Source organism: Prunus avium, chromosome 1 (genome assembly GCF_965620075.1).
Source record: "Prunus avium chromosome 1, drPruAviu1.hap1.1, whole genome shotgun sequence".
NCBI lineage: Eukaryota > Viridiplantae > Streptophyta > Magnoliopsida > Rosales > Rosaceae > Prunus > Prunus avium.
The window spans coordinates 16,462,360-16,592,276 of record NC_142284.1 but is presented as its reverse complement, the minus strand read 5'-3'; the positions used below and the strand labels follow the sequence as shown (position 1 = coordinate 16,592,276).

The 129,917-nt window shown below is 37.1% G+C and overlaps 9 protein-coding genes and 2 pseudogenes across 9 annotated transcripts; 6 read left to right on the top strand and 5 right to left on the bottom strand.

The window, feature by feature from the left end:
- The first annotated feature begins 12,767 nt into the window (after positions 1–12,767).
- On the top strand, positions 12,768–17,548 carry RABA5E (Rab GTPase-like A5A protein). The gene is made up of 2 exons (XM_021962746.2): positions 12,768–13,343; positions 16,829–17,548. The coding sequence occupies exons 1-2, from the start codon at positions 13,004–13,006 to the stop codon at positions 17,149–17,151; spliced, it is 663 nt and encodes a 220-aa protein (XP_021818438.1). The 5' UTR covers positions 12,768–13,003; the 3' UTR covers positions 17,152–17,548.
- An 894-nt stretch (positions 17,549–18,442) lies between these two features.
- LOC110760482 (RmlC-like cupins superfamily protein) lies at positions 18,443–22,066 on the bottom strand. The gene is made up of 6 exons (XM_021962745.2): positions 21,691–22,066; positions 21,476–21,525; positions 21,290–21,357; positions 21,124–21,186; positions 20,777–20,880; positions 18,443–19,302 (listed from the first exon to the last, which is right to left on the bottom strand). Exons 1-6 carry the CDS (start codon positions 21,915–21,917, stop codon positions 18,828–18,830), a joined length of 987 nt encoding a protein of 328 aa, XP_021818437.1. The 5' UTR covers positions 21,918–22,066; the 3' UTR covers positions 18,443–18,827.
- A 4,232-nt stretch (positions 22,067–26,298) lies between these two features.
- LOC110760486 (UDP-glycosyltransferase 92A1) lies at positions 26,299–28,166 on the top strand. The gene has a single exon (XM_021962749.2). It carries the CDS (start codon positions 26,562–26,564, stop codon positions 28,086–28,088), a length of 1,527 nt encoding a protein of 508 aa, XP_021818441.2. The 5' UTR covers positions 26,299–26,561; the 3' UTR covers positions 28,089–28,166.
- A 22,547-nt stretch (positions 28,167–50,713) lies between these two features.
- Positions 50,714–51,820, top strand: LOC148297425 (uncharacterized). Its single transcript, XM_088246988.1, has one exon. The coding sequence runs from the start codon at positions 50,714–50,716 to the stop codon at positions 51,818–51,820; it is 1,107 nt and encodes a 368-aa protein (XP_088103114.1).
- Positions 51,821–53,518: 1,698 nt separating this feature from the next.
- On the bottom strand, positions 53,519–54,781 carry LOC148297424 (uncharacterized). Its single transcript, XM_088246984.1, has one exon. The coding sequence runs from the start codon at positions 54,779–54,781 to the stop codon at positions 53,519–53,521; it is 1,263 nt and encodes a 420-aa protein (XP_088103110.1).
- A 955-nt stretch (positions 54,782–55,736) lies between these two features.
- On the bottom strand, positions 55,737–56,435 carry LOC148297423 (uncharacterized). The gene has a single exon (XM_088246980.1). The coding sequence runs from the start codon at positions 56,433–56,435 to the stop codon at positions 55,737–55,739; it is 699 nt and encodes a 232-aa protein (XP_088103106.1).
- A 577-nt stretch (positions 56,436–57,012) lies between these two features.
- On the top strand, positions 57,013–58,706 carry LOC148297422 (glucan endo-1,3-beta-D-glucosidase-like; annotated as a pseudogene).
- A 4,107-nt stretch (positions 58,707–62,813) lies between these two features.
- LOC110760473 (putative glutathione S-transferase parA) lies at positions 62,814–64,238 on the bottom strand. The gene is made up of 2 exons (XM_021962737.2): positions 63,804–64,238; positions 62,814–63,485 (listed from the first exon to the last, which is right to left on the bottom strand). The coding sequence occupies exons 1-2, from the start codon at positions 64,218–64,220 to the stop codon at positions 63,141–63,143; spliced, it is 762 nt and encodes a 253-aa protein (XP_021818429.2). The 5' UTR covers positions 64,221–64,238; the 3' UTR covers positions 62,814–63,140.
- Positions 64,239–75,522: 11,284 nt separating this feature from the next.
- LOC110760485 (transcription factor IIIB 60 kDa subunit) lies at positions 75,523–88,483 on the bottom strand. The gene is made up of 19 exons (XM_021962748.2): positions 88,106–88,483; positions 87,932–88,013; positions 87,734–87,809; positions 86,767–86,852; positions 86,599–86,675; positions 84,309–84,365; positions 84,030–84,142; positions 83,073–83,152; positions 82,888–82,974; positions 82,490–82,570; positions 81,519–81,674; positions 81,257–81,421; positions 80,578–80,653; positions 80,367–80,452; positions 79,449–79,529; positions 78,526–78,621; positions 77,851–77,940; positions 76,605–76,658; positions 75,523–75,851 (listed from the first exon to the last, which is right to left on the bottom strand). Exons 1-19 carry the CDS (start codon positions 88,162–88,164, stop codon positions 75,636–75,638), a joined length of 1,818 nt encoding a protein of 605 aa, XP_021818440.1. The 5' UTR covers positions 88,165–88,483; the 3' UTR covers positions 75,523–75,635.
- A 767-nt stretch (positions 88,484–89,250) lies between these two features.
- LOC110760470 (U3 containing 90S pre-ribosomal complex subunit) lies at positions 89,251–93,225 on the top strand. Its single transcript, XM_021962734.2, has 6 exons — positions 89,251–89,741; positions 90,406–90,601; positions 90,762–90,834; positions 91,132–91,181; positions 92,308–92,421; positions 92,851–93,225. Exons 1-6 carry the CDS (start codon positions 89,429–89,431, stop codon positions 92,981–92,983), a joined length of 879 nt encoding a protein of 292 aa, XP_021818426.1. The 5' UTR covers positions 89,251–89,428; the 3' UTR covers positions 92,984–93,225.
- An 11,211-nt stretch (positions 93,226–104,436) lies between these two features.
- Positions 104,437–105,598, top strand: LOC148297421 (uncharacterized; annotated as a pseudogene).
- Positions 105,599–129,917: the final 24,319 nt, after the last annotated feature.

Genomic DNA, 129,917 nt, shown 5'->3' with positions numbered 1-129,917 from the left:
TAACTCTAAAATTTATTTATGTATATAACATGGTATTTTCTAAAATTTATTTATGCATATTTATGTCCAGATTTCTAAATTTTTGTGCCGAACTTCATGTTGTAGTGTTGTTTTCTAAAATTATTTATGTCTATTTAGTACATACTTAATGGTATTTTTTTTATAGGATTGAATTCTATACGATTATCTTTGCGATGATCATATTTTCATGCAAACCGATCATTTAATCCAATTCAATGTACATTGGATTGGATTGGATCTTAACATCCGAATTGGATCAAATTGTAAAATCTCAAATCCAATAAATATTGGATTGGATTACATTGATGAAAATTCATTGGTTTCGAACCCATGTACACGCTTACAACGGGTTCACTATTCTTAACTAGTGATTTGGTAATTAATAAAATTTTAACAGGTTATAAATCGTTGGTTTTTATCAGTTGTGTTGGTGACTTTTGTCCTTAAGGTACTTTACTGTTATAATTATATTATTAAGGAGCTAACTAAAGTTCAGATACCAAAATTTTCAGCGGAGTCCTAGTCAAGGTTTCTAAAGGCCAAAATAATAACCAGACACCATGCCTAAAACATGGAAATGCAAAGAAGCCAACCTAAAGGGCTATGGAGCATAACTCAGAGGTTCCTTGATAGATATCCAGTTATTGTTATGGCAAATATCAAACATGGCCAGGTCCACGAACAAAGTATAGATCATCAGTTTAGCAAGATGATAACAGAATTATAAAAGTGTTTCCCAATTTTGGACAAGAAGTCTACAAAGAAAACCAAAAATAAAAAGGAAAAAAGGCTTACTTAATTGCTTTTGTTTCTGGAATTATTAGCTTTAAGTATTAACAGTACATTTGCAAGTACGTATTAACAGTTGTCGAGATATTAACGGTGTATTAATAGTGGTCTGAGTAAGAGAGTGTATGGAAAATATTTGTAATAAGAGAAAGTATATGAACAAAGGGAGTTTTATTGAAAGCTGAAGGAGAGTATATGAATAAAGGGAGTTTCATGATTTCCTACTTATATACAAAAGCCACCTTCTTCTTCCATCCTATACAATCACACTACTTATAAAGCACACACTTACAAAACATCACATACATACTTACACCTTTTCACATGCAGACATACACAATTACACATAAGCAAACAAAGAATTCACATGCAAATAAAATTACAACACACTTTGATGCACACATGGACAAAGTTTTGAAATAAAGCCAAAGTACACCTCCTGGAGTCACATGTTGTTATAGCATGTGGTTGTTCTAAACAAGAATTGCTGAATTTTGTTGTTGGTCTTGGTTTGTCTTCAGGAGATGACTTGCATGTCTATTCTTTTGCTTTGTGTACCCATTCTTATCTTTTTTAAAATATTTTGGGTTTGTTTAAGAGCTGGCAGTTTCTTGTGGGGTTTTCACTAGAATCTCTTTTTCTTTTTCTTTTTTAAATATCTCATTATTTAAACACCTCAGAAGCCGAGTCCATCAACCCTCCTCCTAAACACCTCAGAAGCCCAATTTGTTTTTTAGCCCAACTCTGATTTTTTTTCTTTTCAAAGCCTTCTCTCTCTCTCTCTCTCTCTCTCTCTTTTCTTCTTGAAGCTCACTCTATTTTCTCTTTTTTTCTTTTTTTTTCTCTCTCTCTACCTTTTTTTTTCTTCTTCTCACAATGTTTTTCTCCTTTTTTTTTATGCGTTTCTCCTTTTCTCCTTGATAGAGCTGGTGGGCTCTCTCTCTCTCTCTCTCTCTTCTCTTTTTTTTTCTCTCTCTCTACCTTTGTTCTTTCTTCTATCACTGTTTTTCTCCTTTTTTCCGTTTTTTCTTTTATGTGTTTCTCATTTTCTGCTTGACATAACTGATGGGCTTTGTTTCCATGGATGTTCATCGATTTCGTCTTCGTGGCCGTCCATCTCCTTCGTACTTATTGGTTGCAAATCTAGTTTGTTTGATTGCAAAATTAGGGTTTGTTTATGAAATTGAAATTCGGGTTTGTAGAAATTAATTTGGGAATTTTGTTTTAGTTGGGTTGTTTTGTTTTTTGTGGAAATTAAGGATATAAACTATAGGGAATGCTCATTATTTGATGTACTTTTGAAGACAGATTGTCCAGCTATGGTATTACAGGTTTTTTTTTTTTTTTTCATTTTTGAAATTTGGAGCTAGTACCAAGACAAATAAAAGAAGAAGCTGGCACATAACTGGAAACCAGAAAACCGCACCGAAAATTAGCAGTCCGGTTGGTGCGGTTTTCCACCCATTTATTCTAAAAGTCGCACCGAACCGCACTAGTTGAATAGTGCCGATTTCGGTTTCTATGTAAGGTGGAAACCAGATCTCACCTTGGCTTATTAGCAAGATCAAGAATGGGTTCTCCAAACACATTCTATATTAGCTTGGGTAGTCGTGTCATGTTGCTAGAAGTTACTCAAGGTTTGTGGAAGTCCTAAGAACATTCTGTAAGTGGGTCCTCATAAAAGGGAGAATTAAAAGGGAGTTTTAATTCACATTCGTTAAAAAAGAGTTCAAGGATCGCCCACGACCTCGCTAATTTTTTATTTTTTATTTTTTTTGAAGAACCTCGACGGAACGAGGGAAACTTTATTGTTGAAACGAAAAATTACAACGGGGGGGACAAGACGCCTAACCCTGACTCAACAAATCACATAATAGGGCGTCCTGAATAAGATCAGGGGGCACCTCAGACCAAAGATAGTTGTCCACATTATGCAGACCAAAACGAGCAAGTCGGTGTGCAACACCATTTGCTTCCCTGTGAGTAAATTGAAAAAGAGAGCCAGGAAATTATTTCTGAAGATGCTTTACATCTTCAACAATGGTACCAATGTTTGAATAATCCTGTCTTGCTCGCTTTACGGCTGCAACCACCACAGCAGAGTCTCCTTCGAAGATGGGAGATGCAATCCTAAGTGAGAGAGCAAGGACCACCCCTTCAGCTCGTAATTTTTGGGTAAATAATTGATGATGACAAAGTCCATTAATTCAATTAATTAGATTAATTGAAGAGATAATTAATTAAATAGTTAATTGATTATGTTGGAACATAAGTGTAAGATCCCACATCGACCAACGGAGAGGGGTTGATGTGCCTTATATGTACATGCTCGCATCCATCTAGCACGAGGCCTTTTGGGAGCTCACTAGCTTCGGAGTCATGAGAACTCCGAAGTTAAGCGAGTTGGGGGCTAGAGCAATCCCAGGATGAGTGACCCACTGGGAAGTTGCTCGTGAGCTCCCAGAAACAAAACCGTGAGGGCAGAGGGGGGGCCCAAAGCGAATAATATCATGCCACAGCAGAGCCAATTCGGGATGTGACAATAAGAAATGAAATGCACCTTAAGAAACCGGTTTGACAATAATATCGTGCCACGGAATTGAAACAGTTTTGTGAGTGTGGTTGACTAGACAATTCTTTCAAAATTAAAGAATAGTGATTGTGATGATGTTGTTGATTATGTATACCTTGATTATACAAGTATTGTGTAATGCTAACGAAAATGCTTGTGTGATGTATGTTATGTGAAGACTTATGTTGTGTGTAATAAGCTCTAAGGAGTACTTTATGTAATAGGTTGATTATTCAATTTATTATTTAATTCGTGTGATGTAATATTTGAATAAGAAGAGTTGAGTGTGTATTTACATTGTGGGTACAGAACGGATTGTAGGAAAATAAAATTTTCTTCGTACTCTTGTTGTAAGGTTTCGAGCTTCGTGTCCCGGATTGGTTTGTTTTGTAATAACTTAAGGGTTATTTGTGGTTGAAAATTTAGGGTGTGATAGACTTGATACATAAACATTGCTGCTTATATTTTTCTTTGGGTGTTTTCTTATATCAGGTCAAAGGGTTGGGAGATTTATTGAAGACAAATCTAGATAAGGAAATTCATGAAGATGATACTGATTTACTAAAACGAAAAAGTGAATTTGGAACAAACACATATCATCGGAAAAAAAAAACGGAGTTTATGGGTAAGTTTGGTTACAATTGCGAACTTTTGAGCTTTATGTATTAGAAATAATTAGGAAAGAAGAAGAAGAAGAAGATAGATTTGTGTTGTTGTAATATTTCTTTGTGTTGTTTGATAGACATTTCCCTGGGAAGCTGGGCAAGATCTTACCCTGATCATTTTGATGGTAGCTACAGTGGCTTCTTTAGCTCTAGGGATAAAGACAAATGTGAGCGTGACATTACTTTTTTAATAGTTTCACTCTTAATCATAGTAGGATGTGAAACTCTTTGGACAACCACTTACATACAAAGTACGACTTCATTTGTGAAGTATTTAATTTGAGTTCTATCCTCTTCCTTGATGGAGACATCAAATTGGCAGTTCAAGGTAACTTTTCAATTCACTATCAAAACGATGATTATAAAATTGTAGTTTGATAGTGAAGCGATAGTTATCAAGAGTTTTGATTATCAAGAATGATATGTATCAATATTGATGTTTCAACCAAAAAACAAAATTGATTATCAATATCGATTTGTCCAAAACTAAAAAGTGGTTAGTAACTCATGATTTGTCCAAAACAAAATTGGTTTAATTTTGACTTAAATACTTTTGTGGGAAAGTGGATAGTAGTTCATGTAAAACTTCAACACCTTTTTTTTTCCTCATGGGTGTTTGATGGATTTGTTTGCATTTGTTGACACTTCCTTGCATTTCTTTAGGTCATCATGGTCTAATTTCTAGAAAAGTTTACTTCAATAGTCAAACTTGGTTAGAATTATAGGCTGATTTCCATTTTTATTGCTTTATCAGGTGAGTTCGTACTGATACTGTTAAAGTTGGATTGATATTACAACTGACAACAATATTATTTGTTCCTTTCGCCTTGCTGCCTTTGTCTTTCGGCTTTAGGACTAGCTCAGTCTTCTTTAATAAATAGGTATTCAGTGAGTGACTCTTTCCATCTTTAGTTTAGGTTCATTACGGCAGTTGTTAGTTCCGTCTCTTTATCAGTTAATTCGGTATCGTTTATTAATAGCGTATTTTAAGGGTAGTCCTTACCCCAGGTGCGCCTAAAGTCTTATGATGATCCCTTTGCCCTAGGTTGGGTTAAACCATTGGACTCGACTAAGAAATCCATGCCAGAGACTCCTCCTAGTAACCATCCCCGAAATCCGGGAAGGTGTTCTTGAAGACATGGCGGGCCCCAAGCTACCCATGGTAGTTGGCCCATTATTGTTGTTGCCTTCTTTTGTTGGTTGACATAACTAAGTCTCCATGGTAGTTGGCCCATTATTGTTGTTGCCTTCTTTTGTTGGTTGACATTACTCTGTTTTCTTAACAATTGGCCCTTATCAAGAACGATGATTATAAATAGTAGTTTATTGATAAATGAGGCGCCAAAAAACGAGATTAGCAATTTTTATGGTGCGAGGATTTTCCAAAGAACAACATGAAATCCTCTAAAAATTGGATGCCTTTTATAAAAGAAGAAAAAGTCGCACTTATCTACAAGACAATTAAGCACCTTGTTTTCAAGAACCCAACTGAAAGAATGGACTAAAAACATATTGTTAGTGATAATTTCAACGATGAACGTTGTTGGAGGGTGTTGATTTGATGTTGTTTGAGAAATATCCCAATTTCAAATGGATAAGGAATTTTAACAAATTTCATATAGAAGATCCATATTACCATAAGATTTTACACCATAATTCTAAAATTTCATAAGGAAAATATCTGGAAATTCCTCAAGTCTACAATGAAACACCTCCATTACTTCTCATGTTCCACTTGAATGTGTAGACCCACAACCGTAAAAACATCATTAATGACATAATGGATGATGTGCTTACCCATATTTTCCCAACTTTTCCGGCAAATGTGCATGAGGTGCTGTATCTATGGACATAGATATAAAAGATTGAATGATTTTCAAGTGATGGGAGCATTACGACTACACTTTGTGTGTGACACTGTGTGATGATGATTACTCCATAGTTTGAGTCATTCTTGTGTGATTGCTTATAGTTGGAGTCTATTTGTATCTTCTTTATTGATTTTTCATTTAATGTGATATATAGGGATTTATTGGAGGCCCTCATTCATTTACGTACCAAGTACAACTTCATGTATGCTTCCTTAATTATGTGCAATGAATTCTCTGTATTTAACAATCATGTCAACTTGATGTCCATGTTAACAATCAAAGAAAAGTAGAGAAAAACTATGGAGAAAAATAAACTTTTCAATTTATTTCTCAATTCTATGTAATATAATAGAGCTAACTTTGTATTTATATAAAGAGTAAAAGCTTAACTAACTCACCATCTTTCTAATAGTTTTCTAACAACTATATTAGCTGGCATGACTTAAGCTTGGCACAGTTTACAGACTAAGTAGCAACTACTAATCCTACTTAAGCTAACATAACTTCTATCAGTCCCAACATATTGGAAGGCATGATAAAATTAAAGGCCAATAATTAAGAGGAGCTATGTCATTAATTGTGTGAGTCCAGCCCAAGTTTTCGTGTCGTATCGGGTAAGACCCACTAAAACTACTAACCCACATCACCACAATTAACCCTAAGCCCAAACAAAGCTCACATACCCAACATAACCGAAACCTTAAAGCAACCCATGCGCCTAAGTGAACCCTACCACCACAATCTGAATAAGCAACATCATCGCCACACCCACCATTGCATTTGTAATAGATTTGGGAAAAACATGGTTTCCATCAATCTACCTGCGTATAAGAGCAAACAAATAAACGAAAACAATTACCTTGACAAAAAAAAAAAACAATTGGGTGATTTGAAGTAAACTTTGTCAAAGACAATGTAGACCCAAATTTAGAGAACATGAGCAGTATTAGGAAGCGTGTTTTAGGAGAAGGATTTGTTTGAGAACGCCTAAAAGTGGTGATGGGGAATTTTAATCTGAGTATTGCTTAGAAGAAACACCGCAAGGGGCTTTTTATTCTAAACACCCCAGTGGACTTATTCACTAACTCAAAAGAAAAAAGTGAGGACAGAGGAGGGGATGAGGGGCAATAACGCTTCTTCCTCCTCCACCCTCTGTGGAGTTTTAGCGGTTAGAGTTTTTTCCTCTCCTTCCGAGTGAGAGAGGTTCATGGATGAATTGGGAGATTATATTGTTGTTTGAGCAAAACTTTTCCTTCATTTTTGGGTTAATTACATTTTTTGTTACTGGGGTTTGACTCGAAATCAAATTTGGTCACCGTGATTTTAATTTTCCTAATTTTGTCACCGTACTTGCAATCGTTAACAAATCAAGTCCAATTTCTTAAATATGTCAATTTGAAGGCATATCCTAGGTTCATCAAGGGGCTTTATTATCAACACATTAATACTTTAAAACAAAAACACAAAACACAAAACACAAAACAACAAAAACAACAGAGAAAAGAACCCAACAATCATCCCCACATAGCTGCCCGCTCCACCCCAGACTAACAGAAACCACTTGTACCCTCCACCTCCTCCTTTTGTCCTCTCTCTCTCAATTATATTAAACAAAACCTGTAAAGTTGCTTTAAAACCTTCAAACACTGTTTCAAACAAAATTAAAGTTTTCATCCAGATCTATCCCTAATCTATTCATTTTAATCAGACTCACACCAATAAACAAACCCATAAGAAAGATGGCGTCTATTGGCCCATATATCACCTCCTTGAGAGTGTACCTAGAACAATTGCCCATGGACAACGACCACTTCGACTCTCTGCCAAAGTCTCTCCTTCTAGTCTTCATAAAGATTAGCGACGGCAGGCCCCTTTCCTTCTCCAATGTTACCATTTGAGAGCGAGATAAGGCTGGAGGTCGGGAGGGGGGGAGGGTTGTCGTCGTGGTTTTTGGGGGGTGGGTATTAGGTGGCTCCCTATAATTTATTGATACTTTGTTTTATCTATATTTTAAACTTTTAATTAATGCTATTTATCTTATATATATAAATATAGTATTTATGACTCCCTAATCTGGGGAGTATGATTGAAGTTCAAATTTTATAGAGAGTTCCTCAAATGAGAGCATTTTTGCTCCCCACTTTAACCAAGGTGTATGCTCACCACATTTCTCAATACTTAACATGTGTCCATAACCATAACCATGGTTACATAAATCAAACTAAAAAGTTAACCATAGTTAGGTGGCTCCCTATAATTCATGTATTAAAAAAGGTGGTGAATGATGGACATATTTTATATTATATATTTAACCCTATTCTTAGTATATTTTGGTTAATATTTTGGAAGAATTTTGATACTTTGAATTATATTTCCAATATAGGACTTTCGACTTCCTCCGGAGCAAAACATAATCAAATGGATGAATTTTGGAGTAATTCCAGTTGGAGGACGTTCGTGAGTCACTTAGCTTGATCGTATCAAAATTTCAGATTTTTCTACCAAGCGGTTATTCTCTGGCAATAAAATAAAGGAGCAGTGTGCGGTGCTGGAATAGTGACGTGTTGGGCTTTTATTGCGTTTTGGAGCCCAAGATGACCTCAAATGGGTTCGTGGCCTTCTGGAGAAGTGTTCAGAACGTTTTTATCTTTAAAACAAGCTATCTTGGGCCTGATTTGGAGGAGATTTGAGCCCAAAACGTGGCTGGACAGATTGTTGACAGATTCTCCTAGTCCAATTTGGACTTTATTTCCTAGTATTATTTTATTTTAACCTAGTTTCCTTGTGGAGATTGGGGAGCTGAGTTTTAGGAGGTATATAAGTTATGTTTCAGATATTTTTAGGATCTCTCTTTTGGCTTTTGGAACGCGACTTTTGCTAGGGTTTTTGAAGAACTTCTACTTCAAGGTGTTTTTATTCTTATTCATGGGAATGATATTTTCTTGGGTTTTAGTTATGAGTATGCGTAACTAATTCCTTTTGCTAGGGCGAGGCCATAAGCCTTAGCATGAATATGTAATTTTATTAATTTGCTTATGAATGGATGCATGTTTGCTTTGAATTATTAATTACTGTGTTTAAAACTATCTATCTATTTTAATGACTGATCACCATTAGGATATTTAGACAAGTAATTTTGATGCAATTTTTGTTGGCACATCACCCTGAAATTGAGGAGGGCTTCTTGTGATTAATAATTGTAAGTTCACTTAAGGCGAACATCACGCTCTTAAGGGTTGCATGGTTTTTCAAAGGGTTTTCACAAAGCTTAATGAGTCTTGCATGTTTATATTTGATCTGAACATCACAGACGGATTGCATGTTAGATATACGTTTTCGCTTGAACATCACAAGGAAAATATGCATTAGGAAAACCTAACCTTCAAAGCATATATGTGGAACTTCATAAGTAACTGATAAAATTGCATAGGATTGTAACGGCGACGGCTAAACCCTAGTTTCTCTCTATATTGTTAATTTTAAAAATATTTTTATTATCTGCTATTATTACCTCCCAACTTTCAGATTTCTTTTATTGTCAAGTTAATCTTTTCAAATTCATAAATTTCACATCTTTGATAAAATCTATTTAGTTATTAATTAAGAGTTATTTTAATTACAAATTAGTCAAACAATCTTTGGGGACAACGACCTTGCATGAGCATCTATACTACAATATCCTTGTATTCTTGCAAGTATTTTAAGTGATTTTAACCCTGTTTGCGCAGGTACTAAAAATCCTATCAGTGAACATATACCTTAAGTTAAAGTGGTGAGCAAAAAGATAATTGAAGACAGACTGTGAGCTCCATATTTTAAGTGATTACGACTACACTTTGTGTGTGACACTGTGTGATGATGATTACTCCATAGTTTGAGTCATTCTTGTGTGATTGCTTATAGTTGGAGTCTATTTGTATCTTCTTTATTGATTTTTCATTTAATGTGATATATAGGGATTTATTGGAGGCCCTCATTCATTTATGTACCAAGTACAACTTCATGTATGCTTCCTTAATTATGTGCAATGAATTTTCTGTATTTAACAATCATGTCAACCTGATGTCCATGTTAATAATCAAAGAAAAGTAGAGAAAAACTATGGAGAAAAATAAACATTTCAATTTATTTCTCAATTCTATGTAATATAATAAAGCTAACTTTGTATTTATATAAAAAGTAAAAGCTTAGCTGACTCACCATCTTTCTAATAGTTTTCTAACAACTATATTAGCTGGCATGACTTAAGCTTGGCATAGTTTACAGACTAAGTAGCAACTACTAATCCTACTTAAGCTAACATAACTTCTATTAGTCCCAACATATTGGAAGGCATGATAAAATTCAAGGCCAATAATCAAGAGGAGTTATGTCATTAATTGTGTGAGTCTAGCCCAACTTTTCATGTCGTATGGGGTAAGACCCACTAAAACTAATAACCCACATCACCACAATTAACCCTAAGCCCAAACAAAGCTCACATACCCAACATAACCGAAACCTTAAAGCAACCCATACGCCTAAGTGAACCCTACCACCACCATCTGAATAAGCAACATCACGACCACACCCACCATTGCATTTGTAATAGATTTGGGAAAAACATGGCTTCCAACAATCTACCTACGTATAAGAGCAAACAAATAAACGAAAACAACTACCTTGACAAAAAAAAATAATTGGGTGATTTGAAGTAAACTCTGTCAAAGACGATGTAGACCCAAATTTAGAGAACATGAGCAGTATTAGAAAGTGTGTTTTGGGAGAAGAATTTGTTTAAGAACGCCTAAAAGTGGTGATGGGGAACTTCAATCTGAGCATTGCTTATAAGAAACACTGCAATGGGCCTTTTATTCAAAAAGCCCTAGTGGACTTATTCACTAACTCAAAAGAAAAAAATGAGGAGAGAGGAGGGGATGAGGGGCAATAACACTTCTTCCTCCCCACCCTCTGTTGAGTTTTAGCGGTTAGGGTTTTTTCCTCTCCTTTCGAGTGAGAAAGGTGTATGGATGAATTGGGAGATTATATTGTTGTTTGAGCAAAACTTTTCCTTTATTTTTGGGTTAATTACATTTTTTGTTATTGGGGTTTGGCTCGAAATCAAATTTGGTCACCGTGATTTTAATTTTCCTAATTTCGTCACCATACTTGCAATCGTTAACAAATCAAGTCCAATTTCTTAAATCTGTCAATTTGAAGGCATATCCTAGGTTCATTGAGGGGCTTTATTATCAACACAATAATACTTTAAAACAAAAACAAAAACACAAAACAGAAAAAGAAAAAAAAAGAAAAAAAAGAAAAGAGAAAAGAACCCAACAATCATCCCCACATAGCTGCCCACTCTACCCCAGACTGACAGGAACCACTTGTACCCTCCACCTCCTCCTCCTTTCGTCCTCTCTCTTGATTATATTAAAAAAAAACCCTGTAAAGTTGCTTCAAAACCTTCAAACACTGTTTCAAACAAAATTAAAGTTTTCATCCAGATCTATCCCTAATCTATTCATTTTAATCAGACCCACACCAATAAACAAACCAATAAGAAAGATGGTGCCGATTGGCCCATATATCACCTCCTTGAGAGTGTACCCAGAACCATTGCCCATGGACAACGACTACTTCGACTCTCTGCCAAAGTCTCTCCTCCTAGTCTTCATAAAGATTAGCGACGTCAAGTCCCTTTCCTTCTCCAATGTTACCATTTGAGAGAGAGATAAGACTGGATGTTAGGAGGAGGGTTGTCGTCGTGGGTATCGGGTGGCTCCCTATAATTTATTGATACTTTGTTTTATTTATATTTTAAACTTTTAATTAATGTTATTTATCTTATATATATATATATAGAAATGGACTAATTTTAAATTAAAAAATAAATATGGTATTTATGACTCCCTAATCTGGGGAGTATGATTGAAGTTCAAAGTTTATAGAGAGTTCCTCAAATGAGACCATTTTTGCTCCTCACTTTAATCCAAGGTGTATGCTTACCATCTTTCTCAATACTTAACACGTGTCCATAACCATAACCACGGTTACATAAATCAAAGTAAAAAAGTTAACCATGGTTAGGCCTATGGACACACAGGGGCAGACCCAATTAATGCCAACTATGGGCAGCTGCCCACACTTACCCAAAAACTTCAGCCATATAATCCCATTTAAATTCATTATTTTTAATTATTTTTAGGTCCTTCTCAAGTAAAGCCCCCACATAGCCCATTGAATTTTTTAAAGCCCCCAGATGAACGAAAGTCTGGGTCCGCCACCTTGGACATGTATCATGTATTAAAAAAGGTGATGAACATATACCTTAAGTTAAAGTGACGAGCAAAAACATTTCCCTCCTCAAAAATAGGGAACATGACATGATTGTAGATACCCACGTCTACTCGGGGCAGGTTAGTTAAGGTCGGCCTTTTGAAATCCAAATCAAGCTTCATCTTCATGGTAAAAGAATTTAAATAAGTCTGTAATTACCAATGACATTGCATAAGAGGCAAAGTTACTGACAGTTAAAAACCATTATATCACCCCATAAATTAAAAAACTAAATAGCTCAAGTAAGGGTGTCAAACACGGGTCCACCAAAAATTCCGTTGTGGACCAACTGTGTTTTCCCCAGCAGCACTCGACAAAATAATTCACACAATCATTAATGTGCTGGGTAGGAATAGCAAAGCAATGGGTTCAAGTAGAGGAAACTACATAATTAAATGCCAAATCCATTTGTAACCGCAACCGAGAATAAATTAGAAAATAATAAATGAATTTTAAGAAAAGAAAAAAAAGAGAGAAAAAGATGCCCAAAAAAATCTGTAATGAAAGGCACTACATGCGCAGTATGTCCTTCTGCCAGCTCAATACATCATCATTTCTTCTTTTCCTTGCTGTCCAAAATTCGCACCATCGTCTTCCTGTCTTTCTCTTCTCTGCTCTGTATCTCCCTCTGAAAAAAGAAAAAAAAAACTCACTCCCATTCTCTCCTTTCTCAAACTGCGAGCTCAATTCTCTGCTAAACAACTTCAACGAAGAAACCCAGAAAGGAAACAGAGCAGAAAGTAGAGAAGACCCAGAAAGACGACATGTCGTCTTCAGACGAGGAGGGGTCAGGGGAAGAGTACCTGTTTAAGATCGTGATAATTGGAGACTCAGCGGTCGGGAAATCGAACTTGCTGTCTCGCTATGCGCGCAACGAGTTCAATGCGCACTCCAAGGCCACAATTGGGGTGGAGTTTCAGACACAGAGCATGGAAATCGATGGCAAAGAGGTCAAGGCTCAGATTTGGGACACTGCTGGCCAAGAGCGCTTCAGGGCTGTCACCTCTGCCTACTACCGTGGCGCTGTTGGAGCTCTCATTGTCTATGATATCACTCGCAAGACCACTTTTGAGAGCGTTGGTCGCTGGCTCGATGAGCTCAAGAGTAAGTTGCTTGCTTACTTGGGACATTTGCTGTTTTTGCTTTTGATTTTGGTGATATGATTCTTAAGCTATGAAATGCTAAACTAGGGAGAATTTTGATAATTTTGGTGGTTGAGTTTGTGGGTTTGTGTTTGTTTTTTCTGTTTGTGGGTTTGGTGGCTTTTTGGGTTTGATTTGGGTGGATATGACTTTAGATCTAAGCTTATGATGATAAATTCTATGGTTGAAGACTTCATTTTGAAGAAAGCTTTATTTCTTTTTTGTTTTTGTTTTTGGGTGGTGGTGGTGTAGATTCTCTTCAACTTGAAAGAAGGTTCTGCTTATGTTGACTAGAATATGTATGCTTTCTTTTAAATAGGTTCCAGGAGCAAATGGTATAAATAATTATATGTTATTTGGCTGTAGAATCTAGGCCTTAGGTGCATCCATTGACTAGTTGAGAAAATCCAGATAATTGGATGGTTTTGGCCGTCTTATTGTATCTGATTTAGGGATTTGATAAAAATCAAGACACGTACACATGCACATCCACATTTAACACTTCGCGGTAGAGTGTATGTAGTACGGCATGGGAGCTTTTGTAAGGAGGTATAATATATTATGTGTAGGAACCTTTACATTTTTAAGGAGTTTTTGGTTGACGTTCTGCTCTAAGATGCGTGGATCAAGCTTCAAACCACTAAGGAGATGTTTGATAGATAAACGACTATTGGCTGATTATAGCATCAGAGATATGAGTATTACGGTGGTACATCTGAAAGTAATTGTTTTGACCATCTAAATTTATTTATGAAAGAGCATCAGCAAGTGTAAGGATGGCTCTTTTAGAACTCCTAATTGGGTTTTTTAGGCGGGTTTCAGGGATGTGCTTTCCTATCAGACCATCTAGCTAACCAAATGTCTTGTATGGTATTTAAATACCACATGAAGTTCTTATTAAAAAAGATACGACATTAAGTTTATGCCTCTGTTTGTTGATCTTGTTATATGTCTGAATTAGGCTAGCAACAACTTGTCATTTAATCCCCAGTGTCCCCTTATCTCCAAAAATTCAGTCAACCTTATTGTAAAGCTCCTTTTACGGTTTAGCATGGGTTCCATCTCTACCTTATTTCTTTTCTGAAAAATTCAAACTCTACAATTAATGTTAATTAAACCAACTTATTTCATTTTCCGGTTGTCAAATACAGTCTTTCTATTGTTTTGTGCTGGTGAACTGCTTGTCCATTGTTATTGTAATTGTTATGTTCTTAGTTTTTTTTTAAAACAAACAAACAAAAATACGATACTTTCAGTAGTGAAATACATTAGGTTTTTTGCGCCCACAATGGCACTCCTTTATTTTCAACCTTTTTTTTTTCCTTTTTTTTTTGGTCTGAATCATTTCTTTTTCTTATGAATATCAATTGAGTGTATTCATGGTTTCTTGTGTTAGCTACTCCTCTCCAACCACTCACGGGCTCACACCACCATTCTGTGCACTTTCTTTGCATAAGCTTTACCTTTAGGTCTTTTTTCTTGGTGATACATCTTCATGATGGTTATGATCAAGCCATTTCTTTTGGTAACATTATTAATTCCTTTTTGCCATGGTCACCTAGTTTCTTTGAGTTAGGATTGATCACCAAGTTGTTTTTTTGGTAGTTGTTAGGTGAATTTATTTTCTCTTCATTTAAACCCTGCATGGACCATCCCCTTGTGAAACAATTTATGAAAAGCATTAATCTAATCTAACTTAAGCACTTCTGAAATTTTTTGACAAACTAGTAACAATATAGGACTCCTCCCTATGACAAACTAGTACCATTCGCTTAATTTCCTGCTCCCCGAAAAGTTTTTCAAGCAGACTACTTCTCTATTTAGTGTACCAGTCCAGTCCATCCACCGCAAACTGCACCTCTTAATCTTTAGTATAATGCCTGTATACAATGCCTACCATCCCCACATCAACTCCCCCTCTCCTCCAACAAAACACAATCCTTTCCAGTTTTGATATATATTTTTTTTATTGATTTAGTGACCTCCACTCTTGTTTTATGCTCCAAGGTAACCTCTTTCAAGCCCATTTCCCTAACAAAATTGTCAGGGTTCATACTCTATATCATTCTCCTTTCTTCAACTTTTCTTTTTTAGTCAAATATATTAACACTAGCCCAACATGGACCTTACACATTTGAAAATCACCACTATCTCATCTCTCATCTGGAGGTATGATACTGTATAATGCCACATGTTGACTTAAATGTCTCACAACATGAACTGTAAATTTGGTCATTCAACAAGGGTTGTTATGCGACCTTGAATCTTAACCATACAAACCAACATGGTGTCAATCACCGTATATGAATAAATGAGTATTGAAGTATCTATTTTCTTTTGGATTATTCTGTATGGCTTGTCTGATCTACAGATGCAGCATTGCATGCTTTGTATAGCTTGGAAATCTCGATTGATCTTCAATCTTGAGATTTTTGTTCCACTGGTAGATAAAATTGTACCAAACCTGTGGATTCTAAAATCAAATATGAAGGAATCTCTGATGTCCAATAGAGAAATTAGAAAAAAAAATCTGGCATCACACCGAAGGTTTCTTGGAATTGGTCCAAGCCAAGCTGTGATTCATGCACCAGTTCTGTCAACAAGTCTGTTTTTTTAGTTATCCCCTTTTATAGGGTCATTAGTGCATGGATCTGGAAAGATCCATATTAGTACACTTAGGAACTCTAAAGACATATCCTAATACATTAATCATCTGACCTAGAGAGTAAGAAACAAGAAAGACCCTCTTTTATTATACTTTTGAACTTGGCCCCTGCATCAAGTTGTGATGAACCATTTTTAGGTATGATGTGAGATCTTTCTTCATTGGGAAATCAAATCATGAAATATGTGCATGAGATATGGTGTCTCATTAAATATGATGTGGTGGCATCCCGAAGTGGTGCCAGTTGGTCAGCTTATAAAGTTTCTTGTCGTCATACTCATACAACAAACCTAGGATTGGTTCTGCCCTAAACAGGAATTTAGGGTGTTTAGAGATATGTGAGGCCTTCTACTCACAGCATGGCACATAAAGCCAATGGGTCTCCAGGACCCAAATTTCTAGCAACAGTTCTATTGTAGTGAAAGCAATACTGTCTTATCAAGAAATACATACCTTGTGTAATATATTTGTACCTTGCTATTATTTTATGTTTGAATGATTTTGTAAACTGAGTTTTCTTGCCAGCTCTCTTTCATGGCCCTTTTCTTCAGTAAAGATAGCTTGGATTGTAATAACTGACTATGAATAATTTGTTTTACTGCATGTATTTACAGAATGTATCCTTGTTATTGTTTCAATATCCAGATTGCTCAACTCTTTTCTTATTGATGATTACTTTTTGGTTGCCATAATCTCCATTTCTTGTTTTATCACTAATTCTTTTATTATGCTCTTGGGGTTCAATGTGTTAATTATTTGAGCTTGATTAATCAATGCTGCAGCTCATTCGGATACAACTGTGGCAATGATGTTAGTGGGGAACAAATGTGATTTAGAGAATATTAGGGATGTCAGTGTTGAAGATGGTAAAAGCCTTGCTGAAGCAGAGGGGTTGTTCTTCATGGAGACATCTGCCCTGGACTCAACAAATGTTATAAAGGCATTTGAGCTTGTTATTCAAGAAATATATAACAATGTCAGCCGGAAGGTCTTGAACTCAGACACTTACAAAGCAGAATTATCTGTCAACAGGGTAAGCCTTGTTAATAACGGGGCAGATGGATCAAAGAAAAGTCAGGGCTACTTTTCTTGCTGTTCCGGGTGATATGGTTTATGTCTCTGAAAAACGTGTAGGAATGGGCACTTGAGGGCATTTCCAAGGCTGGGTATTCAATTTGGTTCGTCAATTGGTTTGTTTGTTTGGTACTGGATATCCACTTAAAGGTTTCCAAATAAGTCAATATTATACAAAGAAAACGTTATCTTTAGTTCATGTAAAACAAGTCAAGGTTTTTTTTACTCTGGATACAAGCCATGTAACTGCTAGAAAAAGAAGGCAGGCACCCATTTTCTTTTATGTGATTGTATTTGTTCGGGGTAAGTATATTAAGTTCTGCAAGTAGACAGAAGTTGTATGTGTTTTTATAGTGCAGTGAAGAAAACATCAAATGATGTTATTCTGATTCGGGACATGCGCATTTATCAAAGAAAATATTTTAGCAGACTTTCTTTTGTGAAATGTATTCTATGTGATTTGAATCCTAGAAGTTTATAAAGTGTTTTTGCCAGCAGGTTGTATGCGATTTTCCAGTGAACTGCAGAAAAAGGAGTCAAACCTTTTACTTGTTCATGGAAGCATGTTTTTACACAGCCACTTTCTTTTGTGAGGTGTTGTCTGGTGAGCTGATTAAGTTGGCAGCTACTTTCTTTGAATTTCGCCTATCCAGTTGTATGAGATTTTCTAGTAAAGAAGCTTAAAGTGCACATTTGCAACCAACCATTCTGATGTGGCCTTGATTGATGATTGTATGCCAGCATATCCTCTCTCTCTTCTTTCTCTGTCTTTTTGGGTTTTTTTTTGCTTGGATTATTTTTCTTTTACTGGTATGTAGGAAAAATTGATGCCGTTGCTAAGCTTATAAGATTGGTTGCTAACCAATTTATCTGTTTAATGAACAATAATGTTACGGTCACCAAATTTGTGAGGAAGGAGAAAATTTGATGGTAAATTTGTGAAGGAAGAGAAAACTTGAAGGCACTAGTTTTGTGTTGAGGGATCAATATCTACCCATTCACATCTTGGAATGAGTAATGAGATGGCAGTTGGTTGCTTGCTTGCCTAACCTCACTTCCCATTTTGCCACAAAGTTGAAATTTTTCAATGGTGGCACCACCACCCCAAAGATCCTTGTTCTACCACAAATCAACCTTTTTCACAAAATTCAACTCTTTCGTGTGCCTGAGAAGTGGTTCTAGCAATCACATTGTAGGTGGAAGATCAGTTTGGGGTGTTAGATATGATTGAGAACCCAACTCACAAGAAAAAGCCAACCCTACCACTATTTCCACCACCATCAAAAACCAATAGAAAAGAAATCACCAAGACAATGCCAAAGTAAGCAAAATCTAATCAAATTCAAACCATCAATTACCACAAAGATTACTTTTAAGACAAAATAAAATAAAAATAAAAAGCATAATCTTGTTGAAAGAAAAAGAAAAAAAATCAACCAAGATAAGCTGACCCACCATCATGACTTCAGTGGGTAACCAGCATAAGCTTGGAATCTTCTAGAAGCTTTTGCCCCTAATTTCTGTTGAAATCTTTCTTTTCACTTCCCACTCAATTGCTTATATGGATGGAGATAGTGACACTGATAAAGATAGTCGCTTTATCTTATTCTTCTTCAGTTTGCCCTCACATTTTCTTCTAGAACTTGAGGGGTTTTAATCCATTTTTCCTTCATTTTTTTCAAATATTTTTTTGGGGGTTCCTCAAACTCATTGAGACCTCCAAGACTTGGCCATTTCAAATCCATTCTGGCCATAATGATAATCCTGAATAGTTTGGTTAATTTCATCTTGTGAGTTCATCACAAAAGGCCCATGCTGAACCACTGGTTCATTGATGGGTTGCCCTCCCACCAGCACAAATCTCAACGGCTCTGATGACTTGTTGGAGACACTTAGACCATCTCCAGGACCTAAAACAAGCACATGATGAGCTGATGCATGCGTTGACCCAAACACACCTTCTCCTTCAATTATGTATACAAAGGAACTCCAGGTTTCTGGTATGCTTTGATGAAGTTGAGCTTTGGGTTTTAAGGTGAAATCGAAGAACAATGCCGGGGTTCGGGTGAAAACAGGGGAGCTAACTCCCATTGTTTCTCCTGCTATAACTCTGACTTCAACTCCATCTTTCTCTGCCCTCCTTATGTCCTTACTTAGGAGTTCTTGATATCTTGGCTCAATCCTGCAAAAATAAATAAATACATAAGGAACAGCTTCTTTATTCAATTTAGAACACCATGACCGATTCCACTTTCAATCAATTGAAAATTTATTTCAATTCAAACTCCTTGAAATAAATAAACATATATATATATGGAGAAGTGGAGATTCAAACTTACACAAGTGGAGAAAAATACCACTAAATTAATAGTTAGTTAAATAAATAAAAAATAAAAAAATTGACTCTTTAAAATGGTTTTATTTTGCAGATCGGTGATCTTATATTCAAACCCTTATGGCATCTTAAAAGATTGTGTGCAAGAAACCCCCTCCTCTTGTGGTTTAGACTATCGCTTGTATTCACACAAATAAATTAATCGACCTTTTACTCACAAATCTATACAAATGTAACATGCACCATTTTCAATCCCTCAGTAACATTCTAAGTGCCTTAGAGTCCAGGCAGAAGAAGAGGAAGAGATGGAAGAAGAAATAGAAAAAGGTTTTAGTAAATCAATATAAGTTAAACAAACAAACTTAAGTTTCCTTGCTTTTCATTTTATTATTATTTGAATTGTTAATAGAGTTCCACCGAAACCACATGCAATGAGCATTCCATGGTCAACTGTTTTAATTTAAAGATACAGAAACCAACCAGATGTACCAAAAAAATAAAATAAAAAGCAGGCGTGGTGAGTTGGCCACATATTGGGCAGTATAATTTTATTCACAAATGGTCAACTGGAGCCAGTGTGAATACAAAACAGTTTTGGAAATTTCGTTTGGCAAAATACTATGAATATTATGTCAGCCTACAAAAAGGATCCGGATAGATCCAGTTTACACACAAAATTACAGAAAATAGTCATATTCACCGAAAGATAACGTCAACATTTCTACAAAACCTACACCTTTTGATTGGAAAAAAAAATAAATTCTTATCCTAATATCATCAACCACTTTATCCCTCAATTCATTCACCTATCTTCTCAAAATATTCTTAATTTTAACTTCTTCTTAGAAAATCTCGACGGTACGGGAGAAACTTGTATTCAACACGAAAGAGAAAATGGGAGGACTCGTTTGCCGACAGAACGGACTTCGAATCTCTTCTAACATTGGAAAAAAAAAAATACCGCTAAATCAAGCACTGGTTAATCCTAATTTTAACTCTTAATTAGTTTTTATTGTTCAATATGTTTAAGTTCTTAAAATAGGCTATTGTGACGTTGTTGTTGGCCTCAGGGCCAGCCATGCGCTAGTCTCCCAAGAAGTGGCCAGTTGCGACTGGCCTCCAAAAGAGACTGACTGCAAACCAGTGCCTCCAAAAAAGAGTTCAGCCATGGCTGCCTTATTTTTATTTTCATTTTAAAGATTATTCCTTTAAAGTATTAGTAGAAATGGGGTATCAACAACACCAAAAAAAGAGACAAAATCATTATAATCACCATAAATTTTGGGCTGTGGATGAAAAACAAGGATGAGGAAATACGTACATTTTGTCTTTGCGGGATAGATTGATCCAGAGCTGCAAGCCTGTGTTGGGTCCTTCTCCTGCAGGCATTTCAGAATGAACTATTCCTCTGCCTGCTGTCATCCACTGCCACAAAATCACATCCAAGACAGCTTAATACATGTCCAATGATATAAAGATTACTGATAGAATCATCAATATTATGTGATAATTCTTCTTTGATTTTGAATTTGAGCCTACTCTGAAGCTCGTTTATTTCCAACAAGTAAGATATTGATACGTATACGAACACACAATTTGTTTTACGAAGAAAAAAAGAATTTTGGTGAATAAATTTAGTGATCTTAGTATTATGAAATCAATAGTTACCTGTACATCCCCAGCCCAGATTGTACCCTTATGCCCTGCAAAGTCTTGGTGAGTGATGCCTCCCTGAAACCCCAGTAATATTGTAAATTGAATTCTTTAATGAAATCAGAAATCCAGAATCCAAATATGTTTCTGAAAAAGTAAACAAAAAAAAAAAAAAAAAAACCTGTAGCATGTAGGTGACAGTCTCAAAACCTCTGTGAGGATGATCAGGAAATCCAGCAGGAGGGGATACTGCAAGATCAAAATAAAAAACAACAATGTCAACACAAAATCAATCTCATCATCCAAAATGGAACTGAGACATGAAAATTAATAACAAAGTTTACAGACATTTAAGTACATAATATACCTGAAAAGTCATCTAGCATGAGAAATGGATCCAGGTTCCTCAAATCACGGCTGAAAATCAAATGCCCAAGAAACAGAATTAATCCACAAAGCAAGGAAAACCCAGAAGTCGAAAACTTAAGAACACATAAATAGAAACGAGGAAATGAAATCCCAAAACAGAGCAGAAGAAATATGAAAAAAAAGATGAAATGGGCAAAAAACCATGAACCAAACCTTCCAATGGCTCTCCTGACAGTAGCACCATCGCCCTCAGATTGGGACTTGGCGAGGACCTTCTTGACCACCATTTTTGGGGAGGTAAAAGCAGGGGATTGGTGATCCGATTCAGACATGATGTTTCTGATAATGGAAGGAACAATGGTTTTGATGTGGCGGTTGTTGGGTTTGCTAAACAGTAACTTGCTGTATCTTGTTGTAGCTATAGAAATAATAGCTCTCATAAAGCTGCTGCTTCTTTTATATGGGTTTTGGTGACAGCTTGAGAAGTTGGATGCGTGTCTTTATAACTTCCATGATACGATATATATAACGACTTTGAGCCTTCCCTTTGATGCAGCAGTGTGGAAGAGAAAACAGCGGAATAGAAAAAAAACACACACACCAAAGAAAAGGCTTTTTATTTTTAATTTTTTAAATTGTTTGATTTTTTTTTTTGGGGGGTTGGGTTGGTTGGGTGACTGGGTCTGATGTACACAAAGAAAAGGAAGGAAGGAAGTTGGATGCGTAGGGAAAATATGGGAGTGGGGACCACATGGCCTCCTTGGACCAATCATGATTAGTGATGTCAAGCTCTTGTCACCATGAGGTTAGAGGATGTGAGCATTGGAGAAGAAAGAAGATGAAGACCTTGCCTTGCCTTTTTTGCAAATACATATTCGTCTTCTCTCATCTTTCTTCTTTCTTCTGTCAGGTGTGAAACTGAAATATGGGATTTGACCTACTCATATGGACGATATAGTATTCAATTATTCATCCTCCCGTCATCTGCTCACTCTCTTTAGGTCATCAAACAAGAAATCATTTTCAAAACCTTCCCATAAAGTTCCTAAACTATTCACCTCAAGAGAATCTCAATCATCAATGCACGATTTTTATTCTATTATTAGGAAGATTACAAATTTCATCATATTTTAAGGTGTGAACTCTTAGAATTTCGGAAATAAATTTAATGAATTGTAATTAATCTGCGTAACACGTGTTTCTAACAGCTATAAATGCGTTCACATACAATACAAATTCGCATTGTACAAAATCCATGGTGGTGGAATATGGAAATGGAAGAGGTCTCTCTATTTCTGTCTCTACTATTCCATGTTGAGTATTTGTTAAATTTCTTAATGCTTTAAATATCTGGCCAATATTTATTTGATTTGGTGATCTAAGTGGAGACTAAGATGTGATGTTTGGCGTTTGCTTCTCGTAACAAATATCATATCTTGAATGAGTACCCAAGAGGGACTAACATGACTCATGCAGTGTTCTTGCAGGTTCTCATAAAACTCAATGAGTTCTTGATTTTCCAAATCAATTGCTCGAGAGAGAATAGATTGTTAATTGAGAATACTTTTGGTTAAGCTTGAGAGGGGACATCGAATGAATTAGGAGAAACCAACTATTAACATGGGTAGTAATTATGGTTAATTGGCTATATGAATTAAGTGGAATTGGTTATGGTTAAATTGGATGCTCTAGTGTTTCATCAATTTGACTTTCTAAATCGTTACTTAGATTGTTATTTTTCATATTCGTTTTAATTTAGTTTAATAAATCAATCACTCTCCTTAATCAATTGTTTAAATAAAATTTTGAATTAATCATAATTGGTAATTACTAGGAAATTACAGTCTTCATGGAAACGATACTTCACTTATCTCTATATTACTTGTGCGGATTATGCACTTACAATAATTGTTTCACAACATAAGATAATAATGTATTGGAGCCCAAGGTCCTTCTTCCAAGGAAAATGAGTTGGATCAAAAGGAGTGTGGTCCAAGATGAGGCATGGGCATGGCCTGCCTTGCCTCTGGTCCGGCCCTAATCCCAAAGGGTTGTTCCAAGTCCAACATTAGATGTTGCTAGAACGATGGTTAATCCTACTATGTACAGGAGTTAGCAGAAAATATATGCATACATAATACATGGGGATAAAAGCTAATTTTCAAGGTATCACACTTCATACTTCCTTTCTTAGTATTTGAATACTAATTTGAGCATCATAGTCTTTTTGAAAAATTATCTCGCAAATATGGGCTTAATCAAGTTGGCTAGGGCAGATGTACTCCCTACTCTACACCTAAGTTTAAATTCTCCTCTCATAATTTAAATTAGATTAAAATAGAGTATCGTTTGTAAAAAAAAATAAAATAAAAATTATCTCAAGAAGCCCATAGCTTCCATATTTATTGATAACTTCCATCCACTATCAACAATTTTTCTATGTATTATGTAGGCTCCTTTGCATGCCAATGAGCTCAGAAAAAAAAGAAAAAAAAAAGAGAACGACTATTGACTGCACATTAAGGTTAAATGAACTGGGTTGACGTGGTATATGCGTTGAAGGATGACAATGGGCAAGGGCGGAGCCAGTCGTGGGCAAGAGGTAGCTCTGTCAGCTCCATAGTTTCAAACGCATGTACAATAACATGCCATTGTATATAAATATTGCAAGAAAACTCTCATATTTACATTAATGGCCCTCCAAACAAGTATATTGTATGTTCAATTTGTTAAATTTGTGTAATAATCAGTCAAACTAAAGTTTGTTCTTTATATTTTGGCCCGTTATATTTAAAATCCTAATTCCGTCCATGGCCATAGGTGGTTATCAAGTCCATAAGAGCATCCATAGTGGGAGGGTGTATAATGAGGTGTATGCAAGGGTGGAGCCACACTGGGACCAGTGTGGTCACAGACCCCCACTCAATTTTTTTATATTTTAAAAATAATATACTGTTATGTGTTTCGATATGTATATTATTTCAAATACTTTACATTTTGATATGTACCCACATGTATTGTGATGGACCTATTAAGGCACAAGGAGGTGCTTCAAATTGCCCCTTTGCTCAGCTGGTATTGGTGCACTCCAGGTGTACAGATTACCTTATTTCCATTTTCAACATTTACGTAAATGTCTTTATCCTTTTACTTTCATTTATTTTATATTACTTCATTTACTTAAGTTTACAATGTAAATAAGGAAGTACCCCCTATTTGGATTCAAATAAAAATACTAGAAAATCAAAATATGAAAACTCGGTTTTATTGCAAAATACGATTTAGACTAAAAATGATGGCTCATTAAGTCAATATATACTTCATACTAAAATCCCATAAAATCAAGTTCTCTTATTTGATGTGTAAGGAATAAAAGCCGTCAAAAATTATCTTGAGAAAATGATTATTCCGATAAACCATTTTTCATACTTAGTCAATATTTTTACATAAAACATTTTTTCATGTATGATATGAATGCATGAAGGGACCTAAGGTTTTTTTTTTAGTTTTTGTGAAATTTTAATTTTTTTTCTTTCTATTGGGTTTAATGGGGGGAAAAGCTTTAAAGATATTTGCTAAATCGCTACTCTTTGTCTATCTCTTGCCATTTTTCTTGCTCATAATGTATTTGTCTATCCCTTTGTTGAGGACAATTATGATTGCAACCAATAAACAATATAATTCTTGACATATGTGATATATATATATATATACTATTTTTCGTATGTATTGGTTTCTTATTTTTGATTCTTTATAATGTGTAAGAGGCCCCCACACACATGAAATTCTGGCTTCGCCACTGGATGTATGTTAATTGTACACTATTTGTGATCGGAATCACCCGCAATGGAGAGGTGTAAACAAGTGTAAATTTGCATCACTACCATGAGATACAAATTTAGATGCATATATACATCTTTTTTTACATCTCTTGTAGGTGGGACCTACATGAGGAAATGTGAGAAAAAGTGGAAAAAAGTGAGACCTACAGCAGAAAAGGTGAAAGAAATCAATTATACATTTTTAGATTTACATCTTCCCCACTGGAGCAAAAATCACATTTACAACTCCCGGGAGGTGTAAAGGAGATGTAAAAGTGACTTTACACCCCCGAAAATACACCCTCCCACTGTGGATGCTCTAATAAGCCAAAGTTGCGTATGTACATAGTACATAGTACATATTGTAACTTGGCATCCACCAAAACTCACACACAGACACGAAACTATTCTTGAGAGCGGACTTGGCGAAGATCATTTTGTTTTTCATCTTGTATAAAATTGAACACCAATGTCCAATAATATTATTTTCCATCGGTTGTCATTTGTCAACGAAGAAGTAGAATCATAGAAAGTTCCTGTGTTCTTTAGGAAAAAAAAAAAAATAGATGTTCCACATCACGAGAAATATGACAATAACGTTATGACACATATGATAATATTTTTATATAATATAATATTATTAGTTAAGGATAACAAAACAGTGACATTCTTCCCATTACAACTAAATTTTTCTCCACCAGCACACCTTCCCCTTTTGTCACGCAACCTTTGAATGCTTAGCATTTAAAACGAAGAGACATCTTTCAAGTGTGTGTAACGTGCTGGGCCAATTAAAGAGAGTTGTGATTTGTGACGGCTGTTCCACCACGTCAGTCTATAGAGAAATCCAATCAATGAATGTTATGCATAAGCCAATTCCGATTTAAATTCCCCACCAAATTAATTATTGGTTTTTTTTCAAATTCAGAATAAATAACTTTCATTCAACTATGAACCAAGTAAATTGATTTATTAATTCCTCAATGTTTTCGAAACCAGTTTATATATGATTTGATTCACGTGTTATAATACGAGTAAACACAAAGAATTTTTTACTACGAAGCATATATAAACTGGTAGGTTTCGGTTGATATTTTCGCTCCATCCAAAACGAACCGAATGTCATAAGATTCTCCCATCCTGTGCATTTAGGGCCCATACCTTTTAGAACATGTATATTATTCTTCCTCTTCTTCTTCACCATCACATATAATTCTCAGCCAAATCCAAATAAACAGAAAAACCCAAAGACTAAAATCAGAGATGGGATTTGAGAATGAGCATATTGTGATGCTGCCGTTCATGGCTCAAGGCCATCTCATACCATTTCTAGCACTAGCAAAGCAAATCCAGCAAAGAACAAACTTCACCATCACCATTGCCTCCACCCCCCTCAACATCCAGTCCCTTCAATCCACCATTGCCACCTCATCTAACAACAACACCATCCACTTGGCTGAGCTTCCATTTTGTAGCACAGACCATGGCCTTCCCCCCAACACTGAAACCACAGAGAACCTGCCCCTCAAACAAGTGGTCAATCTTTTTGCTGCATCCCTCAGCCTTGAAGCTCCTGCTCGCCGTCTGATCTCCGGCATCATCGAAACGGAAGGCCGCCCGCCGCTTTGCGTAATCTCCGATCTGTTTTTCGGATGGGCTAATGATGTTGCAGACAGCTTAGGCACTGTCAATGTGAGCTTCACCACAGGTGGTGCTTATGGCACCGCAGCCTACATCTCCATTTGGCATAACCTCCCACACCGCTCTACACACGAGGACTTCTTCACCCTGCCCGGGTTCCCGGAACGGTGCCGTTTCGATATCTCTCAGCTGCATCCATTTTTAAGAGCTGCAGATGGTACAGATTCTTGGTCAAGATTTTTCCAGCCCCAAATTTCACTTTCTGCTAAATCTTTTGGTTGGCTGTGTAATACTGTGGAGGAAATTGAACCCTTTGGATTGGATGTCTTGAGGAATTACGTGAGGCTTCCTGTTTGGTCCATTGGGCCTCTCATTCCTAGAGAGGCACTCAAGAACTCATCCACTTTGGATGTAAGTGTCTCAAGGCAACGTGCAGGAAAAAAACTGAGTTTTCCTGCTGAGAAATGCCTTGAATGGCTTGATTCACATGGTTCAGATTCTGTTATTTATATTTCTTTTGGTTCTCAGAACACAATCAGTGAGACCCAAATGAAGGAATTGGCTATTGGGTTGGAAGAAAGTGGGAGGGCTTTCATTTGGGTCATAAGGCCTCCTGTTGGGTTTGATTTGAAAGGAGAGTTCAGAGCAGAGTGGTTGCCTCAAGGATTTGAAGAGAGAATGAACAAAAGCAAACAAGGCTTGCTGGTGCACAATTGGGCACCTCAGTTAGAGATTTTGTCACATGAATCCACAAGGGTGTTTGTGAGTCATTGTGGGTGGAATTCAGTGATGGAGAGCTTGAGCCAGGGTGTGCCAATTGTTGGGTGGCCATTGGCAGCAGAGCAGGCTTATAATTCAAAGATGTTGGTGGAGGAGATGGGTGTGAGTGTGGAGCTGACCAGGGGTGTGCAGAGCAAAATTGTTGGGGAGGAGGTGAAGGCAGTGATTGATTTGGTGATGGATGAAAGTGGGAAAGGTGGAGAGATGAGGAAAAATGCTGCTGTGATTAAGGAGAAGATAAGAGCATCAATACGAGATGATGATGAAGAAAAAGGGTCTTCTGTTAAGGCAATGGATGATTTTGTTGCTGTTCTTTTATCAAAGAGACAAGAATCGTCAAAATCCAGTAACTCCATTGTTAGTAATTAGGTTTTTCTCTTGAAGAAAAATGAAAGAATCTTTGTAACTTTGAAGTCATTTGAGGAATGACCTGTTGTTTGGAGTTCATATATATATATATATATATATATATTTTGCCCTACTTTCATTTCTTATAGACAGTTCATAGAGATGGGAGTCTCATATACAAGAGATTGTCATTAATTTATGGACATTCAAGAGAAAGCATTAAAAAAGATGATTAATTGTGTAGATGTTCATAAACATTTTTGGGCACAACATGAATATATCTTATTAACAACAAAAGGCAAACTCAATTCTGCCAGTTTCTCTGTCCTTACTCAATCTCTGTTCTTTCATTATATACGCGCTCTCTCTCTCTCTCTCTCTCTCTCTCTCTCTCTCTCTCAATCACTTTATAACAACAAGGGCAATACTTCAAACTAACTTACAATTCCTAGTCACATCCAAGCAAATCTGAATCTTAAGAGCAAACAACTTTTAACTTTTGTTCCTAATTAATTCCAAGCACGTTCTTGACTTCCACAGAGTCATAGACTTGGTATTGGTCAGGAAGGCTCTTGGAAACACTCTCCCTCTGCACCTTTTCACCCACTCCAGGAGCTTGGCATCCCATAAGTTTCTCTAGAAAATAGGCAGGACATACACAATTGCTGTCACAAAATCAACATTTTTCACAAGTCAAATGTAAATACTGAGTCTGAGTGTAATATATGCTGCAGCTGCATTCAAATCATCATTCAATCATTACCTTTGAACCTTCCGGGTCGGTGCTAGCTTTACGAGTCACCATAGATATCTGAAATTATATTTGATAGAAAAGTTAAAACTACATTTTAATCTTTAAGTCCAGCTGTAGACAGTCCATAAACACCTGGTAGAATGGCTGGAAGAGCATCGAATTGTATAAAAGTAAACAAAATTTGCATTGCTTCAGTGGGACGAACACACGTCCTTTCGTGCTTAGTTAATGGCCGTGTGTTAGTTCCACTGAAGCAAACTAGAGAAAACTTCAGTATTTTTCTAGTTTGAATTCCCCCAGTTCCAGAACAGTAAGCGAAAACCACAAAGACGCATGATCCAAGCTATTTGATGACAGGTTATGTAAACCCTTCAAAATGTTTGTATTGTTGTGGTTATGGTGCTTTCAATTTGTAAGACATGAAACACAGCTATAGCAACTTATTCAAGCACTTAGGAAACCACACATCATGAAAGAGGGTACAGTGGGTGCAATGAAGAAGGCAAACATAAATCAACATCTGAACTAGCCTTAAGAACATTAATGCCAGAACTGATCTCATTTTCGCAACGTACTGAACCAAGAGTTGTAAACTCATTCATTTTGCATCCGAATTCCACATTATCTAATTAGCATTGTCCTATTATCGTGAACCATTGTAAAAAATTAACCACATCAACACAACAACCAAAGTACCTATCAAAATTAACAACACAGAGGAATGGAGAGAACTTCATATTTTTTAGGGTTATTCGCAGCAATGGTCCCTCAACTATACTCTAAGTTACACTTTGGTCACTCAATTCAATTATTAGTTGCAGAGGTCACTCAATTATGTGTTTTGTTGCATCGTTAGTCCTACCGTCAAGTCTGTTACTTTTTCTATTTAAAATAATGACGTGGCAAGCATCTCTTAGATTATTGATGGACAAATGTGACTTTTCAATTAAGATTATTTGTAGCAATGATTCCTCAATTATACTCGGAGTTACATTTTGGTCACTCAATTAGGTGTTGTGTTGCACCATTAGTCCCTACCGTTAGAGAGACTTGACGGTAGGACTAACGGTGCAACAAAACACCTAATTGAGTGACCTCTACAACTAATAATTGAATTGAGTGACCAAACTGTAAATATGGGTACAGTTGAGGGACCATTGCTGCGAATAACCCTATTATATGAGTTTTTCTATTTAAACCCCGTACTTCTCTTTCTTCACCCCATATTCTAAGTTCACCCCAACTTTTAATTCAAATTTTCACAATTTCTAAGAAAACCCCACTATCTTCCTAAACTACCCCTAAATAGACACCTAGCATAAAAAACAAAAAACAAAAAAAAACTCATCAACTTCACACCCCACACCCTGTCATCTTACCCTATACCATTCTAAGTTCACCTCAATCTCACATTATTATAAAAACACAGTTAAATTGATATATAAGTTGAGTTCAAATATTGTAACAAAAAAATATATATTAAAAATGAAAATTAAAAACTTGCCTATTCATCTTCTTCCTCTATCCATCCGAAAGCAGCCGCTGCCACCATTGGGAAGTTGAGGAGCAGTAGTAAATCATTTGTTGATGGTTGTTGAACTCTTGTTTGGGTCTTTCAACTTCATTCACATTAAAATCATGGCCAATTATTTCTTTGGCAATTAGGTCTGTTTCTATTCTTCCTATTCTCCCAAATTCTAATTATCTTTGGGTTTTTCTCATTGGGTGATTAGAAAGCCAGAGGAAGAAGATGAAGAGTCCATAAAAATAAAAAAGTTTCTTTGATCAATATTTGTTTTATTATTCAATCGAAACAAGAAGGCACAGGAAAATTGCTCTCATATAAGTTACCATAATCAAATATGAAGAGTGGGAGTGTGGGGTGTGTGGGGGTGTATGTATAGATGAATTAGGGTTAAGTATTAAGTTGGATGACTCTTTTGTCTTTTTACACAATAACAAAACCTAAGAGCTTAATGATTTAGGTATTGGGGTGAACAAAGAAAAGTGTGAGGTTTAAATAGAAAAACTCTTTTTATTATCAAGAATTATGCCTCAGGCAATTTTCTTGACTTGTGTTGTGATAAATTTCTGTTGAAAAATTAGGCCTTAGGCAATTTTCTTGAATTGTGTTGTGATCAATTATTGTTTTTGTTTTGAATGGTGATTTTGTTTAACCTTTAAGCTCTGTTTCATTATTTTTTTCATTGTGGGGAATTATGCCACAAGTAAAGTGATTAGTGTTCTGGTTAAGCTTCTCTCATATTTGCTAAATGTGGTCCTTTATCAATCTTGCAGATTTAGCTCTGTATTTTTGAATGAGACTGTATTTTATTTTCTAGTAATTGAAATAGATAATAATAACATGAGAGAGAGATAGAGTAAGGCTTTTTAGCTTTGTGGGAATGTGAATTTTGGCAACCAAAATCACAAAGTGACACGTGGATAAGGGAATTTTCCTTAGGTCAAATAATTGTGTTAATTAAATATTAAGATATTATCCTGTCATCCCATTTAAAAAAGGAATAATTCCATTCCACATGAGAATTATTCTCTACAAACCCTAGCCAAGGCGGAGACACTATATAAAGATGGCATCTCACCACACATGAGATAACTCTAAACTCAGTTTTGACCCAAAACTCTGGCAAAAACTCTCTCTCTCTCTCTCTCTCTATCTCTCTCTCCAAGGGATGGCAAAATTCCCCGTTGGGCCCAACACCCAATCCGGCCCTAACGTTATTGGGGAAATTTCGGGGCAAAACTGGGATCCTCGATATCTTAAAAATCCCCATTGGGTATAGGGCATGGGGATGGTATTAGCATCCCCGTCCCCAAACTCAGCCTGATAATTATAAGAGTAATTTTAAATTAATACGTATATAATATAATATAAACATCATTCAAAAATTAAAAATAAATAAGAAACCCCCTCCTCTCCTCATCTCTTCTTATTTCCTATTTCTTCTCTCTCTGTCTATCAATCACAGACTTCATCGTCTTTCTTTTGCTTTTTTGTTGCATCTGACATAGCAACAAACCCTCATGTTTTAGCTTAGAAAAAAGAACTAAAAATGTTGGTATAGAAGTTAATTGGTTGTTGTTTGTGAGTGGATGAATTCAACAAATTAACAGTACCAAAAGAAATATATACTCAACCTCTGTTGTCATTGGATTTAGATGCTTATATATTGAACGAGTTTGCACTGTTCACTTCTCTCTTTTTTTTTTTTTTTTTTCCTCCTGTGTTTGTTTACCCTTTTCGTTTCTCTAATTATCTGGTCACCTTTGGAGAATTGGGTTTTGGAGTAGGATTTGGTTGTGTTGATCCCAGCTCAAGAATCGGGGATTTGGGGTGGGGATGGGCGATATCCCCCTTATGGGGATGGGGATGGAGATTCCCCAAAAACTCTTCACTGGGGATGGGGTGGGGATGGAAAGCGGGGACAAGGATGGTATTGTCATATCCGGCCTGTTGTCATCCCAACTCTCTCCCTCTCTCACGGCCATAAGCCGCCCCTCTCCTCTCTTGTACCGTAGAGAAAGCTCCATCCTTTTCAGTTAAAGCTGTATCTTCCTAAGACCAAATTAAGCTCCACCCTTTTCAGTTAAAGCTGCTTCTTCCTAAGACCATTTAACTGATTTAGGTATCAGAGGAGCTTTGGCCAACACCCCCGGGTGTGCTCCGTTGACCGAATCTATTTTTCAAGGATCGGGGAAAAAGAGGATTTGTGTGACAAAATCTCCAACTGAGGTGCCCAGTTGTGCAACAACAAGCCTTGTTTGCTTTTGTTCATTCTCTCTTCAAATCCTTGAGGCAGCCACACTTCTCTGAACTCTCCTTTCAAATCAAACCCTACTGGAGGCCTTATGACCCAAATGAAAGCCCTCCCACTTTCTTCCAACCCAATAACCAATTCCTTCATTTGGGTTTCACTGATTGTGTTCTGAGAACCAAACGAAATATAAATAACAGAATCTGAAGCATGTTGATGAAGCCATTCAAGGCATTTGTCAGCAGGATGTTGAAACCAATTGTGTCCCACATCGGAGAGAGGGAAGGAGAAATAGTACTTTAAATAGAATTACCCCACTCTAACTAACACCGAGGCCTTTTGTGATAAAACCCCACACCTGAGGATTGTGCAGGTGGTAAAGTGGGGACAGTATCGGTGTTGTTGGAGTGGGCCCTCGGCCCGTTAACCTGGAAAATTTGACATGGTATCAGAGCCAGGTTGGGATTCCTGTCTCCTTAGAAATCAAGGATACAGAGGTACGATCCTTTGGCCTACGTGGAGCCAAACGGGGACTCACCCATCGCGCGGGGCCAAACGGGGACCCACCCATCACGTGGCAAGTACGGGCCCGCAACCTGGCTCTGATACCATGTCAAACAAAGTAGAGTAAATATTCAGTTATGCTTAGATACGCTCATATTCGCTCATAGACCTCGTCCAGGTAAGTAATCAAAATTCTAATGAAATAAGACATGGTATAAGAGCCTAGGTTTTCTTGTGACCTGTGTTTGCGTTCTCCTTGCAATTTAAGTGCTCTCCTCCCCTCCTCTTCAAGGGGGGGAGGGGGAGTGAAAAGGATATGTTTATTGACGTATCCCCATTAGCTTGACATATTCCCACGAAGATGTTGCTTATTTCTTGACTCCGACGACCTCTTCTCTTCAGGGGGAGAGGAGGAGTGAAGAGAAGTTGTCTGTGTGAATTAGCTAAAGTTGATATGGAAGAATTGTTGTTGTTGCCGTTGCCGTTGCCTCTACTACCGCCATTGATGTTGCCTTTGTTTGCTTCGCTTTCCGTTGCTATGGTCATTGCCGATGATGTTGATGTGTTTTGATCTATCTCTACCCTAACCCTAGAGACTACCTATTTCCATTGCAGTATACATCTAGCTTATAATCCTAGTCTGCCGCCGCTGTTGTCTACCTTGCTACCGTCATCGTTGCCTACCTTGCTATTGTCACCACTGCTCATCTATTCCGCTGCAATTTAACAACCTATCTGCCATGGCTGATTCTGCTACATCTCAGTGTTAGTCAGTGCATGTTTCTCAAGTACCATTGATCATATGGCTCAATCGACCCCTTCTCTTCAAGGGGAGAGGGGGAGTGAAGAGAAGTTGTCTCTGCTGTTGCTAGTGCCAATGCCTTGTATTGCTGTTGATTATGCCTGTTATGTCTTTGCCTTGTTGCTCTTGTTGGTGCCAGTATTGTTGCTCCTGCCTGTTATGGTGCCAGTATTGTTGCTCATGCCTTTGCTGGTGTGTTTGCCTTGCCTTACCCTATTTTTTAGGGTTTGGGTTCTGCCTTATCTGCTGCCGTGCTCACAGGGTTTCTGTGTTCTGCTATATGCCTTATCTTTTGTCGTGCTCACAGGGCTTCTGTGTTCTGCCTTATTTGCTGCCGTGCTCACAGGGTTTCTGTGTTCTGCTATCTGCCTTATTTTTTGTCGTGCTCACAGGGCTTCTGTGTTCTGCCTTATCTATTGTCGTGCTCACAGGGCTTCTGTGTTCTACCTTATCTGCTGCCGTGCTCACAAGGCTTCTGTGTTCTGCTACTGTGCCCTATTTTTTAGGGTTTGCTCTTGTGTTTCCGCTGCGAACTTTGCTTATGGTTGACGAAAAGACCTTCTCTACAATTGGTGCTTCTCAAGTATGGTGTTCTATGACTCGCTTGTCAAGTTGGGCATGCGAAATATCTTTGCCCAACTTGAGGGGGAGTGTTGGCGAGTCCTTACTTAGTTAGGATTTTGGTTCCTTACTATGTTAGGATTTTAGTTACTTACCTATTTGTCTAGTCCAATTATAATTAAGATTTATTTCCTATTGTAATTTAGATATATTTTCTATTGTAATTTAGATTTATTTCCTATTTTATTTAGGATTGTACTTATATAAATACCTCCATATTGGAGAAGAATAAAAATATGAGCGAATATGAGTGTATCTAAGCATAACTGAATATTTACTCTACTTTGTTTGACATGGTATCAGAGCCAGGTTGCGGGCCCGTACTTGCCACGTGATGGGTGGGTCCCCGTTTGGCCCCGCGCGATGGGTGAGTCCCTACATGGCTCCACGTGGTTGCCGATGTGGATCTCCACGTGTGACCCACAAAATGGGGTCTCACGTGCGGGGGAGTGTTGAAACCAATTGTGTCCCACATCGGAGAGAGGGAAGGAGAAATAGTACTTTAAATAGGATTACCCCACTCTAACTAACACCGAGGCCTTTTGTGATAAAACCCCACACCTGAGGATTGTGCATGTGGTAAAGTGGGGACAGTATCGGTGTTGTTGGAGTGGGCCCTCGGCCCGTTAACCTGGAAAATTTGACACAGGAAAACTCAGTTTTTTTCCTGCACGTTGCCTTAAGACACTTACATCCAAAGTGGATGAGTTCTTGAGTGCCTCTCTAGGAATGAGAGGCCCAATGGACCAAATAGGAAGCCTCACGTAATTCCTCAAGACATCCAATGCAAAGGGTTCAATTTCCTCCACAGTATTACACAGCCAACCAAAAGATTTAGCAGAAAGTGCAATTTGGGGCTGATAGAAGCAGCAACAAGATTGATCAGTTTGCTGAGAGGCAAGTTCTCTGGGGTTTCAGTGTTTGGGGGCAAGCCATGGTCTGTGCTACAAAATGAAAGCTCAGCCAAGTTGATGGTGTTGTTGTTTGATGAGGTGGCAATGGTGGATTGGAGGGACTGGATGTTGAGGGGGGGTTGTGGCAATGGTGATGGTGAAGTTTGTTCTTTGCTGGATTTGCTTTGCTAGTGCTAGAAATGGTACGATATGGCCTTGAGCCATGAATGGCAGCATCACAATGTGTTTCAAATCCCATCTCTGATTTTGGGTTTTTCTGATTTCTTTGGATTTGGCTGAAATTATATGTAATGGTGAAGAAGAAGAAGAATATATCTGCTGTTTTGAAAGGTATGAGCAGAAATGCATGCGTGGGATGGGAGAAATTTACCATATTAGGCTCCGTTTGATAGAAGGATTTGAAAGGAATTATTTGGATTAGACGAGCCCAAATTTGTTATAAGAAGAAGAACCGCATTAGATTTGAAAGTATTTGAAATAACTAAATGTAGTACATTTGAAGTGACTATATGCAAGGAATAATTTGAATTGTAATTTTGTTTCTTTTTCGCTTGTGTTTCCCTCTTTTCGGCCGGGTAGGCCGATTGAAGGAGTTTTTGGTCCTTCTTCTTTTTTGAGTGCGGGGCGTGCCACCACCAAGCCCCGAATTTGGGCTTGAATGGAATGTGAGTTGATGGATGTGTTGCGTCCGAGATCTGACTTTAATCAAACAATTGTTCGGCCGAGCAAGGAACCTAGGTTCTTTCACTACCTCGGGGTCAAGGCTTTATGTGAGCGACCAAATGATGTGGAGTGGGTGGAGATGAAGATTGAAGGTGAAACGTAATGAAACGAAGAATAATTGCGTAAAGTAAATGTGCTTAAACTTAAATATAATTTAAAGACAAACGCGTAAAGTAAAGTGCGAAAGATAAATAACGTAAAAACGAGAATTAAAGTGCGATAAAATGAATTAAAGCAATAAATAAAGCAAGAACGAAATGAAAGCGATAAGAACGATAAAGTAAAATGAACTTGAAATTAAACTTAATTGAAGTGCGATAACAATGAAAAGTAAAGCAATTGAAATAAACTTGAATTTAAATGACAACGTAATGTAAATTGCAAGAATTTAAACTTACACTAAGAAAAGGAAGAACTTGCTACACTAGGTGCATGAAAAGTAAAATCCTAAGTCTAGGAAAATAAAAGTGCGAGACGAAAAATAGGTTTGTCTGTCTGATGTTGTGTGTCTTCTGCCTTCACTTGGTGAGGTTTATATAGGGCATTCGTCAGCCCATGGGCTGGCCATTGAATGGCCAAAGGTCAACTCTTTTAAAATTCTTTCCTTTCGAGGCCCCCTAAATCCGTGGATCACGTCGGCGGAGATATTATGGTTGCTTGATTTTCTCTCGTTTTGGAAAATTCCGAATCGTCATCAACGTCCTTGATTTCTTCCCTTGTGAGGCCTTCGTCATGTGCACATAATCCTCCGAAAATCTTGGGCGTGAATCTGTGGCTTTGGCTTGGACCTCCGAGATTTCATCTCGTGCCCTTTGAGTTTTTAGAATTCTAGAGTTGGCCGACCATCCGCCAAAGTGGGTGGTATGGGAACTCCAAAGATTTGGATGTTGGGCTTGGCCTCACGTTGGACTAATATTGGGAACTCGGCGGACATACCTCCCGCCGAACTTAAACTCCCTCGGTGGAAATACCTCCCGCCGAACTTAAACTCTCTCGGCCCAACTTTGCTTGCCCAAGTGTTGCGAGAAGGGCGCCTGGGTGAGCAAGAAGAAAATCCGCCCCTGCCCAACTTTTTGTAAGAGGAGTGGCTGACCAAGGTATTTAAGGAGTGCCCGGCCCAACTTTTTGAGAAGGATATGCTCGGCTGCTTTTGCAAGGATACGCCCAATCCTTTTTGCAAAGGGAAGCACCCGACCAAATGTTTGAGATGGCACCATGGCCTTTGAAGAAAACACCTCGGCCACCTTTTTGAGAAAGCACCTCGGCCGCTAGGAAGTCCGCCGCTAGGAATTCTTCGGCCACTAGGAATCCCGCCACTAGGAATTCTTTGGCCGCTAGGAATCCTCGGCCGCCATGAATTCTCGGCCGCCTAGGAATTCTCAGCCGCCATGAATTCTCGGCCGCCTAGGTATTCTTCGGTCGCCATGAATTCTCGGCCGCCTAGGAATTCTTCGCATTAATCCGGCTGCTTGCATTTTTGGAAGTTGCCCAACTTGATCCGGCCCCATCTCTTTCGGTCGTGCCCAGCCGCATTTCTTTGCCCAGCTCTACAATTGAGAGCCCGACCATATCTCCACCAAAACTCGGCCACGTCTTCTAGCTGCGTGGTCCGGCCGCACTCTCCAGCCAAGCTCGAACACAGCCCGGCCCATTCTTTCAGCCACGCAGCCTTGCCCATTCTCCTAGCCACGTATCCCGGCCGCATATTAGCAATTCAATACCCGGCCGCCTATTCTCCAAATCTCGAACTATTTCGGCGTAAATAGACTATAGCCTAGCCGCTCGTGTTTCCGAAAAATGCCCGGGTTGAGTGAATTTTCACCACGCCCAAACAGCTTGTCGAATTCTTGGCATACATGAATTGTAATAGTCAATATAAATAATTTTACTTTATAATGTTATCTAAATTCATTGATTTAGAATCCCTCCATCCGAATGAAGTCTTATATATATGCTCAAAGTTGGTATTAGAGTACATCATTGCAGTATAACTTGTCCATGTATTTGTGTAAAATATCAATTTTGTGTTCACTCATATCATAACATGTGAAATCCAATATACCATGCTATCGCATTCATGTACCATACGATAATTTCTCCGTATTTGACATAGATCTAGTGAATTGGCCAAACTTTTGGTCTTAATATTTACCCTTAGAAGTCTACAAAAATTCACTATTTAACAAACTCTTTAAGGGTTCGTTTGGATGAGTCACTTGGACAAGATTTGGGCTCTCCTGGCACTTATAAGTTCATGCAGACCAGGTAACCCATGTGGCAACTCCAAAGAAGGAACTTCAGAAATTACGTGGAACTTTAAGATGAGACTTTGAGAAACCCAAGTCCCTTCATTAAGTAAGGCCTAAGCAAGCGTTATTTCGAAATTCATTATGATCACCACGATCTAACCATAAAAGTCGTTTAATATTTGGATACCATTAAGCATTTGAAGACTTTTCAAAAGTCACAATCGAATACTACTAGACTTTTATAAAGTATTTAAAAATTTGAGTTGAATACGTCCAAACTTTTAAATTCTAACGACAACCCTCTCGGCCAGTAATCCTCTCCATTGTGAGAGTTCCCTCACCGTCTCTCAACTGGTGACTTTCTTTACTGCCCAACAATCTCCTGCAATTGATTTATGATGATGGGACCAAAATATAAGTATATGTAGGTCCCAGCAACTCAATGAACGAAATAAAAAATAGGTGCAGCTACATTAGCTAATTCCTCCCCTAATCAATACATGTAATCTTCAAAAATAATTGAGCTGCTTTTTGTTTGCATAAATTTATACTGTTATAAATTATGTGAATTTGTTTTTATTATTTTTCTTTATGTAAGTTGCTATTGTCATTATTTGAATTTTTTTCTAAATTTCAAGGAATTAGAACCAGAATTGAGTATAAAATTATTTTGCACCATTTTGTTTTGGTCCCCCCACACAAAATATCCTGACTCACCATTATTTTCTTTTTATAATATATTTTTTTTGGAGCTCATTGGCATGCAAAGTAGCAATAAATATGGAAGCTGTGGGCCTTTCGAGAATATTTTTTAAAACAGACTAAGAAAGGAAGTGTGATACCTTGCAAAGTAGCTTTTATCCCCATGTATTATGTATACCTAAACATTCAACCACTGAATAAATAAATAAAGTTATAGGAAATTTAGTGAAAAACCCAAAAGAAGCAAGCAGCTTATAAAAACACCCAAAAACTTTTCTAAATAACGAAAAAACCATTATCTTTGGCATCAAAGACATGCAAGTCCTAGAGCTCCTTCTCCGCGTTCAGCATGTGAAGATTTTGTCCTCAAGCACTCAGACCATGTGAAGACTCTATTACTTTGCATCTGCCCAACTGTTATTATTGCGCAACGACAGTGCCAGAAATAATGTTTTGTTTCCTTGTACATATTTTAGAGTGCATTTCGTCTTAGTATACAGAAGAATCTTTTGTTTTGCCATCAGTTGGCATGTGATGTATGTATGAAAGTTCAGAAAGAGAGAGATAGTATTAGAGAGAGAGGTTTCTCCTCTCATCCTTAGCCATTCTTAGTAGAGTCGGTGAAAATGGTGTATATAGCTTGTAACTCCGAAGAAGAGAAGTACGAAATACTAGAGAAGAAAAAATCTATGTACTTTCCTCCTTCAGTTTCAATCAATAAAACTCTCTTTGTTCATATAATCTCTCTTATTCTCCATACACTTCAAACACTGTTAATACCATCAACCACTGTTAATACCGCCGACCATTGTTAAGTAAGTTCTTTTCTCTTTTATTTTCTTGGTTTTCTTAGACGACTTCTTGTCCAAAACAGGGAAACACTTTATAATTATGTTATTATCTTGCTAAACTGACGATCAATACTTTGTTTGAGCACTTGGTTATGTTTGATATTTGCCATAACAATAACTAGACGTCTGTCAGGGAACCTCTGAGTTCAGAAGACCTCTGAGTTCTGCTCCATAGCCGTTTAAGTTGGCGTCTTTGCAGTTCCAAGTTCTAGTTCCATGTTCTAGGCATGGTGTCTGGTTGTTATTTTGGCCTTTAGAAACCTTGACCGAGCCCCGCTTTAAAAATGGTATCAGAGCCTTAGTTTAGCACCTTAATAATATGATTATGATAGTAAAGTACCTTGAGGACAGAAGTCAATCAACACAACTGATAAAAACCAACGTTTTATAACCTGTTAAAATTTTGTTAATTACCAATTACCAGTTAAGAACAGTAAACCCTTTACATGTTTGGCCCATGGTGGACATCGATTAGAATAAAAGAAAGGTTACAAGAATTAAAGAAACAGAAGGCTGAATACCAAAGAGAAATTAGGAACTTAGAAGAATTAATAAAATCACCAGAAGTAGGTAATTATCCTAGATGAAAACTAGAAGTACATAATAGCATAACAAGGAACCAGTACCATTTAGAAGTCTGTAAAGAATCCATAGAAGCATTTCAGGAGCATTTAGGCATCTTAAAAGAAAAAGGTAGACTTAGATAAATTTATATGATAGAGTACCTTAATTTAGAAATTAGTGAACAACAAAAGAAAAAATTAACTTTAGATAACAACACATTAGTTTGTTATTTTCCACAAAAAGAACACAAACATCTATTACATAGCAGTAAACAGTCCCTTAGAAAATAGTATTGTTGACCTTTTAATTAGTCAAGCAGAAAGTGTAAAATTTGAACATAACTGTTTCCCTCTTTTCGGCCGGGTAGGCCGATTGAAGGAGTTTTTGGTCCTTCTTCTTTTGGATGCGGGGCGTGCCACCACCGAGCCCCGAATTTGGGCTTGAATGGAATGTGAGTAGATGGATGTGTTGCGCTTCTAACTTCTGATCAAACGATTGATCGGCCAAGCAAGGAACCTCCTCTTGGCCTAGGTTCTTTCACTTCCTCGGGCTCGAGGATGGTTAGGTTTCGTACGGATGTTTTTATGATTTTTAAGGTTTTAAGTAAAAATAATGCAATTAAACTAAATGTGCGTATAAACGTAAAGACAAGAATTGAAGTGCGATAAAATAAATCAAAGCAATAAATAAAGCGAGAATGAAAATAAAAGCGATAAGAACAATAAGAGCGATAAAATAAAATAGACTTGAAATTGAACTTAATCGAAGTGCGATAACAATGAAAAGCAAAGCAATGGAAATAAACTTGAATCTAAATGACACAAAAAATATAAATTGAACAAGAATTGAAACTTACACTAGGAAAAGGAAGAACTCGCTACACTAAGTGCTTGAAAATAAAATCCTAAGTCTAGGAAAAGAAAAGTGCGAGACGAAATATAGGTTTGTCTGTCTGATGTTGTGTGCTCTTGTCTTCGTTTGATGAGGTTTATATAGGGCACTCGTCAGCCCATGGGCTGGCCATTGACTGGCCAAATGTCAACTCTTCTTAAAAGTCTTTCCTTTCGAAGCCCTCCTATATCCGTGGGATTGTATTGATTGAAATATTCTGACATGCTTGATTCTTCCTCCTTTTGGAACACTCGGAGTTACTATCAAATTCCTTGATTTCTTTCCTTGGAAAGCCTTTGTCACGTGCATATGATCCTCCGAAAATCTGGGCTGGAATTGGTGGCTTGAATTTGGCCTCCGATTTCTCTAATATTGCCGCCCATAATATACACTGAATTCCAAATTATCCCATATATACATATATGTACATATACGCATGTGATAGAATATTATAATATATATATATATATATATATATATATATATATATATAAGTATAAAATGGGATAAGGTGGGATAAGGGGGCTTTAGACTATCAGCCGCCACTCATGCACATTCATCTATTCATATATGTTTATATAGATATATTATATAATGATGAAGTAGGATAAGGAAGGTTCAAACAAGAACCCTCCACCCACGCATTTTGCAAAAGCTCCAACTCCCAAAAATCTGGCCGCAAATAAACCAAAAGTTTGACCCTTCAAACTCCAAATCTCGGCCGCCAAGTTTCAATAGCCCAAACCCCTTTTGTTTCCAGCCGCAATAATAACACTCCAGCCCACAGATACTTGGCCGCAACTCATCCTTTAGGAAAGGACCCGGCCGCCTATTTTGAAATTCCACCCTCCTTTATTCGAATAAGATATATATGTATAATAATGCAAGTAATCTTTCCAACTCAACAAAACCCTTCAGCCCAGTTTTACAAATAAACTAGATGCTCCAACCGTAACCATTCTCGCACTCTAGTCCAAACACCCTCGGCCGCAACTCACTCTTTTCAACAACCAGAGCAAGCCCGGCCGCGCATTCTACTCAATTTGAAACGACGCCCGGCCGTATTGTTCAGCAGATCCGGCCGCTCCCTTGCAAGCCCAGGAGCTCCAAAACCCGGTTGTGCCCCAGCTCCATATCCTGGCCGTGCCCAAGCTATATTTGAAAACCCGGTCGGGGATAATCCAGTCGCACTTCTCAAACCAAGCTCGAACGCAGCCCGGCCCATCCTCCTAACCACGTAACCCAGCCGCCACATCCTTAGGTACCGGCCGCATCACTTCTTCAAGCTCCACACCCGACTGCCAAGTTTCAATACCCCAGGCTGCTCGTTTCATCAAGTGCTCGGATTGGGTGGATTTTCAACACGCCCAAACAATAACAAACATAATAGAATAGTTCAACAGTTATTAGAATATTTTAAGAAAAATTCCTTAAAAACAATTAGACAAAACTTAGATTATATAACATCTCAATTAGAAGATAATAATAGGAATATTCAAAGATTTCCTAGCAAGAAAGAAATCAAAGACCTCATAGATCTCATAGATAGTAAACCAAAACAAATAGAGCTCCAGTCATTAGAAATTATTGAGCAATTAAAAATAGAAGTAAAAAAAATACAACTAGTACAAAAAACATTAACTGAACAAGTAGAAAAGTTACATAGTAAAATAGATAGACTTTTAGTTTAATGACATATTCTAAAATTAATAATAAATACATCAAAGCTTTAGAAGAAGTTGGTGAACTAGATAAGGAACCAGTAGGTCTTGCAGAATTCATAACATCTGTAGCATGTAGTAATATCCCTATAAGACAAAATAATTTAATTATCCAATTAATCTTAAATCTAGCTGAAAAAGTAGATCCATTAGAAGAACAAATAACAGAAATTAATCAAATAGTACACAAAACTACTTCCACACTACCCAAAGACTTAGTTGATAAATTAGATAGTTTATCCTTAGGAAATAATCCTTATAAAAGAAAAAGTAGAATAAATCCCTTTGATAATAGTAAATGGAACTCTTTAGAAGAAAAGGAAAAGAAATAGTTAGAACAGAAGATATATACCCTAGTGAACAAGAAGCACAAGAATTTCTTAGAAAAGGTTTTGAAAAATCTCAGAAAAATAAATATAATTTATATCAATTAGGAAGATTTGAAAATAGACATAGTATTGTAAGTAGCATTAGTCAACATGAAGTAAGCTGTATAGACAAAGAAGTAACTCTTAATTTACTTAGTAATACGGCAATAGAACATCTTAGAAAGTCACACTATCAACAAATTCATATAGGAACAATTATGATAGGAATAGCTGGACTCACAAGAGCACAAGTAGGAACTAAAGCATTAGTATACATATATGATGACAGATGGGATAACCATCAGCAGGCAGCTATAGCTACAACAGAAGTAGATCTTAGCACAAACCTAGCAGTCATAGGATGTATTCCTAATTATGTCATGAATATTAGAGAATTTAGTAAACATATTAAAATCAGTATAAGGACAAAAAATTATGATATGAAAGGAGAATACAAAAATTTAAGTATTAGTCTTATGTATGTAGGAAAAATTTCAGATACCTATAATTACAAATTTAATGTAGAATTCCAAAATTTAGTACAAACTTTTGGTAGTAAACATGTTAATATGATAGAAGCAAAACCAGTAGATAATAGCTTTTTAGAAGGAACAGAATGGAATTTACCCAATTTACAAGTAGCAAAAAATAGACAACCTGATAAAGCACAAATTTTTGAAAATCGTGTTGGAGAAGCGATAGTAAGATTTACTAATTATAAGCAAATAAATGATATAGAGGACTTAGAAAGTGAATTAGATGAAGAAATACATATGGCATTTGATAATTTAGAAATAAATATGATTGAGCATAATTTTGATAATATAGTTGATAAACTCATAGATGACATAGATAATTTAGATGAAGAAGAATATATAGAAAAATATAATACTTATGATTTAGGATTACATAGATTATCAGATAAAGAAATGAAAGACTTAATTCTAAATATAGGATTAGAACATATTTTAGGAGAAAAAGAATATCAAATATGTTAATTGAAGTAGAATGCATGCCAGTAGAAGACCAATATAGTTCAACTGGACCATCCGTAACCCCTGCAAGTAGAACAGACCAGCAAAATCTTAGGCAAACTAATGAACCATATAGAGAAAATAATGAAGAAACCGGTAGAAGTACACAAGATAGAAGTGCTTTTCAACAAGAAACATTTGGAATAAGAAAAAATAGGATCCCTTATAAAGGAATTGAACAAATTAGTTTAGCAGGAAATATATTAAACTTAGATCATGTAGACCCGCAAGATTGGGAAAAAACTATAGAAAGATGGGAAAAAGGATGTGTACATGCAGAATTAATGTTAGATTTTAGCAATAATAAAGATTATGTTAGATTACTTTGAGCATACTTTAGATGGAATGGTTTTTGATTATTTTCAAGCATGGAAAACTAAAAATCCAAGAGAACATCAAGCAGCAAAAGAAATGTTTAATATAGACGCTTTTGTTAAATTAATTAAATATGAATTTTTAGATCATAATAGATTAGATGGTAGAAATGAACAAGAACAAATTAGAGCCATAAGAAATTTAGAACAATTACAAATCTGTGATTTACAATATATTAGTGAATATACTTCAGACTTTTTCAAGTATTTAGGTAGAACAGGTAGAATTGATGATCTTAATTTATTAGATACTTATATGACAAAAATTAAAGGACCAATAGGAGAAAGGATTTGGAATGAATGGCAAAAACACCCTAGGAAACTAGATGTATCCATAGGAGCAAGAATACAACATGTATATGATATATTACGATCAGAATGTAGTCAAATAAAAGCAAAAAGAAAAATTAGAAAACAGTTTTACATGAGTTGTAGAAATATAGATTTACCTAAACAATATGGATGTCATAGAAAACTTAGGCAGAAAAAGCCATATAGAAAGAGTTATTGAAAATATAAACCTTATAAACAACAATATAAAAAATTTAGAATTCAACCTTCAAAAACTTTTAGAAGAAGAAAATATATCCCTAAACAATTTAGGAAAACAACAAATAAACCATGGATTAGAAAATATAAAGTACCTAATAAAAGTACATGTAAATGTTATCTTTGTGGTGAAGTAGGACATATTAGACCTAAGTGTCCCAAATTAGGAAAGCAACCTAGAGAAAAAATACAATTAATTGAGCAATTTCAATTAGAAGATGATGAAGACTTAGAATCAATTTATAGTCTAGATGATAATTTAAGTGATAATGAAAGTATTTATAGTGTTAATGCATTAGACTCAAAGTCAGAATCAGATTACTCTAGTAATTCCAATAGTGAATTAGATGAATATATGTGTATGTTTGAAGAACAAATAGAGCATGAAGAATTTAAATATGTTAATTTAGGATGGCCTCAAGAATGTAATCAATGTAAGAAAATAGTAGTAGAAAAATATTACACTAAGACAGTAGTTTATTGTAAACCTTGTTTTTATAATAGATCAATAGAAATAAATACAGTTGAAATAATAGAAAACAATAATCAAAAGGATAGTTGTCCTAGTTTAGAAAAACAAAAGACTAGTTCATTAATAACAATTAATTGTGATTTAGAATTGTCAAAAGAAAATAAAATTCAAACAATAGCTATGATAGATACAGGGAGCACAAAAAATGTAATAAAAGAAGAGTTAGTGCCAGAACAGTTTAGGCAAAAACTAGCTAGACCAGTAAGAATTATACAGTTTGATACAAGACCTGTATACTTAACACACTGTATTAATAATATACCAATTAGGATAGAAAGACAACAGTTTAATTTACCCTTAACCTTTATATCCCCAGTAGGATCATATCCCTTTATCTTAGGATTAAATTTCTTAAAAGGTTTACAATGAGGATTTTTATATACACCTCCAGACATCACCTTTTTTAAGAAAGGTATAACCACAACTGATCAAAGTAATATATTAGAGTTTTACAATAGTATTAACATAGAAGAACAAAATTTTAAATACTATAATATGGAAGACTTAGAAGAAATAAATGAAGAAAAAATCGATGAACAAAATAATCTAGAATATGATGATATAATATTTGATCATGAGTATCCAATTGTAGGAGAAATAAAGTCTTTAGAAATTAAGCAAACAGATAGACCAAAGAATTTAGAAGAATTGTTACAATTAGCTGAACAAACTAGAATCATAGGAGAAGATCCTCAATTACATTGGAGTAAGAATAAGATATTAGCAAAATTAGACATCATTAATCCAGACTTAACAATTAAAACAGCAGATATGCCTTGTAATTTGTTAGATAAGCAAGAATTTGAACAACAAATAAAAGAACTTTTAATTTTAAAAGTAATTAGACCCTCAAAATCTAGGCATAGATCAGCAGCCTTTGTAGTTAGAAAACATTCAGAACTTAAGAGAGGCAAAGCTAGAATAGTGTATAATTATAGGAGATTAAATGATAATACTTATGAAGATAGTTATAAATTACCAAATAAAGATGAACTTATGAATAAAATCCAAGAAAGTAAATACTTTAGTAAATTTGATTGTAAATCAGGATTTTGGCAAATTAGATTAGCAGAAGAGTCAATCCAATGGACATGATTTACTTGTCCAGAAGGACATTTTGAATGGCTTGTAATGCCATTTGGATTATGCACTATCGATCTTTCAAAGAAAGATGGATCAAATTTTTAAGAAGTATGATAATTTTTGTAGTGTATATGTAGATGATATACTAGTTCATAGTAAAAACAAAAATGAACATAGAAAACATTTAGAAATTATTTTGAAAGAATTTATTGATAATGCTATAGTCATAAGTAGAAATAAAGTAGAACTTGAAAAACAAGATATAGAATTCTTAGGAATGTATATTAAGTCGGGAACTATACAATTACAAGAGCACATAACTAAAAAAGTATTAGAATTTCCTGATAAACTAGAGGATAAAAAGCAATTACAAGCATTTTTAGGTTTATTAAATTATGCTAGAAGTTTTATCCCTGATTTAGGAAGAAAGATTGCAACATTACATAGTAAAACTAGTAAAACAAGTCAAAAATATTTTAATAGTGAGGATATTAAATTAGTTCAAAGCATTAAACAAGATATAACTCAGCTTAAACCTTTAGCATTACCATTAGAAAATAATTACAAAATAGTTGAGACAGATGCATCATCAATAGGATGGGCAGGAATTTTATATCAAAAGAAACATAAGGAAGAACCAAAATCTGAAGAAAAAGTTTTTAGATATGCATCAGGTAAATTTAATGATATACAAGCTAGACTTCCAGCAACTGACTTAGAAATCTTAGGAGTCATTAACTCCCTTGAAGCATTTTCATTATTTTTACATAATGAGATATTTACTATTAGAACAGATTGTCAGAATATTGTTTCACATTATAATAAAATTACTACTAATAAACAAGCAGCCCGAAGATGGGTCAATTTTGTTGATTCTATTACAGGAAATGGATTTAGACCGATATTTGAGCATATTAAAGGTACGGATAATACTTTAGCAGATATCTTATCCCGTATTATTCATTAACAAGTATGCAATATTTTAGACCATCATCATTTGGCAGCAAAAATAGTGGTACACCATCACAAGGTGGTAATCCATTAAGCATGATCAGACAAGCAAGATCAATAGTAAATACTTATTTTTATAATGGAATTTCAGTACAAGAAGTTAGAAATCCTGCTTTAAAATATCGTACTCAAGCATCATTAGCAGAAAAACAAAGAGTTCTTTTAGATAACTTTTGGAACATTAGAACTAATACTGAAAGCATGAGAAAAGGGCATGAAAAACTTATTAGAGCCCTTGAGCAAGAGTTTTTAGCATATAATTATGACTATAAAAGAGCAAAACAACAACTTGCTTTTTTGCAGGAAAAACATGAAGAGCAAAAGAAGGAGTATGATATAATAGTAAAAAAATTTAGAATCATTAATTTAAGATGTCAAAATCTAAGTATGGTTTTACAAGAAAAAGAGGCTAATAAGCCCAACTTACTTGAGCATAATAGTGAATTTTCTCTTGAGCAAAAATCTAAAAATCCATATTTTCTTCGAACTCTGGCAAGAGAGAGGTATAGATTTTTACCACAAGATGTTAAGAATCATATGATTAGATTAGAGTATGAGCAAAATACATCTCTTTAACTGTACATTCAAGCTTTTCTTTTCAATTTAAAAAATAATCCACATCCTGGCATAAAAATTATTACCAAAAGTTGTTCTCATTATACTATCTACTTAGCTAGTATTAACATGGTAGAATATATAGAACTGCATTTAGAACATAAGCAAAAAACTTTCATAGTCACTCCCGCATTTTTAGCAGAACATGGCTATTTAGGCCAACTTTATGTTGAAAATAGTGAACATTTAAATTCATTTTCTTCAAAATTTAAAGAAATTATAAGTTTTTATCTTCCTATTTGGAAAAATGTAAAATTAGATTTCACTAGTATACCTCCAGAGTGGTTTAAAGATGACATTTACCCAGACAGAGCACAACATAGAATTATTATTTCTTTTATGGAACTACTTAGTCCGACAGAATCAGCAAAAACAGGGATTCCTACCAAGCAGGACATCCAAAAATATAGAGGAGCAATAATAGCAGAGCAACAACTGTTTAATGATGATTGTCTGACTCCTCCATCAATCCAAGTTTATCAAGATTTATTCAGATTCTACATCAAGGAGACCAGATGATTCATATGAATTCAGGATAAGCACAACTGGAGCAGAAGTTTTTGATGAAATTTATAACCAGATAGCAACACAGATTGAAGCAGAAGATAATGATGACACATATTGGAATAGCTTAGGAGAAGAAGAACTCCATAACATAGACAACATGATGGAAGCATAATGGAGTCCTCATCCTCTCACGTGAAGGATCATCTCAGCAAAAGCAGAATATTTGGCTCCATACGGCATTATTTGAAAAGAAGAAAAATTTTGGTTCCATACGGCTAGCAAGCAGCAGAAGGACTCCTTAGGAAACTCAAAAAAGAAATAAGGGCATTATTGTCCAATCACTTTAATTTTGTCCTTCTTTATAAATAGCGTACCTGTTTTGGGTTTATTTATAAAAGCCCCTAAAGTTATCCACAAAGGAAAAAGAAAAAGTTAAACGTGCAATATGAAAATTAGGCGCATGTTTGGCAATATATTTTGGTTTTTAACTAAAGATATACAATGCAAGAAAAGAGGGAAATGAGAAGAGGAATGAAAGATGTGAAAGAAGTAGCAGAAAAAGCATACATAAATAGAATATTTCTGAAACATAAATTGGAAAACCAAAAATAGATTTAAGTAGTTTTTAATTTTAGTTTTACATATTTTCCTTATTTCTTTCTTGTCTCTGTCATGTCTCATTTTCCTTTCTAATTTTTTTTTTTTAAACGAAAAAGAAACACTAACGAAGACGAGACCCCCTAGGGAATGCAGGCCCAAAAAGGACCAAATAAAAGGAGTTTAAGACGCAGGAATCTCCCTTTTCTCTGCAAGAATTAAATGCCATCTTTGACCCCAGCTGGAATACAGCTCGAATTGAATCTCAAGTCCCAAGGGTTGGGATGGAACATATGAAGGTTCAATTATCAAAGGGACAAACAACAAAGGAAAACGTGGCTAGGTCTGGGCCCAGCGCGGGAGGTGAGTATCAGGAACTAAGCCCATTGGGTTCCTCTACTCTTTTGGGCCAGTAGCTTAACACAGCCAACTCCAAAAATACATGCCACGTTGAAGCTCTTCTTAATGGGATGGGCCTCAAACGGAATATCCATACCAATGAAGTTGAGCTAGGACAGTCCCCAAGTAAGAAACAAAAGGGGCCTTCTCTGGACAAGACTCAGCAGGAGCAGAAAGATGAAAGGACGCAACGCCGAAACATTAAGCCTATCAGGTATAGCAAACATGGTAAAGCCAAGATTACTGACCTGGCTTCAGTGGAGAACCTCACGGAGGTCCTTGTTAATCAAGCGGACAACTGGGAGGTGGCTGAGAAACAACATGAAGATGATAAAAAACGGGGGAACACCCGAGGTGGTGGCGGCTGGCCTGGAACAGCCGCAAGGTCTCCATGAGCTTCTTACTATGGAAATGTCAAGGGCTAGGGCCAGACTTGACAGTTCGAGCCCTGAGAAGGCTCATCCAGAAACATAGGCCCACTGTTGTATTTCTTATGGAGACAAAAATGAAGTGCAATAGTATTGATCGTATTCGTAGACGTATGAGTTTCTTGAATGGTTTTAATATACCCCCAATTGGAACTGCGGGTGGCTTATCACTGTGGTGGGACCAATCTGTGGAGGTAGATATCCTCCACTCTGATAAAAATGTGATTGACTCTGTTATTAAAATGCAGGATAATGGGGAACCTGTCCACATGTCTTGGGTGTATGGTACACCGTACCGGGACCAAAAGGCTCAGTTTTGGAGGTGGCTTAGTCAGAATCTTGTGTCTCTTGGCCTTCCTTGGTTCGTAGGGGGAGATCTTAACGAGTGGATTTGGCCTCATGAGAAGGAGGGTGGCTTGGAGCCATCTCTGTCGTGCTCGAACTACCTTCTCGACTTCATGAACATTGCAAGCCTAGTTGATCTCGGCTTTCAAGGACCTACTTTCACTTGGAGAGCTTTTAGAAGCAACCAAGCTCTCATTCAAGAGAGAATTGATCGGGGCTTGGCTAACACATTGTGGATGGAACGCTGGCCTAATACTTGTGTGCTCCATGAGCTGGTTGTGGGGTCTGACCATTGCCCTCTCATTGTCCACAACACTTGTCATAGTAATAGGCATAAGAAGTTGTTCAGGTTTGAAGCTAACTGGATTGATGATCAGGAGTGTCAGGAGATTGTGGAAACCTGTTGGAGGGATCATGCCAACGGTACGTGGAAGCACCAACTTAAGACTAAGTTAGGAAGGTGTAAGCGCCAGTTAACGACTTGGAAAAACCATATGGTTGTGAATAACAAAAGGCAGATTAATAGCCTCTCAAAGGAACTTGAAGGCCTTCAATTAAATTGGGAGGCTAACCGGAACCGCATCACACAAACCACTTCCAAAATCAATACCCTTTGGGCCAAAGAGGAGAAATATTGGCAGCAAAGAGCTCGGGTAAATTGGTTAACTGCTGGTGACGCCAACACAAAGTTCTTTCATTTGTCTACTATCCAAAGAAGGAGGAGAAATAAGGTGATGTGTATCCAAGATGAAAACGGGGTATGGAGTTCGGGAGAGCATAATGTTCGCACAACTTTTGACAGGTACTTTCGTAATCTCTTCACTACCAATGGCCCTTGAGAGATGGGGAATGTCGTGGAATGTGTTGACCCGGTGATAACTAATGCGATGAACTTGGATCTGCTTAGACCTATTGCCCCACAAGAAATCAAGGATGCTGTGTTTGAGATGGGAGCTCTAAAGGCTCCGGGTCCAGATGGGTTTCAAGGAATTTTTTATCAGCACTTCGGGAGGTTTAGGGCACTGCTGCTGAGTTTATGGGGGGAAATGATAAACCCCGCGACCTAAACACTACCAATCTCATCCTCATTCCAAAAACCAATGAACCCCAAACTATGACACATTTCAGGCCCATTAGTCTATGCAACTTTTCATATAAAATTTTCTCCAAAGTCCTTGCCAACCGGATCAAACCTCTACTACCATCCATTATCTCTCAAGCCCAAAGTGCTTTTGTCTCTGAAAGGTTAATACAGGACAACATCCTAATCGCCCATGAAGTTTTCCATTTCTTGAAGCTAAGGAAATCAACTAAAACCTTTGAGATGGGGGTGAAGCTGGACATGAACAAGGCATACGATAGAGTGGAATGGGATTTCCTTGAGAATGTAATGTTGAAGATGGGCTTTCATGCAAATTAGGTTAAACCGATTAAGGGCTGTGTTCGATCCATGTCCTTCTCTGTTGTTGTCAATGGCCAACCAAGTAGAACTTTCAACCCTTCCAAAGGGATTCGTCAAGGTGATCCTTTGTCACCATATCTCTTCCTTTTTGTAAGTGAAGCTCTATCTCATATGATTCAAAAGGCTGTTGATACTAACTATTTGCAAGGGCTCAAAATCAGTAAAGAGGGACCAACTCTCTCCCACCTATTATTCGCGGATGATTCCTTATTCTTCCTCAAAGCCACGTATAGGAACAGCCACAATATGATACACCTCTTAAATGCCTATTGCACAGCCTCTGGGCAGACCATAAGCTTGGCAAAATCCAGCATCTTTTTCAGCCGGAATACTCCTTTGGGGCTAAGAAGGAACATATATTCTATATTTGGCATAAGGGCAGTTGAGGATCCAGGGAAATATTTGGGTCTGCCAACATCTTGGGGCCGCGCAAAAGGGGAGGCAGTATCGTACATCAAACATCGCATCCACCAAAAACTACAAGGCTGGAAGCAAAGTGTTTTATCGCAGGCGGGGCGTGAGATTATGATTAAAGCCGTGGCTCTTGCTATCCCAACTTACCCCATAAATGTCTTCAAGTTACCTATCTCTTTATGTAGAGAAATTGATGCCTTGCTTGCCAAGTTTTGGTAGGGATAGAAGGAAGATGAAACTAAAGTTCATTGGGTTAGTTGGAAGTCTCTGGGCATTTCAAAAGTTGAGGGAGGTATGGGATTCAAGAGCTTGCAAGAGTTCAATCTAGCTCTGTTGGCAAAACAAAGTTGGAGGATCCTGGATGAACCTAATTCTCTGTGGGTTCGTGTGCTAAAAGGCAGATATTTCCCTAATGGAGATTTTAGAGATGCTGTGAAGGGTGGTAGGGCCTCTTGGGCATGGGCTAGTATTCTAGATGGGAGGAACATCATCATGCAGTGTGCTCATCGCCAGGTATTGAATGGTTCATCAACTAGGATTTGGTTGGTATCTTTGGAATAAGAGAGATAAGTGTATGATTAAGACCATCCAACTCCAGTTCCCCATTTAGAATAGCAAGACAAGTCTGTGATACGTCATTCCCAACAATTTCCCAAAGTTTCTAATAGAATAAGGCTGGCATTCCGTCAGGACCAGGTGCTTTTGTAGGCACCATTTGTTTTAAGGCAACCTCTAAATCTGAAACAGTAAAAGGACGAAGAAGAATACTATTCATCTCAACCGAAACTTTTGATTCAATACCCTCCAGAACCACATCAATATTAGATCCTTCCTCTGATCGAAAGAGCTCTGTAAAATATGATAGCAACATCGGTTGTATTTGGCTTGGATTCTCTAACCATTGCCCATTGTCGTCAAACAACCCCTTAATATTATTGACATGTCCCCGTTTCTTTGCCACTGCATGAAAATATTTGGTATTACGATCTCCATGTTGCAGCCACTGTATACGAGAACGCTGCTTCCACGTTGTCTCCTCCTTTCCCAATAAATCCTGATATTCTCTAAAAAGCTGATTTTTATTACAATTACCTTCAGCTGTTGTAGCCCCATTCACTTGAATTGCATTGTGTACCTGTTTAAGTCGTCTTGGAATATTGCCGAAATACTTTCTGTTCCAGCAATCCAGTCGTTGTCCACATAATTCAATCTTTTGTAAAAGTGAGACCTCCTCCAAATTTCTGGAGTTCCATGCATCAGTAATAACATCACTACAAGAACTCTCCTCCACCCAAAATTCTTCAAAATTAAATCTACATCTTCCCTTCCTAGTACAAGAAAATTTGCTCTCATTGAGACCTAACTTCAGAGAGATTGGATAATGATCTAAAGAGTCAGAAATTAAGTGAACAACCCTTGCTTGAGGGAAAAATTCCAATACATCATCTGTTACCAAAGCTCTATCAAGGCGTTCTTCCACCATTGCTTTGCCTTCCCTCCCATTCCACCACATAAAATGAGGCCCTATATAATTTACCTCACAAAGGGCACAATTGTCAACCACATCCTTGAACGCATCCATTGCCATTCTACTTCGATCTCGTCCTCCTAACTTCTCCCATTCGTACATCACTTCGTTAAAATCTCCCATGCAAATCCAAGGCCTTGAATTTCCATGAGAAAGCCTGCAAAGAAGTTCCCATGAATGATGTCTTTGGCTTGGTTCTGGATGACCATAAAACCCGGTAAACCGAAAGGAGAATCTGTTAGGATTGGTAGCAAATACATCAATATGTGCAGTTGAAAAGGAATTAACTGACACACTCCACCCCTCTTTCCATAATAGCAATAAGCCACCACTCAAACCTCTATGTCCCATAGCCATACTCCCATGAAACCCCAATTGAAACTTAAACCGCTCCATATGTTGCATTGATAATTTAGTTTCTGACAAGAAAACTAAACTAGGCCCTTTTAATCTGAGGAGGAACCTCCCAAGCCCATGTATGTTCCAAGCGAAAATATTCATGATGAGTGACGGGGCAGCTATGCTGACCCTGTCACTGGTATTGTAGCCTTTTCTCCTTCCTTGATTAAAGTTGCAGATTTCCTCCTCTTCCCCCCTTCAGCCTCCAAAGTCTCCATCGTCTTCCATATTACTCTTTTCCGCCCTGAAACCCCAAAAAACAAGGTTTGTAAAGTTTCTTCTTGAGCCAAAGGTTGGCGAGGTTGGCTCGAAGTCGGTAACTGCACTCCTCTCACCCCTCTCTTCCACTTTCGCTTACCCAATTCCTTTTTAGTGGCACCATAAGAAAAATTCACCAAACTTTGTTCTGTAGGGGCCTTAGGTTGGGTAGCAACCTCTTCCCTTAGCCCATCATGGACAAGTTGACTGCTTTGGCCCACTTTTCCTCCTGGCCCAATATTTCTCGATGACCCACTAAGATTCTCAGGGGAAGTATGTTGAGATGGCACCTTTGAATTTTTCCAGGAATTATTTAAGTTGGTATTCAAACCACGGCTTGAATGTCCTGATTGTGCCACATTAATACTCTTTCCTATGGAAATTTTCTTCAAACCGTTACTTTCTTTTCCTGACTCCTTGAGTAATGCCCCATTAATGTCAACATTCCCACTATCCTCCCCCGATCATTCTCATTTACATTCAAATGAGAAACTTTACCCTTACCATAATGGTCACCATTTAATGCTTCTCTACCAACACGCCGTTCTTCCACCGGTACTCACTCGCCGCCATCACCGCCTTGAGCGAATTTGAGCCCGTCATCTCCCCAAGAGCCATAAGAAAAATTCGAAGAGCTCTCTGGAACACCTTGAGTGTCCTTTTTAGATACAATGACAGACTGTAAATCATCGCTCTATTGGATTCCACATCCAAAGTTTTTGATTGGACAGCTCCTCGCTTCATGTCCCAACAACCCACATCTTGCACAAAAAATTGGTAAACGTTCATATTTAAAACGAATCCAGTGTTTAGCTCCCCCACTATTGATCATCACTCTTCTTGCCAATGGTTTACTGGTATCCACTACCACCCTCACTCTGATGTATCTTTGACGGACAAAGCCATTTTGTTCTTTCCCCAAATCAATCTTCGAGACCTCCCCAAGGCGGCTGCCTATAAGTGCCACCATCTTCTCCCCTCGACAGTCAATAGGTAAATCATGAAACTGAATCCAAAAAGGGCAGGAGGTGAGCTTTAATGACCCTAATTGGAGTCTAGTACACCATCGCTGTAGAAGGAAAATATGGTCGTCAAACAACCATGGTCCTCCTTCCAAAACCGATTTCAACTCTTTCTCCCCATTGAACAATACTTGAAAAATATTTTCTTCCACTTCGATAAACCTGACTTGTCCCTGTAGTCGCCAAGATTGAGTAAGAGTGCGACTAAGAGTAGAGCGATTAAAACCTCGAGACGTAAGTAATTGTCCAAGAAGACACAACTTAGACCCTTGGACATTGTCCCTTTTCACCTCATCCCCAATAATTATCGCCTCTACTTCATAGTCATGAAGCTGGCATCGTTCGAGAATCGCGCTCAAACCACCGTCCATAACCGAGAACAAAGAAAGAGCAAGCCTTGTCTAACGGACTGTGGCAACACAGATGATAAGCTAAGAAAAGAATATCCTAGGACTCAAAGAAAGGAATTGAGACTGTAGGAACTTCGACCTCTCAAAGAGGAAAAAACTCTCTCAAAGAGAAAAACGGCACAAGTGCCTCAATACACAAAGTGTATAATAAGTAATAAGTTATCTAAACAATATATAAGGTAACTTTTTTGTATATGTCAAAATTTCTCCTTCAATACAGGGAGAGGACTCTACAAAGATGTAGAACAATAGGAAAAAAAAAAAAAAAAAGTCCCCATTTAGTTAGGTCTAAAATAAAAGAAAAGTTGTGCTAATTGATTAAGAAATATAGAAACTCATGCCAACATATTGCAGCCTATAGCACAATTTATGTTGTAAACAAATTGTGAAGTTTTTTTAGCCAAATATCTTGGTATGAAAATTTTACTCAGTTGCTTCATTTTCCAAGTTTGTCTAGCCTTCTCAACATTCTAAAGGAATCCAAGAAAGAAAAACCTTGAAAAACTAGGAACACGTTGAAAAAAAAATACCTATAAATATGAGGCTAATTGAAGAGAGACTTCGCCACCACAAGGCATCATGGCAAAGAACAAGCTCACTTCTGCTTTCTCTTTTTCTTTGATCCTCTACGTTTCAGCTTTGTCTTTAATTCCCACAGACCACCTCATCATCATCCCTATTCCAATTCCCTCCAACCCAACCCATGACCCTTCAAACTTCTTCTCTCCAAACCTCCTCTCAACCATTCTCCCCACTAATTCTTTTTCCCAAAATTTCGCTCTCAACAATGACGACAAACCCGAGTACTTCCACCCCTACATCATCAGCTCCTCCTCCACCTGTCTATCTCTCTCCTCCACCTATGCTTTCGTCTCTCCAAGTTTTGTCCATGACCTTAACATCTCTGCCTCCCAACCCAACACCAACAAAGCTGCAGCACAGAGCAGCTGCCATGTAATCTATGCCTTTACTGATCTCAGTGTAACCTTGGACTTTCCCTCCTCCAACCTCTGCTTCTTCCTTGTCGAGGAAACCCATATGCAATCTACAATGTGTCTAGCCCCACTACGGTTTCTATCTCAACCATTCACGCAATCCTCAAATCCAATTCGAGCAATATAAACACTAAGTTCATTGTCCAGCTTAACAACAATCAAACATGGGTTCTATATACCTCCTCCCCAAATAATTTGACTAGAAGCAGCCCGTCAATCTGAACTTTTTATGGCTATTCTGGGACTATTAGGATTGCATTGGTACCGGGTTCTAATCCAAAATACGCGGCAATCCTTGATCGGTTTAGTTCTACTTAGGGATAATCATTTGGCTCTAACCCTATAAGTCAAAGTGGGTAGCCCGAGATCCAGTGGGAAAAAGCTAAGCCCGGCCTGTTCTTTAGGCCTGCTCGCCTCGACTCGCTCTTGAATGGGGTAGGGCCTAGGCTTTAGGATTTGAAACCCTCGTCCTACCCACAGCCAGGCCGAGCCCGCATAGGCCCATTTAGGCCCAGTTTGTCTAGTACCTTCTTTTTTAAACACTTGATTGATGCACTCATTAACCTCATTTTAAACTTAATCAAAATAATGTAATATGTAAGATAACTTAATGAACCTTTTATTTTGTTTACACATGCTATGAATTATGTTAATTTTTTCAATGTTGTCTAAAAATTTATAACAAAAATTTATAAAAGACATTGAACTACAACCCATATCCTCAATGCCTAACCTTATCTTATACTTAATTGAAATAATGTAATCTGTAGCATAAATTAATAAACTTTTTTTTTGTTTTACAAATGTTATTAATTAAGTTAATATTTTTAAAGTTGTCTAAAAATTTGTAGTAAAAAGTTATAAAAGGCTTATAAAAACATTTTTTTTAAATTAAAAAAAAGGCCAGCCCGTCTAGGCCCATGGGAGGTTCGGCCCGACCAACCAAGAATGTTTAGGCCCAACCTAGTGGGCGGGCTTGGGCCTTGACATTTGAAACCTCAACTAGGCTCGAAAAATTAAAAAAGCTTGGTACGGGCCAATGACAAACCTTAGTTCTCCTTACCCTGTTTCTGGTGAAGCTGTGTTCACAAAGCTATTCACTCTGGAATATAAATGGGAAAAGTATTGAGGCAAAGTTTTGCTTATGCTAGCTCATAATCTTCTTCTTCAGCTTCTATCTAATGCTACAATTTTGGAGGATTTCAAGTACAAGAGAATGGGAGCTGATATCACGTAATGTTTCAGTCACTTGACACTCAATTGGAGTTCTCAAACAAGGCTCATAACCTGAAATTGCTTCTACGCTTCATCGCATTGTTAAGACTCTCAGTTCGACGCCAATATGCATCGTCATACATTTATGGGAAGTTGGTTGCCAAAGCAGCAAAGTTTGCTTTGATGTGGTTACAACAATTAAGAAATTCTTAATGGGCGCAATTGAGCGATGGTTGGATGGTACTTTTAGTGGGAATTGTTTTCTGTATGATCCTAAATGTGGTGGACTTGTCACCCAACAATGCTCAACTAATCGCAGTGCAGATTTTGGGTTTGGAGTTTATAATGATCACCATTACCATGTGGGATATTTTTTTTTGGGTGAAAACCAAGGTATCCCCCGTGCGATTGCGGGGACTAACCCTCGAGGTACTGTCGGGCGCAAAGCGGGGACCTCTCCCAACAAAGTCTGCTCTATTTGTAAGCATTGAAATACCATTAGAGTACAAGCCTTAAGATTACTCTCTTGCAGTAGATTTCATCAACTTGGGCAACCAATCAAACTCCAACTATCCGTGGTTGAGATGCTTTGATCTGTACAAACTCCACTCTTGAGCTAGAGGATTGGTAGAATTTGGAGATGGAAGGGACCAAGAGAGCACAAGTGAGGTAGTGAATGCTTACTATTATGTTGCACTTATGGGCTTAGCCTATCAAGTATAAGTGTCAAACGGACTGGGTCGGCCCGAGCATGGCACGAGCAAGTAAGGCCCGACACAGTACAACCCGAATCTTTGAACTGGCCCGGACAAGATAATTTGGCCTACTTGGCCGGCCCAGCCAGTTTAAAGCCCATTCATTAAATTATATTTGTTTTAGAGAAAAATAATACATAATATTATTATTTTTATATTTTAAGTTCAAGTATATTTTTTTCTCTAATTATATTAAAATATAATGTTTTTTTTTTATAAATAGAATAATGATTTTGTTTTGCAAGTTTCAATTTTTAAAACCCGACCAATAATCTAATTATTTTCCATTTAAAATGTATTTCAAATAAAGGTATTGACTTATTTTTTCAACAAAATCTTGTTAGAATATACATAATTGTAAAAAAATATGTTGAAATGAAGTTTTTTTAAAAAAATTACAAAAAAAATGCAATACATAAGTCAAATTTGGCGTGGGCAGCCCATATCGGCATGTTTAGTGGCCCAACACGAGCTTGGCCCCCATATAGGATAGGGTCGTGGCTCGGGCTGGGCTTGATGATTTTCATAATTTGATGGGCCTGGCACATCTTGTTTATTAAAGGGACTAACTTGGCACGCCCCGTTTGACACCCCTACTTTGACACCAATTGTCATGCTTTTAACCGTGCTAAATCAATATTAGAAATAACCACACCACAAAGCAAACCACAGTTGAGTAGAGTAAAATAAATAAGGAATATAGATAGTGCATAAGAGAGTGACGAGGTTCAGCAAAATCATACCTACATCCCCAGATAGAGTATTTAACCATGAAAACTAGGGATCAACATTTTTTTCCGCGACCGATGAGTTGAAGTGGGTAGCCCAAGGCCCGATGGGCCAAAGCCAGTCTACCCCATTTATTTTAGTGGGAATGGTTTTCTGTATGATCCTAAATGTGGTGGACTTGTCACCCAACAATGCTCAACTAATCGCAGTGTAGATTTTGGGTTTGGAGTTTATAATGGTCACCATTACCATGTGGGATATTTTGTGTATGGTATTTCAATGCTTGCAAAGCTTGACCTTGCATGGGGGATAGAGTACAAGCCTTAAGATTACTCTCTTGTAGTAGATTTCATCAACTTGGGCAACCAATCAAATTCCAACTATCCGTGGTTGAGATGCTTTGATATGTACAAACTCCACTCTTGAGCTAGAAGACTGGTAGAATTTGGAGATGGAAGGGACCAAGAGAGCATAAGTGAGGTAGTGAATGCTTACTATTAAGTTGCATTTATGGGCTTAGCCTATCGAGTATAGGTGTCAAACGAACCGGGCCGGCCCGAGCATGGCACAAGCAAGTAAGGCCCGACATGGTATTACCTGAATCTTTGAACTGGCCCGAACAAGGTAATTTGGCTTACTTGGCTAGCCCAGCCAGTTTAAAGCCCATTCATTAAATTATATTTGTTTTAGAGAAAAATAATACATAATATTATTATTTTTATATTTTAAGTTCAAGTATTTTTTTTTTTCTCTAATTATATTAAAATGTAATGTTTTTTTAATAAATAAAATAATGATTTTGTTTTGCAAGTTTCAATTTTTAAAACCCGACCAATAATCTAGCTATTTTCCATTTAAAATATATTTCAAATAAAGGTATTGACTTATTTTTTCAACAAAATCTTGTTAGAATATACATAATTGTAAAAAAGATATTGAAATGAAGTTTTTTAAAAAAAAATTACAAAAAAAATGCAATACATAAGTCAAATTTGGCGTGGGTGACCCACATTGGCCCGTTTAGTGGCCCAACACGAGATTGGCCCGGTTCCATATAGGATAGGGCCGTGGCTTGATGATTTTCATAATTGGATGGGCCTGGCACATCTTGTTTATTAAAGGAATCAACCTGGCATGGCCTGTTTAACACCCCACCTTTGACACTAATTGTCGTGCTTTTAACCATGCTAAATCGATATTTAGAAATAACCACACCACAAAGCAAACCACAGTTGAACATAATAAAATAAATGAGGAATAAAGATAGTGCATAAGAGAGTGACAAGGTTCAGCAAAATCATGCCTACGTCCCCAGATAGAGTATTTAACTATGAAAACTAGGGATCAACATTTTTCCCGCGACTGATGAGCTGAAGTGGGTAGCCTAAGGCCCAATGGGCCAAATCCGAACTACCCAATTGTTTAGGCCCGCTTAATTTGGCTTGCTCTACAATTTGGTAAGGCTTGGGCCAAGGGTTTGAGACCTTGAGCTTACTAGCAGCTTGGCCCGCCAATAAGTAATAAATAATAAATAATAAATAATAAATAAATAACCTAATTAAATATTATACTTCTTCACTCAATTTTCTTACTTGTGAAGCTTAATTCTCTCAAATTTCAATGTCCTTTTTTTTTTTTTTTTTCTTCTCAATCTCTCTAGATCCTCATTCCTTTGGTGGTGGTGCTCTCATTCCTTTATTCTCTCAAATTTCAAGCTCCAATTTTCTTAATCTCTCTAAATCATCATTCCTTTGGTGATGGCACACTCATTCCTTTATTCTCTCAAATTCAAGCTGCAATTTTCTCAATTTCTTTAAGTCCTCATTCATTGGTGATGGTGCTCTCATAACTTGGTGGTGGTGGTGGTCTCATTCCTTTGTAATAAAAAGCTATAGAAGACTAGAAAAAAAATGAAAAAAAGAACCAGCCTTTCTAGGCCCATGGGCTGCTTGCCCGGCCTGGCCCAGCCCACCAAGCCCGTTTAGGCCTGACCCAATGGGCATGCCCATGTCTTGAAATTTGAAACCTCATCTCGGTCCGACCTAGCCTAAAAATTCAAAAAAGCCCATGGGGTCCAGCTCGAATCCAAAAATTAGAGGCTGGGCTGCCCGACCTAATGACAAAACCCAATGAGAATAATAACATTATAATATACACTAGAGTTAAATCAACATAACCCAAACCCGAAACCCTTCTACACCCCCACTCACAATATTTCCCAAAAAACTCTCTCTCGCAAGAGCTCTTTTCCTCTCTTACTTTCCTCTCGGTTTTTCTCTCAAGGAGGTGAAGGGTGTGATAGATTTGGAGATGGATGAAAATAGGAAAGGAGGAGAATGAGGAAAAATGCTGCTGAGATTAAGGAGAAGATAAGATCATCAATAAGAGATTATGCTGAAGAAAAGGAGGCCTTCTGTTAAGGCAATGGATGATTTTGTTGCTGCTCTTTCATCAAAGAAACAAGAAATAATCAAAATCCTGTAACTCTTTTGCGAGTAATTCGTTTCTCTTGAAAAGAAATGAAAGAATATTTTTGCCTTTCAAGTCCTTTGAGAAATGACCTATTGTCTGCAAATTATGGATCCAATTATGTTTCTGGGACTTGTGAATTAGTAGTTTGGAGCTCTAATATTCCCTTTTCCTGTTTTTTTTTGCCCTACTTTCATTTCTTATACACTATTCATAGAGATTGGGAGTCTCATATACAAGAGAGTGTCGTTCATTTGTGGACTTTCAAGAGAAAGCATAAAAAAAGATTGTTAATTGTGTCGATGTTCATCAACATCTTTAGGCACAATATGATCAATATATCTATTTACAACAAAAGGCAAACTCAATTCTGCTCTGTCTCTTATCTCTTACTCACTCTCTCTTATTTTGTTACAAGGGAAATACTTCAATCCAACTTACAATTCCTAGTCACATCCAAGCAAATCTGAATCTTTAAAGCAATCAACTTTTAACTTTTGTTCCTAATTAATTCCAAGCATTTTCTTGAATTCCAACACAAAATCATAGACTTTATGTTGGTCAGGAAGGCTCTTGGAAACACTCTCCCTCAGACTGCACCTTTTCACCCACTCGATGAGCATGGGGCACTCTTTCTCTACGCTGAAATTGCAAAGAGTCTCATATGTGTAAAACCTGCAAGAGAATGGTACCAGGGCAATATCCAAGAGGCCGAAGCGATCGCCTCCAAAGTAGGGCTTCTCTCCAAGCTCACCTTCTAACAGCTTCAAGCTTTCTATGAACTCTTTCTTTGCTGCCTCTTGGTCTGCTCCCTTGCTAGCCCACATCCTTCTCCCACAGTCTGCTATCTGCACAAACATGATAAGACTAATTTGCATGACTACATGAGGATCAAATAAATAAATAAAAGATACAAAAACTCTAGCTTAGATGGAGTCGAGTCAACGGGGTTAAACCTCTCCAAAAAAAAACTCATAGGCTTTTAGTGAGTAAAAATTATTGTACGGTACTGGAATATCTCCACATTTAGACTGAAACTTTTATGTGTTTCAATATACCACCATACATAAAAGTTAAAAAAAACACATGTTGGAGCAATTAATGGCAGCTGATAAAAGAATTAATCAAGGGAAATAATTTGTAAAATTTTGACCATGATCACTTACCTTCTTGTCAAAAAAATCAACCCAAAACCTTGCTTGAGCTCGCTGATAAGGATCCTCTGAAAGTATTGGAGCTCTGTCATTCCAAAAATCATCAATGTATTGAAGGATGATGAGGGATTCACAAATGGACTTATCATTATGGATGAGAACTGGAACTTTCTTAAACACTGGGTTCATTTCCAGAAGCAAAGTGCTCTTATTCTTGAAAAGATTTCCTTCTTCCAAATAGTAGTAGTGGACTCCCTTCTCTGCCAAAGCAATTTTCACTCTCATGACATAAGGACTAGTCCAGAACCCCAAAAGCACCACTTCATCCTCATCCATTTGATTAATTAAGCAGAGGATTTTTCTCTGTATCCCTTCTGGGAGTGGTGAAGTTTCTGCTCCTTGTTTGTAGCACAGTTGGGGCAATGGCATGGACCAACTCCGAAGGAATATATATATATATATTTCTACTAGACTTCCAGATCATGATTCATTAACTTGGCCTGTATGACTTGTTGAGCCTTTTGACTAGAAAAGGTGGCCATCAATTTTCTTGCATATATGTATATTTATGTTTATATTTCTAAGCAGCTATAAGTTAGTACGACACTAATCACTCATTTTAATCTACTCCACAATCTATTTCGTGATTTAAGTCATTTACTTTTAGAGTTATTATTGTCCTTCCAAAAATTCACTCAAATCGAAAAGCACTTAATTATCTAATTGTGACCAAATAAATAGAAGAAAACCATGTTTTCTAAACAAGAAAATGTTCACAATAATAATTAAGTTGCTAAACAATTTCGGATTTGGATAAATTTTTTATGGGTTATATTTGAGCGAGGACCAAAAATTTGAGCAATTTGAATTATAAATTACATTTTGGAGTAGACTCGATGGAGAGGTTAGTATCATATTAACTTGCCACTTGAGCACTTGACAATTAAAATAATAAGGTGTCAATTGACCGAGTTCTTTTCTTAGTTTGATTGATATGCGTTTACACATGAATCCAAACTTCAGCGTTGGAATAAGTATGATAACCCCCAACAATATTTTTGTGATTTTATACTCCTAATTTAAATGATAAATCGTTCATTATGGTTTGAATCAATCAATAGTGAGAATTGTCAAGCCGAAATATAAATAATGTTATCAACATAACGTGAGATTCATATGTGTAGTAGAAAGATTAAATAATTGGCAAAATCAAAGTCAGTCAATTGGCTACATAGTCAAATTCTATATTTCTTATTGCTCCAAAACCTGGAAAACCTAATCTGCCTTTAAAAAAATATATATTACATTGATTTCTCCTAGCTATCCTTCTGACGTTATCCATTACGTCTATGCGTTGAAAGATAGAGTTCTCTCCATTCAATTCAACCAATAAATAATAAGCCAGGTCGGCCACAATCTAAAGAAGAGAGTTCCAAAAATATAGTCCCTTCCGCTCTAGGTTAGGGTTTGGTGAAACAGATTAGGGTTTTGTGCGCCGCTCTTGCTTCCACGTTACGGCAAGGCTCTTTTCTGCTCTTCTAGTCTAGGTGGGACTGGTTCAACCGTCTGCAAGTACTTGGGGAAGGGGGGTATCAGTTCTCTGCGGTGTGTGAGAGTTTCTCAATAGCAGTTTTAGGGAGAGATGGATTCTGTAGATGAGATTGCACAAGGCATCTTGAGTGCTTTGGCAATTTCAGAAGAGGAGGCCGTTGAGATTGTGAGTTTGGAAGAGCTGGACAGTTTGCGAGCCGTGCGGTTCTTGCTAGTGGGTCGTTTGCTCACGCCAAAGGTCTTTCATCGGGATTCCTTGATTGGGACCATGAAGTTGATTTGGCATACACGTGAAGGGTTTACAGTTGTGCCTCTTGATGACCCTCAGTGTATGCTCTTCTCTTTCCAGAATGATTTCGATCGACGCAAAGTAATGAGGGGTGCTCCATGGACTTTTGACCGATCCCTTTTGGTTTTGGCATTCACTGATGGCAGCGTGGATCCTATGACAGTCCCGCTAGAGATACAACACTTCTGGGTTAGAGTCAGGCGTATCCCACCGATCTTCTTAACTCCGGCTTTGGGTGAAAAGATTGGTAATCATCTTGGCACGTTCGTGGCGGTTGATAAAGGGATGAATGGGGATTGTTTAGGGAGTTTTTTGCGCGTTTGAGTTGGGTTAAAGATCACTGATCCATTAAAGCGTTGGATCACACTACCGCTTAATCCAGATGAACAGGCAAAGCAATATGACATCGAATATGAACGCTTACCCTTTTTCTGTTTGTTTTGTGGCCGACTTGATCATTTGGGGTCGGGTTGTGCTTTGAAAATGCCTGGTGATGTTGTTACAGAACAATATGGACGATGGAAAACACAGATAAAGGATGTGTTTAGTATCAGGGTGGTTAGTGGCTCTAAAGGTCAAGCGGTTGGATTGGGACCCTGTAGTCGGTTACAAGCTCAAGCAAAACCACAACGGGCTCCTTTGTCTGGTGTGGTTCCATTGTCTGGTGTGGTTTCGTTGTCTGGTGTGCTTCGTTCTTTTGAGGAAGCCTTCGATACCTCTAACGGTGGGGTGACACTAATGGAGGGGGAGCATGAGACAATGGTTTTGTTGGCAGATGGGGCTTCGAAGAAACGCAGAATTATGGGGACAGAAGTTGATGAGCAGATTTTAACGAAATCTAAGCCCACTGTAGAACAACAGTTTTGTGAAGTTCCGGTAACGACTTGCTTTGATTTTGGGGGTTCTAGCCTTAAAGGGTTGCACTTTGGAGGGAATGTTCCATCGGATCTTATAGAGAATGTGGGGGTTGGTCCTAAATCATCTATGGTGTCTAGCTCTGACAAGCAGGTTGCTGTGGGAAAGAGAAAGAGTGTCAAGGTTGGGGGTCAGCGTGCTCGGGGCAGACTTCTAAAAGCTAGTGTAGTGGAAAGTGTGGGGGATTCGAGTTTGCAAAATACTGCTAGTTCTATTGGCAAATCCGTGATGGGCGCCGATGAATGGGCCCATCACAAGAAATGACAATATTATGCTGGAATGTTCGTGGTTTGGGTAATCCACGAACATTCCGTGCTCTGAGGTACCTACTCAGAGACAAAAAGCCCGATGTCATCTTCTTATCATAAACCAAGAAGACGATACAACAAATGGCAGGTGTAAGTGCACAGCTAGGCGCACTTGGGCATTTTAGTGTGAGTCGAAATGGCTGAGCTGGTGGTCTAGCTTTATTGTGGCGGCATGGGGTGAAGGTTTCTATTAGATCTTTTTCTTCAGGGCATATTGATGCCATGATTGAGGGTGTGACACAAAATTGTTTCCGTTTTACGGGTTTTTATGGTAACCCGGACCTTGCATCGCGGAAACACTCTTGGGAATTGTTACGTCGTTTGGCGGATGGGTATTCGGGTCCTTGGGTAGTGGGAGGTGATTTTAATGAAGTTTTGGAGCTTAATGAGTATTTGGGCAGACGATATAGACCGGCGTCTCAAATGCGGGATTTTGGTATGGCTCTTGAGGATTGTGGTTTGACATCGATGAAGTATAAAGGTTACAAATATACTTGGACAAATAATCGGTCTGGGGACCACAGAGTCCAACTTCGGCTGGATAGAGGAGTGGCAAATACTGCGTTTTTTCTTGCTTTTCCAGGGGCGATAGTTCATCATGTGAACTCTTTGGTTTCTGACCATCTTCCTGTTTTTATACATTTTGGGGGCTCAAAGTCGATGTGTTGGGCTCGAAGATTTATGTTTGAAGAAATGTGGACTGAAATTGATGGGTGTACGGAGACAGTTGCTCAAGCTTGGGGAGAGGAACAAGGTGATGTGGTTACTAAAATAAAAGCTTGCCAACAGTCCTTACTGGGTTGGAATAAATCCAAGGTGGGCCATATTCCCATGCAGATACGTCGGATTCAAGGGCAACTTGATGGATTAAAAAATAAGCCGCAAACAGATGATGTGGTGCGATGTCAGCGTAGATTGGCTGGGGAGTTGGATATATTACTCGCGAGAGAGGAGATGCTCTGGCAACAAAGGTCTCGAGTTTCTTGGCTTAAATATGGGGATCGAAACACAAAATTCTTTCATGCACAAGCTAAACAAAGGGGATGAAGAAATTTCATGCAAGGTATTTTTGATGATCATAATGTGTGGAATACTTCTAACGAAGCCATTGGTTCTGTTTTTTGTGAGTATTTCAAGAAGCTATTTACTAATAGTGGTGAGACTGATTTTAGTACGGTACTGGCAGCAGTGCAACCTAAAGTGACTCGGGAACATAATGAAAGACTGAGTCAGCCTTTTACTAGAACTGAATTGGAAGGTGTGCTCACACAAATGTTTCCCACTAAATCTCCTGGTATTGATGGGATGCCAGTTCTGTTTTATCAGCGGTACTGGCACGTGGTTGGAAATGACGTAGTCAATTTTTGCCTAAATGTACTAAATGGCGGGGCGAGTGTGCGAGAGATCAACCATACTCTCATTACCCTTATCCCAAAGGTGGACAATCCAATACGAGTTACTGAGTACCGGCCAATAAGTCTATGCTCGGTTCTTTATAAACTGATATCGAAAACAATGGTGAACAGAATGAAGGGTATTATGCAGGATGTCATCTCGGAGTACCAAAGTGCCTTTGATCCTTCTCGGTTGATTACTGACAATATTATTGCTGCTTTTGAAAGCATTCACGCCATTCAGAGAAGGGGAGGAAGTGCTCTAAAAAAGATGATATTGAAGCTTGATATGTCAAAAGCCTATGATAGAGTGGAATGGAATTTTCTCGACTGTATGATGAGGAAACTGGGGTTCAACAACAGATGGGTGGATTTGATTATGGATTGTATTTCTACTGTATCCTTCTCGGTGAAAGTCTGAGGGTCGGCAATGGGTTTTATTACTCCTTCTAGGGGATTAAGACAAGGGGACCCTCTCTCGCCTTATCTTTTCCTCATTTGTGCAGAAGGTCTCTCGGCATTGTTGTCTCAGGCTCAAAGGAATAAGCAAATTCGCGGTGTTGCAGTGGCCCAAGGCGCTCCTATTCTTTCTCACTTATTTTTTGCAGATGATAGTTTATTATTCTGCAATGCCCATTTATCTGACTGTTATAATCTGATGCTTCTTCTCAGAATCTACGAGCGTGCGTTAGGCCAAAAAATAAATTTTGCGAAGTCGGCAGCGAGCTTTAGTCCTAAAACAGATCCAATCATGAAGTGCTTTATTTCTTCCATGCTGGGAGTACGTATTGTGGATTGTCATACACGTTATCTGGGGTTGCCCATTAATTATGTGAGGGACATGTTGTGGAATAAGCTTCATATGTGGAATGCTAAATTGTTGTCAACGGCAGGGAAAGAAGTTCTTATTAAGGCAGTGGCTCAGGCGCTCCCAACATACACAATGGGGGTGTTTCAATTGCCAAAAGGTTTATGTCAGGATTTATCTGCAATGGTGGCGAGATTCTGGTGGGGGAAGTCAGGAAAGCGGAGCATACATTGGAAGAGTTAGCAGAATCTGTGTCGGCCAAAATGCTTAGGAGGATTGGGGTTCAAAAATTTTGAGGCTTTCAACCAAGCCATGGTAGCCAAACAAGCATGGCGGCTGTTGGAGAACCCTTCCTCTTTGGTTGGTCGAATCCTTCGAGCTCGCTATTTTCCGAATGGTGATTTCCTTACAGCTGGGTATGGTCAGTCGCCTTCTTTAATCTGGCGCTCAATTCTATGGGGAAGACAAGTTATTGAACAGGGTCTTATTTGGCGCATTGGTGGTGGGACATCTGTGAGGATCTTTCATGATAAATGGATTCCAAAGCCGTATACCTTCTTACCTCTATTAAATGGAGGTCTTTCTGTGGAGGCAAGAGTTTCTGATTTAATTACGGCGTTGGGTGGGTGGAATAGGACTCTCCTGGATTCTTTTAGTGACGAGGACTGTTCGGCAATTTTGAGCATTCCATTGCCATCAGTTGGGCATCTTGAAGATAAACAATTTTGGTTTTTCTCAAAAAATGGTAAATATTCTGTGAAGACTGGATATCGTCTTGCATTAAGACTTTGTGATAGAGAGGTCAATGGGGAGATTGGAGGTTCCAACTCTGGAACTCAGTGTACTTTTTGGAAAAAACTTTGGCATTTGGAGGTTCCAAATAAGGTTAAAATCCTACTCTGGAGGGCAAGTTTAAATATTTTGCCTACAGCACTAAACCTTGTTCATAGGAAGGTACTAGTCTCAGCTTTTTGTTCTGGTTGTGGGACGACGACGGAGGATGTTATCCATGCTTTTTGGGGTTGTAAACGCAGCAGAAGGTTTTGGGCGCTAACTTCCTTCAACATTGATTCGGTGGCTAGACAAGGATCTTTTGCTGATTTCTTGGAAGTTATGTTTCATACTCTGTCAGACTGTGAACTGGAACGTTTTGTGTGTTGCTGTTGGAGAGTTTGGAAGCTTCGCAATGAGGTCCTCTACGGAAAGACCGTTGATGGGCTCTCTGAGATTGTTGAGGGGACCATGGAGTTTTTGGAGCAGTTTAAAATTCATAATGCTCGCACCAAGCAACCAAGGGTGCCACGTTTTATTAGGTGGATTAAACCTCACACCCCTTCGTTGTTATTGAATTGCGATGGGGCGATTGGACAAGCTAGTTGTAATAGAGGGGTGGGTGGTGTCTTAAGAGACTCTGCAGGTAACTTCATTTGGGGGTATGCGGATCAAGGTCCAGCAGGTTTGGATGTTGTGGCTACTGAATGTGCTGCTATACACATGGGATTACTGAAGGCTGCTGAGCTGGGAATCTCTGATTTCTTGGTAGCATCAGACTCGCAAGAAGTTGTGGCTTTACTGAAGGGAGGTGGGGAGCTATGGAGTAATCTGGGTAACCTTGTGGATGACATTAGAAGGTTGCTAGTACATTTGTGTGTTGGTGATGTTTTTTTTCAGCCACGTTCGGGTAATCGGGTTGCTCACTCTTTGGCGCAGTTTGGGCTATGAGAACAGCATCATTCTTTTTAGGTTGGTCTTGCTCCTGACTGGCTTGTATCTCTGTTAGTAACAGACTTGGAGGGTGGGTAGTTGTTTTTAGTTATCGGTTTTGGATGCTGTGGTACTCTTTTTCCTTGACCGGATTTCCTCCATTGGGGGTTTTTATGGCAAGGTTTTAATGAGACCACCTCTTGTTGCATCCATGTTTTGATTGCAATTTGTACGGTTGATGGTTGGAATGAAAGTTTATTATTCTTTGATAAAAAAAAATAAAAAAAAATTCAACCAATAAATAATAAATAAAGGGTTATATACGATTTATATGAAAATTCAATTTGGTCACTGAAAAAAAAAAAATAGCCAAATTGATCACTGTGTTTCGCAAAGTTTACAATTTTTAGACATTCCGTTATTTTTCGTTAAGTGTAGTTTTTGTTTTTTGTTTTTTTAGGAAGCACCTTCAGTCTTCTTCCTCTAACTCAACGAATTAGGGTACACTGTGCTATTAGGGTTTAACAAATTGAGAAAATTTTGGGTTGAAATCGAAATTGAGGTCTAAGGAAATCAAAAGGCCAAACCAAATTAAAATGAATTCTACAACCTACCAATATATTTTGGTAAAATTGTAAACTTTGGGAAAAATAGTGACCAATTTGGCTAAATTTTTTTCTCAGTGACCAAACTGAATTTTCGTGTAAAATCCAATGACCAAAAAGGTATTTAACCTATAATTAAAGGTAATTTAAAAAAAAAAAAGTTATCCATAAAGTAAAAAAGAAAAGGGCCAACGGCATCTAGCTTAATGGAAAAGGGTCTTGATAAAGGAAACATATGTATAAATTCAAATTTAATGGATCTTAGGCTACAACAAGCATGAATCAACTATTCAAGAGAAGGAAGTGAAACTTTAAGTCATCTTGAGCCTAATACTATTGTGAGAGTCTGTATTTTTTAAAAAAATTTAAAAAAATTTAAAAAAAAAGTTTATTAAAGAGGAATAAACATTATTATATATATTTATAAGTAATTCTCTTGGTAAAAGGATATATATATATATATATATATATATATATATATATATATATTGTTTTACTTTTATAGTACTATTCCAGTAATCATAAGCATTTTATTTTATTAATTGTTTTTATATTTTTATATATGTTCAATTGGCTTTGTTTAAAATATATATTATTATTATTATTATTATTGTCTTAGAATGTGTTATAAAACGTTATAATACATGTAGAGTTTTTGATGTGGGTCATACAGAGATGTTTACTAATTGAAAGTGGCAGTTTTTTCTTACTTTGAGTTTGACGTGCAAGTCAATTGTGTTAGGTTTTTCTATTTGTAATTGATTACTCATTTTTTAAACTTGCAAGCTGTTGGGATATTAATGAAAGAAATAGTTTTGTCAATAACCCACCAGTACGTGTCTTGATAATATCTATTCTCTTCTTGCAATGACTTGGAGTGAAAGAAAAATTACTTGGGCACCAAAATTTAAAGGTGCTGACTATTTAAAAGTTTAGTGATAGAATTGGATAAATCTATCTTAATATAAATTATATTGTATTATATGCTGCCTTTACCTCTGTGAGCTACACAAGTACACTTCATCATGGTATAGAATTTATATAAGAAGCATGAGGTGGATAACATAAGCTGAAGGTGGCACAATTCCTTGGTTGCTTAAGGAACGTGTAAACACATAAGGCTATTGCCATGTTATCCAAGTGGCTAGCTGTCTTTACCTTATCAAAATATTATCTAAATACCAAATATGTTAGCACCTATATCCTCAACGGCCAAATATATATATCAACCAATGCTTGTGTTTTACTAAATTGGAGTTATGCTTTAGATTCAGTGTAGGGGTTTCTTGGGGGGTCTTTATGGGGATTGATTTAATAAATTTCGTGAGCACTATATTACGCGTGATATTATAATTTGATGGATGTTCTTGATATAATAATGTTCTTGATATTGAGTGTTTACGTGTTGTTAATTATTTAATTAATGTTGGCATGATTATATGTATATTGGTGATATTTAAATGATTACATTGTTTTTATGAGATATGTGAAAAGAATAACTATATCATGTCATGTAAATTAGTTGGAGTTCTTGGGTTGAGAAAATTATGGTGGAGAAGAGGGTAATGGGAATGATCTTTTGTGTAGTTGAGTCTAATTCTTGGTAGGTACCTGATCTCAAGGATCCCACAGTGCACATGGTTTTTATTAGGTGATGCGGGATTGGCGATAGAGAGTTAGACAAGATGACTAACAAAAGGGGAATTATGGGATGATTGAAATGGGTGTTAGTTCCTATAAATGGGCATTCGGGACCAAGTGGTATAAGCATGGTATGGGACGTGCAGGTTTGCTTGTCTAGTTATATGAATTAAAGGAGTAGATAAAGAGCATTTATACATTAATATTATTAATGTGATATTTGGTTGTGTGATTGCATGTCACTTAATTTAGTTATATCAATCTACTATGGTAAGGTCTTATATCTCTATTGAGCGGTGGTTGCTCATCCCTCACCCTATTTAATTTAAGTGTGAATTTACCATATTATCCTCATTTAATTAATAATTTCAATTCCAAAGGTGAAACTGTGAGCTTGCACTGCAGCCGTTGCCCCCTTATGGGGGTGGGTGGCTTCCCCATCTTCCATCTTTCTCTCCTCATCTCTCTTTCTACTTTCCTAGTTTTCTTCCCCTCTCCTCTTCTTTCCCCAAATTCCTTTGGATTTTACGTCCTCTTGCCCAGATCTATCTAGATCTTGTCTTTTGTTTGTTTGTTTGTGTGTTTTCTGTTGTAGGTCCTTGGTGACTTTTGTTGTTTTTGGATGTGTCTTGCTGTCGCTAGGATGGCTGCGGTGTGGTGTTGTCGACCCAGCTTTTTTCTTTGGTTTTCGTTGTGTTTTTGAAGCAAGTACTGCAACCCATCGTAGATGCCATGATTTTTTTGCAGCTTTTGGTCCACTCACATGGATTTTGCTCCAGTTCAGTGTTTGGAGTTGAAAAAGTGATTGTTGCTGGTTTGTGTGGGATCGGGTGTTGCCTATGCAAAATAAGAGGTTTAGCCATGTTGGTGCTACGAGTCTCTTTGGTTTGCTGGAGAGGATGTGGTGCAGTGTCATTGTTTGTGTTTATTTTAGTCTAATAATTCTCAGAGACTCCATAGGAGTTTGTTGATATTTGTATTTAGTGTTTGATTTTTCGATGCAAATTTGTCGTTACTACCATTGCGCAGTGAATCTGTATTGTAGGTCTGAGTACAGGTGCTTTTGTTTGCCGAATTGGAGGTTTTATATTTTTCTGGCATGCGTAATGCTCTCCAGATCAAACCAATTTATTTTTGTGTTTGGTCACTGGGGATGTTGTACTCATATTTGGCATTGAGCCTATTGTGTACTTTTTTTTATGTGTTATCAATAAAATTACTATTGCTTTTAATAAAAAAAAAATTTAATAATTTCAATTCTTGATGTTTGCATTAACCAATGGCATTTTCTAGTATTTTGAATATTTCACCATTCTTTGCCTTTTATTTTATATATATATATATATACAACGGAAAAGGAGAGGAAAATAAGAAGAAGAATGAAAGATGTGAAGAATAGAGCAGAAAAAGTGTAAACATATAGAATATTTGTGAGACAGAATTGGAAAACTAGAAATAGATTAAAGTAGTTTCTAACTTTTTTTTTAAATACAAACGATAAAACAACAGTCTGCATGGGCACAAAATTTGGGAACATATTAAACCAAATACAAAGATTTTGTTGATGATGACCCAAATTAGCCAGAACATCAACAACCATATTTGCCGAATTTCAGAAATCTGAAAATGTTGTAGGAGATCTTGAATATCCTGAAAGATAGGAAGAATTTGCCAAGGAGGTGAACCAGTTTTCTGGAGGAGTTCAATAAGTAATTGGGAATCGACTTCAATTAGCAATATTAGACATTTCAAGACGCTTTAGCCCAAATATGACCTCCAGTACAGAAGTCATATCCATCAAAATTGAGTTACCAAGTATTCAAAGGACGTGGTACCCATTTTAAATTAACTTCGGAAAGAAATTTCTTTGTTTTCTTTTTAACTTTCTTATACCAAGAATCATGAATATACCAAAGTCATAAAGAAATGTTTTAACATTTAAATAGCAAAAGGCACATAAAAGGATAAATAAGTTTATTTCGTTGAAACCAAATTTCCCAACAAATATTAAGGATTTTTTCCACATACAAGGGAGGTAAAGAATTTCAAGAAGTAATTAACCAGTCTATAATATTAGTAGATCTTGGTAAAGGAAAATCCAGGAAAATTACTTGACTGAAGTTCGGGGAGGGAAAATCGAACGTAGGACTTAAGATGTAAAAGATAAATGATCTTAACCACTTGAGTAACAAACCCCCTTCTCATTTCTTTCTCTTCTACGTCTTCCTAATTTCTTTCGTGTATGTCCTCACTTTCATTTAAAAAGGTATAGTTCCTTTTTGGTCACTCTGTTTTCACTCCCATCACATTTGGTCATTGCAATCTCATTTTTGTCAACTTGATCACTATTTTCTATTTTATTAATAATTTTGGTCACTGATAATTAATTAGATAGAATCCAGATTTTTCAATTCAAGACAAATTATCCATTAACTTCCAAGAAAAATGTTGTCGGAGAATTGAAACACCTTATGGACTTTCTAAATCTAATTTCAATTTACTTATTTGATAGAAAATTGAGTCCCAAAGAACTTTAGGGTTTTAACTTCAAGTTCGATATTTACTTGGTTGTTTAAAAATCAAATTTTAAGCCAATGAGAATTTTCAAAGTTATTAAATTGCTGATACATCAGTAGTCATCACCATAACCATAATCTTCATAGTCGTACTGTTCATCAACATTTTCAGGATCAAGAATATTGTAGCCAACTGTTCCTTCATTTCCATCATCTTCATATTCATCATTTTTGTATGCATCGAATTCACGGCCCTCTTCTTCATGTTGCATCCCAGCATCAATGTCAGGATGCGATTCTTTCTTTTTCTTGGAGTTATCTGGAGCCTCCTGTTAGAACAAGCAAAATCATACTTAATTGGAGGATTCGTGGAAAAAATTTGAGTGTTTGTGTGTGCGTGCCTGAGATAGGAGAGAGAATAGGGGCGGGCATCGCAGCCCTTGGGCCAAGAAGGCAGCCACCTCAGCCCCGAAATTAGGAGGCTTCGAACTGCTAACTTATCCTCTTCGGCCTAAGCCAAATCCTTTAGTCTAATCTGAAGTCCGTAAGTCCAAGACCCATACCCACCATGGGTGGCTGGCCATACAGGAGTATCTTAGGTCAAGTCTTCATCTTTTCAACCAACACTCTACAGCAAGGATTGCTTCAATTTGTTATTTATCCATTTCACTCTACTCTAAAAATATCTTATAAGCTCACACCTCTCTCTCCTTAACTCTCCACCAATACTCCCTTCAGCTTCCATTCTTAACCAACCAGACATCACCACCCACTTCTTTTTCCAGTTTCAGCTTCCGTTTAACACCCTCCGATTTTTTAACAGCCAAACCATAACCTTCCCGCCCCCAAAGTGCTCACCACATCTTGAAAGTATCCCTGAACGCCCTGGTGATGTAACAAAATGCTTTCGAACACAAGGTTCAAAGTAGATTATACAAGACTTAAATAAGTGAAACAGGTATAAAGCATCAAAGTTAGGTTCATATTTTCTTTGTGTGATATGGTGAAACTTGCCATAGGAACAAATGAAAATGTAAATTCAGAATAATTAAAAACTTGAACCCAATAAGAGAGGCACGTACAGCTGTTTGGAACATGTCCTCTAGGGCATCAAAGTTGATTTTTGAGCTGAGTCTCTGCAAGGAAACCATGTTGAAATCCATCAAAAACCTGGTAGAAATAGACAATGTGGCCTACAAATCCGCATTAAAAATTAATGAAAAAACAATATGAATGAACACCAGTGCTGCACTCATACAGCATATAATATTAATCACCCATTTAATTCAACATTTGGTCAATCAACTAAATTCCTGGAATGTACACTTCACAGTAGGCCCTACCCTAATTTCATTTTCTCTATGCAACTCTTATCTAAGCCATACTAAAGGTAAACTTCAAAAGTCACAAGGACCAGGAAATGGACTTCCACCCAACTACTATGGGGCTCTAACCTACCACAAAGAAACGGACCACAACTCTTCTTTCACTAGTACTATGTCCTGTATTCTATTAAATCTTCTTGCTTGGATCTCATCGCCCTCGATTTTGTCTCACTAGAATCTCACTGGATTCTTGAATTGAATTACTTTCGTGTCTGTGGGTGACAAAACAAACAACATCGATTTTGTGTCTCTCTTGGATTCTCTGAGCATTATCATGTTGAAGGGCTCCAATTTCTTTCAAAGCTCGTGTGAAGATCCCCAAATGTAACTCAGTAGGAATTCACTCAATAAATTAACTTTTTGCATCATTGTTTAATTTTGTTAAGGGCTTAAGTTTTAGGTCTTAAGTCTATAAGCACCTAAATCCTAAACACTAAACCTAAAGTCCAATGCCCCAAACCCCCTTAAACATTTCTCAACGCTACAATAATAAATCCTCAATAACCCCTATTCAATCTAACTAAACATTTTATTCAGAAACAATTAAAAAAGCTCAACAAAAAAAAGGCAGCATTGAAAGCGCATAGGTGTTCAAATGCTACGACATCAGAATGTGGGGCTTAAAACTAAATAGGCAGCATGCTCATGATTCTGTTCACAGAAAGCTGGGAGTTGTTAATATCTACTCTCTCCAGCTTAAGGCAAACGTCATAGACATAGGCTGTAAAGGGCCTTATGTTTGCAGATGATCATTGATTGACCTAATTTCTTTTTTTCTTTCCAAGGTCAGGAATAAACACTCCCACTTTTGAGTGTCTTATTCTTAAACGTAGAAAGAGATAACGGTCAAGAATGAGTTACTTAATTTAGCAACTTACTAGAGCCTCTTGGTTATAATACATTCTTTTTCTTTTCTTATTTATTTATAGGAAGCTATCAATACCTTCTTAGTCAACATTTGGTGGACAGCTTCTGCAGCAGTTTGAGCTTCAGTATCATTCCTTGCTTCAGCTGCTCGAGCTAGTTGCCTTTCCTGAAAATTAAAATTTATAAAATAAAGGGTTGTACATTCTGTGAAAACTTATGAAGACAAAAATAATTGCGCCTATCAATAAAAAACTGTGCATCATATTAAAGAGTAATGACAGAGCGGAACAGGTAGGGGACAAATCTGATATTAATATACTAAATCTTCTGGAATTCATTGCCTCTGTTCTGCAGCATATCAGGCCTATAAATGGAGCTACATTTTTGGATCAGCCATAACTGTACAGAACTTCTCACAAAACTATTCTGGTGAAACAGAACAAGGAAATGAACAATCTATGCTCCAACAAGTCAGGTATCTCAATTCAAATTTAAATGATCGAAGCTCCCACTGACTATGTTCATGCCTCTGTATCTAAAATCACTTTAAGAGCATGGCAGTGACAAAGTGTTTTCTTTCACTTCCATGCGGCAATTCTTGTTTTGAACTTCGTATAATCTGACTTTAAAAAATAAAATAAAAAAAGAACCAAGACCAGCACACACATATAGACAAATGAAATCTTGCTAAATACATAAGAACTCATCATAAATTCCTCTTACAAAAAGATGGGAGAATAAAAAGGCCCACCTTTCTTTTCTTTGCTGTGGCTACCTTCTTTGCATCTTCTGGACAGTTGGGATCCATACCAGCAGCCTTGGCTTCTCGCTCCTTAGCTGCTTGCTCCTGCAGAAGTTTAATGAATCACTGAGATATGCAGGATTAAAGCATAAAACCAACATAGCTCCAGATATATCATACCATACATGACACAGCTAAGCTTTAGAATGACAGAGGGGTAGGGAGGGCTGGTGGCAGCAGAGAGTTACAGGTGACCTTGGTGGAGCTGGGTTTTAAAGGGCCAAATGAGGAACAAAAAATATGATGGGTTCCAATAGAAGCTCACTCCCTATTACTATGGATGCTTTCCGTGAGCGTGAGCAATCATGACCTTTACCAGTGTATATAATGAGAAATTGTCATTGGGTTCTATTCCATTGCTTTAGGCTAGGATATAGGAAGTAGCTGTATAAAATCAAGTTTTTAAACTTGTACATTCTCATACAATCCATTGTCAGAAAGTTTCCTAATGTGAACTATCGAATGCTTCATCCCCCTAAATGGCATAGAGTTCTGTTGCTACCTTACACACCAAAACAAAGTAGGTTCGCTACTCATACTGTAAAGTAACAGTCTTTGATGCAAAACAATGTAACAAGTATCAATACATGTAGAAAAAACTGACTTTGTAGCCCCCAAGCCATTACACATTCTGCCTAAAACGCTAAGGTTTTGGTGCTCTTGCTTGCTTCTTTACTCTAGCAAGTAAGCAAGTAAACTACATTAAATCCTGCGGTTATAAAATAATGTTAAGCTCCGGAACCAAAAACCAGTCTTTTCAGTTCCATAGAGATATATTTGATATGAAACTTCTTCATCTTCTGTGGGATGCAAAACTACAATCCGTAGAAGAATCAAGAAATGGTAAATAAATGCAGAGTCAATTATGGTACCTCGATGTACTCCCGGTTCACTTCTTCCCAAATCATCTTTTTGTAACGTTTCCCCTCTTCATTTAGAAGGTAGCTATCAACCTGCACAAAGTCTAAATCTTCAGTAATGACCCAAAACTACAAGCAAATGAACCAAAATGAAGTAACATGTATCGTTTATGCATGCATAAAAACAAGTAAACAATTCAGGGGAAAAAATACAAATAAACAATTATGAACTACTCTCAACAGAAAGTGGTCATCATGGTAGATACATTAGTAACCAATCAGCAGAAACCGTCATTTGAGATAACTCAATAACATATGTGATCGCACTCTTTGATGTGAGAATCAAGATAGGGAATACAAAATTTAAAACAATGGGAATAAGCCCTAAGAAGAGGCGTTGAGCAATGATATTTGTGTTTCATTATTAATCATGGAATCATTAATCATTATGATAGCTAATCAGTTGTATTTTGAAGTGCAAACAAAATAAGCAACACTTTCTATATCAGTATCTATAGCATTTCAGTAAAACAAAAATTAAAAGGGCAAACCCAACTCTGGTAAAGTTACTGCATGATAAAATAACAACAAGAAAGATAAAACATCATGAATAATAGAAAAATATATAACCCCTGCAGTTATTGTATCAGACAAAAAACAACTGTACAATGTGGCAGAACAACTGTGCAATGTGGCAGAGTCAAGCAACAGAAATTTTAGCACAATTAGAACTTGGTGCAAATTAAAGTGCCCATCCAGTGTTGCTGTTAGTCTTAGATTATAAAATCACTAATAATCAATTTTTATATCACTGTGTGGAGCAGCCCCAAATAAGAGTTTGGTATCTGGAACTCAAGGGTCTGTTACAATAAAATTTACTTTCATACAGAATATAAAAAAATTGACCCATTTATGTTAGTAATTCCGCACCTCTGCGTCATCAATATCCGAAAGGTTGTCAGGTTCATCACAATCTTCAGTACCTACCTCAACACCTGTTTTCACCGTATCATCACCTAAAACATCACATTTTTCAGCAACCCTTCCAGTAAAACAAAGATGCATATATAAGACCCTTTATTGGGATACTATTTATGCAACTGCAAAATGAAAATGAAAGGAGGGAGAGAGAGGAACCTACCAACACTTTCAGGCTCTGTAAACTGCAATCCTTCGCCCCCACTTTCTGCTTTTGAATTGTTCGGTTCTTTCTCACACTGTCAAAATGGAATGGGGAAAAATAAACATCAGACAAACTTTTTTATATGAGTGAGGAGGATAGTAATTAAGCTGTACAAGGTAGAAGCGTTATCATAGAGAACTGACAAGGACCAAAAGTTCCCAAAACAAATTATCTTAAATATCTATTTCGATATGGAAAACTAGCCTTAGAGGGAATTCCCAACCCTACTATACCTCTCCCCATCTACAAACACCTAAACAAACATAATGGAGTGGGTCCTTCAATAGCATTTCCCAACGACACTAGCATAACAGGCACCCAACCTTCAGTTCCATTCCACAAACATCTCAATAAAGTGGAATAACTTAATTAACCCAAACAAGGAAAATAAATACCTTTCAATGCCAAATCATCAACTCAAAAGTCATGCTCATTAATATAAAGAAACGGAAAGCAGAATTAATGCTGCCTAAAGTATTAGTGCAGCAATCAATCAAGAATCACCATTTCTCTGAAGGGTTTCACATACTATGTGTAAGGAATTCAAACAGTCATTTTTCACATAAGAAACATTCCTATTGTTATTTTACTATAATTACTTAATACATAGCAGAAAATAACTAAATTTAATAGTTACATTTAATATCTCTTTACTGTTGTCTAGGCTTTGACAAGGTATGCCATCAACACCAGAGTCATTAGCATTTTCCTCAGTAGATGCTTCCTCCAATCTCTTTATTTCTGCACGCTGGAAAGCTGGAGGATTAGATCCTCCCTCAAGTCCACCTGAAATTTGCATAAACTACACCAACACGTTAAAGCACAATATACATTAGTCTATGTAAATGATAAACAGAACTTCAGGAGAAAAAAAGAAAAGAAAGCGAATTTGGACTCACGTCATCATAGCAAACTCTACAAAGTCCATATTGAAAAGGTTTTGCACTACCCTTATGCTCACAAAGGACTTCATCTGTGTTATCAACTTTTACTGCCAAGTTTGGTTCTTGGCTTAATTCTTCTAGCTCCCTTGCCTTTACAAGGAACTCTTCAATCTATAGTCAGAAAAAGAGTTCAATACTGGTATTATCACAAACAAATGCATGGCAAGGAAAACATCATATATGGAATAGCTGTTTGATCTACATTTTTTTTTTTTTTTTTACAAGAAATGGAACTTTTATTTAAATCTCAAAAACAGTACAACAATCACCTTATAAGAACAGCAATACACATGACCAAAAAATGCAACAGCAATTACATGGCCAGAAAAAAAAAAAAAAAAAAAAAAAACAATAGCAATACAACTCAACTCAACTAAATGGAGAAATCTGGCAAACAAAATCCAACAAATTCGCAAAGCCAATCCAAAGAGGCTAACAACAAAATAGTAATGTGAACCCTAACTAACCGCTGCTCTCCAATCTGTCCGAATCAGAGAAAAGGATAAATGCACAAAAGCAGGTGCAACCAAAACCAATAAGGATGACCAAAATATAATAACGACCAAACCATAAATAAAAGATTATTCAAGCAACACATACACCACAGAGGAGCTCCACGTCTCCACCTATCAGATTCATTAATTTTTCTTATTTAATAAAACATACAAAACCCATGAGTATTGTACACACGTGATTACATTTAGGCAGAAATGCATTAACATGTCAAATTGCTGTTACAATTCATTGTTTCTTTGTCCAGAAAAATGTGGAGATGGAGTCATGTCCCATGTACAGGCAAGTTGGGAAGTAGATGTAGGACATTTCAAATTTTAGTTGCACCTAATGTTGTACCCGTATATTGAGATTATATTGCCAAAATGGAAATGTTGCAAATTACCATACATGGCTTACTGCAAGAAACATACCGTCAAGCTTCCAGATTCTGTATTCTCAAACTCAACCAGCCGCTTGGTCAACGTTGCATCACAAACATGCACAATTCTGATCTGATAAAAATATACAACATAACATCATATAAAATGAAATAAATGAATGAAGTGTTACATAACTTTCCCAAGAAAAATTTGACAAAACAACATATTTAGAGCACAGGACTAAATCTGATTAAGATACAAGATGTTCACAACTTGAAACAATATAAAGAAACCATGCAAAATATTTTATTACTGAAAAAATTTGTATTAGAAAATTGAACCAAAACAATGAATAGAAAATTATAACTAGAATGACAAGTATACACAAAGAAACCAACTCATTACAAAATTTCGTTATCACATCACAGTAGCAATTGAGTCCAACTTACAATATCAGACTTGGAACACTTGAGACCATGTGAAAGCGCAGATATATATAATGCAGCACCACATAGCCCACTGGGTTTTCTGCCTGTCTGTAAAAAATTGAAAATCTGTCATATGATACATTCAACCTCCTTGATGATATACACCCAAAATGCATTAAATATGATACTGAAAAGGGATAACATACCTGCATCCAATCCCGTTTCATGCTAGTGATAATCCGCTGTGCAGTTTGGATAACCCCTTTATCTGTTCCTCCTGGTAAACCTACAGAGCATATTTGTAACTGTTATGCCTCCCTGTTTAAATGCAGTCACATAATTTTACATCTAGCTAACTACTTTAAACCAGAACCAGAATGGTAACAGAAACTCAGATTCGACATTATACAAGTGAATAATTTCACAAGAATAGAGTTTCAATTATTATTACCCATGATTAATTCACATGACTAGAGTTTCATTTATTATTTAAAAAACAAAGTTATAGTGATTTCTTACCAAAACAAAAAAAAAAATTACAGGTTTTGAATATTATATTTAAGCCATGGAGTATACCAGCAAACTCAAATATATGTACCAAAAGGCAAAAGGCAAAAGGCATGTCCGACCTATTCTCACAATCAAATTACATAATGAAAACACATAGTGAAATTAAGGCAGCAAAGAATTGGAGTTGTGTGGTGGGGAAGTAAACATTCTGAATAGACATCCAAACTATCTATGAGCATGAGGGTCATAAGTTTAAAGCCCCTGACCAGCTACTTCTACCAGCAAACTTTAAGTGGCTAAGAGTAAAAATTGCTCAAAAGATTAATCAAAGCACTGGACAGAGGTGTTAAACATACAGGATGTACAACTATAGCAACAGTACCTATTAGTCAAAACAGTCCCATCAAATCAGAAAAGCATATGACAACTCATTTTGTTTTATTTGATATTTCTGTTGTATTGTAAAAAGCAAAAGCTTTTAGAAATAAATAATAACTACATATGTAGTCAAAACAATTTCAACACTGCTTAAAAAGTGCGGGCCTTGTGTTTGGAAAAGGAGGATACAAATACTTTGTACACATTCAATTGCATTTAATTTGGATCCTAGAGTAAGAAAGCTTTTCATTAATACAGGATTTTCAGACACTTACTCTCTGTAAATTTATGAATAAACCAAGAAGGATCAACAGGTTTTTGAACAATTGGGTGCTCATCAAGCATAAAAACTTTGCAAAGCTGCAAAAACACGGCACCCAGCACATAACTGCAAATCAAATTATATGAAACAATATCAAATCCAGAAGGAAACTGTTGAAGGTTAAATCCAAATCAAGTCAATCAGAATGTCATTACTGAGAATCAAGGGAGAACAAAGTCAAATGAGAAGGGAAAAGGGAAAAGGGATAAAGAAAAAGGTAAGGCTTTCTCACACATTTATCTTCAAGTAATTTGAAAAATCAATAAGAAGATACGGCTTCCTCTTTTCCCTGCAAGACAAGATTCAGATTCAATACTAGTGCGTATCATTATGGCTGAAATTGAAAATGGATAGAAAATATAAATACAACAGGATATAATTAGCATAACAGCGTAACACCAATATGCCAAGACTTTCATAAGAGCCAAGTAATATATAATTCACACATCTCTAATAATGTTTGATTTTCAGTAGGAATCTTGAAAAGAAAACAACAAAAGGAAAATTACAATTCCTTCGATTAAGGATATGCATAAACCCTTTTAGCCTGTAATCCTTATTTGTGGCACTCAGATGCTTCTAATGAACAGGTCAAGCAGCATGTCCAGTATGCTCATTTATCTATTGACTTACTGATACAAAGGCCTATGTTGTGTACACTCACCTTAGTGATATCTTCCTAACGGAAAATATCATCTACTCTACCCTTCTGAATGATATCTAGACCACCCACGCTTTTATTGTCTTATGCAATAAAATTTCGTCTCTTCTAAAAAAATGTAACAGAAGACTCAACTAAACCAAGAATGGATATAATGGGGTTAGCCATCAGATATTTTTTGCAGCATCATTGAACAGCATACTTCACTTAACAAAATTGTTCATTCACATCGCTGCATTTGCAGCTTATCCTGAATTATTGACAAGGCCACCTTTAGTATACAAAAATTTGCATTCTCGTTCTATCTTCTATTATGTTTCCGCCCATCCACCCTACGAATCATCCACACAAAAATGTGCATATCATTCCCTTCTATTTTCAGCCTGAATGTACATGTGAGTTGTCTAGTATTCTGCAAAGCACACTTGACTTATGGTCATATGCTATCCAACTGCGCTTTAGGTTGATCGTTTGCTTACCTTCAATTTTTTCAGTTCTTTCCATTTCAGCAGATTAATTTTTTCAGAAGAATCTTTAGCACATAAATTGTTTTTAGAAATATAAACAGCTGTATGCATTTCCGGTCAATCCATACAGTACTCACTTTCAAATGCAGTATTGTGACAGAAACATCTCTCTAATGGTTAGTCTTTCACTTCTCCACTAATTGTATCAATGTACTGCCTAAAGCAATAATGTAATCTCAATAAAAACTCTACCACTTCAGAAATGTGCTAATGATATTATGACCTCTCATTTACAATGGTGGCCCTAAACTGTGAAAAACCAAACAAACCATATTCACCCTAAAGAACGTAAATAAACAAATTCCTTTGTTTTTGTTTCCGGTAATCATTGGTTGTCAATTTGATTCTAGATTGAATCTTCCATAAATTCCCACAAAAAAATAACTTAACCAATCAGCATTCTAGACTATGTAACAAGAATTCAAAATCTGATAAAATCCTCACCCTAAGTCATACATCAAGCAAACAACGTTATGAATTCATGTGGGTCTTTGGGGAGCCCTGATAGAATAATGACAGTAGACCTGAGAGAGATATGGTAGTGTAAAAATCTGAGCCAATAGGAACCCAAAGTTTGACAAATAATGTAATCCAACCATCTGGTTTAATTATATTTTTCATGTATTAAATGGAAAGGCTAATGCCATGGTCTTAGCTCTTGAATATCATGGTGTGACAATGTTTCAGGTCAGACATATACCTAACTTGCCTTTCACATTACTAACGTATATCTTCTTTTTTCCACAAGAAACAACTTCTATTACAAACAAAACCAGTACAACACTATGTGGACAAGTGGTCAAACATCTAAACTACAACTATATGAATCAAACAGCCCTACCAAACACTAAGTGGAACTTTTAGACAGATTAAGAATAACAGAAGCTAAAAGGGTGGGATTGAAGCGACTTAGAACAACTTAATCATCGCTTCCAATCCAGGAATTTGAGACGATTAAGGACAGAATTAGAATAAGCAACTCTAATCCTCTTGACATATCGGTTGAAGTTTGTTGGTACATGAACAGAGAAGCTTTTACGAGTTTAAACATTCTTCTTTAAGAATTCATTGCTCACTTTTTAAAGAGGATGTTTAAGCAGACAAAGAAATCATCTTAGCTTTCTTTTTTTGCTATGTAAGATTCTTTTTCTTTCAAATTATGTTTTTAAACTTTCTATGTATACAGTTTGACTACATTGGTTACCACCCCTAAGTGTTCTGTTAATGTAATTTCTCTAAGCACCAAAAAGAAGTTATTGAAGCTCATTTTTTCAAGAATAACATTAGGAAATAAAAATTAATAATATACAAAAGTAACAAAGGGGTTTCCTTACCGACATGCAATGTAAAGACATGAAGCCAGTACTTGCTCTGATTTACGCCCCCTGGTGAAATTCCGGTCTACTGCAATCTTTAAAAGGCAAAGCAGATCACAGATTAAGATGTTCATAAGTTCTCTATAACTAGCAACAATGAAGCTTAATTATTACAAGTCAACATACTCTAAAAAAGCGCTTAGCAATGTCAACAATTTCTTCATTTTCTCCCATATCTAAAGCATTTCTCATGCATCTTAATTCGTATTCAGCTGCAAAATGAAATAGAGAATAAATGAGCAGATTAATAAGGCAAATCATATTTTATCTTCAGTAATTTTTTACCATTAATTTTTACATAACCTTGATAAAAATTGGCCACGTTAAAGTTTATTAAAATTTCAAAGTGGAAGTGAAAGTTAATCATCTTAGTTTGTGGAAGTTGACACACTCTTCACATCAATAAAAATAATCAACAGCAACAAAATGTGCTAAGTTTAAAAGAAAATCGCAAAGCAGTGATATAGACTGACTCCAGTCTTTGCTCTGGAATATGACCTGCCTTGGTTACTGGTAGGTGATTTCAACCAAAATAGTAAATTCAATGAACTCAAGGGGCTCAAGTACCATTGTATTAAATGCAATAAGAAAATTAAGTCTGTAGACAAATGCAAAATAGTTGATCTCCCTTCTATGCTTGTTCTCGGTTGTAGAGTCTGTGAATGATTGGATAAAGCACACATACAATTGAAAAATGCAACCTAAAGGTCGTCTTCTCGTTGATTTGACCAGAAATGCTAATATATGATCCCCGCAACCTTTCTATGTTCAAGTTTCATGTCTGCTCCAAGTCTCCAAGCAGACTGTCTAAAGAAAATCATGATCTTTATGCAATAATTTAACCTCACACCTATAGAGAAAATTCTAGCTGCCCACCCACCACGCAGAAGTTAGCATTCTTTGAACCCAAAAAAAAAAAAAAGATTCTTCTTTATTTTAAAAAGTACCAGAAAAATGGAACTCATCGATTATAGAAGTATTTATATCTCCCAGAAATCATAGGCTAATAGTGCATGGGGGGTTAGGAAAGCTTCAACAAAACAAACAACGGAAAAGCCAAACCTTCGAAAAGAAAAAGCCGAACAAACCATACCATTCTCGAATATCCTTGCACGAGAAGCTGAGTCATCACTCTGAATGCTACGTACATTTCTTCCAGCCAATTGGCTCTGCAAACCCACAACCAAAAACCATTAAACAGAATATAAAGCCAATAATAGCTTGCAATTGGTGTCAAGTATAAACAGAACCAGAATGAGAACCCAGAAGCAGAAGAAGAAAACCCCAATACCTGGCCGGCCGCATTTTTAACGAATGTGGGTTCATCAGAGTAAAGGTCATACTCTAAAACCTTCCCACACCCAGAACACGATCTACAAACAATACAAAATGAAATCACAATCAAATTCATATTAACAACATGAAACTCCATCATTAAAATAAATAAATAAAATTTGATACTCACATTCTACCACCATCGTTAATTCCACTGACTTTCTTTCTACAGTGAGAACAAAACGGCATCCTCGAAAGCCAAGAGCTATTTGTCAATTGTGGGTTCTAGTTGTAGAGAAGCAGAAGGCGGGACGGAGAAGACCAGAATTTGCAGGGACCGGTCGGATAGAAATTTCCCGCGAGTTCAGAGAAGCAGCGAGCTGAACAGTCGGGGAGGAGGGAAGGGACACGTGGCAGTGTACAGATTGGGGAGATGGACTGCAGAAGTTGTTGATGTTTCTCCGGAAGGTGAGACGACGTCGTCGTTGGAGGAGGATCGCCGTGTGGAGGCTGCGGACAAGAAAACTGCCTAGAGGTCGTGCTTGGTGTTGTGCTCGGCTTGCTGGGAACAAAGAAATAATTTATTTTGGAGCTGGGCCTTTTTTAGAGTTGGGCCTATCTCTTTCTTTTTTCTTTCTTTGGTCGAAAGTTGGGCCTTTCTATTGGGGATCAAAGAAATAAATTTATTTTACAAAATATTAAACGATATTTCTAAAGCTATATATAATATTGACTCAGTAATTTCTCATACATTATTGACAGATTTGTATTAAAAATGTAAAAAGTTATGGTTGGAACTAGGGTCTTAACTAGAGAATTCCCCTTAAAAGAAAACAACAGTAAACCTGCATTACAAACATTGTGAGATATTTCGGTCTATATCCAGTGCAGTCATTAGAACATTGAGAAAATCTTTAATTTTCACAAAATTAATTTTGATGGAATAACATGATCTGTTTTGCACCCTGAGGTTTGCGTTACAAGTTACGACAAGCTCTCCATTGGGCATTTCATCTTATCTCGTATTGAAATTGAGGGTGATTCCCAATGATATGTATACAAATGATCAAATATAAAAGCAAAATTTCTTGGAAGAGGAGTACTATTATCTAAGATAACTATCTAATTACACTATTACTCATGTTATCAATAAGTAAATATAGTAGCCGATAATTTAGTAAAAAATATATTTATATTACTCTTTAATTTTAGTGTTAAAATGTTATTATGCGTGTCATAGTGTTTAGTGACATCAATCTCATTTCATGGAAGTCTTTTCCGTGGCAATAAAAGAGATATTTAAAATATAAATAATTTAAATAAAAAAAAATAGTTGTACTCCAGTTGTGACCCTAGCTAACCAGCAGCGGGAAAATACAAGCAGGAGAGGAGAGGAGACGGTTAACTAACTGGTAAGAAACTAGCAACCCTAATTGCCGATTGCTTAAATACACAATTGCAGTTGCAGAGAGTTAGCCGTTGGAACTAGCAAGCAAGCACCACCAAACTGCAAATGGCGAGCGGGAAAGCGAAGAACCCTTCAAAGCTGTCTCTCAGAAACCCTAAGAATAAGGGTAAGCCGCTTGGCCCCAACAACACCAAGAGGAAGAAGGAGAAGAAGAAGAAGCAACGGGTCAACAATCAAAACCCAGTCGAAGACAAAGCTAGCAATCAAAACACCCAAAACAGCAACAACAACAACAGTTTGAGCAATGCTACGAAGGCACAACCGGCATCGGCTTCAGCCCAGCTCAGCTTCTTTCTGGATCAATTTCAATCTGGCAATGGCGTTAAGATTTCTTCTCTCGAGTTGGAGTCCGTCAATGGTACCATTTCTTTCTTTATTTTCATTTGGGTACGTTTTTCATATTATTATGTAATTATGTACTCTGTTTGGTTGGTGAGAAAATTTGGTACTGTATTAGCCACAACCTATAAAAAAAGGGTACTTGGAGAATGTAATGTTACAGGTGGCGATAAATTTTGTGAATATATAATAGGTTCGTTGTGACAGTAAATTGTTTATGCTGTCTGATATCACTTTTTTTTTCAAATTTATATTCTTTAGAGAAAAATGTGAGGTAATCAAGGTGTTTGAACTTGCATTTTAAGTAAACGCATAGCAGATGAGATGGAAAATTTGTACTGTAATTTCTTTCTCTGGGAGTTATTCCCCCTAAAAATTCCAATCAGATGAGAGGAGTTTTCTTCCTAAGGGCAGGTAAATGATTCAACTATGCCACAAATCAAGGATAAGATGTGGTAGTTCGACCTATTTGTGCCATTAGTAGAAGCTACCTTTCAAAATCCAGTCAAGTTAGTTTAGTATTGGCATTGACTTTCTATTCAGCATTAAACTTTTGCATCTGTGGAATGCTATGGATTAGGATTACTTTGAAGCAGTCATGCAAAGTTATGAAAAATGAAAATAAAAAGCCCTCACCTGATGAAAGAACAAAAATCTTTTTTTCTAATCTATAAATTTTGCAGACAAGTGTATTCTGGATCTGTCTGAAAGCTTGGATCAAGATGTCAGCCTCTTGGGGAAACATGTGATGGCAGCTTTTGGTCCATCGTGGAAAGAAGAACTTTGTGAAAAGCATCTCTTGGATGGAAAAATTGATCCTGGGAGTCCGGCAATTCTTATTATTAGTACATCTGCCCTGAGGTCAATAGAACTTCTAAGGTGAATTTCATTCTAGCAGTACCATAACTTGAACCATTTGCAAATTTGATATTGCTAAACCCCTTAAAATTAATGTTCAGCAGAAATGTCTCATTAACACTAGACATTTGCATAATTGGTACATGCATCTCAATCTCAACAATGTATTCTCTTCCGACAGGGGCTTGCGGTCGTTGACTAAAGAATGCCATGCAGCAAAGCTGTTCTCTAAGCATATGAAGGTTGAAGAACAGGTACTTTACTTATTTCTCCAAGATGTTGGGCATTCCTATGTGCATTATATCTGTCAAAGGGACGAGGAATGCTGCATACATTTATTACTATTTACTAGGCTCACTAGAATCTCTTTGGTTATAAAACTTATAATGCAGCATGTTGAGCATACCTATGTACAATGTTTATCTACTATAAAAAAAAAATTGTGCTGGTTGTGGAGTTTGGGAAATGTTCATCTCTCTTCTTAGCCTATTAGCTTTATTTTGTCATATACATGTTTACCTTTTCTTTAATCCCCTTTATGCTTTATGCAGGTATCCTTGTTAAAGAACCGCGTTAATATCGCTAGTGGTACGCCAAACAGGTAGTCATCATAATCTTCTGTAAATCCAGTAACCATTTCTTTACTTACGTTACCCTTCAATTGATGCTTGTACTTGTATGCTATTTTTAGGGTATATCAATTCAACAAGCACGGTGCAATGTTATTCTGTTCTTTAACTAACATGGGGTTGTTTTATTATTTGGTGTTAGTTGTGTAGTTTGGGCTATGTATATAAGTTATAAAATAATTTGTTATATGATGACTTCTACATGTTAATTGATAAGATATGCTTTGGAACGGAAAAAATTAAAGGGCCAAGCCACCAAGAGGACATGATATAGCATGAAAACTTTATAATTTAATTATGAATTGTGAAGTCAACATAACTGCCTACGCAGCCAATTAGTAATGACTGAGATTTCATTTTAAAACCTATTGATGTAGCAGCCTTAACTTGTTTAAAGGAAAATATCCCTTATGAGTTATGGGCAAGATTATGCATCATATAAGATTTCTTGGTCCTATGGAGTGTGCCCTTGATGGTTCTAATTATCTTTTAGGGTTTCTATAGATGTTTTGACTCTAAGAGCTATGGTTAATTATTTTCCAAGGGTTTATCTTTTATTTGTATAGTGAACGAATATTGTTGATTAAAAATTACGTCATACACACCTTTGAATCATGGTAGCCTTCGCCCTAATCTGAGTCCCATAGTTTCCTAGAAACCATTTCGTATTCTACCGACTCCCTAAATCTTCCCATTCTGGGTAAATGAAGTTTAGAGAAAGACAATTTTAGGATTTTTCCGCTACCCTACATTATTATGGGGAAAAAATTAGGAAAAAAGAGAGTCTACAATTAGTATGGTTCTTTATGGCAGGACTGAGACTCCTTAACACCAGATTTCTGTACTATATGGTTACTTTTTTTAAGGTTGTTGGATGCTAAAATTATATTTTGCTTTATTGCAAAAAAAAATGAGGAAAATTTAGGACAAACTTCTGCTTTATTTATGCTCATGCTTTGTTTCTCTTTTAATTCATTTTGAGTTCACAAGGTTACAGACTTGCAGTGTCATATGGCATGTCCTTTATTTTTCCTGTCTGTATAAGTTTGTTTGTTTGAATTGAATAATTTTGTTCTGTATTTAACTCATCTATTCCAGGATAAAGAAGCTAATTGACATTGAGGCATTGGGGCTGTCTCGTTTATCAGTGATTGTACTTGACACGCACCCAGATGTCAAGGGGTATTCCCTCTTTACACTTCCACAAGTCAGGTAAGATGATGAGTTATCTCTCGCCAGTTTACCATTTGCTTTGTCTTGGTTTTGGTGCGTACTGCTTTTATCTGTTTTTTTCCCCTTCTTCAACAATACACAAATACAACCCTCCTCCCTCTTTAGCCCTAATGACAGGGTGAAGTGGTGAACCTTCCCTAGGGCTTATACCTTATTTCTCAATAAATTCTTTGCAATCATATTATGCTCAAATCCCTGTTGATGTTGAATGATTAATAGAGTTTTAAAAAATTATATATTAATCGTCGTATTTGCTTTTTCTCCAAGTACACTGGCCAGAATGGGATGTGATAGTTCCAAAAGCATAGAGAAGCTTCTGATTGTTTCCTCTCTTTTTTCATGTCGTTGTGGTGTATTTTGAATGGATAAACTGTCGACTTTATGCCTCACATTCATTTTATTTGGCAGAGATGAATTCTGGGACTTATATAAGAGCTATTTTCATGATCGTCTACTCCAAGGTTCCTTGCGTCTTGGTTTGTACGGTCCTTTATCATCTGGGAATGAGCTTAAAGGGAAAAAGAGGAGCCCTATTGAATAATGATTCATTTTTCGTACAAATTTTGAGCTGAGTATGTCATGTATCCTTCTAGCTTTTGTATCCAGCTGATAAGATAATGGCGTTTTATGTCCACATTTTCTAGTTCTTCAATCAACGCGAGTATGTAAGATGTACTAATATCACTATCTTTGAGAGTCGAAATACCATATTAAGGTATGATTTTTTTGGGGGCGAAGACTACAACACACCATAAGCTCCTGAACCAAAACGATTGTGCAATATGTGATAGAGATTTCTCTCTTGTTCTTTTAAAACTTTTAATATTCCATTCGTGCACCTTAGAGACAATCTAACCTTTTAAAATATTGCAGCCATACAATTATTTAAACCCATTAGAAATTCACCAATGTGTTCGGATGAGGAAATTTAAAAGTACTAAGGAATTCATAAATGACAGAATATAAAATAACGGAAATTAATGTTCTAGAATTTGTAAAATTTCTTGTTTAGTAAATGGATTTAAACACGGAATATAAAGTTTGTCATCTTGGAGTTTTAGAAATGACGACTATTTAGATAGAATTTAAAGTTGGGACACGTGTCAAGAGGAAATTTTGATTTATGTAATCATGGTTATGCTTATGAACACGTGTTAAGTATTGAGAAGGATGATGAGCATACGCCTTGAGTTAAAGGTGGTGACCAAAAATGTTCCTAAGTAAATAAGGGGACAAATGATCACATTGTCTTAAACTACGAGATAGGGAGAAGAACATTTTCTGCTTTCCATTAAAATAAAGAGAGTAATAGAAGAAATACATTTTAAAATCCAATTGATCCAAGTAGGATGAAAACCGAAGATAAACAAAGACGTATAGTTCCAATCAATTCTATCGTTAGCCTTTTCCAAATCTAATTTTATAGACATTTACGACTTTTCCTTGAGAAAGAAGAAAGCAATTCATGACTTATAAGTATATTATCCTCAAGAAGACGACTTGGAAAAGTGGTACAAAAGCATCATGATTTTGAGAAATAAATTTATAAAGAAGTGGCTCTCATATGTTTATAAGAATTTTAGTAAGAATTTTTATAACATTACAAAGATTAATAGGCCGACAGTGTTGAACCTTTTCTTGATAATTATTTTGTAAAGCAAAAGGTATGATTAAGGCCCCGTTTGGGATTGCTTTTTTTGGCCAAAAACCTGCTTAACTTTAAAGTTAAGCGGTTTAAGGTGTTTGGTTAAAATAAAATATCCTGCTTATTTTGAAAGCAATGGTCTTTTGACAGCAGCTTTTAAAAGCAACCTCGGGGTTGCTTTTTAAAGCTGCTTTCAATTGAAGCAGCACGCTCCCTTTAATGAAAATTTCACAATTCCACAAATACCCTTATTAGGTTAGAAATCTATCCTCATGTATTTCTCTCAAATCTGCAGACACCAAAGTTCATCTTCACGTAGCCTCCCAAGTTTCTTCCCATAGCCTCCCAAGTTTGGAGACAACCATTCGCTCAATCTCTCTCAATCTCTTTCACAAGGTAGATTATTCAATCTCTTCAATTTCTCAAACTTTTTATATACGTGCTACTCTTCTGTTTTTTCTTTTTTTCTTTTCCTACTGGTTGTCCATGGTTTCTACTGGTTTTATATACGTCCATGGTTTTATATATGTCCAGATTTTTTATACTGGTTGTCCATGGTTTCTTCAAGCATGAAGATGTCCATGCCAGGAAGTTTTCGTGTGGACACCATGGTTGTCTACTGGTTGAGTCGTGATGGGTCCACAATGCATATCTCCTCTAACTTGATTAATCCAAACTGAAAAATGGGTAGTGCTTGATTGTCTTGTTATCTATAGTCATTTACTTCTCCCTAGTATGCCTTGCTTCAGGTTGTGAATGCAGCAGTAAGACATCGTACTTCGTTTCTGGAATTAAGTTGCAACTTTCTGTCTTGTTATTTGACAAATAACAAGACCTGATGAGGCTTTGTTTGCAAAGGCCTCTGAAAAGTGCCTTTTTATTGAAAAATAAATAAACTTGATATCATCACCCAACGACAAGCTCCAATTTTCTTTTAATTCCCTTTATGATAAACTAGTGTTGCTGCAAACTTTTATTTCTTTGACTTCCATTAATATTTTGTGAATAAATATCAAAATTGCAGACCCAAAAAATAAGGGAAAAATATATGGGAGTGTGTTTGAATCCTTCATCTGGTGTACTTCCAACTCATGATTCATCCGAATGTGATGGTATTCTACTTGACAGTGGTGAAGATTCTGATGATCCCGTATAGAGTTGCTACAAAAGTGGGGAAGGTAGGAGGTGCTGTTAAATTGTCACAACAAATTGAGCGGGTGGTTGATGTAATGGAGAATATGTCAAATATAGTGTAATTGAGAGAGTAAAGAGTGAGGAATAATAGATGTTTTGCAGAGAATTCTCCCTTATATCTTTGTATTGCTATCATGGAGATATTTATACACAATGTAGAAAGGGTAACTATTAGTTACAAACAAGTATACAAAACCATGGAGCATTTCCAGGATTTGTGTCTCCCTAAAACATGGAAAATGTAAACATACCTAACTAAGACTTGCCTAACTATGACTTGCCTAATTATGACTTGCCTAACTTACTTGCCTAACTTACTTGACTAACACTCCCCCTCAAGTTGGTGCAAAGATATCACGCATGCCCAACTTGTCAAGTGAGGCATAGAAAACTTTACTTGATACGGCCTTTGTCAGAATGTCGGCAAGTTGGTTTTCCGAGTTTACAAACGGAAACTTAATTATACCACTTTCAAGCTTTTCTTTGATGAAGTGTCGGTCGACTTCCACATGTTTGGTACGGTCGTGTTGTACTGGGTTATGTGCTATCTCGATAGCAGCTTTATTGTCACAGTACAAGTTTGTAGCTTTTAAGGGTTTAACTCCAAGATCCTTCAGTAATCTCCGTAACCAGAGCAATTCACACACTCCTTGAGCCATTCCCCTGAATTCTGCTTCAGCACTTGATCTAGCCACAACTTTTTGTTTCTTACTTCTCCAAGTGACTAAGTTGCCACCCACAAATGTAAAGTATCCAGATGTAGACCGTCTATCTGTGATGGATCCTGCCCAATCAGCATCTGTGTATCCTTCCGGGTACATATGTGTATGTTTGGAGAACATTAATCCTTTTGCAGGGGCAGCCTTCAAGTACCTCAGAATCCGAGTTACTCCATTCATGTGTGTCTCACTCGGTTGATGCATAAACTGACTCACCATACTTACAGCATAAGCTATGTCGGGGCGTGTGTGTGACAGATAGATCAGTCGCCCAACTAACCTTTGATACCTTTCTTTGTCAGTGGGTACTTGATCTGGATACATCCCTAACTTGTGGTTCTGCTCAATAGGTGTGTCAGCTGGCTTGCAATCAAGCATTCCAGTTTCTGTTAGCAAATCTAACACATATTTTCGTTGGGATAGAAATATGCCATGTTTTGATCTAGCAACTTCTATGCCAAGGAAATATTGTAACTCACCCAAGTCCTTCATCTCAAATTCACTAGCAAGGAGCTTCTGCAGATTCTTCATTTCTTCATTGTTATTACCGGTAACCACCATATCATCAACATAGATGATGAGGGCCGTCAGTTTGTTACCACGACGCTTTAAGAATAAAGTGTGATCCGAGTGACTCTGAGAGTATCCAAAACGCTTCATGGAATCAGTGAATCTTCCAAACCAAGCTCGTGGCGACTGCTTGAGCCCATATAGTGATTTTTTCAGCTTGCAAACGGTGTTGGGACCGAATGTCGTAGAGATCCCTGGTGGTGGTTCCATATACACTTCTTCTTGCAAGTCCCCGTGAAGGAACGCATTCTTTACATCATACTGCAGTAGTGGCCAATCAAGATTTGCAGCCAATGACATTAGAACACGAACAGTGTTGATCTTGGCAACAGGTGCAAATGTCTCATGGTAGTCAATTCCATATGTTTGTGTATACCCTTTGGCTACTAATCGAGCTTTGTATCTGTCTATGGATCCATCAGCTTTGTATTTAACAGTGTATATCCACCGACATCCAACTGGTTTCATCCCTTGTGGTAACTGAACCATCTCCCATGTAGAATTCTTTTTCAGAGCTTCCATTTCAATTGCCATTGCTTCAGCCCATCTGGAATCTGTTATAGCATCCTGCCACTTATTTGGAACACATACAGTAGATAATTGATTGACAAATGATGCATATGACTTTGACAATCTATGAGTTGAAACATGGTTATTAATGGGATATTTAGACTTGGCAGCAAGGTCAGGACAATATTGAGGTTTGGGTTTTCCTCTAGTGGTCCTAGGTGGGAGAGTGTATGGTATAGGATTAGGTGGTTCGGGAATTACCTCGAGTGTTTCTTCATCACGAGACGATTGGTCCGATGGTTGAGAAGAAGGGGTTGTATTTTGTAGTTGATCACAGCAAACATTTGGATTGTCATCTCCGGGATCTTCACCAAATAAGAACGATAATGTTTCTGTACCTTCATTGCTGTCCAGATATCCAGTTTCAAGTCTCGGCGACCGGTCGCTGGCTTCTGGGCGACCGGTCGTTTCTGAATCTGTACAAAAGCGACCGGTCGTTTCTGGAAGGCGACCGGTCGTTTCCGGCATTTTTGACTCTGTGAAAAAGCGACCGGTCGTTTCTGGAAGGCGACCGGTCGTTTCCGGCATTTTTGACTCTGTGAAAAAGCGACCGGTCGTTTCTGGGAGGCGACCGGTCGTTTCAGGACGATTTTCAGTGTTGTTGGAGCACGACGACCGGTCGCTGAGGTCCGGGCGACCGGTCGCTTTTGAACAGACTTGATTTTCTTCTTGAGCCTTGTTTTCCTTCTCTTCATTCCTCCTCTCCCCCTGAAGAGAAGGGGGCGTAACATTTTTAAAGTATGATAAATCTTCATGGAATGTGGCATCCATAGTGACAAAGAGCTTGCGAGTAGGAGGATGGTAACACTTGTATCCTTTTTGATTTGATCCATACCCAACGAACGCACAACGAATGGCACAAGGGTCCAGTTTACTTCTTTGATGAGATGGAACATGAGCATATACAACACAACCAAATATGCGAGGAGGCAACTTGAGGACTGTAGGAAGAGAGACGTGACGAGCCAAGGTGTTCAGTGGAGTTTCAAACTTCAAAACACTACTAGGCACTCGATTAATGACATAGACTGCAGAAAGGAGGGCATGTCCCCATAAGTAGTGAGGGACCGATTGATCCAGCATGTATGCACGAGCAACCTCAAGTAATTGTCGATTCTTTCGCTCTGCGACACCATTTTGTTGTGGAGTAAAAGGTGTGGAGGTTTGATGAATGATGCCGTGGTCTCGAAAAAATTGTTCCAAGACCTTGTTCACATATTCCCCACCATTATCAGACCGGAATACTTTGATGGAGGCTTGGAATTGTGTGGTAATCATAGCATGAAATTCACGGATTGCAGCGGAAACATCACTTTTATGAGCAAGTAAGTATACCCAAGTCATGCGAGTGCAATCGTCAATAAATGTAACAAACCATCTTTTGCCATTGGAAGAGACTTTAGCAGGACCCCAAACATCAGAGTGAACCAAATCAAAAGGAAATTCTGTCTTATTATCACTTAAGGGAAAAACAGTTCGATGGCTTTTGGCCAATACACAGGTTTCACACTGAAACTGGTGATTATCTAAGCCACGAAACAAAGACGGAAACAAACGTTGAAGATAGCCAAATGATGGATGCCCTAGACGACGATGCCAGAGCAAAATCTGGTGTTGATTTCGAGCTTGTGAGCTGGAACTATGAGTATGAGCTGCCCTTGGTGGTGGAGATACCGTCAAGGAATACAACCCCCCTCTTCGTTTACCATGCCCAATCGTCGCGTGAGTCGTGAGGTCCTGAAAAATACAATGGGAAGGATAGAATGTGGCATAACAATTATGTGAGTCAAGTAATTTTCCAACAGACAGCAAATTGCAATTGATGGAGGGAACAAGTAGTGTATGAGATAAAGATAAGGAAGGGGAAAGTGATATAGTTCCTTCACCAGCAACATTAGAAGGAACTCCATTGGCACTAGTAATGTATGGATGACAAGACTTAGAAGATAATGTGGAAAACATAGTAGAGTCAAAAGTCATATGATCAGTGGCACCTGTATCAATTATCCATGTAGTGGGTCGTGTACCTGATTCGGAGTCAGAAAGTAGAGTGGAAGATGGAGAAGCATCGGTAGTTATAACACATGCTGCCTTGGGAGTTTTGTTGCGGGACTTGAGAGCATCCCACCACTCAGGATAACCATGAAGCTTAAAGCACTTCTCAACAAGATGATTACCACCACAATGAGTGCACTTCTGAGTTCCCTTTGCATCGTCAGTTTTGGGACCCCGGGGGGGAAATCCGGAGGACGTACGGTGTGGTGGTCGATAGGGCTTGACGGCCATTGCACTTCCCCCGCCAAGCATGGAGGATTGTCGGTTATCTTCTTCTACCACAAGTGCATAAGCTTCAATGACTGCTGGAAGCGGGTTCATAGCAAGAATCCGACTACGAACGGAATCAAAGTTGGGATCGAGTCCTCCCAAAAAATCGTACACACGTTCAACTTCAAGTGCTTGTTGATGAAGAGCCACATCATCGGGATTGGTATGTTTGCAGGGACGGAGGCTGTCAATTTCCTGCCATATGATGTGTAACTTTTCATAGAAGACATTCACAGGCTCACCATTTTGAGAGGTGGTGACGGACTGGCGACGGAGTTGGTACAACTTGGAGCTATTCTGAGTAACAGTGTAAGTCTTCCGAGATGCATCCCACACCGCATAAGCCGTTGAGCAATGGTCAAATAAGGCACGTACATTTTTGGTCATGGAATTGAGGAGCCATGACTGCACCAAACAGTTGTCTTCATCCCAAGTTTCATAGCTAGGATCATCAATGGCAGGTGCAATTTTTTTACCATTAATGAAACCAGCCATACGACGAGCAGTGATGGCCAAGCGAACACTACGAGACCATGCAGGATAGTTGGACCCATCCAACTTATCAGGAGTAATTTGAGAGTAATCATGAGAGGACCGGAGTGGTGGAGTTGTGGAGTCGCTTTTGGTGGAGTCGATCTTAGAGGAGTCGGCAGTGGAGTTGGTGGTGTCTTCCATGAGGTAAATAGGTGAAGAGATTGATGCTGGGAAGAGGAAAAATTGGTGCTGGAAAATTGGTACAGGAAAGAGGTAAAGAGATGCAGCGGAAGATAGCTTAGAACTTCAGCAAACAAGAGCACAATTTTCAGCAAAGTGTAGAGGCAAGGCAAGGGTAGAGGTAGGAGCAATACAGCAGCAAAGTATGAGCAAGGGTAAGTAGAGATTAGGCAAGGATAAGGTTATGCAGAGGCAACCAAAATCGATTGCTCTGATACCATGTCAAATATAGTGTAATTGAGAGAGTAAAGAGTGAGGAATAATAGATGTTTTGCAGAGAATTCTCCCTTATATCTTTGTATTGCTATCATGGAGATATTTATACACAATGTAGAAAGGGTAACTATTAGTTACAAACAAGTATACAAAACCATGGAGCATTTCCAGGATTTGTGTCTCCCTAAAACATGGAAAATGTAAACATACCTAACTAAGACTTGCCTAACTATGACTTGCCTAATTATGACTTGCCTAACTTACTTGCCTAACTTACTTGACTAACAGAATAGGAGTACAACTTCAGTGATGATGAAAGGGTCCCAAGGTAGCAGCATTGCTGAAGTGATGAAAGCAGTTTCGTTTTTGCCTGGTGCAGGGCATGGGAGCCATTTGTGGTTGTTTGCAACTCGGTTATTCCTAAATCAAGAGAAAAGAGAAATGTTCACAACTATGGAAGATCCTAACATCAAGCTTCAATGGCTGAACTATGAGCTTTCTGAAAAATAAGCTAACTGCACTTTTATTATGATCAACCTTTCAATGTCTAACTGCACTTTTATTCTGGTGAAACTGTGAGTAGATACTTTGGTAAATTACTTGATATTGTATGCCTTATGGCCGTTGATATCATAAAACCATTGGATCTTGAGTTTAAGGGAGTCCCCGAAGAGATATTGAGAGATTCAAGATATATGCCCCATTTTAAGGTAAAAATTGGATACAACAATTTATCGTTTGTTTTATGAACAAAGTAATATTTATTGAAATGTTTCTCTTTTTGTTTGCAGGATTGCATTAGTGCTATAGATGGAGTACATGTTAAAGCCTCAGTACCTCCTGAAGATCAAGTACCATATATTGGCAGGAAAGGAATACTGACTCAAAACATAATGGCTGCTTGTAATTTTGATATGCAATTCATATTTGCATGTGCAGGTTGGGAAGGCACTGCACACGATACAAGAGTATTTTTATCAGCGTTACGAAATAATGCTTTAAATTTTCCCAAACCTCCAAATGGTAATGTTTCAAACATGTGCATATCATTAAACTTCGAATTTTCGCACTTTCAAATTATATTATAATTAAACATATCTTATTGGTTACAAGAAAATATTATCTTGTGGATGCGGGTTACCCACAAATGAGCGGGTATTTGGGACCATATAAAGGTGAAAGGTATCATCTTCCAGATTTTCGTAGGGGTACTCAACCAATAGGTTCTAGAGAAGTATTTAATCACGTACACTCTTCCCTTAGGAGTGTTATTGAATGCACTTTTGGTGTATGGAAGAAAAAGTGGAGTATTTTACGAGACATGCCAAGCTATCCATTCGATAAGCAAGTGAAGATAGTAATTGCAACTATGGCACTTCACAACTATATAAGGAGGCATGCCCAACGTGATATTCATTTTGACAAAGTGAATGACAACCCAAATGCAATGGAGATGGAGGGTGATCCACAAGAAGAATATCATATGACTCAAGGGCCTGGAGCACAAGAACTAGAAAGATTAAGGAACAAGATTGCTGCAAGTTTAATGCATGCATCTTCTTAGACAGTTTCTTTATTTCCATTTATTTAAGCCTAGTTTCAATGTTTTTTTTTATTGCTGGAATTCAAACCTTATTAGGACAAAGGATTTGTCAAAAAAAAAATATTTATTACTTATTCAATATGAAGGATGGTGTATGAACCTACTACCGTGGTGATCTCTTTATCTTTATTGGAATTTATTCAACACATAATTATCTTTGTTGGAATTTATTCAATTTGCATTTTTCTTTTCTTTAAGCAAAGATTAATGTAATTTTTAAGGAGAAAAGTATAAAAGCACTTTACAGTTTTATTTTTTACCAAACAGATTAGTGAAAAGCACTTTCAGCATCATGTCCATTTTAGTCATTATAAATAGTTACAGCACTTTTACGGTAAAATTTACCAAACGCTCTGACATTACTTTTCATACTCACAGCACTTTTAAAATTACAGTTTACTAAACGTTTAACTGCTTTACTTTACAGTTGATTCTTTTTAAAGCACAGCAGAAGCAGCTTTTTTTTAAAGCGGCAGCAATCCCAAACTAGGCCTAAGGTCATTCAAAGGCTCCTGATTAGACACGAAAGAATGAACTATGCTAATAATAAAGTGCTTAACATGTCAAGCCTTATAAAAGATCCAATTTGACTAGTAGCCAAATCAATTTCTTTTTATAGAGATTAGTGAAATCAAGCATTATCAGTTTCTTCCGTAGAGATTGATGTGTAGGTAGCTAAACTTGGACTTCTTATGCGTCAATCATTCTTAGAGCTAGTTTGGCATTGTTGTGCTTTTAAAAAAAAAAACTGCTTTTGTTGTGCTGCAAAAATAATCAGCTGTGAAAAAAAGCAACTAGGCGTTTGGTAAATTGTATTTGAAAAACTGCTGTGAGTAGTCAAAGTGTTTGGTAAATTTTTATCAGAAGTGCTTTTAATATGTATAATGACTGAAAAGGGCATGATATTGAAATTAATATATATGTTGTTTTACAATACATTTATAATTTTTTTTTTATAATCCTAATAGTAATATACAATTATTAAAAAAAACTTGAGAAGGACAAAAGGCCCCTTTTCTCCTTTTTCTTTTTCTCTCATTTTTTTTCTTCTCCTTTTTTCTTTTCTGTCAACCCTTCTTCTCCATTGTTCTCTATTTCTCTCGTCAGCCTCTTCTCTTTTGGCAAGAAAAAGAACTAAATGGAGAAAATATAGAGAGAAATGATATGCTAAGGATAAAGTGCCACCATGTTTATTCATCCCTTAATCTTTGGTAAAACCACCTATTTATAGGCTTACAAGATAGGAAATTGAATACCACCATTTACAATATACCTATAAGTTACAAGCACTAATTACAAATACTTAGTGCATATGTTACATAAAATCCAACGGTGGAATACTAAGAGGTATGGTGGTCATCCACCAACTCATGCATTTACAACACCATCTCTTTTTTTTTTTTTTTTTTTGAAAAAGTGATATTCAAATTCATTCAACAAACCAACAGCCCAAAGGTACAGCAACAAAGATTAAAACAAATCAGCCCTTTTTTTGTCAGAACTCTTCCTCTTCCTCTTGCTCTCACCCATCAATTTTCTCAATAAGATTTCATTGAATTCTAGAGAAATTCATGAGGCTCGCCAAGCCAATTGAACTGCGACAAAAGCACCCAGATATCTTCAGTTAGGACCCCCATAGCAAACTTTATATTCTTCAAAACAGCCTGAGCAATCTTGTGAGATCCAACTACAAACTGAACTAGCGCGAGCCTTATCTCAGCAGCCAAACTCAGACCCTCCAATAGAGCCAAAGAATGAATTTGATCAAGACAGCTTCAGGTAGCCCCTCTTGTCGATTGAGAGGATGAAACCACAAAGAGGAATCGAGATGGAGAGTGCAATATGAGATTAGGTTGTGAACTTTTGATCAAGAAAAAGACAGGATAAGGCGTGTAATTGTTTAAAACAAATAAGGCCACTTCCAGCAGAGCCCGAAGGCAAGGGCTGGGGGGGGGACTTTAGCCCAAAAATCGATTCCAACAGCAGAGGTTGGCCCAGGCAAGTTGTGGGGGCCACGAGCCTGGGCTAGCCCGAAAGGGGAGGGAGCCCGAGCAAGAGCCCACGGGCTGGATGACGTAAGCGCTGACATCAGCACGGGAATTCAAAAAAACGTTAAAAAAAACTTGCGCCGCGCGAGTGCAGCTTTCCGCCAACAGCTATAAGCCACATGGCGGCTCCTGGGCTGTCCATTTGTTTTTGTCCTCTAATCCAAAGGTAGGGAATTTTTTGAGCAAAAAAATTATGAAAAAAATTAGAAAAAAATTAAAAAAAATACTAATTTTTTTTCTATAAATACCAATCGATACTCTTCATTTTTAACAACAAATCCTCATACATCTTCTCCTCCTCCAACTATTATTCACTTTCTACTCCATATTTTTTTCACTTTCTCCTCCATATTTTTTTCACTTTCAAGTTTAATTTTTCTCTATCATATTATGGCTTTTTCTCAAGAAACCGGAGGGTCATGGAGCATCATGGAAGATGTCTTGTTGTGTGAGTGTTGGGTCCAAATTAGTCATGATCCCATATCGGGTAATGAGATGAAATTCAGTCAAATGTGGAAAAAAATTCATCACGAATTTGTTGAAAGATCGGGTTCCACCTGTACGGAAATGACATTGTCTAGTCGGTGGAAAATTCTCAACAAAGAGTTGGAGAAATGGAAAGATGCCCTCACAAAAGCGATGGATAACCAAAGAAGCGGGGAAAATCTTAGCGATGAGGTAAATTATTTGTAATTTTCATTTTATTAATTTTAATTTAAATGTTTATGGCAATTTGTATATTTTGTTAATATTTCTTGTATTTCCATATTTATTTAAATGTTTCTTGCAATTTTATATTTTGTTAATATTTCTTATATTTCTAATATTTATTTAAATGTTTGTTGCATTCTCTATATTTTGAAAATATTTCTTGGATTTTCATTAATATGTTTATCTTTTTTGCATTACCAATATTTTTTTTTTGTATTTCTTGCATATTCATTTTTTTTTTATATATAGATTGTGCAAGCTCAAATGTGGTATGTTGTTATTGGACAAGGGAAAAAAAACTTTCAACCATACCCAATGTTGGGAGGCGGTGAAGCATTGTAAGAGATTTAGCATTATTCCAACGACTCCACCAGTGGTGTTAAACGAGACGCCACTCCATGATTCACAAGCTTCGGATTCGCCTATGGAATCCCCTATGAGTGAAGACTCACCCATTGAAAGAGAGCCGAGGCCAATTGGGAGGAAGGCGGCAAAGGCAAAGAGAGGAAATAATTGTACCAGTAATGCCTCTAAATTTTTGGAGGAAATTGCAAGGCAAAGCGCCTTGAGAATTGAAATAGACAGGAAAGCCCAAGAAGATGATAGGGCAATGCAAATAGAATTTGCTAAAGAAAGGGAGTATGCACGCAAAGAAAGGGAGTATCTACGCAAAGAAAATGAAGACAAGAAGGATCGGGAAACCATGGCCATGGATACAAGCCATATGTCTCCTGAAACAAAACAATTTTGGAAGCTCGAACGAAAGGCTATTATGAGACGATGACCTTTTCGTGATGATGGACCTAGCAACACGGATTGGTTAAATGATGGAAACCCTTAAGTTAGTTTGCTTGCCTTTTCATTTCATTGTATTTTAATGTTTTGTTTTAAAAATTAGTTGTAATTCATGTATTTTATTTTATTAGTAGTATTGATTTTCTTTGAGTTACCAAAGAAACTATTAAATAAAATTCCTTTTTATTCAAAACATTCCATACATAAAAAACTAACCACAACCAAAGCATTAAAAATATAAAAACAAACAAACCACAACCAAAGCATAAAAAAACCAAACATAACTAAACATAAAACATAAACATTAAAATCTTAAAAAACATCTTCACTTCACTTCATTCACCGTCTGTCGGCTGCGCAGATCTCACGGCCTGGGGTTCCGGGCCGAGGGGATGTGCGTTGACATGTGGCTTCCTGCTTTTGGATACGGTGTGGTTGTGCGCGGGCGTGCCAGCACGGTCTACCGTGCGTCGAGATGTTGATGTGGATAGAATGGTCAAGTGGTGCGCCTGTTTGAACTCGTCTTCTAATCAAACAATTGTAGCCGAGAGAGGAACTGATCTCGGCTGCAAGGTTCACGGCCTGAGCTACAAGGCCGTTTAGGGGTGGTGCTGATGGTGGGTTTTGGGCGGTACTCCGGCGCGCTGCTCAGTGAGCGGCGGTCGTATGATATATGGGGTGAATGAATGAGTAACAGAGATGGTGCTCCGGCGCCTTGAAAATCAAGGGTCGTATGATATATTGATGAATGAATTTTCCTTACAAACTAACACTACTCCTAGGAAAGCAAGTAAAGATATTGAAAGTGCATTACAGGAAAATATAATTTGCTCCGTGGGAGGCTTTTGTTAGGTGTTTGAACCCTGTGAATGTAGCTTGAGCCTTGTATTTATAGGAAGAGTTCTTGGAGGAGTAATCGAGGCTAAAAATCTGCATGGTGGAGCCTGATTAGAGCAAGTGGGTTGTCCAATCGACATTTGGGATCGTGAAGTATGGTGGTGTGACCCCATAAATCCCGGTGAATCTCGGCCGCCGCCCTGATTGTGGGTTCTGCGCTTCTGGCCGTGGAGACGCATTTATTGTTTCTGATAATTGGTGACCCAATCTCTCAAACTATACGAATTCTTGTGAGAATGTCTGCGTCTAATCATTCTGATTCCTGTCACCAAATCCTGACTTCAATCACTTCCCACCTTCCCTCGTGCATTAAATGCTTATTCGTGGTCAGTGGGTTTGCTACCATAAACAGAGGCATTGCTTCATTAAATGAAGCGTGGGACCCTGCTGCCACTTGATGATATGACCTTAGTGCCTTTGGCCGTGATTTTGTTCGGCTTCGGCCTCGGCCTATAATCAAGGCCGAGATGATCATGCCTTCACAACTTTTCCTTTGCTTTTTTAGGAAGGCCAGACATCTTGGCGAAACGCCGCGTTTTAGCCTCACGAGCAAGTGTTAGGGTCGAGAAAAGGGGCTCCTTCGGTCAGTTCTTGGCCGTGATTTATTAGGCACAAACACCGTCATTGCCTTTCACCGCCCATAAATGCTCCATTAAGTCAACTTGAAGGCGTTCATGAATATAGGACAATTGCATCTCCGTGTATCGTTCAATCATACGGTTCATGAAACGACCATCTCTAACCAATGGTTCATGCTCCAATGGTTCTCCATTTGACCCTATGGGTTTTTCATAAATTCTTGTCAAGGCTGTGTTCATGGGATCCGGTTCGTACACCTCTTCAGCCTCGTAATCATACTCATCCTCCACAATCATGTTATGGAGGATGATGCATGTCATCATTATGCTCCTTAACACCTCCTCATCAAGCATACGCGCCGCACCCCTAATGATCGCCCACCGAGCTTGGAGGATACCAAATCATCTCTCCACATCTTTTATGTAATTCTCTTGATATAAGGCAAATAATTTTTGTTTCTAGGTTCGGGGATGCGGAACTGTTTTCACAAATGTTGTCCACCTCGGGTAGATGCCGTCAACTAGATAATACCCAGTCTGGTTGACGGTATTGTTGATTTCATAGGTGATTTGCTGGAATTCTCCTCTCAAAACATCGTTGAACACCGGGGATTGACCTAGCATGTTCAAGTCATTTTGAGATCCAGCAACTCCGAAGAAGGCGTGCCAGACCCATGTATCGAATCCCGCAACGGCTTCAAGGATGATACTTTTTTGGCCTTTCCGATTCCCATAATCGCCTTGCCAAGCAGTTGGGCAATTCTTCCATTGCCAGTGCATGCAGTGGATGCTACCAATCATTCATGGAAATCCTCTAGCTTCGGCTTTCTGTAGAAGTCGTTGCAGGTCCCTGGGCGTAGGTTAGTGCAGGTAGTCCCTGGTGTACAGAGTTTTGACTGCATCACAAAATCTAACCAAACTCTCCAAAGCAGTGGACTTCCCCATCCGGGCAATCTCATCCACTTGATCAGTAGATGCACCATACGCCAACATTCGTATAGCAGCTGTGAACTTTTGTTAGGGAAGCAGTCCCAAAACACCAGCACAATTTCTCTTTTGAACAAAGTATTCATCATAATTGCAAATATTATGCATGACTTTATTGAACAAATGTTGTTGCATTCTATATTGCCCTTGAAAATGAACATCAGAGTACAGAGAAGTTGGGATAAAACAATCTTCCATAAGATTCTTACCCCGAGAATGCCTATGTCTGTCAACATTCGGGCCACGGCCTTCATGTGAACCATGACTGCTCTGGTTTTCTTCATCAAGCAAAGCCACAGCCATGACAACTTGCTGATCTAGTTCTCTCTGCACCCTTTTGCTTGCAGCTCGTCTACACCTTCTTTCTCTTATTTCTCGTTCTTGCCTCTCCAAGACCTCCTCCATGTCTGCCATTGAGAATGGAATATGGAATCTAAAATCTAAAATCTGAGAAATGAAATTTTTGAGAAGATGTAGTGTGAGAGGTTTGCAAGCTGAGCCTTAGTTTTATAGAAAAATTTAGGTTGATAGACATGACACATGGCGCAATTTTATAGGGTGAAAATCTTATCCGAAATTTGAAATGCTGATGAAATTTATCTGAAATGTGAAATTCAAATAAAAAGTTGAAATTCAAATGAAATTTATCTAAAATTTGAAATTCCTATGACATGTGGCGCAATTTTATAGGGTGAAAATCTTACCCGAAATTTGAAATTCATATGAAATTTGAAATTCAAATGAAAAGTTGAAATTCAAATGAAATTTATCTGAAATTTGAAATTCAGATGAAATTTATCTGAAATTTGAAACAAAAATTTATCTGAAATTTGAAACCGACAATCTTATCTGAAAATGTTATCCGAATATTTTATCAGAAAATCTCATCCGAAAATATTGTCCAAATAAATTGTTTGGGTAAACAAATTTGTGAAAAAAACAAAAAATTGAATAGTACTTGCCCTTTGCCATGGCAACTGCTGGAAGTGCAACTTACTTTTTGCAAGGGCAGACACTATTCATGTGAATCGTGTCAGCCCTAGCCCCCCCCTTGCCATGCCAAGGGTTTCACTGCTGGAAGTGCCCTTAAAGCCTCTGCATGCTTCTCTGCGCAGCAGTTTTTAGAAGCACCTTCAGACTTGCTTTGAAAAACTGTTGTGGGTCACCCCCAATTTTGAAAAAAAGCAGCCTACTTCTACTTTACCAAACACCTAAGAGCACTTCCAACAGTGAACCCTTTGCCATGGCAGGGGGGGCTAGGGTAGCTACTATTCATGTGAATAGTGGCTGCCCTTGCAAAAATCAATGTGTGTTTCCAGCAGTTGCCATGGCAAAGGGCAAATACTATTAATTTTTTTGTTTTTTTACAAATTTTTTTACCTAAACAATTAATTTGGATAATATTTTCGGATAAGATTTTTGAGTAGAAAGTGAAAAAAAAATATTGAGTAGAAAGTTAATAATAGTTGAAGGATAAGAAAATGTACGAGGATTTGGTGTTAAAAGTGAAGAGTATTGGTTGGTATTTATAGGAAAATTTTCATTAATTTTTGGGTTTTTTTTTTTTTTTTTAAATTTGAATTTTTTTCATTATTTTATTGCAAAAAAAAAAAAAATTTCGAGGGCTGACGTCATCCCAAAACTTAGGCTAGACCTCGGGCTAGCCTTACCCTATGGCCAGCCCAGGCTCATGGCCCCCACCTCCTGCCCCGGCCAGCCTTTGTTGTTGGAAACCCTTTTTTGGCCCAAACCCCCCAGGCCCCCCCCCCCCCCCCACCCCAAAACCCAGCTACTGGAACTGCTCTAATGTGTAAAAAATTTAAAAATAAGTTGCTTCTAAAAGAAGCACTGTACTCCCAAACGCGGGCTTAATTGTAGCTTGCATAGATATTTTTTCACACATTTATGAGTTTGGCTATTTTGAGCTGGAACAACCTTTCTAATAATAATTGCACGACATGTGATAAGTTCATATTTTCCCTATCTTTTTAATATGATTTTAGATCATCCACAACCACAATAGGCTCCCTACACCACATCTTTAAATAAATTTTAGGGAGGAATTGAAAAAATACAACTCCAACCATGCTCCCTATTCACCTCCTAAAATAAGGAGACCTCTAGGAGCTCCTAAATCTGAGGAGAGAGAAAGGACTCCTAGTAGCTCCCTATAATTTAATGTTGCTCTATTTAATGAATATTTCAAACCTTTAATTAATGTTAACTATTTTTTATATTATTTTTTAATAGAGATTGACCAATTAAAAAAGAGTTATAGCATTTATGACTCCCTAAACTAGAGAGCATGATCAGAGTTTAAATTTTAAAGAGAGCTCCTAAAATAACTTTTATATGTTTTTAGCTAAAATTTAACAAAAAAATAGAGAGCATGATTGTGGATGCTCTTACATTGTTATTTATCATAGTTTGTTGATACCAAATACAAACATGGCCTGAAAAAAAATCCCAATAACCAACCCTTGTTACTTAAATCCATCTTCAATGGGAGCGGGTTAAACCTAATATTTAACATTTTAGCTCGAAATCATTCTCCAACCATGTATACAAAGGGGCAATAAAACTAGTCCAGGCAAAAGCCCAGGCAGAATAGCACCCCTCCTATTGCCTGGATCCAATTTTGTGGAGCCCACATACCAAAAGCAGCAGTCCAAAAGCAATTTGCAAAATTACCCACTTGATGGTGGAGCTCATAGTCAGCTGCGTCAGATTTCAGAATCTCCTTGCCTGTGACACGTGTCACGCTCTCCTCATGTGACCGTTGCAAACCAATAGTTCACTTTGAACTGCTGGTATTTTTTTTTTTTTTTTGAATTCTACTCCAACGGCTATTTGATCAATGGTTGGGAATTTTTTAGTGCAAATCCAACTGTAAAAATTGAGATCCAACTTCTGAAAATTAAATCCTACGGTCAAAATAATATTATTAATTTATATAAACTAGATCCAACCCCAAAACTCATCCCAAACTCTACAAATAGTCATCCATTCGTTAAATAATCTACCAAATTCAATATTATCCTTTTCCCTTTGTTAATTTTGTTAATTCTCTTTCCATTGTTGTTGAAGATGGCCCCAAAATCCCAAAGAGGTGTGAATCCAGAAGAATATGAGGCATTATGCAAAGGGGTGGGTTTCTGTATCTGAAGATGGGGCAATTGGCATCAACCAAGCAACCGATACATTTTGGGTTCGTGTGCACCAAAAGTTTTCGGAGAATGATCCGGGTATAGCTAGACTAGAGTGTTGAACTCCATAGGCCATTGCTTCTCGGTTCAAAACCATCAACCAACAATGCTCTCTTTGGAAGGCATGTATGACTAAGGCCAATGCAAGGCAAGAAACTGGATCTAATCTTGATGATGTGGTAAGTACCCCTTTTATTCAAGGCATAAATTTATAATTATAATTGTTTTCAAGTATTAGCTTACTTTTTCTTTTAACTCGTAGGACATGCATGCAAAATCACTTTTTTTTAATGATAATAAGACTCCTGGAAGGCCTTTCATGTTGTACCATGCTTGGCAAATCTTAAAAGATTGCCCAAAGTGGAACGACCTATTGGAATCTCCCACACCAATAGTCAGAGATTCTTCCATTAGTGGCAATACAGTCAATTTCGAGGAAGATTGAGTTGATGTGCAACAACCCACTCCAAGGCCACTTGGACGAGATAAACAGAAGGTTGCAAAAGAAGAAAGGGAAAGGAATTGAAAGATCCATAAACATGAGTTCAAACTACATGGCTGAGTTGATTCAACATGGAAATGATTTCAAGGAGGATAGGAGGCGAAAGCTAGAGCTCCTACAAGCGCAAAACAAACTTATCGAATCTCAACATGCTTATCAAGTCCAACAAGATAAGGAGGCCAATGAACAGAGGATAATGTCCATGGACCTATCCAAATTTACTCCAAGAAAGAAGAAATATTAGGGAATAAGCAAGATGAAATTATGGAGGCCCATATGAATACAAGATCCCTGTACATTCCATAAGCAAGACTATTATCCAAGCCCTCCACATGGTGGCTATTAGTTTATCTCTATTTGTAATTATTGTTGATCTTTATTTGTAATTGCCATTGATCTTTATTTGTAATTGTCGTTTATCTTAATATGATTAGTCTTTTTTAAATTTCAAGGATAAATCACATGATTAATTAAAATCAAACAATCACTTTCATAATTTAAACACACAACATAATTTAAATGCATAGCTCATTGCACTTCTCCTTCACATCTCCAAAGGTGGTTGATCAAATTATTTCGTAGATTGTTATGCACATATGGAGCACGAACCCTATTATGACGGACCATGTAGTCCGAGATAGTTTACATGTCTTGGTTTATATCATACGTGATACTTGGCTCAAGCTCATATGAAAGTCTTGCTCTTATTATTCTAGATGTTCGTGGACAATTATCATCATCATCAGATTTTGCATCTAGATCCTCATACTTATCCTCAACAATCATGTTGTGCAAAATAATGCACGTCATCATGATTGAATAAAGTTGTTCCTTGCACCACATACGTGCAGGGCCCCAAACAATTGCTCATTGAGCTTGAAGGATTCCGAAGGTTCTTTCGACATCCTTTCTATACCCTAAAACCCTGAACCCTAAATCCAAGTGTCATACAACGCCACAACCTCTAGAACAACAATTGGCTTATGCTTGTGGTCGGTAAACTAGCCTGCCCAAGCAATGGGGCAATTTTTCCATTCCCAATGCATGTAGTCAAGACTGCCTAACATGCATGAGAATCCTCTGCGATTAGCCTTGTGCGAGAGCGTATAAAGGTCAGTCGGATTTGGAGATCAGAGGTACCATTGGCTATACAAGGCTTCAATAGCGGAACACAACTTTCGTAAACATTCAAGGGTTGTAGATTCACCCAATCTACAATACTTGTCAGTGGAGTCTGTTGAGCCCCCATATGCAAGAATTCGAAAGACGGTCGTTAGCTTCTGCTCTGGGGATACACTTTATCTTCCACAAGCATCTACCTTCATGACAAAGTAGGGCTCATGTGCAACAACATCATTCATGATGCGATAGAAAAGCTCTTTTCGCATGCGGAACCACCTGCAAAAGTCGACTAGGGATAGAGTGGTGGTTGAAGGACATCGTACTGATGTCGGGCCCACTTACTAAAGAGGGACAAAACTTTCTGCCGAAATTTCAGCAGAGTCTCCCCCGAAAAATTGGACATTTCCCAAATTTTTAAACTTGCCAAGACACAATATTATAGTCCCAACAACAGCATGCACAGGGTAATAACATGCAATTTACATATTAGGCCTCCAGCCTTACATTCAACCCTAGCATGGTCGATAACAGAGCATATCTAAAGAAATTTAGTTTAAAAACGAAAAAAAAAGTTCAACAAAAGAGAAAAAAGTGAAAATTTGTCCTACCTAAAGACGGGGCTCGGAAGTTTGGGTCTCGGCTCGGCCGCTCAATTCAAGTCTATCTACTGCCTAGGGGCGCAAAACAGAAAATTGTGAGTGGACAAAAATAAAGTTTTGTCACGTTTAAAATAAACATATAATAACCCCACCATTTGGAAAACAATGCTAAAAACATGCATATTCTGGTGTGTGTGTGTGTGTGTGTGTGTGTGTGTGTGTGTGTGTGTGTGTGTGTGTGTGTGTGTGTGTGTGTGTGTATGTGTGTTGTAGAGTGGTAGTCCCCCAGTTGGACACCTCATCCCTAGACGCAGGGTAGAAAGGTGAAACACTACTACAAAAAATGAAAAAGACGACCAGAAAAAGACGACGGCAAAACATAAAACCGTCGTTGTGTTTAAAAGGACGACAGTAACAAAAAAACCGTTGTGGATAAGTGCCTTAAACAACTAAAAAATGGAGGTACTGTTGAATATTTTTTTTAAACGACGCACACAAATAAAAAAGCGTCGTCTTTTTAAAAAGGTTTTCTTCAGAGTTAAAATCTGACCAAAAAACAACGACAGCAGGCATGAATCCACCGACGTAGAAAATAAAGACGACAGTTCACCAAAAAACCTGCCGTGTTAACTCCTAACTAAACACGACCAACTGTTCTTTGTCCGCGTCATATAATATAATGGAATCCACGTCGGTATACTACGACGGTGCCTTCTCTGTAAACCGTCGTCTTAATTTTTATTTCTTTTTAAGATTTAATTATTTTTTAATTTTGGTAGCCTACGAAAATTAAAATGAGATCCCAAGAGGTATGATATCTTACCTTTGAGATCTTTGGATCCTGATCATAATCGAACCACCAAAGTGAGAAAGACAATATTTTAAATACACAAAATCCAAAAAGAAACCAGAACTGAACTGACCACTGCAAACTTTGAGAAAGACAATGTTTTGAAAGAGAGTGATGATGTATGTGTGTATGTGAGAGAGGAAGACGAGCCTCCAAAGAGATCAGAAGAACTTGGAACCCTAAATGAAAACTGAAACTGAAAGAAAGAGTCAAATTATACAATAAATCTTTAAAACTCACGGCGGTCCTTATACACATATCGCCGTCTAATTGTAAAAAACCACGTTGGTTATTCTATAATGGATTCCACGTCGTATAATTTTATGGAATCCACGTCGTATAATGTAAAGGAATCCACGTCGGTATATTACAAAAAAACGACGTGTTAAACAATATACCATGACGCAAGAGATTAATTTATCGACTTAATATTTTGGCGTGTACTACGACGGTACCTACAACACTACTGTCGTATTTATTTACCACGTCCTAAGTTCAAATTACCGTCGTATTTTTTCTATTTATACGTCTGCCTTCTCTGTAAACCGCCGTCTTATTTTTATTGCTTTTTAAAATTAACTAATTTTTCTTTTATTTTGGTAATATCTTTCTTAACACAAAACACAATTTAATTCTCAATCCTCAACAACATTTTCGTCTTATAAGTTCATAGAGAAATCGCAATGGGATGCCTTTGTAGCTTCAAGGTTATCCCCAGATTTTGAGGCTGTGCATTCTGAGCAGAAAAAGAGGAGGGAGAAATTGGAGTACAACCATAGGTTGTCTAGGAAAGGGTATGTTGGTTTGGAGGACCAATTGATAGAAACCATGCCCGGTGAATAAATCGATTGAGCTCTTCTATGGAAGAAGGCAAGAGAAGATAAAACAGGGAACATCCCTGGTCCAAAGGTTGCAGAGAAGGCAAAAATAATCATAAGTCTCACTAACTCTGTTCTAAATTTGAAAAACAGAGTGTTTTATTTTCGTATAGACGTCGCACGTTTAAATAACCGACGTTATAAAACAAATACCACGACGGTTTTTATTTACCGCCGTTGTAAAATGAATAGAACGTCGGTTTTTGAATAAATCAGACGTCTATATAGAATTAATACGACGGCTTAAATTCCGGAGACAACCGTTTTGTTTTAAGTTTACTCACGCACACACTCTCCCTCTCTCTGTCTATTTCACTGAAATTTGTGGTGCACAATTTCTGGAAAAGAATGCATATTTCAATATAGTTTTTTCACTTCTTCATTAGAATATATATACAACGACGGTACTTTTGTGCAGCTGTATGAAATTAAGTCCTACGTCTGTTTTTTCAATAGTCCGTCGTCTTACTTTAAATACTACGACGGTCTTTGATTTATATTTTAATATGTTTTTATTTTAAATATACGACGGGTTTTTATCTCCCGATGTTGTAAATTATAAACAACGACGGTTTTCTTAAATTACTGATGTGTGTAAATTAATACTACGTCAGTAATTTAAGAAAACCATCATTGTTTATAATTTACAACGTTGGTTTATTTATCTGTTTTACCCTCTGCTCAGTTTCTAACCATCTCTCTTGCTCTCTTTTAGGATGATTTGCAAAAGCAAGTCTCCAAAGGCACTCTGACTGTCTTCGGGACCAATGATGTCTTGACTCTTGCTTTGGGAACCCCCGAGCATGGTGGGAGAGTCAGAGGAGTTGGTGCTGGCGTTTCCCCAACTCAGTTCTTCAATTTGCCGAAACAGCAGAGAGTGAAATTTGGTGACAAATTGAAGGAAAGTGTGAGGGAGGCAGTTAGAGAAGAGACCTTGAGGATTGAGGCGAAGTCAAGGGAAACTATAATGGAAGCAGTCAGAGCAGAGAGGGAGGCTATGTTGGCATATTTCCGTCAATTAGTTCCTAATTTTGATCCCAGCCTGATGCTCAAAACCCCAATTTCTCCAATTACTCCAATTACTTTACCCCCTCAAGATCAAAGCCCAAAAAATCCAATGTCTGATAAGGCAAGCTGCTCTGGGGCCACTGGTATCAGACCCCTAGCTTTGGGATTAGAAGATCCAAAGCCTAAAGCTGATACTGCTGGAAAACAGCAAGAGGACACGGTAAAATCTCTGCTATTTTCTATTTCTGCCTTTTAAATTTTAAATAGACATCGCTCTTTTTAATATCCAACGTTAACATTTTAAACAACGACGGTATATATTTACCGACGTTGGAAAACAATAATACGTCTGTTTCTTCAGGGAAGCGTCGTGTTTAGTTAAATACCACGACACTTTTACTTGTTTTGCAAATTATTGGACATTAAAAATAACGGCTGTGTTTTTTTCCGTCGTCTAACTCTTTAATAAACCGTCGTTTATTTCATGAGGCATGAACTACATTTTAATTAGACGACCTTTCTTTAGTATAACGACATTATAAATTTCACACAACGACGTTTATATTAGAAACCTTTCTTTAGTCTATAACCTTTCCTCCGTCAGTATTTACTAGAAACCGTCGTTTATATTATATACCACGTCTGTTTTTTGGGTTTAGTTACAGTCGTTTATCTTAGTTCACACACAAACTAACTTATATTTCTTTATTTATTTCTTGTAACAGGATCTCCCAAAGCTAGACATGCCACCTCCTCTGTTAGCCTTATGCCAACATGTCCAGACCAAGTTGTTGCCTACTAACGAGGCTGTGACAGTTCACATGCCCAAGAAAGTGTTTGGCTTTGAGCATGATACCTTCCTCTTACCTGATGATATTTTGCAGTTTGGTTCCATGGTTGAGATTGGAACCACAGTGATATCAGTATACATGAGGTAATTCTAGAAATCTCATTTTGTTTTACATTTCCCTTTCTTTTAAATTAAAATCTTATTTAATTGACTTTCATATATTTAGGTTCCTATTTGACTATTTAAAAATGGCAAATATGGTAAACCTTGTTGGCCTCATGGACCCTGGGCTAGTCAACTCTCAATCTAGATCTCTATCAGACAGAACAAAACACCTGTCAAACTGCTTGAAAACTGAAGATGGGAATCAATTTTTCTTGGTCCCTTATAATCCAGGGTTAGTATTTAAAGTATTTTCCTAAGCTTGTAATATTTTTCATTGTAGTACTATTTAACCTATATGGATCATTATGTGTAGGGGTCATTGGGTGACGGTAATTGTGAGACCAGCAACGGAGACTGCCTATTACATGAATTCACTGCCAAAACGCTTAGCTGACGACGACATGAAAAGTATAGTGAATACGTAAGTTGATTTCTTCTTATCTAAGATTTTTTTCCTTTAGAGTATTTGAATATACGACGGTTTTTAATAATAACGACGGTAAGTTATTACCGACATGTTAAATAATTTATTACGTCAGTATTGTCCTAAAAACGTCGTGTTAATTTAACTACCACATCGTTTGGATTTTATTTAAGAACGTTTTAATTTTTTCTGTTCAATTTTTTGTTATACGACGTTTTCCTCTTACTGACGTTATAATGTTACACAACGACGGTAATTTTTTACTGCCGTTTGAAACAAAATATCACGTCATTTTTTTTAAAACTCCGTTGTTTTGACTAACTTACCACGACGGTTACTATTTGTATTTAAATTTTTTGTTTTGTCAATAACACCCTTTGTTTTCTTGTAACAGGTCAATTACAATGTTTAACATTCATATAAACAAAAATTCACGTAAACAACAGGCCATTTGGAAAAATCTACACGGCACTCCTGAATAACCAACAAGTGTAGAGTGTGGCTATTACGTGATGCGATTCATGATCCTGACCTAAATTTAGAGAACGTAAAACGCAAAATTTTAGATATACTTTCTTTATTTTACTACGTCAAATTTTTTTTAAAACCGTCGTTTGTATCTTTATAACACGTCGGTTTTTTGGTTTATTTTGCAGTTTGAAAAGAAAAAAGATAAAGTTCAGTATAAACAAGAGGACATTGACGAAGTTAGGCATGAATGGGCAGAATTCGTGAACAACTTATTACCCAAGGATAATTGATGTACATAAATATTTATGAACAATGTTTATGTTTATTTTAGTTTATTTAAAATGTACATAAATATTTTTCTTGTAATCAATCGAACAACCATAAAAAAAATTAAATTTTTTTTAAAAACTTGTTTAGTTCCCAAAAACCGATGTCTGATTCTAATTTACACGTCTCATATGTGTACACAATGGTCGTCTTGCTGTAACTGGAAATATAACATCGACGGCAATTATTAAAAACGACATGTAATAGTTATAAACACGACGGTTTATAATTAATTCATCTTGTACAGATGAATTTTGTACCGATATACTACGTCGGTTAGTATAATCATATCGACGTCTTAATAATATACAAAGGCGGTTATTATTAAAAATTTGAAGTTGTATATATAAACAACGTCGGTGATATAAAATAAGATGACGTGGTAATACAATAATCCACGTCGGTTATCCAAACAATTGACGTCGTTTTCTATTCGTTTCGACGTCTAAAAATTATATGACGTCAGTTTGTGATGTTTAACGTCGTTGTAAAAGGATACAACGTCGGAGAGGTCATTTTTCATTTAATTTTTAATGACTTTTATATTTTATTTAATTCCATATTAAATTCAAAACTAAATCCAAAAATTAAACTAAAAACTACCAAGCACTCATTGAAATATTGTCTCTATCCTAAAGCATTACAAAAATTTAATTTTAGAAATATTTTTTTTATTGCATTTAATTACTAATATTAATAATATATTCAAAACAAAATCCGAAAAATATACCGACAAATTCTATGCACTCATTGAGACAATATATTGCCCGTTAAGGTCTGAAAAATGTAATTTTAGTTTTCAAAGTTCAAATGATAACAAAATTCAAACAAATTTAGAGACAAAGCATGGTACTCCTTATACTTTACATAACATAACCCTAAAGTTTATGTGATCCATTGGTGCCCATAAATTCAAAATTATGAAATCCATATTTTAGCCTACTATTGTAGAAGGCATTGTTGTAAGGAGTCCATAGCAATTTTCGGTTCATTTTTCTCATACTTGTGTATTTTTTTAAAATTATTGTAAAATTTAGGGTAGGGTTTATTGAAACAACGCCGGTTTTCTCCCGCTGTTTTTGGTCAACTACATAAACCAAGACTAATTGAATTCAGAATATGACGTCGGTTATTAAATAGCGACGTACGTTATGTTTACAACGTCGGTCTTGTGTAGAAACCGTCGTTGTAAGTAAGAATTAGACGTCCATATCAGTATTGACTGTTGTTGTTGAAAAACGCGGTATTTTAAAATTTTTGACCACAACCTAAAATTTTCAAAATCTCACTCTTCAACATAAATTTGTCTTAAAGTTTTCGCTCTCTCTCAAGCAGTTGTTATATTCTCTCAGCTCTCTCTCAATCTCCATGTAAGTACAACCCTAGTCCCTTTAACCCTAATCTCTTCTTAAATCCATAAATGTTTTCGTTGGTAGCTATGGGTTCTTAATTGGTAGCTATATTAGGGTTCTTTTATGTTTTGGTGTTTGCATTCTTGTAATAATTACTCTCTGTTTGGGTTCTTTTATGTTTGTTTGGTCATGGGTTCTTGGAAAAGAAATGGGGATGAGAGATTGAAGCTGTTTTTTTTAACTACGACAACGGTTGAAGGATCAAACCGTCGTCCAAACGTTTATTATACATCAGTTGTTCATTTACTCCCGTCGTCTGCGTTTTAAGCCGCAACTGGTAGCCTAAAGACGACTGTTTCTCCATTAAACGTCGTCTTTAGGCTACCAGAACCCCGTACAAATTTCTGGGTTTGGGTATCTTAATGATCACGGTGACTATAGATGCCGTCGTCTGAATTTATATTAAATGACGATTATTTTGTAAAAACCGTCGTCTTATTCATGTTTTATATTTTATTTTCAATTTGTTCTCTACTATTTGAATGAGGTAGTGTTTCATTGATGGTCTTTCCACTTTAATATATACATATATATATATATATATATATATATATATATGATTTTATAGAGTGTGAGATGGATAAGTCATGGATGCATGCGGATAGAAGATCGAAGGTATATGAGTTAGGGGTGGAAGGATTTTTGAATTTTGCGTCAGAAAATCTTGGAAAAACAACTGGGATTCGTTGTCCATGTGTTAAATGTGGGAATATTCGATTGTTTGGGGTTGGAATTATAAGGGAACACTTATACTTTAATGGAATTGACCAAAGCTATAAGATTTGGACATGGCACGGAGAACCTTGGGAATGGACTACCAATGCTAGTAGAAATGTGGAAGAAGATGAGCAAAGTAGGTTCAGTTATGTTTCTGAAGAATTAGGGATGGATGATAATGATTTTGCCAATATTGGATCTGATCCTTATGAGTTTGCCAATGTGATTGGGGATGGCGATGAACCCTTGTACCCTGGTTGCAGTAAATATACGAAGTTGTCGGCTTTGGTGAAGTTATATAATTTGAAAGCAAAACATGGGATGAGTGATGTTTGCTTTACAGAATTATTGATACTTCAAGGAGAATTGCTTCCAGAAGGAAATACACTACCTTCCTCTATGTACGAGGCAAAAAAGACTTTGTCTGCTTTAGGGATGAGTTATGAGAAAATCCACGCATGTCCCAATGACTGCATTTTGTATTGGAAGGAGTATGAGGATGCAACTAATTGTCCTATTTGTGGTATCTCAAGGTGGAAGGAAACTAAAGATGGGTTCTTGAAATAGGGTGTGGCAGCGAAGGTGGTGTGGTATTTTCCTCCAATTCCAAGGTTTAAAAGGATGTTTCAATCACATAAGACAGCTAAGAATTTGACTTGGCATGCTGCAAGAAAATCAGTTGACGGTCATATGTCTCATCCAGCGGATTCCTCGTCTTGGAAACTTGTTGATGAAAAATGGCCCGACTTTGGTAATGAGCCAAGAAACTTGAGATTGGCTCTATCATCTGATGGATTCAATCCCAACAGTTCTTTAAGTAGCAGATACAGTTGTTGGCCAGTTATGTTAGTTACATATAATCTCCCACCATGGCTATGCATGAAGCAGAAGTTCATGATGTTGACCTTACTGATTTCCGGTTCTAAATAGCCCGGAAATGATATAGACGTCTACTTAGAGCCTTTGATTGATGATTTAAAATCTCTGTGGGATGGGATTAGAGGAGTGTATGATGCCCACATAGGAGAATACTTTACACTCAGAGGTGTATTACTGTGGACAATTAATGATTTTCCTGCGTATGAAAACTTATCTGGTTGTGTCGTTAAAGGATATAAAGCCTGTCTAATATGCGGCAATGATACACCTAGTCACAGGTTGAAAAATGGCCACAAAATTTGTTACATTGGGCATAGAAAGTGGTTACCAATCAATCATCCATATAGGAGGCAACGTGCAGCTTTTAATGGGAAACCTGAATATGGCATGCCTCCCGAGCCATTAACCGGAGAAGAAGTGCTGCATATGATTGAAGATATTAATTACATATGGGGCTCGAAAAATGGGGGAAGTGTTGGTGAGAATGATGGTGACAGAGTTTGTTGAAAGAAGAAATCAAAATTCTTTGATATCGAGTATTGGAAATACCTCCCTGTGAGGCATGCCCTAGATGTTATGCACATTGAGAAGAATGTTTGCGATAGTATCATTGATACATTGCTAGAGATCCCTGGAAAAAATAAAGATGGGATTGCTGCTCGGTTAGACTTATTGAATATGGGGGTAAAAATTGATTTGCAACCCGAGTATGGAGAAAGACGTACTCGCTTGCCTCCAGGGCCTTGGAATTTGTCAAGAGCAGAGAAGAGAGCGGTTTGCAATTCTTTTTATGGTATGAAGATTCCTGAAGGTTATTCTTCAAATATAAAAAAATCTTGTATCTTTAAAAGATTCAAGACTTCTTGGCCTTAAATCTCATGATTGTCATACCTTGATGCAACAATTGCTCCCTGTGGCAATACGTTCTATTTTGGAGAAGCCTGCAAGGTATGCAATAACTCGATTGTGCTTCTTCTTCAATGCTATATGTGCAAAGACGGTAGATGTTTCCAAGCTAGATAAGTTGGAAGAAGATGTAGTAGTTACTTTGTGTTTGCTTGAGAAGTACTTTCCCCCTTCATTCTTTGATATCATGGTTCATCTAGTAGTACATCTTGTCAGAGAAGTTCGTCTATGTGGGCCAGTATATTTTAGATGGATGTATCCGTTTGAAAGATATATGAAAGTGCTAAAGGGGTATGTTCAGAATCGTACTCGTCCCAAAGGTTGCATTGCTGAGCGGTATATAGCTGAAGAAGCTATAGAGTTTTGTACCGAGCATTTGTCTGATGTTAGTACAGTTGGAGTGCCTTCAAGCCAGAATATGGGAGTTTCAAAGCCATTATCAGGTTGCACAGTGAGCTTAGTTGATCTGGACTTGTTGAACCAGGCACATCTATATGTCTTGGAGAATACGGAGGAAGTCCTTCCTTATATCGAGTACGTATGAGTTTAATTTTTCATATGTAGCCATTTTAAATATTATTACTCCTTATGTTTATCTTATATACAAGGGACCGTAATGCGTGATTTTTTCGTATCAATTGTAGGGAACATATGATCCACATCAGGACCACATATCCAAAATTTAGAAAGATAACAAAGTGGCTACAAGATAAGCACAATAGCACTTTCATTCAATGGCTACGCTTTAAGGTATATATGTTATTGAATGACATATTGAACTTATTTTAATTTTCTTTCTTTCTATATATATGTTAGATTGAATTAAGATATATGTTTAATTTGCAGGTTCAAAGTTAACGTAATGGGGAAGACAATAATGGCGTATCAGAAAATTTGAGGTGGTTAGCAGCTGGTCCAAGCATGGCAGTGCCATCATATAGGAGCTATCTTATTAATGGTGTCAAATTTAACACCAAGGCACAAGATGATGTGCGAACTATCCAAAATAGTGGAGTTTATTTACTTGCACATACTATGCAAGTTGCTAGTGCCAAGGATAAAAACCTATTGTCTCCAATATGGGTTTTTATGGGGTTATTCAAGAAATTTGGGACCTTGACTACCAAAAGTTTAGAATCCCAATCTTGAGGTGTGATTGGATAGATAACACTTCGGGCCTTGTAGTCAACGAACTTGGATTTACCCTTGTAGATCTTAGTAAAATTGGACATAGGAATGACCAATTTGTTATGGCTTCTCAAGTCAAACAAGTATTTTATGTTGACGACCCAATGCATCGTGGTTGGTCGGTAGTTTTATCAATGCCTAATAGAGAATATAATGATGTTATTGGTGATGATGTTCTAGGTGATATTAGAATTGAGTGTGAGCCATTTACTAGAGGGATACCAAATGTTGACACATTTGATGACCTAGTGGGTGAGTTTGGAAGTGAGAATATTAGAGATGGGTGTGAAGCTATATGGATTGATTGATTGTTGTAATGTATGACATTAGTTATGCAGTTAATTGTATGACACTAATTAATAGCTCTATATACCATTTTAATTCCGATCACATTTTCATTCTGCAGGCTTTGGGCACGACAAATCAAAAATTAAAAATAATGGGTTAAAGCTGAAAATACGACGATCAAGTTACAAAAATCGCAAAAAGAGATGTCTACAAAACAACCAACGTCGGGTTTTCACAACCGACATGGAATGACAACGCAAAAATGAAATAAAAACCCCTATTTGAAAAAGAAAACACGTCGGTTAATTAAAATTAATTTCATAACGGTTAATAAATATTAACAACAACGACGGTAAATAAAATAATCAACGACGAACAATAAAGAATAACACGACGGCAGAACTCAAACCAACGAATTTATGGATATAATCAATTGATGTTAACGTCGTAAAAACATTGTTGCACATCAGTTATAATTAAACAATTGACGTCTCGGAGAATACACACGTCAAAAAAGGTTATAAAAGAGACTTAACAAAGACTAGCCACGTCATGGAATAAATAAATCACCGACGTAGTAAAGATATAACAACGGCGAATAATTGAATTCTTGGGACATAGTAAAGTCTAACCACGACCTTCATTTTACAATAACCGACGTCAAATCCACAATTCAAGGCGTTTCCTTACTTCTTAACGACGGTTAGACTAAAAGCAATGACGTCTCAGAGATTACACACGTCTAAGTGGCTCACAAAAGAGACTTTTTAAATGCCAACCACGTCAAAGTCTATAAACACTGTCGTTGTAAATTACTAACAACGTCCTAAAATGTGACTACTAGGCCATAGTAAATGGATTAAACATGACAGGTATTTTAATTAACCGACGTGTAATATTAAATCCACGTCGTTTATTTCTCTGTTCAAGCCGTCAAAATAATTTTCAACGTCTGTGGTGACCTAAAGGGTCGTGATTATTTATTTTTTACATCAGTCCAAGTAAATATATGCCATGTTAAATCTGTAAGACGTCACTTTTTTTGACAAAAGTGACGTCTAATTCACCATGTTATATGTTTTAGACGTCAGTTTTTTTATTTAGTGAATGTAGTATTTATTAACCACGACGGTTTCTATGTTTTACACGTCGGTTTTGTTTTAATTAGAGACATTGATAAACATATTTACGTCAGTTTTTGTAGTTGTTTTTGACATTTAACATTATTTAAACGTCTATGTTTTACTAAAACCGTCGTCTAATATAGTCGAATGTTGTCTTTTTATGCTTTTTTGTATGAAGTAGACGTTGGTTTTAGTTTTTTTATGACGTGTAATATATTAACGACGTCGGTTATTTCCCGTCGTTATTTTATGTGTTAAAATACGGTGGTCAATTTCACGTCAGTTTTAAAACATGATACACGATGGTCAATTCCCGTCGTCTATTTCATTTTTTGTAGTAGTGAAAATATATAGTCGTTAATGAAAAAAAATTAAATACACCATAATCATTTATATATAATGATTTACTACAATATTTTACACTTTATACATTGCATGATAAGATACATGAGTGACTTAATACCACATAGAGTTCCTATGAGATTCAAATTTTTCACTATCTTCACCATCTCTATGTGTAGAGTAAGTGTATTGTGAAGAGTAGTCATCAAATGATAAATCCCCAAAATAGTTTTGCATGTAATTGTTAACATGCCACCCATATAAATATAAATATTTTAGCATATTATCACAAAAACATAAGTGATATGGTGGTTAAGGTGTTGGAGGATTAAAATGGTAGGGGTTCAAATCCCCTTTGTGTTTTTTTTCTTCCTTTCCCCCCCCCCCCCTTCCCCCCCGCCCCCCTTTTTCCCCTTTACATCGATATCCGATATTATTGTCGATATTGTCAATATTTATACGATATGTACATGGATATGTTCCGAAATATCCGTGATTCAAAACAACTGAAATATCCTCGATATTTTGTCGATATTATCGATATTTCAGACTATGGGTGTGATAGCACGGCCAATGGTTGCTGGAACAGGCAACCGTCGTGGCCTCAAAACTGGGCTCGGGTTTTGCGTGAAATTGAGCCCTAACTTGATGGTTTCGATATGCAAAAGATGGTAGGCATTGAAGAGCGAAGAGAGACAAAAAATTTGGTGGTAGTGGCCCTAGATTTGGTTGCAGGAGGAGCAAGTTTGCCAGCTATTTTTGTCTCAAGAGGGAGAAGAATCCGGGGAGGAGGAGAGAGAAAAGGGGAATGACGCGTGAGAGAGAGAGACCATGTTTTTTTAAAAAAAAAATCAGACTTCAAATTATTTACGATTATGCCACTGGACTTCCGTTGATCGTAACTTCTTCATCACAACTCTGATTTAAGCCCACTATGTGTCTACGAACTCGTATTGACGGGATCTACATCATAGTGCTATTCAATTCCCCAAAATCCTACTGTATTTAAAAGTGACCAAAATAACCCTATCTCCGAGAGCAAAATTTAATTAATTTAATTGAATAATTAAAATTGGGTCGGGGTGTCACACTGGGCATACTTTTGCAACAAAAGTGTATGGTGTTGAACGGCTATTGCAACCCTCTGTTGATGAAGGTATTCATCATAATCATCATCGAAGAAATTTTGTATAGCATTCCCACATGAATTCATTGTAAGAAGAAGAATGAGATTGAAGGAAATTGTGTGTTTGATTGGGTAGAATAACTCCTCTTAAATAGACAAGAGGATGAGGTTTGAAATGAAGATGAGAGGAAATCAGGATAAGATACAAAGGGATAAGGAGGAAGAGAGGAAATAATGGAAAGATGACAAAATGAAATGGCCTACATGTCTGATCATAATTGAATGAAGACAGAAAAAGATAGAGAAAGATAAGGGAATCCAATAAAGGGAGATGGACAAAGATGAGCAATGGTTCAGAACATGATTGAAACACGAAAAATAGGAGATGGGAAAGAGTTCAGAAAATAATTAAAGAAGACAATGGGTGGTGGGCATGGGTTCAGAGCATTATTGAAGGAGGATAAAGGAATCCAATGAAGTAAAAGTAAAAGTAAAAGTAAAAAACCAATATACCCATCCATTTGCCTATAAATATTTACCTCCACATGCAACCTAATCAACCACACCAATGGAACTAACAATCGAATGGAGTAGCATACATTTGATTGGGGATGCCCCCATCCTAGGTGCAATCCACCTCCACCTCCTGTAATAATCAAGAAATGCAATAAACAAGTATTCCTAAAGTCCGACTTCACTCAAAGTTCAGAAATCCAAGCCCATAAGCAATATCCAAAGTCCAACACCAAGATCATCAAAGGAAAATTTGTTGTTTGTAAGCATGACAATGACATAATTCATTTAACGCCGGAAGAGTATAAAGAAAAAATGGAAGACAGTCATGGTGATGGCTTCAATGAAGGGTTCGAATTATTTCGAGTGTACGCAAAAGTAGTAGCTCCATAGGCTATAGATTGGGATGATGTAGATGATGTGACCACATTGCAACTAACAAAATAAGTCATGTTGTTCCATTTGTTTTTATATAAGTCGCGTGGTACTTGTTTTTTACTTTTAAAGTCTATGAAATAAAATGTTGTTGTCCTTATTTTTATTTTTAAGTGAAATTATAAAATATTTTAGATTTTTTTAGGTTAAAATGATCAGAAGATTAAATCATGAATGTTGAAACAAAAATAATGTCAAGAAAAATTAACGACAAAAAAAAAATAGAGCTTAACCATTCTTAAACAATTTGATAAAACTGAGGACTCAAATTATGAGTCTGCATGGTTGGAGAAAAAAACAGTTTGAGTGCGGGCCCCAACATGAATAGTTGTATTTTGGAGGGTGAAAATTTGAGTTTAGCCCCAACATGGTTGGAGATGGCCTAAGGAAGTAATTGTGCCCAAAAGGCCTAAACTAGGCCTGAAGAACCCATTATCCAATCCTAAGGAGGCCCATAGACTAATGGGACCAACCAGGCCCATCTAATACATGTGGTTGGTCCTTCGGTTTGACCAGTGCCCGAGCACTCTAACTAGAATCCAATGCGTTGCTCACCTAAAAGGACCAATCGGCCCATGGATATTCCCTCATGCTTGATTTTACCCCCAAAAAAAAAGACACATATCAGTCTATAACTGACCAACCACCCATAAGGTGCCACGTCACTAGCGAACCTTCAGTCCTACATCGGAACAACGCAAAAATAGGAACCACACTATCTCCTATAAAAGAGGTGTACTTTCTCACCTAAAATGTGTTTCCCTCTTTTCGGTCATGTAGACCACTTGAATGAGTTTTTTTTAATCCTTCTTTAGTTGAGTGCGCAGCGTGCCACCACCAAGCCATGAATTGGGCTTGAATGGAATGTGAGTAGTTGATGCGTCTGAGATTTGACTTAAATTAAACGATTGTTCGGCCAAGCAAGGAACCTCATCACTGCCTAGGTTCTTTCACTACCTCGAGTTCAAGGCTTTATGTGAGCAACCAGATGATATGGATTTGGTGGAAATAGAGATTGATAGAGAATCGTAAATGAAATGAGAAAATTGCGCAAAGTTAGGTGCTTGAATATAAATATACTTGAAAAAACAATTGCGGAAAGTAAAGTGCATAAAGTAAATAATAGAAATTAAAGTGCGCAAAGTAAAGAATTAATTGAAATGCGAGTGCGTAATGTAAATTGTTGAAATTAAACCACTGAAATGTAAGTGCATAAATTAAAATGCAAAAGTAAACTACTTTAATAAGATCGATCAAGGGTAAACTAAGACTTGAATTGAAATGGAATTGAAAAACAAGAACAAGAATGTAAAGGCATAATTGAAATCTACGGAAACTAGGGCGAAAAAATAAAAACTAAACTATGAGCTACATTGCACTACTTCTAGGATAGGAAATGAAAAGAATGTAAAATGACAAGTTGTGTGTTGTGTTCGGGGTTTTTCTCTCTTCCAGAAGCTTGGTATTTATAGGCGTTTTGGTCCATCCCAATTTGGTCGGTCATCAATTAGCCACAAAATCCGTCAATCAGTTTTAATAATTTATTAGCATTAACCTTGGATGATCCTGTCTATCATAATGATTGCTTCAAAATGCATTCAATTCCTTGTCTCATGCATGTGGTTTGATGTGAATGATAATGCTTGATTTGATTTTGATTCCATCTTGAGCTCTCCCACAATAACTTTGGCTGACCATTAGGTTGGCATAATTTCCTTCTATATTTGGATTGTAACATGTGTGAAAATCCTCCTATAGATTCTCTCTCCTCATTTAAGCCTTGGCTGATCTAATGCACTCGGCCTTTTTAGTCATGAATTTGGGCTTGTAGCCAACCTTATTGATTAGGGCCACTTGAACATAACTTGGGCCCAAATAGTAATTTGACCAGGCTCAAACATTGCCCCCCAGTTTTTATGAACTTTGCTTCAGGCTGAGTTTATGAAAACTTAAAGTTAATTCTTTTTTACGAACGCACTGCCGGTTTAAGATTTAATTCTTATGTCTCGGTCTCTAGATTATTTTGCATTTAAACTATTGTTTTTGTGTTATCGCAAGCAATCGGGCTTGTAAAAGCTTAATTAAAAAATTTCATGTAGTCACGCACTACATACTTTAATAATAAATAATGTCTTTGGTGGCCGTTATTAGTCAGCCCAATTAAAAATAATAGTGATGACGTAATGGTTTGTCTTTGCAAGTGCACAAGAATGATGTAGTATAGTGTTTGACAAGTCCAAGTATCGTTCCCACGAGGATTCCAAATTAATCTAATATTCGAATAACTAAATTAAATCTAACTTATATGCAAGTGAATTTGTAGAGATTGTTGTTGTGAAAGTTTATGAAACAAACAAGAAATTAATAAAAATAATTGAGAATAAAAAGGTTGAATTTTAAGGTTGAAAAACAATGATGAAGGTGTTTCAGAATCAACCACAAGCAATCCAAGTTAGATTTTAATGCATTCAACAAATTCTTTCGATTATTTAGATGATGATTCCCATATCTAAGTCCTTTTCAGGCGCTCAGACCATAGTTTTTCTTAAGTGTAAGATTCTTTTCTAGTCCAGACAAAGATCATATATCAAATCCTGCAATCTATTTTGGTTAAGGCATAAATTTAACAAG

Coding starts and splice junctions, on each gene's coding strand:
- LOC110760486 (XM_021962749.2), top strand. CDS start 26,562: ATGGGATTTGAGAATGAGCATATTGTGATGCTGCCGTTCATGGCTCAA.
- LOC148297423 (XM_088246980.1), bottom strand. CDS start 56,435: ATGGACGGTGGTTTGAGCGCGATTCTCGAACGATGCCAGCTTCATGAC.
- LOC148297425 (XM_088246988.1), top strand. CDS start 50,714: ATGAAGTGCAATAGTATTGATCGTATTCGTAGACGTATGAGTTTCTTG.
- RABA5E (XM_021962746.2), top strand. CDS start 13,004: ATGTCGTCTTCAGACGAGGAGGGGTCAGGGGAAGAGTACCTGTTTAAG. Junction 13,344..16,828: donor CTGGCTCGATGAGCTCAAGA/GTAAGTTGCTTG, acceptor TCAATGCTGCAG/CTCATTCGGATACAACTGTG.
- LOC110760485 (XM_021962748.2), bottom strand. CDS start 88,164: ATGCCGTTTTGTTCTCACTGTAGAAAGAAAGTCAGTGGAATTAACGAT. Junction 81,675..82,489: donor CAGAATCTGGAAGCTTGACG/GTATGTTTCTTG, acceptor TTCTGACTATAG/ATTGAAGAGTTCCTTGTAAA. Junction 77,941..78,525: donor CCACAGCAAAGAAAAGAAAG/GTGGGCCTTTTT, acceptor TTTAATTTTCAG/GAAAGGCAACTAGCTCGAGC.
- LOC110760473 (XM_021962737.2), bottom strand. CDS start 64,220: ATGCCATTGCCCCAACTGTGCTACAAACAAGGAGCAGAAACTTCACCA. Junction 63,486..63,803: donor TTGATTTTTTTGACAAGAAG/GTAAGTGATCAT, acceptor ATGTTTGTGCAG/ATAGCAGACTGTGGGAGAAG.
- LOC110760482 (XM_021962745.2), bottom strand. CDS start 21,917: ATGAGAGCTATTATTTCTATAGCTACAACAAGATACAGCAAGTTACTG. Junction 21,187..21,289: donor CTGTCACCTACATGCTACAG/GTTTTTTTTTTT, acceptor CTGGGGTTTCAG/GGAGGCATCACTCACCAAGA. Junction 20,881..21,123: donor TCTGGGCTGGGGATGTACAG/GTAACTATTGAT, acceptor ATTTTGTGGCAG/TGGATGACAGCAGGCAGAGG.
- LOC148297424 (XM_088246984.1), bottom strand. CDS start 54,781: ATGGAGCGGTTTAAGTTTCAATTGGGGTTTCATGGGAGTATGGCTATG.
- LOC110760470 (XM_021962734.2), top strand. CDS start 89,429: ATGGCGAGCGGGAAAGCGAAGAACCCTTCAAAGCTGTCTCTCAGAAAC. Junction 89,742..90,405: donor CGAGTTGGAGTCCGTCAATG/GTACCATTTCTT, acceptor TAAATTTTGCAG/ACAAGTGTATTCTGGATCTG. Junction 92,422..92,850: donor TTTACACTTCCACAAGTCAG/GTAAGATGATGA, acceptor TTTATTTGGCAG/AGATGAATTCTGGGACTTAT.